The 144,179-nt window shown below is 37.2% G+C and overlaps 1 protein-coding gene and 1 long non-coding RNA gene across 3 annotated transcripts; one reads left to right on the plus strand and one right to left on the minus strand.

Moving 5' to 3' along the window:
- Positions 8,233-84,012, minus strand: LOC110261617. Its single transcript, XR_002345981.1, has 3 exons — positions 83,906-84,012; positions 35,261-35,323; positions 8,233-10,160 (listed from the first exon to the last, which is right to left on the minus strand). It is a non-coding gene; the product is annotated as an uncharacterized LOC110261617 (long non-coding RNA).
- DSEL (dermatan sulfate epimerase-like) lies at positions 84,272-102,425 on the plus strand. 2 transcript variants are annotated; one of them, XM_021099387.1, is made up of 3 exons: positions 84,273-84,632; positions 85,450-89,968; positions 97,387-102,425. In XM_021099387.1, the coding sequence occupies exon 2, from the start codon at positions 86,321-86,323 to the stop codon at positions 89,957-89,959; it is 3,639 nt and encodes a 1,212-aa protein (XP_020955046.1). In that variant the 5' UTR covers positions 84,273-84,632; positions 85,450-86,320; the 3' UTR covers positions 89,960-89,968; positions 97,387-102,425. The 2 variants fall into 2 exon arrangements, with proteins under 2 accessions (XP_020955044.1, XP_020955046.1); XM_021099385.1 differs by having other exon boundaries at positions 84,272-84,632; positions 85,450-100,812.

The raw sequence follows: 144,179 nt of genomic DNA on the forward strand, positions 1-144,179 counted from the left end.
AATTCAAGTTTCTTAAGCAGTTTAACAGTGACTACTGTATTGTGCCCATTAAATACTTCATCTGGTCATGTTCCTCTGGCCCTAGGTCATGGCTGTCCTTGATAGAGCCCATCATCTATATGTATGTTAATGGGTTGCTACAGTGTGACGTGGAAAGATTTCAGGAAGTTTAATGAGATGTGGCAGTGGAGACGCTCCCGTGTCTGACACTGAAATGACTCTTAGGGAAGGACAGGTAGCAAGAACAGTGTAAGAAGTCCAGGGTGATGGGTGTAATAATAATGGAGTTTCAGTCAAGTGGGCAAGACATGTTTTTCAAGAACTACAGTGGTTTTCTATTAAGATTAAAAAATCACCTTTCCATTTCAACTAGTAAGTTATCTCAACTGATCCTGCAAAGGAACAATAAAATACTCACACAGGAAAATTTTCCCAAGCCCTGGGTGTCTGGTTCCAGGGAGAGTAATGAATGATAAGCATGCCCTTGAGGGATGTATTCATTCAGCAATTATTTGATGAACACCTATAATCATCAGGCACTGGCACTGCTCCAAATACGGAGGATACTACAGAGAACAAGAATGACAAAAGTTCCTTTAAACAGGAATTTATATTCTAGTGGGAAGTGACAGATGATTAACAAAATAAATACAATGTAGGTGCAATGATTTAAGGGGAGCAGAACTTGCCACCCCAAAATGTACCTCTTTGGCATAAGGATTGTCTTGAGCTGGTTATTTTTAAGAAAGAGCAGACCCAGGAAAAGAGCAGAGGTTCTGCTTTTGTAAGAGACATTTTACATTTATAAGGGAAATCTTCGTTTGTGAGGTGTCTTCTTCTTTGCATCAGGAGGAAGAGGGTGACTAAACTTCTAGAAACTCTTATCAATGGAGAAGCAAGGACTTAAATCTTACCCTGGTTTACTGTGCTTTGCTGGATAACCTTCCATAACTGCACCCCCCACCAACATCTTCTTGGCCTTAGAGATAGTTTCTAAGGTGGTGGCTTGGGCCATTTGAGGGAGCTAGTTTCCTGGGTAGCTCTCATGTACACAGAAGGTGTACATGTCCTTAAACTTCTGATAGTTTTCCCCCTTTTAATCTGTCTTTTATTAGGGGTCAACAGAAAGAAAATTATTTCTCCTCCCCAACATGGCAATGATGTGATGGAAAAATAAATCAGTGAAAAAGAATAGGAAGTTCAGGAAAATGACTTGCATTTTATATAATACCATCAGAAAAGGTGTCTCTGAGAATGAATCATTTATTAAAGACATTTAGAAACAGAGGGAGTGAGCATGTGGGTATTTGAGTAAGAGCATTCCAGGTGGGAAACAGCAGATGCAAATGTCTGAGATAGAAGAAAATTGGAATTATTTGTGTTACAGCAAGGAGTTCACTGAGAGTAGAGCAAAATGAGAAAGAAAAAATAGTAAGAAAGGACAGGAAAGAGATGGGAAAGAAGTGAACTTCATGTAGGGCCTTGTAGGTGGTTATAATCATTTTATCCTTTCCCTGCATCAAATGGGAAATGTGGAAAGTTTTGAACAACAAAATAATTAAATCTAGTTTTCTTATATTAAAGCCTATGATGTAGATGATTTGTCAAGATGAAAGAAAAGGAGAAGGGGAGATGGTTACGTAAAGGAGAAGCAGTAATTGCAATAACTCTTCAGGAGAGCAACTGTGGTGGTCTTGATGAGGAAACTGGAGGGTAAATCGTGAGATGTGATTGGATTCTGAATATATTCTGAAAATAGAAATGAACGATTTGTTGAAGGATTAGATAAAGGATGTGTGAGAAAGAGAGGAATGGATGAAAACTATAAGACTTTTTGTTACTGTTCCTCCTTTTATTTTCACTGGTTACAAGTTTTGTTTTGTTTTGTTTTTTTGTCCTGAACAACTGGAAGGATAGAGCTGTCACTAACTACAAATGAGATTAGGCAATCCTGGTAGTTTGGATGGAGGAAGATCAGTTAAAGCTTCAGCCTTACTGATAGCTCAGTATGGAATATAAGGGAAAAGAGACCTGGATAAATGCAGGAGGACAGCTGTCACCAACAGATAAAGTGTTGGTTTGCAATTTCAGGAGTCCCAGGGTGAAATTCGAAAGTGGTCCCCAAATGTGGAGGGAAGGAGAGACTGCAGAAGCACCACCCCAGATTAGCAAGTGGCAGATTTAATGAGCAAAGGAATTTACATACAAGGCTTGTCTTGAGCTGCCCCAAGAGGAGTAGATCTCTACACCCACCTGCCAAATCTTAAGAGTTTAACTGAGTATGGATGGTCTCCACAATGCATTATTCTCAAGGCTGCATCCTTGAAATGGGCCCTCGTGTGGGAAGGGTGGGCAGAACATACATTCCAAGGACAGTGGGGAGGGGTGAGACGCCTCCAGTTGCCAGGACCACTCACACCTCACAGGCCATCCCCTCCTCTGGATGACCTCCTCCCACAAGGAGGACTCTTTATGCTGACATATGAGGTCTTTTTATCAGTCTGGATGGATAGTTGATTCATGTTCAAAACAAGTCATCTCTCCCTGACCCAGGATCAGAGCCCTTTAATCATAATTAAAGGATGAGAAGGAAGCATCATACCCTTGATCTGACAATGGAGGAGACTCATTACTAATCATAGCACACCCATTCCTGCCTCAAAGGCAGACTCATCTTGTAAGAAGGGGTATAATGAGCTGAGGTGTGGGAGGTTTGTGAGCTAATGGTTCGACCAAGTGAAAGCAAAGACCCAAGCAGTAAGGGAAGCAGTACGAAGCCATGGCTTGAGGGACTCAGAACCAGAAGCGGCCACCATGCAGTCAAACTGTCTAATTATTGGTTTGTATACAAGTGATTAGAATTCTTCCTTCTTTTGAGGTCGTCTTTGAAGATGTGTTTAAATATTATCAAATATTATCAGAGCACATTGAACATACCAGAATATACCAATAATTAATAAATGATATACCATAGAATTACTTTTAGATATCATATATTATATATAATGGTATCTATAGGTATTTGTTCTAATAAATCATTAAAAGTAAATGTGTTCTTGTTCTTCCATTTCATTTTATAGTCTCGTCTGTAAAATTAAAGACTGGAATGCACTTGCTTTTAGCAAGTCAGCAAATTTTATAAATCACATTCTAGATGTACATACACATGTATGTTTGTATATAAATGTGTGCGTGCACATGCGTGCTCACATTGGCAGTTTTGCTGCATTTACCTTGTATTATTACACTGTTATTTCCATCCTGTCTCTCCCAAAATAGATGCTCATAAATATTTATTGAGTGACCCCTTTACTAGTCAAAACTGTCTCCATTTTGTGGATGAAGAATCAGAAATTCCACAAGTTTAATTAATTTGTCTAATTTTGTAGAATAGTAACAGATTGAGAACAGACTCTGATCTCAGAATTCTAACACTGAAATCATTTTCTTTATAGCTTTGCTCTATTTCCACATAATTTGAGAACTGGATTCTTTATTCTCATTTCACATGTCAAATAAAATATCATAGGATTCCACCAACATGGGCATCTTTTTTAAGTAATGCCTTCTCTTGAATGAGTCATAATGATATATTTCTGATTCAAAAAGACCAATAACTTCACCAGGTTTGTGAGGATGTGGGAAGTAGGAGTTTTGTGATTGCTCTGCATTTTCTCTCATCTATTCTTCTCACCTCATCACATTGTTTTACAGATGGATTAAAACTTTATTTCATATGAAGCATAAATTTTGTTCACAGCCCTTTCTGTGAAATCGTCAGCCCTTCTATAATGTTGAAATGATATCTTGAACAATTTAGAAATGCAAAACTGTATTTTTTTTTTTCATTTTACTTTCACGTTTAGGAAGTCAAAAGGGCATTGTGTTGGTAAATAGAGACATTGAATTCTACCTGACTCTATATCAATGTGTGTTGACATAGATATTGTTCAGCTTCTCTCTGGTTCACACTGCCATCTCTCATCCACACTTCTGCCTCTTCTTTTAAGAACCCATGATTAAATTAGGCCTATATAGAGAATCCAGGATAATGTTTTCATTTCAGTGTTATCTGATTAGTAGTCTTAATTTCATCTACAGACTTAATTCCCTTCTATCATGTAACACACCATATTCATAAATTCTGGAGATTACAAAGTGGACATCTTGCAGGGGTCATTCTTTTGCCAACCACCACATTCTATAGAGTTTCTTTGCTCTGGATGATTCTAGATTGGTTAAAAAAAAAAAATGGAACTTAATAGCATATATTTTCTGTCCTTAGCAGTTTACGCATGCTATTGATTAATGATTTTTGGGGCGAGGGGAGAGAAAAGAATTAACCCAAACCCTATATATTTGCACATTTGTGAGTTTTGAATTATATATACATATGTGTGTGTGTGTATATAATCTCTTTCGATTCAACAAATCCACTGGGTACATACCATACATAAAACATAGCACTTATGACTCTAAATAAAGCAGGCACAATCTCCTTTTTAAAATAAGCCAGTGAAAATAAAAAGATATTAAAAATATACACAAATATATTAAACATCTGAAATTTCTAAATATTTTAAAAGAAAATGTATTCAATATCTATAGTGACTGTTTTACCCTGTAATTGGGAAAATTATAACATCTGACTTCTATTTTCTTCTCCTTCAATGCAAGCCTATGCTGAATACCAGTTGAATTGTGCATACTTAAAGGAAAATAATATTGGTGAAAGAGCTGTGTTTAAAACCATTTAGATAGTATTTTAATATAATATTTGTCAATTCGCTTAAGGTTAACATCCAATCCCAATACTTCATAATCTACAGTGGTTCATGCTTGCTCTTGATGAAATGATATTAACAACACTTTCATATTTAATTCAATATGAGAAATGGATGTGACTGCCATTAAAATTTTCAAAATAAATAAGACCATTAAACATAAAGCAAGTATTAGATTTTGTCATATTTTCTAAGACTAGAAGATTCCAATAGCGTTGTCTTGAAATGTTGTCATTATGCTAGAACAGGGGAAAGCAGAAATATGCTATGACAAAATAGAGAAGGGTGTTTTGCCTGACCAGTTTCATTAGCATATAGTCTTAACCTTATATCATCTAGACTTCTTTTGCCCTGAACACTTCTAAGGTTCCTAGTCAGATTCATTTCTACTGCGCCATGACAGAAACTCCGTACTGTTTATTTTTCAAATGAAGAGAATGAGAGTCAACTGGCACCTTGAGTTTAAAGGTTATAGTCAAGTATTTTTCCATGAAGAGAGAACTTTGGGTCTGTAAGTCAAAATGGACATAGTCTTCTCTTCAGGTCCCATGAGCACTTCTCCAGATCTAAATGCCATTTTGACCATCAATTGGCATAGAAAAATTCCCAATTTCTCAGAGATCTAACCAATTGAATTTTTAAGTGTAATTTAAAGCAGTTATTGGAATACAATTTTTTTTCCTGGTTATAATTCATGCAGTTTTTAAATGTTGAAAGCATTGATACTATTATAATTATCCCACCATCAGAGGTACCTATTGTTAAAAGTTTGATATGTAGTCCTCCAGATATTCCTTTGTAGATGCTAGAAAAGAAGAAAACACATAAAATCACTATCCATTAAAAGGACAGTGTTCTGAATTTGTATTGACTTTCTTCTGCCTAGCAAGTCTTCCTTTCCAGTACATCTTTCTAAAAATGTATTCCATTATTCATCCTTCATTACTACTCCCTTCATTAATAAAGTTCCCTTATATTCCTATTATTAATGAAGACATGTTTCCCTCTCCTGGAACACACTTTAGCTTAGAGTTTCTTGATAATGCTTATTCCAGTGGTGAAGCTCAATTTGAGGGCATTGCTGAACCTATTACAGGCTAATGGAAATATTTAATGTTGGATAAAACCATTAATCCTTCTGTTTTCATAAAATCAAAATGACCAACTTAATCAGGTTGTCCCTAGATAAGGTCGTCAGTTCTGCAAAGTTCAAAGCTCTTGGAGCCCTGCTTTCCTCCTCTGTATAGTGGGCATGGATAGTTTCAACCACAAGGAAAATAAAATCCAAAACAAGTTTTAGAAAGCAAAACTAGATCCCAAAAGTTGGCATTTCAATAACAGTTTAATCTATTGCATGAGTTTTTATTATGTTGAACTTAAATGACTTAAATTGAACCGAATACCCCTACTTCTGGAAATAGGACAGCATTACACAAAATGCAGGGAGCATCTATGCTTTTTTGAGTGTTTTTATTAGTCTGGACCTTGTAGGAACATGTATGATTATCTACATGTTTCCTTGCTTAAGTTATCCTCCATGTAGATGAGTTTGTAAAAGGTAAGAGCTACATAGTTTTCACCTTTAAATTCCCTTATTTTTAGCAGAGAGGCTGGTACACAGAGGCGCAATAAATGTTTGTTGGTTGAAATGTAATGGAAAACAGAACCACTGTGTACTTTGGTTGGTCCTAGATTTTATAAATCTGAGTCTAGAATTGCTACTATAGAGAAGGTTTAAGAGTTCCCCATCTTATAAAATTCTTAAGTATAATTCTAAAGCATCTCACACTCTTTTTACTTTGCCCCTCACCTAGAAAAAATCAAGCAATGCTACAAATCTAAGGACAAACACTAGAAATTGCAGTTTAAAACTTCTAGACTTTAGTACATTGTACAATAATGGGAGGCAATAAATACTTAATTGGTTTTATTGGCAGGTTTGAGACTCCAAAAGTAAATTTCACCAGAGTCAAAATGGTCTGTGACTTTCTGTGTAACCATAGCTGTAAGTAGAATTTTGTCACAAGGAACCAATCTTGGATTTATACACAGTTAAAAAACAAAATAAAGCAAGAAGATTGACTGTAGCTGAATTCAGTATAAGCAGATATGTCATGAACTGGTAATTCTAGGCCTAGTGTGTGCATAATAAACAATATGGTCATAATTATATGCAGTGGGAAAACCAGATCAATTAAGGAAAGAGATGCATTGCCTAGAAACAAAGAATAAAAATTTGAACATAATATTTTATCAAACCATATTTGAGATTTAATAATCATCTTCAACATTATGTATACTTAATGTGAATATATATCTATATATTTCATATATAGACATTGAAGAATTATTTCCAAGAGTCAGAAACAGAATAAGAAATTTAAGAAATTTAAAACTCTTCATAAAAACAATTTGACAAAAACTTAAAAGGACGATATATTAATTGTACAAGTGTAACTCCTGAGATTTACATTATTATTTTTATTATTCTCTCAGATTGATTTCTTCAAACTCTGATGTCATAGATCTGTGTATTTACTCAACATTGTGATATATTTCTTGGTGTATATAAATTATGACTATGAAAGGATGTAGGAGGAAAGGCCAGAAAAAGAAAGATGGGGAGATAATGGCAAAACGGAAGAGAGATTTTTAGTGTTTCAGCAGTCCAAATATATGAGTCATTTGGATTGCCTGCAAATTGTTCCACATCCAACACAAGCAAAGACTGTGTAGCTTAGAGGCATTTTCCCTTCTCTATCTTGTCTGGAATTCATAAAATGCAAGTTCTGCATCTATCCAAAAATACTGCATTCTGCTACAAATTTAGTAAAGTGAAATATAAGGTAAGATAATGTGATTAGAAGCAGAAATAAAGTTAGATACAGAAGTTTTAGGGCTAGTACATTTTGAGTTCGTCAATGATTTTTAAAGAAGAAAGAAAAAGTAGCAAAATTATCTCATTTTGTATTACCCTTAAATTTGCTGTCAGTTCACCAAATATTCATTCCTGACTTATTACACTTTTTCTTACTACTTTTCCAAGTTTCTGGTGATAGCAGATAGGTAGAACCTTGGTTTTCTACTAGAAACATAACTATTAAGTCACTTTAAGTTTCCAGGCAGAGTTTTCTCTCCAATAATTCAACAGGAAATGTGCTCCCTAATTAAAGAGAAACAGACATTATTTCAGAATAGCAAACAATATAATTACAAGGGAATCTGTATTTTGATCCCTATATTAAATAAGTAAGAATGTGTGGGAGTTCCCGTCATGGTGCAGCAGAAACGAATCTGACTAGGAAGCATGAGATTGCGGGTTCGTATTTCTGGCCTCAATGGGTTAAGGATCCGGCGTTGCCGTGAGCTGTGGTAAAGGTCGCAGAAACAGCTCAGATATGGCGTTGCTGTGGCTCCGGTGTAGGCCAGCAGCTACAGCTCTGATTAGACACCTAGCCTGGGAACCTCCCTATGGGAACCTTTTGTCCTTTGGTGTGGCCCTAAAAGGACAAAAAGACCAAAAAAAAAGAATGTATGATGATATATAATAATGCTATAGATTGTGGTTTCCTCTCTTTGTGTATTTGATAAAAAGCATCATCACTGTAATGTAAATAAAAATTTCAATTTCAACTTCTCCTGGGTATCCAAGCATTTTCACAAAGAAAGGACAGCTGTCCCAAGCACTAAATGACAAGGTTGGTTAGCTGCAAGTCAATGCACCATCAAACCCTCATAGAGGAAAACAATTTTCTGAATGCACCTGAAGTAAGCTACTTTGAACAAGGTATAAATATGTATTTCTCTTTTATCATACCTCTGGCTGTCTCTTGTGGGGTGGTTTCTTTGGCAATCCATCATTATATTCCACCTGGCCCTCAGCCACTGATTAATCTAAAATCCTTTTTATTGTCGTCTCTAAACAATTGGAAACACACATATACACACACATCACACACACCACACCATTGGCCTATAATTTTCCAATAATCAGAAATACTGGGTGAAATGAGATGCCAAAGCAATACACATTTCAGACCATTCCCTTCTGTGATGTTATCTTCCTTCAATATCTCTGGCTCTCATCTCTCTGGCTTTCTTTAGATATCTCTCTCTTGCACACACATCAACACAAAATTACATTTCTGTGACACATAAGTGAACATTATGATTGAATCTGTCTTTCCAGTTCAACTAGTATTTCACTTCTACTTCCTTTGAGCTGTTACCACAATGCTCCTGTCCAGAGGAGAACAGTAATTAGTGCTATTGAACTGCATGATTCTAAACACAAAAGAATGCTGCAGTCCAGATAAATGGGAAGTGCAAAACATAAAATTATTAATTTTGAATATCAACTGTATTCTAGACACAGTACTCAGCTGTTGTACAAATTTCTCTTGACCCCCAGAGTGGTTTCACAGGGGGTGTATTAATTTTACTGTTTGACAGATGAAGTGTTGGGCTCACGAGGGAAAAATAAACAGCCCAACCCAGGTCACTCCGAATGTCCGCGTCAGAATGTTAATCCTCCCTCCGTGTTTTGGCACAAAAGTTGTTTCACTTCTGTTAATTGGAGGGTGAGAATCGCCATTAATCAATTTTCGCAGAACTGCTCTATTCAATCAGAAGCATTGCCTATGCTGTAAGAGCATCGTTTGAGAACTATTTTTCTGGATTTTTTCAGACAGTAAAGTTGCCAAACGTCAGAAGAAGTGGACGAAACTGCACAGTTAGTGGCCAGGTGGGGGTGCCTGCTCTACACCAGGTGCAGTTCTCTGTGCCATCCACCTACCCGCACCTGCTGCGTCTACATCTATAGGATGTCCTGCGAGTCATGTTAACACACCTGTTTGCTGCTGAAAGGCAGGGAACTTCAGGAAAAATCCCTGGTGAAATCTGAAACTGACCCCGGGAAAGAGGGCAGGGAGAGACCACAGGAAGAGGTGGATCACCCAAACCCTGGAAGGTAGTTCTAACAAGCCAGGGAACTTACTTAAAGGGCTTGTCTCCTTCGCTGAGAGGTGAGTAGACAGGCGCTTGGTGTTCAGTCCATTTTCAGGGCAGATGGTCTCCACGTTGCTCTCTCAAGGCAGTGACCTTGAAATGGCTCCCCCCTTGCCAGCAATGGGTGAAATATACACCCCAAGGGTGGGGGAGGAGGGAGGAGCCTTCAGTTGCCAAGGTCCAGCTGGAGCATCAACCTGAGGTCACATCCTCTTTATTACCCGTACCCCTCTACACCCCACCCCTCTGATCGGCTCTTGTAGTCAATGCCCTAATGCCCAGTGGCCAGCACAAGTTCACTGGTACCAAGGTTCGTGTGGCTGGTTTCTGGCTGCACCAAAGGCAGATACACAGCAGCAGTGCAGGCACCTGCAAGAGAAACACAGATCTAGACAATGAGTCCTGAAATAAGCAGCATTTTTTTTTCCACCAAAAGCCCTGTGACCTGAGCCACTGATTTATTAAGTCCCCTAGACCAGAGGCCAGATCTCACAGGATGTTCACTTGTGTCCTTATGTGACTAAAGAAAGATGATACATGAATAGACTCATCAGGTAGGAACACAAGTGCCTCCTTATGAGGCTGATAGTGTCCAAGATCATCCTAATTTGGAGAAAGTTTCTCATGGGAGACATTTCAGTTTTACATCAAGGCAGGTTTTGTTGGCTGTAATTTAAGGTTTGCTGGGTCAATGTAGTAAGGGCTTCTATGAGCTCTATAAGGTTCTCCAATAGAGGGAACAAAGATGGCAGCCAAAAGATCTTACCAGTGGAAAACAGATTTGCCCACCTGGCCTGGAGGAGGGGGAAGTTGGCAACTTTTGTTACTTTCAAATGGATTCTCCCCTGTGTGGAGGACAAACCCAGGTTGCAGCAACCCAAATATCCAGGTGGGGGGCACAGCCAAAGATGGTGCCACACTACCACTGTGTCCCATTAGAGCCACCCTTTAAGTACCTGGGCAGCATGAGCAGTCACGTTCCTTCAGTGTGGAAGAATAACTACACAGTTCTGGCAATATTCATACAGTATCCCTGGAATAGGTGGGTTGGTTCTGTTTAGAGAGATTCTGTGTTCCCAAACATAGAGGTTCCCAGGTGTTCAAATGTCCAAAACCCATCCCTCATCAGAGCATAGGCACACATCCATGGTTTTGAAGATGGTATTTTTACGACTCTTCCAGTCAGCAGGTTGATGGTCTGGCTATGTAGTTTGATTAACAGAAAAATAATAGTACCCATGGAAGTGGTATTACTAGTGTGTGCCACAGGCCAGGTCCTTACATCTGATTTGGTAATAATGGATGAATTAAGAGTATCAGTCCTTTCCTAACCTGTTCTTACTTCCTGTGCTACTTTAAGGCTTTCCAATCCCCTCCCTGGAGTGGTGATTCCCAGCATGGCAGTTCTGATGAGCTGCTGCCCATATAACCAGCAGTTAGATTGATTCCTTTGCTGAGCACACAGGTGGGCCCACCCTAGAAAGGGATTTATATCAGGTGCCCATCCCATGACCAGACACCACAGAATCAGCAAAAGACTAACATCAAAAAGACAGATGTTTAGTAGGAACTGGTCTGGGAAGAACTGCATTTGTTTCCTGATCCTTATATGTTAATGTGGCTAAAGCTTTGGGAACTTGGAACTAGTATGCCAACCATAGATATTGGCTGGGGGAGCAGTGCCATCTGAACTGAAAGTGAGATATGCCAGCCCAAGACCCCCAACTTCTCTTCTCTTTCCAGGTGTATATTCCATTCCAGGTATAATGCACTCCAGGTATAATCTTGAGTTAGGACAATGGGATCCCTTTGGGATTGAGTAGCTCCCCTTCCCCCAGGGGCAAGAAGTAGTAACTCACCCACCCTGGCAGAAAGTCCTATTGCAAATTCCAATAGGTAATGCCTTTCCCAAGTAGGGTGGGCCTTGGCATTTTCAGCCGCAGAGCACCTTGATCCACAGTGAAAGAGGGGGCCATGGCTGTCTTTTAGACTTTTACCATGTTGGATGTCTCAGCAGGGGTCCCCAGTCTAATATATTGGTTGATCATTCAAATACGTTCAAGTCTGGGACAGTCCTTTAGTCCAGCCTGCCAAGGTGGTTTTATGTTAATAACTCATGCTGCTCTAATATTCCATTTTTCCTTTCTACCAAACCTGATGCTTATGGGTTCTAGGGGAGATGGACCTTCAAATCATCATCACGTTCTTTTACCCAGTCTTGCACAACATGACCTTAAAATGTAACCCCTGGTCACTGTCTATGTGATGAGAGTATCCATAGGTGGTACTTAGTCTCTCTAATTCCCTGATGGAGGCAGCCTGGTTTCCACAATGACAGGAGAAAGCTTGGATTAGAGCAGGTTCAGAGTGTACACAAACTAAGGCATATTCAGAACCCTCACTCAGAAAAAGGAGGTCAAAATAATCAATCTGCCAGTCCCTCACTGGTTGAGAACTCTGGTAAATGGCCCCAGACTCCTCTGGCAGCTGTCTAGGGTAACTAGAACACTCAGGACATGCTGTTACTGCCTTAGCCAAGTCACCATATGTCAAAGGCAGCACATCAGCCCTGGCAATGACCACTGCACCTGGTGCTGTGGTGGCCACTTTTCCAACGCAGCTCCTTTGCCATTATCTCCTGAAGGCTCAGTTGCAGGGACTCAGATCTGGGCTGGGACATCAGCATCCTGATTGCCAGACAGTGGCAATGCCTCATGGCCCAGTGCTTGAAAAATCAGTGAGGACGGCCTCAGGCCCCTGAAGGTAAACATAAATGTCTTTCCACACATCCTGACCCCACAAAAGTTTATTCATGATCATCCACCCTTGGGCTTCCACTGTCCAAGCTACAGGGTCAGTCCCCTTAGACTAGCCCAGCAGTCAGTGTAAAGGGTTAATGGCCAGGGCCCAAAAGTAAGTACCAGCCAAATGCTGAGTTCAGCCCACTGGCTGCTTCAGGTCCTTCACTCCCACACAGATAGAATCACTGTGGGGCTGGACAGAGGCTGCACTCCATGCGGGTCTCAACCACACTCATCTGCACACAAACATCAGAGGGAACATCCCCCACTCCCTCTCTACAGGCTGCAGGGGCTACCCCAGGGATGGGGAGGGGGCATTTGGAGGATCTACATGCTGTACAGGGCCTGCATTTTCCTGGGTGAAATCTGAAACTGGCCACTGTACATGGAGGGAAGGAGAGACTGAAAAGGCCCATCACTCCAGATTGGTAGGTGGCAGGGTTTTTTTTGTTTTTTTTTGCTTTTTAGGGCCACACCTGAAGCATATGGAAGTTCTTAGGCTAGGGGTCAAATCAGAGCTGCAGCTGCCAGCCCACACCACAGCCACAGCAACATGGGATCCATCCAAGCCGCGTCTGTGACCTATAACACAGATCATAGCAACGCCAGATCCTTAACCCACTGAGTAAGGCCAGGGATAGAAACCACATCCTCATGGATACTCGTACTTGAAACAGTTGCTAACAGAGGAATTGTAGGTGGAAAGTACATCCCAAGGATGGGGCTGGGGAGGGTCAAGAACTGAGTAAAATGTTTTGGTCCAGCTTGTGGGTCTGCCAATGGTCACATATTCCCCTCACAGTGAGGTACTGGATACGCTGCTGAGTAGTTGTGTTGTTGGAGATCCTGACACCCAAACTCTTGTAAATATCTTCTCTTCTGGGAATAACATCAATCATGGTTATCATCATTGTTTTGCAAAGTGACAGAAACAAGAGGAGATTTGGGCATGTGTTACAAAAATATATGTATATAAATATGCATCAATGGGTCCTCTTAGTAAAAGCTTGCCTCTTTATTTAAAACACTGTGATTAAATCAAATATCAAGGGTTTTAAGAATGGACCATTGGGTATTTCTAAAAATAAAGTCCATTCTAGATGTTTTAACTGATAATTCAAACTCTTCTTTGCCTTTTTGGTAGAAGATGGCAGGCTATGTATAATTTTTTCCTAGGCTACTGAGACAAAAGCAGTTTCTCTTGATTCATGATGTTTTAATTCTATGACCTATGAGGGTACCTGAGCTATCCAGAAAACTGTTGATGTATCTGTGCATGCATGATATCTCATTGTTAATATCAAAGAGCGGTTACCCCTTTGTTGGTGGGAATGTGGTATATGCCCTGGAAACTAAGAGGATAAAGGTCACATGGTAGTTCTGCAGTAGTGTGTCATGGCCCCAGAGAAACACCAGGGTGGCTGCTTGCCCAGGAGAAGCCATGGAAGATATGCAAAACCAAACATCTCAGGTTGACTCAGTCCTGCATCATCTTACTATGAAACTTTTCACTATTACTGGAATGATGAAAGAGAAACATTTCTTCAATGTGAAAAGGTCAGTTTTCCTTCCCTTTCTCACATACATGTAAACATGAACACGATGTGAACACAATGCCTCTTTCTCTCTCTCTCACTCACCAAAGCTCTCAAAGTGAATGATATTTAGGGTAAGGAATTACTAACAGATAATTTTTGGGAATTGTTACTCATCAAGAATTGTTTATAGAAGAGATTTGAAGGTTATATGAGCATAGTTTAATACTGAGGAATTTACAAGAGGATTTTAAAAAAATTATCCTTAATGGTATAGGGCTCAGCCACCTTTATAGAAAAGTCTTATAGAAAGACAGGATAATTTTCAGTCTACTAAGAATACAGACTTTCATTACTGAATCCCTTTGAAAATTTTCACTGCCCCTCCTGTCTTTACAGGAAAAAAAAAGCAAAACAAGGAAAAATGATTTTTATGTGTTTTCCAGAATTTTAGAGTAGATTCTTCCATAACTGAGATCATTCCCTGGTGGTATTTCCATTCAGAAAAACCACAAACATTTTTATGTCTTTTTCCTTGTATGAATTTTAGTGGAAAACAGAGTCAAAATAAAAAGCTCACATGTAAGCTATTTTGAGATTGCCATGAGCTCAATTTCATGATGTTTTGAGTAAGTCCTCGAAACTTCTCTTTGAATTTGGCCTAAAAGACACTAACATTTAATTGATTATTAATAACTTCTAGGGAGAGGGGTGTAGGAAGAAATCCCTTGCCCACCAGGTACATTACAACTCACATAACATCACACAACCACACATGTCTGCCCATCCATATGTGGCTCTTGAATGAGGAGGTAAGAGGCCTGTGTTATGGAATGTGGAGGAGAAGGTAAAAGGGCTGTCTGGCTCCTGTCACACCATCCTTCCTCCTCTTTCAGGGTTTCCTGTACCACCCCCACTTCTGTCTGAGGTAGTGATTGCCTTGTGACTTTTTCATGTCCCACAGAACCATTCTATTCTCAGGATTTTCCATACTCAAACTCCTGCAATCAGCTTTCCCACTGTAGCCACAGTTGGTTTGGTGGCTAAAGACATCCATATTTTGTATCCTAAATGTGTAAAAACTCACAATCAAAACCATTTACATACTGAATGCTTACTACTAATTTTCACACATTTTCATGCTGCGTACCAAGAATTGTTTCATTTGGAAGTATAAAATACAACCTTTGGTGCCCTTCTCAGAAAGTTAACCCAAGCGCAGCAGTTAACACCTTGGTCAGATAGAACCAAGACTGCAATGGTAGCTGGTTGACACAACATCCCACATATAATAGCCATAAAAACGGGGATCCCAGCTCACACTGGCTCTCCCAGACATCTGTGGTTCTGATGGTACCGTGTAATTCTGAATATTACTTTATAGCATCTTTCACTTTCTATGAAAAATAATGAGTTAAACATGTTATAAACATTTTACATCTGGAAAGCTCCAGAATGCAAGGACTTCTTTCATGATAAGATGTTCAGAAAGTAATACCTTTCATACCATATCAAAATGTAACCAAGACAATACTCTATGTGCCAAACCATCTGGACTGTGCTCCCAGCTGAAAGTGCCCAGGTAAGCTTCACTATTGGCTGAGAAGATGGGTGTCAGTGCTTAGAACTGGGAACCCTGGGGGCCAGGGATGGTTTTTCAGCCGGCATTGAAATTGAGCTGAATGTAGAGATAAACATAGATCAGATGGATAATTCCATCACAGAGTCACAAATTAGAAACCACTGAGGGCATCATGAGCTAAAGAGGGTAGCTAATCTGCTGAAATTTGAATTTCACTAAATACTCAGAATAAAATGGAATGAAATTCACCTAGAAAGTCTAGGAGGCAAACTGGTAGAAGTTTTGTTCTCTGCTAACCTTGTACTAGAGGAAAACTGAAAAATTGTTTTATAGGTATTTTGCACCAAGATTTTCAATGTCAGAGCAATAAATTATAAGACAGTCCAGTATCTAATTCAGACTAATTTTAATTTTCAATACAAGAAAGAAGTTTATCTTTATCAGAAAATCTTGGTATTTTACAGTTGGAAAGAAGCCATGAGCTCATCCAGCCTAACTCCATTTGTCTACATCTAAGAATGCTGAGGCCAGGAATGTAAATGACTTGCTTTATATGGCAGAGAGAGAAGCGTTAGAACCAAACTTAGAATATAAGATACTACCTTTTATGTGATTCTGCTCTTAGGTCACTAGAGTCCTAATATACAACAAAAGATAACTCACTCAAAGTATAAAGGGTTTAAGGGCCCTACAGTTAATATAGACTAAGCAGACAATAGAAGTGTTATGGGCTGAATGTTTATGTCCCCAACATTCAGGTTGAAGCCATACCCCCTAATGTGACGATATTGGGAGGAGAGGCCTTTGAGAGGCGATTAAGTTTCAATGAAACCATGAGGATGGTCCTCATGATGGGATTAGTGCCTTCATAAGATAAGGAAGGGATGCTAGATGTTTCTCTCTCCTTTATCTAAGGATATAATAAAAAGACAGCCATCTGCAAGACGTTCAAGCATCCCCATCTATGGTAATTTGTTATAACAGCACAAGAAATCTAAGACAAGAAGACTAAGACAAGTGTTCCTAGAAAGCCTGTGATGGAAAGCAGCAAGGAAAGATTCCCGGCAAGCTCTACTACAAGGCCTCTTTCTCCCTCTGTCCTCCACCTTCCAGGAGGCTCCACTTTGATGGGCACTTACCTCCAGGGCTCTGCAGATGATTGGATGCCCTAAAGCACTTGTGCTTGGCATGGCAGAGTTTCCTGATGAATACTGCAAAGCCATTGAATACCAATAAATTTCTGTCCTGAGAATTAGCAAATTAAATCTCAAGGCACCATCTATTTTGGGCTACTTTCAATAGGAAAATATTTTCAAAATAACTTTCTTGACCCAAGTGCTTAAAGGTTTAAAAACTAACAAATGAAAACAAATCAACGTCCTTTTTATGTAACCTGGATTTGAAAATATTATACTTTTTAGGGAGTTCTTGTTGTGGCTCAGTAGTTAATGAATCTGACTAGCATCCATGAGGATGCAGTTTCGATCCCTGACCTTGATTCCTGGGTTAAGGATCTGGCGTTGCTGTGAGCTGTGGTGTAGCTTGCAGATGATGCTCAGATGTGATGTTGCAGTGGCTCTGGTACAGGTTGGCAGCTACAGCTCTGATTAGACCCCTAGCCTGAGAATCTCCATATGCTGCTACTGTGACCCTAAAAAAAAAAAAAAAAAAAAATTATACTTTTAAAATTATTTATGGGAAACACTTTCTCTTGACATAAAAAAATGTAAGATTTTGCCAGCTTTATGATTATAACCTGTAGTTCAATAACACTGGGGGTTAAAAAAAAAACAACAATCAAATAAAGAGCACTGAATAGATATTGGTTAAATCTTGAGCATAGCTGAAATTATTTTTAAATTGCCTTTTATTTAGCTTTCTTGATATATTTACATATCATAAATGTTTCTGGAGCAAGTACTTTGTATTAAACACTGAAGTAGGCAAAGTGAGCAATTTAAAATAAAGATAGAGAAAATAAGATTAAATAATAGATACTGTGTAATCTTCTGTAGAGAGGAACATATATATAAATGATTCTAATTCAAAGGATGCTGTCACATATGTTATATAATGGATGCAAAATAATTACTATGGAAATAGAAGCACAGGTAAGAATATTTCTAAAGAATGCTTGGTTAGGAAAAAAATAGCAAAATGTGGAGACTTTCACAATAGAAAAAAATAGAGGTGAGTCATTATATGAAAAAAAGCTATGTGCAAAAGCTCAGAAAAGATCAGATACGTTTTTGGAGAGACATGTAAAAATCTGTGTGTGCTGAATACAGAAACATAGGTAACAATGGAAAATTAAATGAGTACTTACGTATTTATCAAGTCCTTTTTCCAGGCTGAAGAATTTGGACCTTATTCCCTCTTAGTTGCTAATAGAGAATTTTGATCAGATTTCTGATTTAAATCAATTTCTTACATAAGAAAAAGGATAAATTGAGTTGTGTGGGGTTTTTTTGTTTTTTGTTATTTAAGGGCCACACCCTGTGGAGGTTCCCAGTCTAGGAGTCAAATTGGTGCTGTGACTGCCAGCCTACACCACAGCCACAGCAACACCAGATCCTTAACCCACTGAGCAAGGCCAGGGATCAAACACATATCCTCATGGTTCCTAGTTGGATTCGTTAACTACTGAGCCACAACGGGAACTCCAAGTTTTAGAAGTAGCAGTGATGGAAAATAAATTTATTCATCCATTTACTCATTTTTACAATTATTTATGGTCAACTACATACCAGGGAGTGTTCTAGACATTCCTTTTTATTCTCAATAATATTCTGGTTGCCCAATCAATTGTGTCATCACTTGACTTAAATAAAGAATGGGAAGAAATAAATTATAGAAAGCAAACATAGAAAATTTCCTTAAAGTTTTGTTGAAAAGGGAGAGTAGAGAAATAGGTAGAGAAGACTTGGGTCAAGAGAGGCCTTTTCTGGAGTTCCCGTCATGGCTCAGTGGTTAACGAATCCAACTAAGAACCATGAGATTGCAGGTTCGATCCCTGGCCTTGCTCAGTGGGTTAGGGATCTGGCATTGCTGTGGCTGTGGTATAGGCTTAGAGTCACAGCACCAATTCGACCCATAGCCTGGGAACTTCCTTATGCCGCAGGTACGGCCATAAAAAAGAGAAAAATGTAATTTACTCAAATGTTTTATGTTGATGGATATGTTCATGAAGGTAAATTTAATTAATAACATAGTAGAAATAAGATAAAAAGTTTAGGTTCTCTCTTTTGATAGAAAAATCTGGTGCACAAATGCAGAGTGAGGCTTGTTGGGGAGTATTGTTGGTCATTAGCAATAGTAGGGAGGGTGGAGGAAATTTATTTATTTTTTCATTTTTTGTTTTTTCTTTCTCAGCCACCCATGCAGCATGTGGAAGTTCCTGGGGCCAGGGATAAAATCTGAGCAGGAGCTGCAACCTATGTCACAGCTGCAGCAATGCCACAAAGTAAATATTCAGCAGAAGAAAGAAAGTTACAGAGTCTTATTTTTCAAGATATTGCCAGCCAAAAGACATAACGAAATAAGACAATATTGTAACTATAACAGAATGAAGACATTTTTATTAGTGTATTTTTAGAAAAAGGAGTAATGATACTTTTAATATATCTGGCCATGTATCTTTCCTTTGATTTCACTCCCTCCTGTCTTTTTGGAGAACTTTAATGAATATATTATAACCACATTTCTATAAATAAAATAAATAATTCAAAATATAGAAGTATATGATTATTCTAAATAAAGACACCACTGAATGTGATTTTAAAATATTTTCAATAATACATTGATAATGCTAGGAACCTTGTAAATGGAATACTAGATGTTGGTATGTAGACTTAAACATATACATAAAATTATAAAAAATTAGGTTACAAAGGTATATTTTGACAGTACTATGTATTAAACACTACATTGATATACCTATAATTATATTCAAAATATATATGTCTGTCTGTGATTTATAAACATGAGCTAATTGTTAGATCAGAAGTGACCAACCGTGATTTTTCATTATGGTAACTTCTAACAACTCTTTAAAACAGGCTTAACATTTCACAAATTCGGCCCGATTACTATTCTCTTTCCACAAAGAATTTATTTTCACATTCCACTAGAAGCCAAGCTCTCACTGACACAAATGATTGAAAAAGCTTTAATTATACCCCTCAAGCCTGAGTGGTTCTATAACCACAACTCAGGCAGAATCTATTCTTTCATCCCACAAAGACTTACTTAAGACCTCACAGAGGCCACTGAGGCTTTTGTGTAAGGAGTTGCAAGAGGTATATTTTATTTCTAAGCAAAAGTTTCTTTGGTTTAGTACGCTGCACTTTTCCCTACTGTGTCACTCCCATGCTAATAAATAACTGAAACGTAGTCACCACAGCTTTTTCCTAAGACTACCTTAAGATTCTCTGAAAAAGACATGGCCTGAAAACCTTTATGAAGTCAGTTTTTTTGGCTCCAAGAGCTGGAAGTTTAGCATTAAGAACTCCCAGCGGAGAAAGGAAGACACTTCTGTCTTTCCATTCTCACTCCCTGGAGGACCTAGATCTCATCCTTGGAACATCATCTGAGGACCTGTCTGCTAGATGGAGGACCAGCTGTTTCTCTGCAACTGTGTCCAGGATGCTGGGAGGTGCATTATTTTTCATCATTCCCTCCCCACTCCCCTTAACCAGCATAGTGTATGATTTCTTTCTTTCTTTCTTTTTTTTTTTTTTAATATCTCACCAGTACAACCAAGTGAATGTACTTTAAGTCTTTGACTATCAAGGATCAAAAGGCAAAACAGTGACAAAAAATACTTCTTTGATGTATTTTTTATATCTCTGAAGGCAAAAAAAAAAAAAAAAAAAAAAGAGAAGTTGAAATAGATTACCTACTCTTCAGTCCTAATCTCTGACAGGCAGTCTATTTCAATAAAACTCAAATATGGAGTTAAAAAAAGATGGGGTACAGAGAGCTTTAGAATGGTTTTTGGGATTTTAATCTTCCCAATGATACCCGAAGACCTAGTTAACTTACTCTCAATAGGTAGTGGTTAGCAATATTTGCTAACAGGCCTTGGAATAATAAAAAAAATCAAAGTGTAGATAAATTTTTAAGCAAATATTTTTTTAAAAATTTCAACAAATATGAAATGTTATCATTAAAATACAGTTTTAATCATGCCTTATAAAGCCGATCTATGCATTTCTATAGCTTTTCAAACCTGTGTCCAAAGAGTTTGAACTGTGGCAAAGTTAAAAAATCTCTCTTCATTTGTATTCACTGGGTCTGGTTGAAATGAATTTATTAAGTAGGTATATTTATTCAACTTTTGGTGCCTAGTTTACTTTATAGGTGAACTATGTAATTCTCAAAGCACCCAGTTTCAGAAATGAACTGAATTTCAAGTGAGCAAGTGTTAAAAGAACTCATCACTCTCTTTCCAAAATAATAAAATAAAATTTCTTTACCTTTGATCCAGAGCCAACAGGCCACTGATCTTATCAGAAGCCATCAGGGCAAAAAGCCAGAAATACATTGAAAGACAGAATCCTCAACCATCACATGCCTCAGAATCACTTTACTTCATTGTTCATAAGCAATGCTGGTGACTGAGTTTGGGGGTTTTATCTCTTTCCCTTTCCTTGATCTACTCTGGAGAGGTGTGAATAAGCTGGCAGTGGTAGCCCAAACAGAGGAGGTGCTAATTGCCAGTGAAAAAGCCATGTGTGGGCCAAGTCTAACATGAAAGGTGAAAAGATTAATTCACAAGTTAGCTAAATGTCCCTAAATAGTTAGGAATTTACTTAATTGCATAATAAACCTCAGATGTTAACACTGCAATGAAAAGAGAAAGAATTATGATAATAGCATTATTATAGTAGACTATATGGCCATTTCAAGACAGAAAAATGACAATTTAATGTCCTCCCTGATAATTTAGTAGTGTAACAACTTCACTTATTAGTATTATTATTATTATTATTGTCAGGCACTGTGCTAAAGATATTTCATATGTTAGCTCATTTGACTATCAGAATCACTCCTATATTAGGCAATCCTAATTTGATAAACCTAATTTTACAGAGGTATAAGAATTTCAAGTTAAGTAGCAGAATCAAGCTTTCAATTGGCACCAACATTAAATAGGTAAAGAAGACTTTATTGAAGGCTATTGCAATAGGGGCGAGAGTTAAAAACTGTGTCTACACTCAATCCCTTAAAACAGAAGGGCTGGAGGGTTTTTAGGAGCTGGATTTAGGAAAGTATCTTAGGCCAGTGTGTTTGCTAATTGGCTTTACCCCAAGAGAAAGTGATGCGGGAAAGATGTTACTGGTTCTTGTTCATGCAGCTGAAGAGTGAACTTTTGAGAACAGTCAGCAAGCAAGCAAAGTCTTTATTACAGGAAAGCAAATAGCTCCCAGGGCTACGGGAGGGGAGAGAAGGGCCCCACCCTATTTTCCTATAGGGTTTTTTTATCCTTTAAAGATGGGGGCGGGTACCAACGTGGGGTCCAGAAAGATGTGGTTTTTCTCTCATTGGCCTTTCCTGATTACCTATATCAGTCCTTGTCCAATAGGGGCTTTAGGGGTGGAAATGTCCCATAAGTTTTATGATTTCTTTGCCTTTCTCTTCCCTCAGACCAGGCACCATTCCTTTTCTATCAGTTGAGGAGTGGGTTAGAGATTAAGGTCCTCTTGGGCATAGGTATACCTTCCTGTGGAGATGTTACTCCCTGGAACCTTAAGCCACAAATGTTAATCAATAGCCATATCAAAAAATCCATCACAGCCCATGCGTCTACGCTTACTACCTGAGTTAGTATTCTGCCTCAAAAGTAAATGTCTTTGTGATAAGAGGTAGTTTTACAATTTGGAGCCCTCTGAAGTTAGGTTTCCCTCCCAGCCTCACTGAGACTGGTGGGGGGTTGGGCACCACCTTCCTCCACAATCTAATTTCAAAGGCTTGGCTCCCAGGTCCTTGAGAAAGACATTTGCGGGCTGTAAAACTGGCAAGAGGCTTTTGAAAAAGATTTACATCTCAAAGGGGCAGAGGAAGATTTACAATTACAAACTTTCTAAAGTAAGTGTTTTAAGATAAAGGAGGTCAGAAGTCTAGAGTCTGGAAGAAAACTGAAGTTTAGTCCAGCTGCAGGGAATGGCAGGCCACCTTAGTCAGTGTTCTAAGGCCACTTTAGTCAGTGTATTTCAGACTTCAGAGCAGGGGAAAAATGCAACCAGCAAGGAAAAAAATATTTTTAAACTCCCTATTTATCCTTTGCTTTGGTGAGTATCAGCTTCCCCATATCTAAAATGAAGTTCCTCTAGATCTGTAGATTGCAAATCACACCTCTTGAGACCCCAGGCTGGGAATTTAAGAAGCCAGGAGATGCCAAAGTTGGGTGGGAAGCTGGATGACATGCAGGTAAATCTACAGGGCCCTAGCCTTGCTTCAAGGAGAGCAGATATGTTTATCAGTTTTACGAAATGGACTTCTGCCTTAAGGTCTGTGCAGTAAAGCTGATCTGCTGACACTGGGCTGTGGTGAAGCATTTATTGCAGGGCGCCCAGCAAGGAGTCCAGGGCAGGTAGTGCTGAAAATGCTTAAACTCCTTGAAGGCTTTCAGGGAAAGATGTCTTTTTGTTTGGGTGTTTTTTTTGGTCTTTTTGCCTTTTCTAGGGCTGCTTCCCTCGGCATATGGAGGTTCCCAGGTTAGGGGTATAATTGGGGCTGTAGCCGCTGGCCTATGCCAGAGCCACAGCAATGCGGGATCCAAGCTGCGTCGGCAACCTACACCACAGCTCACGGCAATACAGGATTCTTAACCAACTGAGCAAGTCTAGGGATTGAATCTGTAACCTCATGGTTCCTAGTCAGATTCGTTAACCATTATGCCACGACGGGAGATCTGAAAGGTTTTTAAAGACAAGGTGAGGGAGGCAGGTTGTGGGGTGTGTGATCAGCTCATGGACATTCTTCTGATTAGCTGGTGGTGAGGTAATCCAGAGTCAACATCATCAACCTTCATCATACCAAGCTATCTGCATGTTTGTGGGCAGCAACAGTTAAATTCTTCCACATAGTGGAAGTTTCAGTGTCTGTAAAATAGCTCAAAAGACATGACTCAAAATATCATCTATAGTCCTTAAGGAGGAACTAAAGGTCCTTGACTTTGTTTAATGGCTAAACATTATTAATGGTTATTTTTTAATGGCATATTATTAATATTATTAATGGCTATATTATTAGTGGCTATTTTATCTTGTTTTCCTTTCTTTCTGCATTTTCTCACTTCTCTGAATAGATGTATTCTCAGACTAAATTTTCTCTACAGACAAAAGGCAGGTGGATGACATGGTAGGGCAGGGGCTGGTGTGGAGGTGGTGGTGATTCTTCTCCTGAGAAGGCATCATAGGGTCCCGCTTGGTTACAATAATACCAGACAAGATAATGTTCATAGGCCTTTTTTTCTTTCTTTCTTTTTTTTTTTTTTTTTTGCTTTTTAGGGCCGCACCCGAGGCATATGGAGATTCCCAGGCTAGCGGTCTAATTAGAGATGTAGCCTGCAGGACTACGCCACACCCACAGCAACACTGGAGCCGAGCCATATCTGCAAACTACACCAAAGCTCAAGGCAATACTGATCCTTAACCCACTGAGCGAGGCCAGGGATCAATCCTGCAACCTCATGGTTCCTTTGTTAACCCCTGCACATGACGAGAACTCCCTCATATGCCTTATATGTGTAACCCATTATGCTTCTCTAAACTACTACAGATTTCAGAACATCCAAAGATCAAAAAGATCAAAGGACTAATAAGAACAATTAGCATTTTCTTCTTAATAGAAACTGCTCCGTATGAATATATGGTTATTATTTTAGTTACCAATAGCACATGAAGTCATGATCCATTTCCAATTGTATATGTAATATGAAAGCACTAATTACTGAATAGCTAGCCAATCACCCAGCACCCCCACACACCAACGCACATGCCCCTTACACCGGGGTATGTCAACCATTGACCCCCAAATAAGGCATAAATTCACAGGAAATGCCTTTTGTCTACATGGTGTTTTAAATGCATTTTTTTATATAATACATTAAATGCAACATAACATTCTGCATAGTGGCAGCAGCTGATGAGTGCTATAAAAACATGGTTTTGCCAGAGTCTAATAGGCTAAAACTCTGATTTGTAAAACATGAAGGTGGTATAGTTCATGAAGTCTTCAAATTTAATTCACTTATATTCCAAAATTTAACTTGTTGTGGCTTTTCTGTAATGTATAATACCCCCTAAAATAACTCACTTTGTTGATTAAGCATCTCCTTTTCCTTTGAACATTTCTCAAAATATGGAGTTCCAGTAGTGCCACAATGGGTTAAGAATCTGACTGCAGCAGCTTAGAGCTTGCAGAGGCATGGTTTCAATCCCCAGCCAGGTGCAGTGTGTTAAAGGATCCAGAGCTGAGATGAAGGTTGCAGCAGCAGTTCAGATTCAGTCCCTAGCTTGGGTGTTTCCATATGCCACAGTTTCAGCCATTAAAAAAAAAAAAAAAAATTATTTTTGGGAATAATATAATAATAATAATAATAATTCCCAATAATAATATTTTGGGGAACATACACTGTGGTGAGTATACTAAGTATTTTTTCATAGGCTTCTGGAATATCCTAATTTTTTTGTCTCCTAATTGTCAGATTTGATTCAGAAAAATTTAATCATAAAAAACAGGGTCATAATTGGTTAAAGCTCTAGAGAAGGCCACCAATGCCTATATGTGAATCTGTTGTACTCAGAACACATTTCCTAAGGAAGTGAAAGAAATTCCAATGATTTTGACTCTTGTGGTCTGAGGCAAGCACTTCAGCATGTGGAAAATTAAAAGACTAGGGTTACAGAAGAAGGACCAATTCAAGGTAGGAGTTTGTAAAAGTGTAGTGATACTAAGAATGAGATCTTGACCTTGACCGCTTCCTGGTTACCCTCTTCATTCTCTGTCTCTACTTGTGGGGATGTCTGTCAAATGTACCTTTCCTGGCCCACAACTACTATTTTAAAATAAACATACTCTCTCAACTACCCCATTATGGAAGAGAATAATTTTATGTCTTTAACTAACTTGTAGCTATTTGTTACTAAAAACCTTGCCAAGACAAGGAAACAACCTCAGTGTCCATCAACATATAGATGGATTAAGAAGATGTGGTACATATATACAAATGGAGAGGGAGAATAAATTTCAGCAAGGAAATGATTTACATTATTTATAAGAAGATGATAATGAAGTTTTTATAAATTAATTTTATGCTGGTTAACTTAGTGTTGGGGAGGGGAAAAAAAAATCTTCTGATTTACACCATTCAATGATTTCCATGCTGTAAACATTCCCACTCTGGATGATTTTGTCAATGTGATGTCACTGAATGCAGAATTGGGAAGGAATGATCTACAAGCTCAAACTAATACTCAACTTGTTTTAGAGATAAGTAAAAGACAGAAATCCACGTATACTTATCTTTTCCAATGCAATTCAGGACAATATTCCTTCAAGAAAAAAAAGCAATTAGTACACGGGCATTTAATCTCTGGACTTTAATCACTCCCTTAGAATTTGCTAACAGAGTTTATGTTCAAGATAAGATACATTTTTATGTTGTTGGTATTTTATTACAACAATGTACTTAATACTCTGATGATATTGGCAATATGGTTGCATATGGTTTGGAAAAAAAATACTGAATGAAATTTCTGCCTGAAGGTAGTTCAGCCTGAGAGTAAATGTGCATTTTGTGTACTAATGTACTCCCCTGACCCATTTCAGAGCCTTTGAGAGTGAAATCTCATCATCAACCCATTAGTTTAGGAAGATTGGTTTTGATGGATCTGCCTCAGGAAAGACAGAAGCAGGACTGTTTTGACCCACCACCAATTTCCTTTCATGAGAGACAAAGTCATCCTCTGAAAGATGCTGAATCAGTAGTTAAACCCAATGGTTTAAGGCTAATACCAGGCACCACTGAGGAACATGTTTTCTCAGTGGGATCGTTCCCCCTCGTTTCGGGGTCTTCAAGCTGAGATACCACCTCAGCACTACCCGTTAGAATCACAACTTTGTTCTCCTGTGGGTGACCTCACTTCTTGCCTCAGAAGAGGCTGAGATTTATCTGATGAGAGTGCTTGGCTCAGCCCCTCCTCCTGGGCTGCAGAGACAGTGTACTCAGCTCTGAGGTGGCCAGGTAAGTGTCCCAGAGTTGGAACTGCCCTCTGCACCAGCCTCCAGGCTGGAGGCCTCTTAGATTCAGGGAGACTGAGCAAGCTCTTTCAGTTGCTCTCTGAAGCCCCTCTCTTCCAGCATGGCTTTTTTTTTTTTTTTTTTTTTTTTTTTGGACTTGCAAAGCTGATCCCCATCCTATGACTATCTATCAGTGATTCTGAATTGCAGTTGGTAAAGAAAGAGCTATAATTGATACTTTAACATCCAAATTGTCAACTTTTTCACTTCCCTTGTCCCATAAGATTATCTCCATTAATCACTTTTGTTTCAGTGGATTTTGAGGAGAAAGCAAAGATAATAGCCTGGGTTCAGTCTTTAATGTTTAACCAGCTAATCTTGTCACAGAATTTAAATACTTATAGAACAAACACATTAAACAAAATTAGAGTAAGTGTTCATGAATCAAAGCTGGTTAACTTGTATCTGTATATTGCCTGTACTTTTAAAAAGTACTCTACGAATTGCACGGCTCAAATTGCTGGTGCAAAAAAAAGACTTCGTGGTAATCCATTTAGGCCTTCCCACTGAAGATTCCTTTTCCTAGACAGGAGCCAGGAAGACAGGACTTTTACTCAACAGCTATAGGTGATTTTTCTGTAACATCTGTTTTTATAGGGGGAAAGAAGAGACCATTAAACAAAATAATAAAAAAAAATAGGAGGGAATATTTTCATAATGTGTACACATATCAAATCATTACATTATATACTTTAAATAGTTTACAATTTTATTTGTCAATTATATCTCAATAAAGCTGAAAAAAAATAAAGGAAACAAGATGTGGCCTGGAAATGAAAGATGAAATGGCAAAGGCAAAGGAAGAATTTCATGAGAATTCATCACAACACAATCAAAGGTCCAGCACTGGAGAAATAGCTTGGCAAACTGACATTTCTCTCCAACCTTCCTGTCCCCTTGTCCCATGTCCTCAATATCAACCTGTGTCTGAATCACAAGAGAGATTGTTAACACACTGCTGGCTAAAGCTCCTGATTTACTGGATGTTGTCTGAGAATGTGAATTTCTAAGAAGCTTCCAGATGATACACGTGTGCTGGTTAGGGGTGCACACTCTCAGAAAAGTAGCTCTAACACTACAACCCAGATTCTAGTTTTTATCTGTCCAAAGACATGAGAATTAGGAACATATGGCTTTAGAAGAGGGAGAGATGAGGAGAAAGACATTTCAGTTAGCAACGGCTGGGCCATCAAGCTGGTATGCTCTCTCTCCATTCACACATTCATTAAACATATTTCAAACACTGTGCCACAAAACTAGCAACAAGCATGGATTCAGAGTCATTATTTATTTGCTTAAAAAATCTGTATTTTTTCAGAGTGTTTTCATACACCTTAACTCATCTAAATTTCCAAGAATACTGCAAGGTTAAGAAAGAAGTTATAATTATTCTCATTTTACAAATTAAAAAATAAAGAAAACTAAAGATAAATTAGTCTGTGGTTTTCTAAGTTCAGAGTTCCAGAGTTGGAACCATTACCTAAGCTTGATCACTGTGAATTTAGTGCTCTTTTTACTACATCCCTGTGGCTTTTTTTTTTTGGGGGGGGTGCTTTTTAGGTCCATACTCATGGCATATGGAGGTTCCCAGGCTAGGAGACAAATTGTAGCTGTAGCCACTGACCTATGTCACAGCCATAGCAATGCAGGATCCAAGCCACGTCTGCGACCACAGCTCGCAGAAATGGCTGGATCCTTAACCCACTGAGCAAGGCCAGGCATCAAACCTGCATCCTCATGGATGCTAGTCAGATTTGTTGACCACTGAGCCATGATGGGAGCTCCCCCCTGTAGCTTTTAAATAAGATAAATAGCAGAAATCAGGGGTTATGCTGTGAGCCCCTGCATATGAAAGTAAGGACCCCTGGAAGTAGGGGTAAGACTAGGATGAGGTTAGTGAGAAATCCATCTCAGACAGAAAATTTTAGGGGACTCCAGAAAACACAGTAATCCAGAAAATAATGATTTAACATAATATATATATATGTGTGTGTGTGTGTGTGTATATATATATATATATATTTACGGCCACACCCGAGGCATATGGAAGTTCCCGGGCCAGGGATTGAATCTGAGCCCCAGCTGTGACCTACACCAAACTACAACAACACTGGCACTTTTAGCCCACTGTGCCAGCAGGTCAAACCCATGCCTTCTGGCAACCTAAGCTGCTTAACCCACTGTGTCACAGTGGGAACTCTTAACGTAATATTTTTAAAGTCAAAATTAATGCAAAAATTAACAATAATTTGTATGTCAGAAAGACAAATACCATATGATATCACTTATATGTGGAATCTAAAATATGACACAATTGATCCTATCTACAAAACAGAAACAGATCATGAACATGGAGAGAAAACTTTTGTTTGCCAGGGGGGAGGGAGGAGAGAAAGGGGTGGACAGGGAGTTTGGGGTTGGTAGATGCTAAGTATTACATTGAGAAAGGATGGGTAATGGGGTCCTACTGTATAGCACAGGGAACTGTATACAGCCTCTTGGGTTAGAATATGATGAAAGTGTAGAAAAAAAGAATGTGTATATAGCAGAAATTGAAAGAACATTATAAATCAACTATACTTTAATAAAAAATTTAAAAATGAACAATAAATAAAATCATTATATACATAGGTTATTTGTTTTATAATTGGCACTCTGGTGCAATGGAAACTGCCATTTGATCGTGTGTTATAGTGTTATAGGAATATTTCCAATCTGCCCGTGGTTTCTGAACCCATCAGAGCAGGGTTAAGAGTGTCAATAATTGAGTGTGAACAGATTGGACAATGCAGGTCTTTATGTAGAGTCCTAACTGTTCACTGTAGGGCTTATATATAATCCTTTTCTACTGAATTTAAAATACATGAGGATGTTTTGATAAATATATTTGGGGCACACATTTTTTTGGTTTTGTTTTGCTTCCTGCTACCACGTGCTTCTCTGCAAGCCCGTGCTTGATGGGTTAATTCTTTATGAGTGGAGATTTGGGGAGTTTCTAGTTAGATCTGAACAACAAAGAAAGGGAGGGTGGAAAAACTAGTTTATCTCTAATGTGAAAGAAAGACTTTAGTTACGTATCCACTTCAAAAATGTCAGTCTCCGGGAAGAATAATGGCTTCAAAAACTGATTTGACTTCTCAGCTCAGCAGCAGCAATTTAGCCATTCAGGTTCACAACTCCCACAGCTCGTTGAGGAAAAGGAGGGGCTAAGGTGGGACATTTCAGGCATCAGGTATATGAGAAATAAAATTATTCTAAAACATGTTAATTTGGCTAATATAATTGATAACAGTCCAATTATTTCATGGTGTGTATATCTAAAATCCTTGTTTCGGCAAGTGGTTTGTTTATTCCTTACGGAGTTCACTTGTAGACACTTTTCTCTTTTAACATGAACGATTTTGACAGAAGAGCCTGTATAAGGTTTTTTAATTCTCTGAATGCCTCCCCCTCACCATCAGCACTTCAACTCTTCAATTTTGTGCATAATCAAAGTAATTACAACTGTCATGGTTAGTGTCAGTGTAATGAGGAAAATCATTTTCTGGGGTGGTTTTCAATAATGCAGATTCTGAGCCTCCATCCTAGATATTCTAAATTCAATATGCCTGGAACAAAGACCAATCATTTGCATTTTTAACAAACACCCTGATGTTTGTACTATAGGAGGTGGCCCGCAGGTCAAGCTCCCTGGGATCAGACCCTGCATCAGAGATTTGCTTGCAGAAATGTGTCAGGAAATGCTCAGGTCCTGTGGTGCAGGGGTGAGTGGGGCATTGGCCATCCTGAGTAACTCTGGAGCCATGATGGCTCTTCAGAGGTGTTGGCATGGGACAGAGATTTTTTCCCTCACCTCCATCAAGCAGTCACTGAACACAGGCTGCCATAGGGAAGGAGGGCCCAGGCTAGATAAGTCCAGGTGTCTCTTTTCTGAAGAGCAAGGGAACTGAGAGGCGGCTGGACAGAAACCAACATCCAGGCTGAGCCACGACCTTGCCCAGCCAGGAGCCAGATAGGGCCACAGGGCAAGTACCAGCCAACAGACCATTCAGAAGTGAATGTCCACTTCTAAGCAGGATAGTTTAAGAGCAGGCACATGATCCTTCAGCTACTCTTCTGCCCCAGGTTAGGAGGCCACATATTCCAGAAGTGAAGCTACAATCTGGTGGGGTCTCCATGATCCTGGGGCCCTGGCTGCCGATGCAGCACTAATCCCATGAGCCAATTTGAGATGAACGAGTGACATGAAACTAGGAAAAACGAAGTGATTTCAAGCTATCTGGATTTCAGCATTAGTTTTCTGCTGAGTCTTATCTAGGCTGGGCTAACCTTACTAAACCAATGGCAAGATTGCGGTCATACAGTAAATTGCATGGGATCAGTATATTATCTAGTGATATTTATGGTTAAACTGAAACTACATTGTAAGGCTCTTACCAAGTTAAGGATTTGTAGAAATAATGTCTTGGGAAAGCAGATAACAATTCCCAGATGGGAAGTTTTCATCTGTCCTGATTGGATGCCACTTTGTGGGCTCCCCTCTGCCATCTGCTGTAAAAAAGATAAAGTATTCCCCTTTATTGTACTCAAAACATGATAAAGAGAGGTCGTATCATTGTATTGCTCTTTCTGGAATATGTGGCCTCCTAATTGTGTTGCCCTATATAATGAATATACAGTAGAAAACTAGAGTTTTTCTACACAATGATATAGAGGTTTTGTTTTGTTTTGTTTTCTCTATATACAGGTAAATCAAATTTTTAAAATTTTTTAAAAAATGGAATCCTTTCTGGTGCCAAAAGAGGAAGGAGACTTTCCAGCCATCTATTTGCTTAGAGAATTTTCTTTAGAAAATTTGTAATTGTAAATTATTTCTCTGTCCCTTGGAGATGTATATAAACCTCTTTAAAAAGCTAAGTAAGCCTCTTGCCTCTTCTATAGTCCAGGGATGTTTTTCTATTAAAGAGCCTCAGAACCATCTCTTTACAATGTGAACATCAAGGAAAACAAAGACCCATTCTTCCTGTTTTCATGGGAGGAAACCTAGGCACCTTGCTCCAAGTTGGAACAAGGAGCCTTCCATTGAGATAGGAGATTCTATTTTTCCTTTAGGAAAAGGCAGTTAAGCAACACAAGTGGCCACCCAATTGCCAGATGAACCTAGGATGAACTCTGTGGACTGAACAGTGCTGTCATCATATTTGGTGATGATACAGTTTACGGCAGGAACATGTAGGGAATGGCTTGTCACTGTCTGGCAACAAAAAAAGGATGAAATTTCCTTCTGTCTCTGCAATCCCTTTATTGGATTTCTTGTCAGGTGTGTCACAGTCTGATTCATGGTTATGCGATAATAAAGCTATTTAATTATTTTCTACTTTTGTGGAGAAGACACACTGACCTGGCAGGGGATTTTCTTCTATTTATTTTCCCCAACACTTATACTATAAACAACTATGGAGGAAAATAGGAAAATAATCCTAATCAATTATTCTAAAATGATTTAATCATTGTTTTGTACATCCTCCAATATTTAACCATCATACGTAGAAACCCCATACATAAAACAATCACGCCCAATCATGCAGGGCTGGCAAGTGCATCTAGATGTCAGGAGAGGGTGTTCAGAATATTTGATTGGCCTCGATTTAAACAGTCAGTGAGTACTTCAATGAGATGATTTTTACAGCTGTACTAGATAATTAATGTCAACCTACATTACATTTTTCCAGATGAAAAATGTTTGTGTTTATGTTTCAGAGTTTAGCAATTCAGGACTTGGACATCCAGTTTGCACTGGGACGGGAGGTGAATTGGTACAGTCCCATAGTAGTGCCAAATAGGGGAAATATCTTAAGATTATCTGTGAGCATTTGTCTCACTTCCTTGTGAAGCCACAGTGGCTGTCCATTGAGACCCATATCATCAAAAAAGTATGTAGAAGCCCAACTCTCAGTCCATTTTCATCACCTTCTAGTTACCCCATTGGTAGAGGAGTGATCTGCTACTCAAATTATCCCAGGTAGCTGAACATAGCAGAGGCTACACTGGACAGAAGGGATGGTGATGGCTTATTAAACACATATAGTCCCAGCCCAGGCAAGGAGGACACTACCTGCCATGCAGGGCCACATGGGGACAGCACTTACGAGAGAATGAATGGGCAGGGCTGCAGGAGTCAGGCTTTGTGGTCACAAGAGGGTGCAGTTTTGTCTTCAGGACTGTTAAACTGGTGTACCTAATAATTCTGTGGGCACGTAGGAAGCAAAATTCACTTGGCTGAGAACAAGGTGGGGTACAGTGGATCCAGCTGCTGGAGAACTGGTTGATAAGAAGCCTTTCCTGTTGGGAGGGGGGCTTACCTGGTCAGAGTGAGAAATCCATGGCTAGGCCTTTCTGGCTCTGTGAGGCTCAAAGATCTCAAGGCAGCACTTATCATTTTAGGTTTTACAACACTCAGTCCTAAATAAAGAGTTTGCCTTTGTCTTTAGTAAAGAATTAAGTTATTTGAACATCTGGCTTAGAAAATATAATCAAATCAGGTTATGACATATACTGTTCATAAATAGATGCACATGTATGTATGCATGCATGTATGCCTTTTATCTATATTCTTATCTACAAAATGAATACATTTTTACTTTCTTTGCTTTTAAGGGACGCACTCGCAGTATATGGAAGTTCCCAAGCTAGGGGTCCAATCAGAGCTACAGCTGCTGGCCTATTCCTACAGCCACAGCCACAGCAACTTGGGATCCAAGCTGCATCTGCAACCTACACCACAGCTCACAACAACACTGGATCCTTAACCCACTGAGAAAGGCTAGGGATCGAAACCGTGTCATGGATACTAATCTGGTTTGTTATCCGCTGAGCCATGATGGAAACTTCCAAAATGAATATATTTTTAAACACCCTGAGAAGCAAAGTAACACATCTTTAGTGTCATTAACTACACTTAAGAATCAAAAAAAAAAAAATTGTGAATTTCAAAACTTTAGTCACTCAAATCTTCATTTTTCTGTGCATATTTGCAAAATTTCAGTACTATTATAAAGTGATTAAAGTAAAAATGTATTGAAGAAAGCTAATAAGAGATTAACATGTGAGAAGCATGTTTCAAATTTAACTGTCTTTAAAGCCACACATGCATTCATCATTGCATATAAAAAGGGTCTATGTTCAAAAGATCACTATTTTGGCTTTCATGATATTTTTAATGTAATAATCTCCCAAAAAATCGTTATACCAAGAAAAACTTTTGTTCAAATTCAAAATTTATTGTGAAATGATGTGAGTTTGAAAAATAAATGTTTAATAGTAATGCAACATTTATTATGATTTAGACTGAATGCAAATGCAATAAATTTTTGCATTCAAAATTTTAATGAACTTTATAGGATGAGAGATAAATAAATATCATATGTTCGTTCCATGAAATGAGATTTTGCCAAGATCCCACTAAAAATAAACTAAGAGAACACATTAAATAATTTATCTATTTGACAGAGATTTTTTCTGTATCACTAATCATGGGACCACCTGTCTTATAACACACAAAATATAATTAAGCTAAACAAGCAAGCTCCTATTTAGAAAGCAATGTCAGGTTTATAGCAAAATAATAAGCTCGATTAGAGGAATAATTAAATTATTTTTTTCTGACAATTAGAAAAAACACTGCTTTGGATGATTTAAGATAAAATGGAAGAGTGAATATGAAACCATAAAAGGGAATTATGTTATGTAAAAAGAATAGAGCTCTTGGCCAAAGCAGCCAAATTTCAGCATGATGATGTATTCATTTTGGCAAATCAGAGAATCATTTGGTTACATATGTTAGGTTTAGAGTCTCCTGGCTTATGTTTTCAAGTGCTAGAAAAGAATTTGGAATTGAAGCAAACTGAATTAGGAAATCTGGTATACTTGCTACTTTATAAGAATAATAAGAAGCTTAAGCAAAATATAAGAGAAACACATTAATATGATAAGATGATAAAATATCAGCCACTGTAGAAGCTCATAACTTTATGAATTCAATATAAATAAGAATTAGGTAAAACAAAATAAAATTCAATATAGAAAGTGCAACGGTTTACCCTGGATTAAATAGTAGTCTTCCTCTAATTAAGAAGGTCATTTTACTTCATGTACATCCCAGTTTGTGACATTCCTGAGAGTGACAAATGGAGAAAGACCACTTCATGCACTCTAAACAATGCCAACAGTGAGAAGGTTACAAACCATGCTGGCAGGAGAGTTCCAAGTCTTTCTGATGTAGTATGTGGATTCTGGGAGTATTTTTCACTAAGAACAAAAAAGAGAAAGAAAATTGAATTGGCATAAGAAGAGGAAAATACATTCAATTTTGCATAGAAAGATGAACTTGAAAGTTATTATATATGTAATCAATCTCCTTAAAAAAAAACTCATAGAAACTAACAAAAATCAGAGACTATTCAAAAATATTCATTATAGAAATTCCCATCATGGCGCAGTGGAACTGAATCCGACTAGGAAACATGAGGTTGCAGGTTCTATCCCTGGCCTTGCTCAGTGGTTCAAGGATCTGGCAGTGCGTGAGCTATGGTGTAAGTCACAGACACAGCTCCATTTGGCATTGCTGTGGTTGTGGCTTAGGCCGGCAGCTGCAGCTCCGATTGGACCCCTAGCCTGGGAACATCCACATGCCAGGTTGGGGCCCTAAAAAGCAAAAAAAAAAAAAAAAAAAAAAAAGCAAACCCAAAAACCAAAACCAAAAATCATTTATTATAGCATAAAACTTTTAACTCACTACCTATGTGAGCATCTGATCATTTTTGGAAATCAAGATACTGGATTCTAATATAACTTTTTAATTGTGCAGTTTTACTCAGGATCCTCTGTAGTTTGAAATGGAGAAAGCAAATTGCTATTATCAATGGAAACTCACCTTTTTAAATTAGAAAACACTATCACTACAGCTGATTTGTTATAATATATGCAAAGACATGACACTTTAAAATACAGTTGACCATGAGAGTACTGATTGCAAATCTACCCCTTATCTGATGGTATTATTTAGCTAGATCTTCTACTTAGCTTGAATATAATTTGTATACACATACATTATAAATATTACATACATACATATGAAACTACATGTGCAGATAGAAGTACGTGGTTCCAAATGAACATGTATTCCAAATAATTATATATTATATGCATATTATTTTAAATACTATATATACATTCAGAATACATATATATGATCTTAATGAATGATCCTAATGAAACATCAGCTGAAAAGAAACTGTGGATTCCTACATTCTCCCACTGTTCTCGCTTGGTAAATAAGTTCGAGCCCTCAGGGATTGTCTCTCAGACAACACCTTCATCTGAATTGTCAACAGCCTAATTGTAGCTTATACTTACCAAGTAATTACCTGGTAAAATTAAGTTAACCCTTATTTTTCCCTTCCAGGCAGTAATTTCTTGAAATGAAAGGTCTTTTTCATTACATGGTTCACATGACCAGCAAAGGACTAGGTATATATGAACAGAACACAAATTTTAATTGATAGGGGGAGGGGAGAGAGAGAGGGAGGATGGGAAAGATGGAAGTTGGAAGAAGGCTTTATGTGATCTGTCTTTACCATCCAGATGCAAAGCTCCACTGGTCCCTGGACCAGGATTAAATTAGACCTTGAGGAGTTCCTGTTGTGGCTCAATGGTAATGAACCCGACTGGTATCCATGAGGATACAGCTTTGATCCTCAGCCTTGTTCAGTGGATTAAAGATCAGACCCAGCTTGGATCTGGCACTGCTGTGGCTGTGGTGTAGGCCAGCAGCTATAAGCTCCAATTTGACCCCTAGCTTGGAACTTCCATATGCCACAGGTGCTGCCCTAAAAAGTGGAAAAAAAGAAAAATCAACCTTGAAGAAAAGCAATCAATCAATACTCTGCGATATTTCCAGAAATTTCAGAATTTTGTTCAATCTCTCATGACACACGGGAAGGAGAAAGAAAACATAATATCAGGACCAATAAGTTTCATCATTGATTAAAAAAAGAATCTAAAGTACTTATTTAGGAAAAAGGAATCTCTTGTTAGGACGCGTCTTTAATCTATGATCTACAACTTCCTACCCCACATATTAATCTTCCAAATCCCCATCTCCCTTTATTTGTATCTCCTCCCCTCCTTGTGACTTGAGGTTTGGACAGTGCAAATATGCAATACAAAATCCAGGGAGTTCTCTTGTTGCTCATCAGGTTAAGGGTCTGGCACCATCACTGCAGGGGCTCAGTTTGCTGCTGTGATGTGGGTTTGATCCCTGGCCTGGGAACTTCCTTGCAAACAAAGTCTCCCCGTTTTCTAGCTCTCCACAAGGGAAAGACGTCCTCTCTGAACGTGTTAATACTTGCCATGCTCAAGAGAAATCGCTTATCTTCCCTTCAAAAACAAACAGCAATGAATACAAAAACTAAAAAACAGGCTTGCGGATACTAAACTCAGGCAGCAATATGGGTAAATATCCATAGTGTATGCCTAAGCCAAAATCGACTAAGCCATAGTGAAACAGTGGGCAAGACACAGGCACATCAGACATTTAGTCCTGACAGCAGCAAGCGCAGGGCTGCTATCTGGCGGAAGGGAATTCAGGCAACCTGGGAACATGGTCCTGCATCTCTTCCATGGAGCCACAGCAAAGGGCAGAGGCAAAAACTCTTAGGTCCTGGCTTGAGGTGATTATTCTTCCAGGGTGAATCATCAGGATGATTACAGAACAGTGGGCTTCTGTGTTGTGCCTGTTGTACAAAAGCTTGTACAGATTGGTTTTCTTTGCATTTAATTACATTGTTTGATATACTGTGACCAGTGTAGTTACAAGGTGAGTGCACTTGCTTGATTCATTCAGTTTCTCACCAAATACTGACTGATTATGTGCACAAGAACTTTTGCTGAGGATTCCAAAGAATCGTGTAAGTGAAGCAAATATATAAACTATATTATCTTCAAGCTCTGGGGATATAATTAATGAATGTGAGAGTGCATAATACATTTCTGAATAATAAATAGAGAAAGAGAAACTGATTATTTTAGTGACTGGACCTATATTCTCTTAATGAGTCCCAGATTAAGGCACATGGGAATTCAAAGGAGAATTTTATAGTTTTCAGTTATGAAATATAAAGTTCATATTAAAGGTGGAATTTGAGGTAGGGAGACAGAAGAGTTGCATCCCTGTTTGAAGGGTAAAAAAAGATATTCCAGACAAAAAGAATAGCAGGAGGAAAAGCACACAGAAAAATTTCATTTTCAATTCAAAATGGCACAGAGTTCAGTGTGACTAGCATCTGTCCTTTCTGTGGAAAATAATCAGAAAATATTTAAATAGGCTGTTGGGTTCAGAGCAGGGAAGAATGACATATACATTAGTGAGCATCATTCTATAAGCAGTAGGGAAACATTAAATATTTGTGAACAAGGGAAGTATCATAAGTGCCGTTCTTTAGAAATTTGATCTGGCAGTTTGCTCTGAACGAAGATACTCAGAATAGGGAAAGATGAGAGGTAAAGTAAGCAGGTAGGAGGCTGCCATAGCTTCCACGGCATCTGGAAGAAAGAAGGGAGTGTAGTTAGTAGATGAATGAGAGATACTTTGGATGCAGAACAAATAATATCTTACAAGTGAAGAGAAGTGTGGCTAAAAGAAAAAATAGTCAAAATGATGACTAATGGGCAAATAAACTTCTGTTCAAAAAAAGGTTTTTTAGAAGCAACATATTCTGTCAAAAGAAGTGAGATGTTCCTGAGAGATTAAAAAAAAAGATGTGTTATCATGCCACTGAGAAACCTGATACAAGAGTTATCTTAGATTTCTGAAACTCATGATTGCTTTTGAGCAAGGAATCAGAAGCCTACTTGCAAAGTTTCTGTCATGTGGCTCCCTAACATTGGGAGAATTGACATTGTTTTGTATACATTTCCTTAAGATTGGATGGAATGGTATGGGGAAAGCCACCTGAGTTCCTTTTTTCTTCATGTGGACATTCTAAACCTCCAACTTTTGTCAAGAGGATACTGGACAAAGATACTATCCAGTTTTATTAGTTTGGTTTTCTCATGTTTTTATTCTTTCGATTCAGTTGCTTAACAGTGGGTAACATTCACTGGGGGTAAAAGCGAGAATAAACCTTTGGGGAAAATATGGAATTTTTGTCCAGCCTTTGTTTACCCCCCACCTCTTTCCTCCCACACATTGGTGCCCTGCCCTCAATACCACGTGCTCTCATGCAGACTTTGGCCACCCAGGGCTCTCCTGGGAACTGGATCCCTTGGAAGCACTGACTCTCTGGACTTTTCCTAAGCACAGGGTCCATCACCATCTGTCTCCAATTCTTCTGGATGTCCAGAGCCTGGCTTCCCAGGCCAGAAAAGCAGCTACAAGGAAGGCCAGTTGACTCCAACTACTTACTGATTAAAGGAAAAAGAGGCTTAAAGAACATATCCCATAATGTTCTTTGAGATGCTGAGACTAGTTATTGCTGGGTGTGAGAAGAGGGTATGGAATATATGGTATGTTTATGTGTATGTGCACCTGAGCACACACTCACTGTGGGAGCTTTAGGAAAATTCAAAGGCATACACTTCAAAAGTCAAGTAAGCTAGTTTTGAAAATCACAAGAAGACCTTAGAAAACAGTTGTAACGGCTGTAGGAAAAGCAATACAGCATAGCAGTCAAATTCAGAGATTTTAGAGTCAACAGCCTGGGAATGTTGTTCTAGTCCTTACTGACTATGTGAAATATGGCAGGTTAATTAATCTGAATGGCTGTTTTTTATCTACAAAATACATGAGAAAATGGTAGTAATTTACACTTTTACTGGCTGGAAGATTAAGTTAGATAATACACAGTTTTTTCCTTCATGACCCTGGCTGATGCAACTTAGGAACTCATTTGCTCTTATGTTTATCATGGTGGTTACTTTGATTTTCCTTTTTCTTTCTCTCTTTCCTCTTTTTTTTTCTTTTTTAATTTCTCTCATGGTGAAGGATTGGTTTTGGAGAACTTTGCTCTCACAAATCCTCCCCAGAGCGTAATGGTGGTAAGCTAGTCAGGACTATACCTGCCTTGGGATAAAATTTTCCACCACAGAGCTGAGCAAAGTTAATTGGCTTTGAGGGATTTCTTTTCCACAAGTAGATCATTTGGCTGAGTACTGTGATATCTACTCTTCTTTAGGAAAGAATTTTGTGATATGTGCTCATTTGAAATAACCAAGATATAAGAATACATTTTATACAATTTTATGTTCTAAAATCAAATTAGTTTACTTTTGTCCTTGTCACTATCCAGTAATTTCCTAGAGCATTTTTTTTTTTTTTTTTTTTGGTCTTTTTGTCTTTTTAGTGCTCCACCTATGGCATATGGAGGTTTCCAGGCTAGGGGTCCAATCAGAGCTGTAGACGTTGGCCTACGCCACAGCCACAGCGACATCAGATCCGAGATGAGTCTGCGACCTATACCACAGCTCATGGCAACATTGGATCCTTAACCCACTGAGCAAGGCCAGGTATCGAACCCACAACGTCATGGTTCCTAGTCAGATTCATTTCCGCTGCACCACGACAGGAACTCCCCTAGTGCATGTTTGCTATGTCTCCTTTTACAATATTGTGGATAGAAAGTTCCACTCTACAGTCAACCTAAGTACTAGGCCATGTACACTCTATCCATTTTTCTGCATGCTAGATGTTATGGGAATCACAAAAAAGCCTAAAGTCAAATCTTGCTTTTCATCTGTTCCACTACCAGCTGCCTCTCTATCCTACTATCCTACTTCTCTCCAAACTTCTAATAAATTTAAAAGAAAACCTATTCTTTATGGCCTTCCTCATCTTTCCAAAATGCATGCAAACACGTAAACAAATGTATCGACTTGTGGCTATGGTTACTTTTTTTTTTTCTTTTTTTGCTGCCCTGCAGCTTATGGAGTTCTTTGGTCAGGGATCACATCTGTGCCGCAGTTGTGACTTAGGTGGCAGCTGCAGCACAGCCGGATCCTTACTTAACCCACTATGCCGGGCTGGGGATTGACCCTGTGTCCCAGAGCTCCAGAGACACTGCCAATCCTATTGCACCAGGTGGGTTACTTTCTAACAGTTACTTTCTATTGTTTTGTAACTAGAGGACTACACTGTATGTACACTTTCCTACCTCTTGTTTTTCTCACTTAGTGCATTATGGGATGCCCTCATTCCCAGGTCAGCTGGTACAGTTCTAATGCATTGTTCGTAATGAAAGATTGATCTTCCATTGTCTCAATGGGCCATGTTTGTCAACAGATTTATTAATGAATGCTTACCATTTATAATTTTTGCTTCTATGAATAATGCTGTGAAAAAACATTCTTCTAAGCATTGTCCACATGTCCCAGACTTTTGTTTCTATGAGACATCTTACTCTGAGAGGGAATCTGGATAAAACATGATTGCTCCAGAAAAATTTATTTAAATTAAAAGAGTTTTATGGAAACATATTTTAGATTACCTGGAAGTTATCCAGAATAAAGGAGTAGACTTTTATAAGGTGAATAGCAGTCGATTTCAAGAGGAGAAGACTGAAGGCTAAGAGAGGGCTTACCTTGAGTTAGTAAAGCTTGGTTAGAACAAGGAGGAGACACTGGACCTGAAGATGGGGCAAGAGTCCAGGCAGTGGGAGCAACAGAGGAAAAGAAGGAAACCCTTGTACGCTTGGGGTGTGACTAGCAGCTCGGGAGAGTGGAATATGGGGAAAGACACAAATGAAGAGGTTTGTTGGGTTCAAAATGTGTATAGTTTTGAAGAGAATAACAAGGAGTTCAGACTTTCTACTGCAGCAAAGAGAACGGAAACACACAATGTGATTTTTGTTTTATCATGTTTAGTCTATCATATGAACAGACACGTACTAAAATAAAAATCCAACTAAAAGGTATTGGTTATCAAAAAAAAAAATGCAGAGTATACCATGAACATTGTTTCTGTTTTCCACAATACACTGTAATGTTTAGAAAAATAATGAATTCCATGCTGTTGAAAAATAAATCACTATTTCTGGAATGTAAATTAGGAGTTCATACAAATGGCATGAAAACTGCACAAACTCTTTCAGCCAGTAATTTCTTTTCTAAGAATGTGTCTTAAAAAATTACAGAGGTATGTAAAGATTTAGTTCTAAGTTATCTCACTGTAACTTTTTTAATAATAAAAAATAGGAGCAACCCAAATACTTTTAAAATGGTGAAGTGTTAAATTATGGTATGTTCAAATAATGGAATACTAGGCAGGCATTTAAATAGTGTTATAGAAGATTGAATTGTATAGAATAAATATTTGTGATTTACTGTGAAGTTGAAAATGAGTTCACAAAAATTTCAGCATCCATGTTTAAAATACAAACCTATTTAAAATAGACATATGGAGAAAACACATATATATCTCTATTTGTACACATGAAAGTGTGTATATGTATATAAATTTACCTATATATGTATATACATTTATCTATAATATTATATATACATGTATAATGTATACATTATATGTAAATAATGTTTATAGAAAAAAAATGGAGAGACATATACCAATTTAACTTATCCTTATTTGTATTATATGATTCTTTATAATTAAGATGTGATGCTTTCAAAATCACACAGAAATGATGGCCACGCACTATAAATGCATTTTGAAAATGTAGAAATATAAACATCACCATGACCAGAGTGTGAAAGATGTACTGAGAAGAAACTAAAGATGAGAGACCAGTTAGTGGCCTCACCACATGACAGACAATAATAGCTGGGGTTAATGTTCATTAGAGGAGTTGAAAAGAAGAATGAAGTAGAAGTACAGAAGACATGATTCTAAAAAATATGTTTTATTTAAAATTAGTAACTTGAGAATCAAGAGAACGCATAAAAGTGGCCATGAGCTGTTGGATACTGGGAACAAAGACTTTTTCCTCTAATTTTGTCAGACCATATTCCAGGGCTCCTATGTCTCCATTCACTGTTGGTCTCTGTAACTATTTCATTTAGGCAAGCCAGTGGCTGTTGTTGTTTCCGGCAATATCTGGTCTTCACTGACTCTGGCCTTGTGCGGGAGAAATCAGTGAAGCTGAAGAACGTCATGGAATCAAGGCTTCAGAGAAGTTTATGCCAATGCAGCCCTTGCAGGCCCACTACCCTGGTTCCCATTGGGCTAAATTTAGTGCATACATACACCTTATTTCCCAGAGTCTGTACGCACATATTATGGGTTGGCAGATAAATGCAAGTCTAATCTCTGATACCTGTGACTGTGATCTTATTTGAAAATAAGGTCTTTGTAGATGGATTCAAGCTAAATGGAAATTATACTGGATTAGGAACTACCCTAAGACAGGCATGGGACCAACTCTCCTTCAGTCCTCCCAGAAGGAACCAATCCTGCTGACGCCTTGACACCAGCCTCCCTCATACTATTGGTTTAAGCTACCCCATTGTGGTCATTTGTTAAGGCAACTCAGAGAACTACTTCACCACTACCTATATTCTCAAGTTATAGAACAAAAGAAAAATAAACATTTTGAATTCCATAAGGAGAAGAATGGTATCTTCTTGTTCATTGCTTTGTAGTGCGTGTCACATACTATATGAAAATATTTAAGGAAAAGCATATGAATATATGTTCTGTATGTCCCTTCTCTGGGATAACAGCTAAGTTGGAGAGAAAAGAAAAACTTCCTCAAGCAGCTGAAATATATAAAGAAGCTAAAGACTAGATAGCAAAATATATACAACAATGCTAATGATTATTTTGTAAGATGGTTAATATTCTGAATCAGAGGAAACATCTTGGGAGAAATGACTCTTCAACTTTGTAGTGAAGAAATTTCATTCATTTATTTTTTCAAGAAATTATTTATTATTTGCCCTCTAACTATGACATAATGGCAAATTTGGCTGATGAGGAAGTAGGGGAAAATGAGCATGAAATAAAAAGTGGAAAGGAAACAAATAAGATGGATAAGGGGAGCAATAAAAAGCCCAATACGATTACAATAGAAGAGTCCAGTTGTGAAATTTGTGAAACAAGTTGATATTGGACTTATATACGAATCAGAAGTAAAAAAATAAGGGCATTTTAGCAAATGTATTTATTTGTGTTATCTGTTTCCAAAATTTTGGAGTAGAAAATTTGAGGTGAAAAATAATAACAACAATAACAAAGAAATCTTAGGACTTTGTTACTAGAAATATAGGTGAAAAAGAAAACATGAACATAACCTAAGAGAATAGTGCACTGGTAATACTAAAGATTATCACCAGGAGGGTTGGCGAAGTTATGGTAGCCAGAAAGGAGCGGGTGCTAAATTTAGTTTTACCTGGTCAGGTTCATGAACTAACAAGTTCGAGATGTAAAAAAGCCTATCTTAGTTTCCTGCGGTTGCTGTAAAAACAAAAAATTACCACCAATGTAGTGGCTTAAAACTGTGCAAATGTGTTCTTTTAAAGGTGTGCAGGTCAGAAATCTTAAATGTCTTATGGGGCTAAATTTTTTTTTTTTTCTTTTTTAAAGGGCCACACCTGTGGCATATGGAAGTTTCCAGGCTAGGGGTCTAATCAGAGCTATAGTGCCGGCCTACACCCCAGCCACAGCAATGTGGGATCAGAGCCACATTTGCAAACTACACCACAGCTCACTCACAGCAATGCTGGATCCCCCACCCACTATGTGAGGCTAGTGATGGAACCTGCATCCTCATGGATGGTAGCCGGGTTCATTACCACTGAGCCACAAGAACTCCCATAAAACCAAATTTATGAGGCTAGTCAGCAAGGCTAGTTCTTCCTTGAGATCTAAGAGGAGAAATCTGTTCATGTATCTCTTAGCTTCTAGAGGCCACATGCATTCCATAGCATGTGACCCCTTTCTTGCGTCACTCCAAACTTCTACTTCTGTTATCAAGTCACATCTTCAACTGCTGACTGACTTTTTGCTCTCATAAGGAGACTTACGATTATACTGAGTATATCTCATAAACTAAAATAATCCCAAGATCTTTAATTTAATCACATCTGCAAAGTCCCTTTCATCACATAAGGTAACATAGTCACAGGTTACAAGGATTAGGACATGAACACCTACCAAAGACCCTGGCAGACAGCTCTGGAAAGAGAGAGAAAATTCCTAGCAAAAGATACTGATACAGATAAAAATATCACTTAGCCACACTAAAAAGCTACAAAAAGTTAGTTTCCAAACTATAGAAAGGTACACAGAAAAATGTCCATGCCCTGTTTGCCATTAAGTAGAAGAATACAATATATTTAAATCCCACTTAGACCACTTATTGGTTGCATAACCTGTAAAAATTACTATACACACACACACCCCAGTATATATATAACAGATTCCAAAGCTAGAATTCCAACCTCTTGCTTCCAACTATGACAAACTAAGACATTATGCAGCACATGATTATATGACTCTAATCTGAATGCTTGCAAAGGTACAACTCTAATAAAATTAGATATAAATAATCACTAGTGGATGGGCACTCATTTCCCGAAGAAGCACATAGGGAGAACTAATTTAGTATTAGCATTGCTCTGGCCATCCTCCTCATGCCCAAGCATAATTAATAGCATCCATCAAGGGGGAACTGGGGAGTTCTCTCTCACATCCCTTGCTTTGTTACTTCTGATACCTACTCTAATACCAAGTCCTGTAAAATTTACTCCCTGACTATTCCTAGAATTAATCTGCACACATCAAAGTAAACTGCCACTATGCTGGTCAAGTAACCATTATTTTACCAATAGATGGTGGAAAACATACATTCATTCTAGATCTGTGAGGCTGAGCTTCTGAAAATTCAAGTCTTATCAAGTACCTCCCTACCTAATCACTTTCTTTGCTCTTGAAGATCCAAATATTGAACATGTTTTACCAGGCCCTCAAGGAGCTGTTCCTAGAATGCATGATGTTCAAATATGTCCTCTCTCTCTCTGATCTAAACACACAAGGCTTTTCCAAGCCCTTGACCTTCTGGTCTCCACTTCCTCTTTTTAAAATTATTTTCCTTCTTTTTCTGGTTAATTCCTCTTCTTCCTTGAGAATTTTGCTCAATTATTGCCCTCAGAGATTTCACTGCTCTAGTTCTGGGTCACCCCAGAGTAGGATAAATAGCCCCAAAGTGCCATCCATCTCATTCATTGCACTATTTATAACTGCACTTAATCTATGGTGTAATTAATTAATTAATTATACAAATATTAGGCTGTAAGCTCCATAACTGCAAAAACTATTGCTATTATATTTTGGAATTTTGTCTCTAGTGCCTCAGACATACTTGATTATTAGTAAATATTTTTTGAAAGACTGAATAGCTCAATGTATAATTGAAACTGTTCTATGTATAAAGGTACCTTACATTTCTACTCAGAACTATCATTTGAAATTTAAGTGTGAAGAATCAAATAATTCTAGTTAAAAACAACAAAAGGATTGGAGTTCCCTTGTGGCATAGTGATTTAAGGATCTGACACTGTCACTGCAGAGGCTGGGGTTGCTACTGTGGCACGGGTTGGTTCTCTGGCCTGGGAACTTCCACATGCGGCAGGTGTGGCCAAATAAATAAATAACAAGAGGAAGGAGTTCCCGTTGTGGCTCAGTGGTTAACGAATCCGACTAGGAACCATGAGGTTGCGGGTTCGATCCCTGGCCTCGCTCAGTGGGTTAAGGATCTGGCATTGCCGTGAGCTGTGGTGTAGGTCACAGAGGCGGCTTGGATCCCGAGTTGCGATGGCTGTGATGTAGGCCGGCGGCTACAGCTCTGATTTGACTCCAAGCCTGGGAACCTCCATATGCCACAGGATTAGCCCTAGAAAAGACAAAAAGACAAAAAAATAAAAAATAGCAAGAGGAGAAATGTTGCTCATTGACAGAGATAACCCCACAATGGGAAATACGTGGTCTGGAGAATACAGTGGGAGGAGAAATGCCAGGGAGCATAGACGTTACTCAGTCTGTTAATGTATGAAGGCATGAATTAGTGTACTTCCACTTGGAAAATCACCCCAAGAGGCTCAGCTCCAGGGATTTCTTTATTTAGCCAATAATTTATTAGTATAGCTGGTTCTGGTGGAATCCAAAAGCATGCAAAATTTAAAAAAAATGAAAAATGAAATTTCTGGCATAATCTTTCATTTAAGGTAAAATAATTGAGAACCAAAAAATAAAAATAAAAAATAAACACAGTGTTAACACCTCTTTATAATCTCTGAGCATCTTGTAAGACTTGATTGAATTATACAATTAATGGATTATAAACCTATTATTGAGTTAAATGAAATATCCACTAGCACATTTAAAGCAGTTATTTCCCTATCTCTCTTGAGCTTAGCCACCACAGGAACAACTGAATGCATGTCTAATTAACTACAAATTCAAACGTGAAATGATCATTTGGTCCATTAAAAAAAAAAAAAGTAGTGGGTTTCCCAGACACACTGTTATGGTTGTACTTAGAATTCAGGGAGGAGAAGACTTGCAAGACTTGCTGCTGTGTACTTTGCTGAAATTTTTAATGGTTATATTTAAATGCATACTATAAAATATGTTTAAATGTTTCAGAGAGTTCTACATTTGAGGAAAAAAATAACAGCTTCTCTAAATCTTAGGGTAGATTGTTGAGAAAATTAAAGACAAACTTATTTTTCCTAAATTACTTTTATTTTTTCCTAATATACTTCCAGAAGCATAATTTGGAGGGAGTATTGCAATAAGCCAGTTCTTATGCTCATGTAGGGAAGTGTTTAAGGACACAAGTAACACAGTTGTTTCTACAAACACTGCTTGCTTATTACACTAAGAGCAGCATCATGTAAGTCAGTGGAGTTGTGCCCTTTCTGTAATGCATTCAGAGAAGTATATAAGAGTACCGGTAATGAAGGTGTTTCTAAGAATATTAAAAAAATCAATGCTAGTGATTGTTTTTGAGGCTGCCTACTGTCATCTGCAAAAAAAAAAAAAAAAAAAAAAAAAAAATCACTGAAAAAGGAAAAAAAGAATAAACTATTTGCATATGATGTTCATTCAATACAATGTTCCCTTTCAAAAAAGACATCCCAGTAAAACTGTCAAATGCATCAGGCTTGGGAGGGCTGTGATCATCAACCGCATACTTTTTTTTAAATTTATTTTTTATATTTTTGGCTTTTTGCCTTTTTAGGGCCACTTTTTTTTTTGGTCTTTTTGTCTTTTTAGTGCTCCACCTATGGCATATGGAGGTTCCCAGGCTAGGGGTCTAATCAGAGCTGTAGATGCCGGCCTATGCCAGAGCCGCAGCAACGTGGGATCCGAGCAGCATCTGTGACCTACACCACAGTTTATGGCAATGCCGGATCCTTAACCCACTGAGCAAGGCCAGGGATCGAACCCACAGCCTCATGGTCCTAGTCAGATTCGTTAACCACTGCGCCAAGACGGGAACTCCTTTTTTTAATTTTTATTTATATTCATTTATTTATTTATTTTTCACTATATACTTTTAATGTGCTCATGATTACTAAATAGCAAGACTTTTGTTGAATAAAATGAAGGTAGGTGCTAAAAGTGGGCTTGATTTTAGAATTTTAGAATCATAAACTTCTAATGGATGATATTAAGTTCTATGAAACCAAGTTGTGATTCAATATCATTAGCTATTAAAGAAATGCAAATTAAAACCACAAGGAGATACCACTTCACACTAACTAAATGTGAAGTAATTTTAATTTCACTAAAATTTGAAAAAACAGTCAATAACAAGTATTGGTGAAGATATGGAGAAACTGGGGTCCTCATGCCTTGCTGTTGAGAATATAAAATGGTATGGAAGCTTTTGAAAATAAATTTGGCACATTTTCAAACTTTTAAATTGCATTTACCATGAGATCCAGCAATTCTACTTCTGGCTATATACCCAAGATCACTGAAAACCTATGTCCACACAAAAGCTTGTCCATTACTCTTCACAGTAGCACTACTCATAATAGCCAAAGCTGTCCATCAGCTAAGGAACAGATGGACAAATTCTAGTTTATCCATACAATGGAGTATTCATTCAGCCATAAAAATAAATGAGGCATTGACATGCTATAACATGGATGATCCTTGAAAATATTATGCTAAGTGAAAGATGGTAGTCAAAAAGAGCTCAGAATGGATCATTCCATCATTGTATCAAAAAATAGGTGGATGTGTAGGGATGGAAAGTGTATGACTGCTTGTCTCAAGCTGGGAGAGGGGAGTGTTGGATGGACATGGGCAAGAGGTGTGGCTATGAATGGGTACATGGTTTGCAGTGCCGAAATGATAGATAGTAGATACAGTTGCAAACACTGTAAACATAAATCCAGTAAAAACCAATGAATTGGACATTTAAAAAGTGAATTTTATGATAAATGGATTATATCTGGATAAAGCAGTTAAAAGAGAATTTTCTGGATGATCAAAACATATATCTTTTGAGTCCCCTCCATCAAAAAAGTATTGTTCATGCTTCAGGAACTTAAAATAGCTAATGTCATATTTTAAACACCGTGGAAAAAGTAGATTAAAAAAAGATTTGATATTCGCAAGGACAGACTGCATACGACGATAGATACAGTCAGGATAGGTTTGTTTAAATCCTTACCTAAGGTGGCGCTAAGAAAATCAGCCAAATTTATGGGGAAAAAAAAATAAATGTTTGCTTGTATCTGACTCAACATATTGCTATGCCATTTAATCAGATGCTATCTCCATTTATTTTTATAACCCCTCTCTTCATTTTCTTCATGGTTAAATTGCATGATATGTGTTGTTCTGCTTCAGAAAGAACCATCTGTTGTGTAATTATCACCAGGGGCTAACCATTATCTCAAGGTGCAGAAATTCAGCATTATAGGTAATATGAATGCATAATTTATTATGCCTATGTACTTAATTGAAAACACACATGTATCCAGTTAGAACTATATTTGATCAAGAATTGTGTGCTTTTGAAAAACAGCATTTTTCTCTCAAACTTGTGAACAAAATAGCTTTGAAACTTCAAAATTTACTGAGCAATTTTTTTTAAAATGAGGGATTTCTTGGCTTTGAAACAACTGCACTCGACTCAGAAATTAAAGGCAGAAAAATAATGCCTATGGAAAAAAAAAGAAATATATTCACTGGCATATAGTCATATGTGATTCTGAAGCTTTATTACTGCTTAGGACCATAGAAAGGATAATTACAATAATATGTGACAATATTAACCAAAACATGGGCACCATTCTCACCATAATGCTTTGTTTTGTTTTTTTCTTTCTGAACTGCATAAGCCAGAGGAAAGAAAAATAATAAAAAATAATAGTTAACTACTGAGGATATTTTCTGTCATATCATCCTCATTTTAGTCCATAGATACAGATTTCTGTGTCTATTAGGCAAATTGTGTGTCAACAGAAATGTTTCATTTTCATGAGGGAACCTCAGATATATCAGCTTTTATTTACAAAATATACAAATGAAAATAGAGCATATTCATTTCCATCTGGTACACTGTCTTTAAATATTCCTGCTCCCTCAATAACATGGTTTCCAAAATTCATAAGATCTTTAAAATTAACATTTAGTCATGGCTGGCTCCAATTTCTTCTCTTATGAGTTCCTAAAACCTACACTAAATAACAAATTATTTCAACGTTTCATACTGTGACATGCAATGTACTCAGTAGGAATACACAGCTGGCCTGCTTTGTTATGCTTGTGAATTCTGAGAGCTTCTGTTAGTTTGGACATATGTAGTTCAGATACATGTCTTTAGCATTCTTTGAAGTAATCCTCTAACCCCAGAATTTACATAGATAATAATAGGTTTATTTAAAAAATAATATAGGCTCCATATAATATGTTCTCCAGAAAATGCAAATTAAAATGACGATCAGATACCTCTACGTATGTATTACAATGGACAAAATCTGGAACGATGACCACACTGACTACTGGGATATGGAGCAATAGGAAATCTCATTTGCTGCTGGTAAGAATGCCAAATGGTACATACAACTACTTTGGATGACAGTTTGGTGGTTCCTTACAAAATTAAACACACTCTTACTGTATGCTCCAGCAATCATGATCCTTGTTATTTACTCAAAGGAACTGAAAACTTTTGTCCTCAAAAAAAAAACTTGCACATGGATCTTAATAGCAGCTTTATTCACAACTGCCAAAACTGAGAAGCAACCAAGATATCTTTCAGTAGGTTAATGGAAAAATAAACCGTGGCAGATTCAGATAGTGGAATATCACTCAACACTAAAAGGAAATGAACTATCAAGTAATGAAAACACATGGAGGAAAGTTAAATGCATATTACCAAGTGAAAGAAACCAATCCTCAAAGGTTAAACTGGTATGATTCCTATGTGACATTCTGGAAAAGGCAAAACTATGGAGACAGTAGAAGACCATTGATTATTGGAATGGAGTTAGAAGGAGGATAAGTTGATGGAGCACAGATTTTAAGGCAGTGAAACTACCCTGTATGGCACTGTAAGGATGGATACATGCCATTACACATTTGTCCAAGTCCTTAGAACCTAAAACATCAAGAGTGAACTTTATGGTAAACTGAGTAATAGTGATGTACTGATGTAATTTTATTGACTGTAACAAATGCATCACTCTGGTAAAGATATATCATGAGGGAGGCTCTATGTATGCTGGGGGCAGTGGGTACATAAAAAATTTCTGTCTTTTCTTCTCAATTTGACTGTGAGCCTAAAACTTCTCTGGAAAAAAAACTATCTTTAAAAAGTACAGTTAACTTTAAGTATATTTATTTAAAAAATAAAAACATCAATAATTTATATTGTGATTTTTGACTCATTTTCAGCTCAGCATCAAGTTTGAATTTGTGAAAATTTTATCCAGCTGTTACTGAATGGAATGCTTATGGTCTCATAGTCTAGTGGTTCTCAGGGGGTGGACCTGGGATTATCATTATCAAGGTTACCTGCGAGTTTGTTAAAACTGTAGAATCTTCTGTCCCAGAGCAGGTTGGAATCAAAAACTCTGGGCTAAGACTGAGCAGTTTGTATTTTAATAAATCATCCAGGTGAGTTCCGGGCACACCAAAGTCCAGGAATGCTAATCTAGTTTATTTCAACTTCTCTCCTTGCTTACATAATAGTTTACCTTCTGTCCAGTTGGTGCCCCTTTATGAACACCTTTCACGAGAATGGTCATTTCCTGTGTCAGGAATTAAATAGCCATCTGTTAAGCTTGAATGTCTGACATTTTGTGAAATTCCATTCAATACTTTGATAGTTTGATGTGGTGTGTCCTACCCTCCCAAAGCAGATATCCAAATACAGTAGATATCCAAATACTAAATTTCCAGTTGGTGGTGAGAGGGCGCATTATACCAATTAGATCACTCAAATGAGAACTGGATGTGGGAAGGGACAGCATGACATCATGGCCAAAAATAGGCAGATTAACCTTTGGGCAAGCAGGGTGGTGTGATGTGTGATGTCAGGTTCTTTGGGAGCTGTGGCGGAGCTTCTTCTTCTTCTTCGTTTTTTGGCTGCAACTGCAGCATATGGAAGTTCCCAGATCAGGGATCAAATCTGAGCTGCAGCTGCAACTTATGCCATAGCTGCAGCAATGCTGATCCTTAACCCACTGTGCTATAGTGGGAACTCCTGTGGTAGAACTTCCGATATTCAGTTTTGTCAATGCCAAGTAGTTGTGATGGTGTTTTTACTAGAACAGTCTCATCACATGGTTGGGTATAGCTCCTGGCTCTATTATTCCAGACTGAGTAGTGCCGAGCTTGGTTTTTTGCCCCTCTTGGATGATTATGTTAATTCTCTAATTTCCTTTAATAAAAAACTTGCTTTTCCATCTTACTAGAGTAAATTCTGTAGTTTCCAACTAAGAGTACTGAATGAAAAGAAGATTTGTTATCAATTACCAAAAATTCTCAATGTCTTTGGCTGTGATTGGCAGATGAGCTTTACAGTTGGCATTAACTGTATTTTTAAGTTCTAAGTGCATCTTGCCTTTAAAGCACAATATAATGGGATCTTCACACTGTCAGTGACTTCCGGTTACTCACGACTGAGGAGGAGCTTCTTTGCACTTGCAATGTGCTTCCAAACCTCTGTTCTGCATCTTCCTCAGCCATCTGTTACCTCCCTTAGTGCCTCGATTTGTTTCTGCACATGTTTATTGTCCTTGACTGGTACTTTGTTGGTGCAATGATTTTATGGTTCCTGTTTTGTTTTTGTTTTTTGTTTTTTGTTTTTTTAAATCAGGAACAGCTCCCAAATTGGGCCTGACCTTGATTGACTCCACAGAGCCAAAGTCCGTGCACTCTGATGTACCCAAATGGCTCATGCCCTCTCCATCCTTGCCTGAAGCTATCAGGAATTTATTATTTAATCCTCTTATATCCATTTGCAGTGATGTGCAATTTCAAGACTGAACCTTCTTTATTGAAAAATTGGAAAGATATGACATTTGCTAGGTTGCATTGTGAATTAAAATTTTAGAAATGTTGAATTTTGTGTTAGACAATACTGGGTTAGTCTTGTCTTTGACTGTGACTTTGATAACATGAAGGAGAAAATAAGCCAACATCAAGAAATTGAAAAGTAATTGGAGGATAGATGGGACAAGACCTTTTCTTGGCCTCATATTACCCAAGAAAGACAGAATAATTTAAATGACTTAATTTAATACAACAGAGCCATTTTACTAACGTGTTGGAAGATAAATTCATATTTCAAAGGCTCCATGTAATGGTGGGGGAAAATAAAGGCAGTGGATGTAGAATACCAATTTTAGGATTTTATTTTATTTCATTTTATTTGGTGAACCAATAAATAGAAATAAAATGATCATTCCAATGAAACACTTAAATAAAATGCAAGACCTGAAAAAATAACCATATATCTCATACTGAAACAGCCATTGATATTATTAAAGATGCAGTTTTACCTTTAAAATAAATGAAAACTATTCTTTACAACAGAATTATTAATGGGATCAAAGCTTATTATTCTGTCCATTAATCTCCCTCTGGTGAATGCTATCCATTTTTTGTATTCACTGCTATATGCTATGGCTAAAAGTCACAAAAGTAAGCATATTCTGTCACCAAATAAATGGTCTGTTTATCACATAAATAAATAAAACACTATGGAATAAATAAAAATAAAATAGATAGTGTTACTTCTAAAGGCAAAATGCATTAGAATGTTTGGAAATGATATGTCCCACAATAAAGGGTCTATCAGATGATCCATGTTTACCTCCTGGCTCAATAAATAATTTAGATGGAAACGTTCCCAGCATTTGATTGAATCTGTCATCATGGTTTTTTTGTTTGTGTTTCCAAAATTACCTAGTAATCAGTCATCAAACCTGCAATTCATTTAACAAATGCTAATGCTGTAGATGTGTATAGATATGTCTATATCTATACACATTTTCTTAGAATCCTTTAATTCTTTTACTAAATTATACATTTCTTTAGGATAAAACTGCATTTCTATTTTAAAGCAGGTATGAGTCTCTCAGCTTAAAATAAGTGAGAGATGATAAAAGTATTAATTAGGGCAGTGATATAGAGAGGAGGGGATTTGTTTAGAAATAGGTCATGAAATCAGTAGGATTTTGTGATAGACTGAAGTCAGCAAATGTAAACTCTTCATAAATTTAGATGTGAATGAAGGGAACGACTTAAGGCAGCATCCAAATAAACACAAAAAGCGAACAGATACGATTTTTTTTTTTTTTTTTTTTTTTTTTTTTGTCTTTTTAGGATCACACCCACAGCACATGGAGGTTCCCAGGCTATGGGTTGAATCGGAGCTACAGTTACTGGCCCATGCCATAGCCACAGCAATGTGTGATCTGGGCTGCATCTGCAACCTACACTGCAGCTCACGGCAACACTGGATTCTTAAACCACCGAGCAGGGTTGGGGATTGAACCTGTGTCCTCATGGATACTAGTTGGGTTCATTACTGCTGAGCTACAACAGGAACTCTGAGATACAAATTTTTATGTATCTTATGACTCTATGCTTATATGTTCAGGCTTCATGACAGGGAAAGGTCAGAGATAAAATGGTAAGCAATATTTATTGAAGCTTCCTTTTAAGTACTTCACAAATATCTCATTTGATGCTCACCATACACCATATCAGGGATGTTATAATTCTACCATATTTTAGAGCTAATGAACGAGAGACACAGAATTCTAAATAAGATGCTCAAATCCAAACAGTTGCTAGTGATAGAGGCTGATTTTGAATCTGAGTTCTCAAAAAATTCACAATTATGTCCCACCAGAGATAGAGGAGATAATGGATAAAGTCCCAGAGGTGTGATTGAGGGCAGATAAAGATTTATCTGAAAGGGAGATTCTCTGGGACCAGAGGAAACAAGAAGGAAGGGGTAGATGTTCATAGCGTTTAAAAAGATATTTGACAAGAAGTGAGGGTACTTTCTTGCATTTAGTGAAGAATAAAGCAAGGCTGTCCCCTAAGTCTAAAGCAGGGCGAATATTGAGAAGTTACTCTCTCTCCCTGGTTTTTTTTTTTTTTTTTTTTTTGGCATTCAGAAATTCCTGGGCCATAGAATGAATCTGAGCCATAGCTGTGACCCCACACTGAAGTTATGACAACACGGGATCCTTCAGCCCACAGTCACCAGGCCAGGATCGAACCCACACCTCTGCACCCAATTGAACCACTGGAGTCTGATTATTAACCCACTGCACCAAGGCAGAAACTGCCTAAAGTTACTCTTAAAATATTTGCCAAAGGAATAGTTACTTGAATGTGTGAGGAAAGAACAGTAAATTTCATCATACTTCTAATGATTTCACTGTGAAAGAAATGTGAAAAAAAATCATTACAATCATTTTATGGTGATACCACTCTACATAAAAAGCAGGAGAAATGAGGAATCTTTTTTAAAAGTCAGGGTAGCTCAGAATAACACAGAATAGATGGATTACCTACTCCTGAGCTACAATATGCAAATTTGATTTTTAAAATCTCATAAAAGCAAAAATCAAGTTTTTAAAGAATACAAAGCAAACACAAGAATTAAATTATACCTTCATATTCTAAGAAATAAGTTCAAGTAACTACAGAGAAATTCATCTGTATTATTAATCAATGTAATTTTATAAAGCTGAAAGAGACTTGAGCATCAGATGACCCAAATGCTCCACTTCTTAGAAGAAGAAATTAAAGGACCCGGAAGTGTATGACTTGTCAAAAATGCTGCAGTTCATTAATAGAAAATCCAGGGCTTTACTATACTATAGTCTTTGTATGTGGCCAGAAGAAATGTTGTACCTCATCCTCTTTTTAACTTATATACTTTTTTGGCTGTCCTATCACTTACATCAGTTACTTTTCTGCAATGGATGTATAAGCTATTAATTGATCCTAAGGGTAAGATAAGGGAACTAACATTTATAGAATGTGAGCTCTTGGCCAAGATCATTGCTAAGCACTTCTATTTGGGCTTTACCGAACATAATTACTTTAAGTATTTATTGATGGCTCCATTTATCTTCACGATTGAGAGAGTTGTGGTGGAGGGAGATTAAATAACTCACCCGAGGTCATATGTTGCCAGTTTCTTCCCCTTGCACTGCAAAATACCATGATGTTTGCGTCTTTAAAAATTTAAGTTTTTTTTCCCCTGTGAAATTTAAATTCTTTTTTAGTTTTAAATATATAATAATAATATAAGATAATAGTATATAATAATAGCAGGGACTACACAGAGTTGTTAAAAAGTAACCATTGAAAAGAAATTAAACTTAGTTACCTTTGCCCTTGAGGAATTCTATCTGGAAATAGATAGAATTCCTCAAGAGAAAATGAAAGCAGAATCTATGGGACTGAGGTATTGTCAGCCACCATCAAGATAGAAGCTTGCTGCCCATGAAACCACTCATACTAGAAGGATCCTTCATGCCCTATTTCCTCAATAACTTGCTAGCAAGTCTAAGTTTCCTAAGGGAATATTAGTTTGGCCTAACCTAAATCACATGTATAAACTCTAGTGGAAATGTATGGAAATCTCAAAATACAAAGAAAGATTTCAACATACTTTAGGTGGCCCAAGCTTAAAAATTTTGGCTACAATCCACCTATAAATTCCCCATATAGACAAACATTCTCTTTTATACTCAAAAAATGAGAGTAATAGGTTACACTCCTCCATCCCCGGAAAATATAACTTCTTTATAAAAATGAAAACAAGTTCACATTCTGAGGAAAGATTCCGCATCTCCTCAACATGTGAATCATGTCCAGAACCCATAATAATTATTTCTTCGTCATCTAGTTCAGTCATATTACACTTTGAGATTCTATAACATGTGAGAAATACGAAAACTTAACCACTCCACAGATGCCCTACATATAATTAGGGGATGAGAGTGAAGAGGAAATTAGTTAACGTACATATGTACATACATGACACAGCAAAGAAATGACAGCAAGGGAGAAGGAAGTACCATTCTTATTTCTCCAATGGTTGGTCAGAAAATCATGGTTGTTATTCGTAATTTAATTATTCCATCAACCACTCCATGGATCCATTCCCTGGGCTCATTATCCCTCATGTATCTGAATGCATAGTTGTCCTGCCTGCCCAAGGTTGCTTGAGTCTTCTATCAACTGTTAGCATTGAACATGGCCAAACTGAAAGGCGTCCTTGACACTGAGGCATACTCCCTCCTACCTTCAGTTTTTATTTTGCCACTGGTTCCTCATGGTATCCAAGCTGCAGTTACTCCAAGCAACCATGGGTCTGCTAGTGTAACCAGACCAAGGGTCCAAGCTGCTTGCACTATAGTCAGATAAGCTAAAGAGTCTTCCCTCTCTCTTGGCCTCCCTCCTAGATGAGGCTAACTACTGCTTTGATAAATGGCTTGGAGGAATACACCTAAAGGTGATACCACATTTCTATGATTCAGTGTGACCTGCCAATCTTCACACATCACTGTAAGTGGTAAGGATTATAAGGATTTGCAATTGGTCTTTAACTTTGAAGGGTAGATCCTGAAGTTTCCTGAATTTCATGCATTCCAGGTCAAGATGTTATATAATGTAGTGGATCCGTATGAGATTCTGCAGGATGTTGAGAAAACTAAAGTCCTTGCAGATTCAGTCATGGCACAGCCATTTTCTATAGGAGCAAAATAGCTACCAAACAGACATTAAGAACATGGCATGCCCTTATTTAAGGCATTAATATATCAATAAGCATGTTGAAATGGATCATCAGTTTTTAAATTTTCAAAACTAATTTTTTTTCAGATAAGAGTATAGCAGATCAAACAGTTGTGAAAAAATATTTTCTACTAGGTCAATGCCTTCACTCTTATTGAGATATGTAAGATTATTTTCTTGCAATCCCTAATTTCTATTCAAATGATATAAAATGTGTATCTTGCTTAAGTGGTACAGATTCCTCTTAATTTTTATATTCATAATTTAACAATTATGATTATAACAGTGAAATTTTGTCCTAATAAACCATAGTTCATTGAAAAATTTTATATATAATGAATGTATTTTATATATAAAATTGGTGAATGTGATTTCTAAATATAGTTTTCATATTCAATTTGTCATATAATCCAATGTTGGTCATGTTTCCTTATTCATTTAATTCTTACATAAAAATTGCTAAATCTGCAAACTATTGCATTTGGAGTGGATAGCAATGAGATCCTGCTGTATAGCACAGGGAACTATATCTAGTCACTTATGATGGAACATGATAGAGGATAATGTGAGAAAGAGAATGTATATATATGTGTGTGACTGGGTCACTTTACTGTACAGTAGGAATTGACAGAACACTGTAAATCAACTATAATGGAAAAAATAAAAATTGTTTTAAAAAATTGCTAAACCAATATAAAAGTTAGCCATTTTCTGATGCTGAAGCATAAGAAAGTAATTAATAATGTAATAGATTGAGTAGTAGTTATAATGGACAATTCAATAACAAGATACTATGTATAACCTAATTTATACTGTCTAGTTTGCATGATTGAAGGATTAGAATTACTTAATCCAAAATCTGTTCCATTCAACAGTTAGAGTGTTAGTTTAAATTAATGAGTCAATTTAGGTAAAGTTATTGAGGCTCATCTAATTAAAATTAGAATCAAAATTAGAAATTCAGTGTCTATGGAATTTTCTGGGTGTTTTATCAAGTGGTTCAGCACTTCAAATTATATACCTTCAAACATGGGTTATTTTATACTTTAGTCCAATAGTAAGCACATCTGGTAGGTGTTTAATAGATCAAAATGATGAGTAACGCATCAACCTCTTAATTTGATATTCTATGAAGGAAAGAAATTTCACAGAGCATCTAGTAGCATTTGGCCATATTTTAAAAATAGGAATAAAAAGTAATTATTTTGTAAAATCATCATAAAACTTTTAAACATATATACAAATTATTCTATAAGGAAATATATGTTTCTTTAATGTATTATCATTTCCTCTTAGATGTCATTAATTAGTTTCAAAGATCCATGTGCAAACAAAAATAAGATACTTTGAAGTTATAAATTAAGTATAGATATTAATTTTTTAAAATATTTCCATTCTATTTTAAATTTCTGTGAAAGTTACATATAGTAAGCCATTCTGCCAGGAAAATTAAAATCGTAAACTGTGTTATGGTTAAAAGAGACAAGGCAAGAATTTTCTCTAGGAAGAGCAGCTGTCTGCACTGTGGTCCAAAATCTTGTTCTCAACTTTGCAGGTCCAAGGAATCAATGTACCAGAAGACAGAATTCAGGACAAGTGAATCTCACTGTTTTAGGAATCTTTCTGGTAAGACAGACAGACAGACAGACAGACACACACACACACACACACACACACACACACACACTCATTTTGGGAATACTCTTTGCCACACCGACTTACTCCGCCATAGGTATGCAAATTTAATTTTTAAAGGCCAGATGTTTAAGTTATTTAAAAACAAGACTAATTTATTAGTAAGTTGATAAGCAATAACTTTAAGTATATATTTTTAAATGCTCTAAAATCTATAACTTAGCTTTCTTCAGTACAAAACAGGGGAGAGGGAGGAGGAGGGGAATGGAGGAAGGCTGAATTGTAGGAGGAGAAAATGAGACAGAGATACTGAGATTCTTGAACAAGAATCTGATTTCCTATCAGTGTCAATAGGGGGACTTAAGACTAGCATTTCCGTAGTTGACTAGTTTTGTAGGGAACAAGTAACAGAGCGGCTGCCCAATAACAGAGTAAACAAAAGGACAAAAATAGATCGTGGCAACATTTATCTTCCCCCTTTAAAGTACCCCAAATCTACTTTTGAGGAACAGCTAGGAAATTACCATTTATGTATAAAATCACACACCGCTGGTACTGAATCTGCCTCTTAGCATTATCACATGGTTTTCCCTTCCCAGACTTCTATATTAAGGTTCCACAGAGTTCCTGGGTTTAATAAAGTAACATTCTCCTTAGGAATGCATCTTATCTGATTTAATTTTGTTATATACAAACACACACGAAATGCTAAATGATTTATTTCAGAGTAAAAAATCCAACAGTTTGGATGATTTCTTTCCCATAAAAACAAATACCAAATATAAATATTTTGTAATTTTTTTGAAATTACAAAAATATTTGGAATGAGCACGTTATTTTCATGTATATATACAGATCTTCTCATATATATCACTAAATTGAACTTTTAGTTTTTCCCAGAAACCAACTCTTCTGCTAAAATTACTTTCTTCACTTAGTATGCATTACTTTTGCCTTCTTACCTTTGTCAAAATCCTGTGGTTTTGATTTGCATTATCCTCCTCCCTGAGGAAGAATCCTACGTATTAATCGCTATCCCTTCACCACTAATGACAGAGCGCTAGGCCCTCCTACCTGTCTCTCGTCTCCTAACATTCCCCATTCAGTACACCCTTCTTCTCCTCCACACTTACCACCCTGAAGCCAGAGAGGAAGAACTATCTAAAACATGAATTGCTTAACATCATTCGAAATTATGCATTCCTGTCTGTAGCAGTAGTTCTCAAAGGGTTTCTGAGATTAGCCTTTTCAGCATCACCCGAGAACCTGTTAGAATTGCTACTTTTTGGGCCCCATCCCAGATCCCCTGAAACAGAAAATTTGGTCCCCAGCATTGTGTGTTTTAAAGCCCACAGGCCATTCTGAGGCCTGGTCCTCTATGGGACCACGTCTCTGCTCTCAGCACGTGCACAGCAGCGTCGTCCATGGAAAGGCAGCATCTGAGTCAACAGGGGCTTGCTAGAAATGCCAGTGCTGGGTCCACCATCCTGGGCTAACTTGTTAACAACTCCTATGATATACTTCCATGGAGTTACATGTGATCTCAGGGAGGGAAGTGGGCCTGTGTTCTAGCAAGTTCTTCAGGTGATGGAGATGCATACTTAAGTTTGAAAAGCACTCACTGGTGAGGGACCCTCCAGAGCTTGGCCCATTTCTTCGTTTTCCAGCATCCTGATTTGTTCTTCTCACAGTTGGAAATCCGTGTCTCCTCAAAACTATTGGTGACTTCTCAGCTTGGTAACATTGCACATACTTGCCCTTCTGTCTGCATTGCCCTCACCCTGTTCCATGTGCCTGATTCCTATACAGTCCTCCAGGCTCAGGACTCACCTCCTCTCCTACAGGAAGCTACCTCTGATTGCCCCACACTAACGTGTTTCTCATCTCCTGAAGTGTCACTGCAATTGCTATATTGAATGTGTGCCTCCTCACCTAAATCTAAACATGAAGAGCAAACGTGAAAGCTTTCTGGAAAGATAGTAAATATGTTTCTTTCAGGTAAAGAGAAAGGATGACCCTCAACATTTGAGAGAACAGCATGCCCCTTAATGGTTAGGTAGCATGAAATAGTATAAAGATGACCGCACTAGTCTCAAGACCCAGGCCCTATTCTTATGCTGTTATGTCCTATGGGTGTGGCTTTGGCAGTCAGTTCCCATGTCTCAAGCTCTTCATCTGTGAAATGGGCAGAAAAAGTTCTGCTCTTTTAACCTATGGCATTGTGTGAATCAAGCGACATACTTGATGTCAAGTGCTTAATAGAAACTAAATTAAAGAAAAGACATTTCCACATAGTTAAGGTTTTGACTAAACAAAAATAACCTTTCTCTCTATCTTGAAATACCAAATTCCAGGTGAACCATCTAACAAACTTTATATTGAATAACATCAGAATCTTAGCATTTTATCTTCAAAGATTTAGACATATTTCACAAACATGCAGGTGTAGTAGGCAAACATGGAATACTTACTGAATACTAAAGCTGCATATAAACTACTCCTAAATTGCATGTTTTGTCATAAAGTATTTTTCTAGTATATCCTATATATATAAAAAAGCTACACAGATAGAATATATCAACATGTCCTTCAGCTTTGTTTGGATTCCTGAGTGTGTACAGAATACAAATCTCTGATCTGAGATCCAAAGGCCACCTCAACCATGTGTCAATCTACCTGTGAAGAGATTTCACATCCTCATCCACTCCCAACCTATGCTTCTAATCATACCTGTGAGTTACCTGAATATTTACCTTTTTCATCTTATCCCTATACTTGGAGTGTGCATTTCACTTCTTTCTGCTTGAGATAGACCAAGTTATTCTGCTATAAAACATAATCTCACAGAATACTAACCTTAGACAAGGTTGCTCTGAGACTATGATAAAAATGCATTGACAAGTGGCCACTTCATTATCTTATCTAAGCACAGGTAAGACTCCTGACAACTATAAAATATCAGTCATCTCCTCTCTTGGCCAAAAGGAGTGACTGCTGCTTCCTTAACAAATGAAGCTTTGGCCTCACTCTAGTCTCTCCTCCAGACAGGCAGGATTTACTGAGATAACCAAGCATAAAATTGCCCCATTTCCTGAGAGCATCCAGACTAGAGTGAAGTCTGGCTTCCCTAGAACCTGGCTTTCTCCAAAGCACGTGACCAAAGCCCAATCCTGTGGTTTCTTGTACCCCCTTAGTGTTATCCCCACATTTCCCAGGTGAGGGTTCCCTCTTGCTGTGAGCTGCAAGAAACCCACCTTGTCCCAATACAGATGTGTCCCTGAGTTCATTTACTTTTCTTTTTCAGGACATACTTAATCTGAGCTTTGAAAGAGAACTGGGGCATCATTCCACTAAGTGAGTGAAAACCACATTCCAAGCATAGAAATAGGATAATCAAAAGCAAACTATAGGGTAAATCGCTGGTGTGGTTGGAAACATTGGGTGTGTGGGCAGATGTGGGTGGAGACTGGAGCACAAGGAAAGTCACTGTTGTAAATTTCTTCCCAAGCAGAGTTAATTATCCGTCCTCCCCAGCGTTCTTGAAGTAGACATATGCACCTAAAATCATTTTTTCCAATATTTCATAGTAGTTATTGTTGGAACTCTGCCTTTCTGTTTAGACTGAGAGCAATTTGAAAATTTGGCCCATGTTTTATTACATATCTCCATCTCTCCAAAAGTCACCCCATTTCCTGTGTGTTGGATAGCAAACATGCATTCATTGGATATGTGAATAAATGTGCTTTCAAAGTTCAATAAGTAAGAAAGTCATTATTATCTATTTCTACTACTGGGAATGCATGCAAAGCAAATTCACAAATGACCCAATTATTAGTAGATGTAAAATTGTTGAAACTTTAACAAATTTTATCACAGATAAAAATAACATGCTATTTTTAACACGACAGGAATCATGTTTAATATTACCATTTAAAATATTTTCGTTTAAATCTCGTTAACCAGTTTGTCTTTGTTGGAGCCAAAAAGAAGCCTGACTCCCTACAGAACTGATGAACTGGTTTTTGCTTTATAATAAAGAAGTCTCTTGGTCAAAACACCAATTCCTCATTGGCTAAGGTAGTTTGTTGAACACAGGTTTTAACTGACTCTTTCTTACACAGCTAACTAACACCTTAAATAACAGACTCTTCTCTTGCTAAAACCCTTACACCCACTCCCTCAGGTCCCCAGTGACTTGAATTCTTGGCATTTTCTGCACTCTGCTGTGTAAACATCACTTGCTCTCAGCTTTTCTACTGCCCTTTAAGTGTCGGCTTTTTCAGGCCTGATAAGTCATCTTTTTTTTTTTTTTTTCCAGATTCCAGTATTTTGTTGTTCTTATCTTTTCTCTAGTCCCCCCAATCTTGTGTTGTAAAAAAATTTTCATTTCTAAACTTCAATAAACTATCAAGAGGGAACAATTTAGGCATTTGTATTAAATCTTATACCCTTATCTGCTTCCCCCAGGATATTTTTCAGCACTCAATATGACATCACTGTAAACAGGTAAGGACTTTAGATTTTAATTTTTTTCTGAAACTCCTTATACTAACCTAAATCATGTCTTCCCATTCCTTATTGTCATTGATAAAACCAAATAGAATCTTAGCATATGGACTTTTGTTAGATTTATATGTGTATAGCATTTATAGTATTTAAACATTTGATTCTGCATCTGAGGATAAAACTTGCTACCCGACCGATCAAATATTGTTTGTTCAGACTGGCCAGCAGAGAACTTGAAAAATAATACAATTTTATGAAGTATGAGTTCTTAGAACTTTTAATTATTTGACCCCTGAAAGTATATGAAGTCTCTAAAGCATTTTATTAACATTAAATCAACGAAGTGTGAATGAGTAAATGAGTGACTAAATCATGTTTAATTTCTTTCTGTCCCCAAATAATAATTTTTAGTTATTTCTTCTTTTATTTGTACATTTCTTTGGCTGATCAATATTCTTTCCCTCAGAATGATTTTCAGTTTAGGGCTGTGTTTTCTAACTCCATCAGGAATTATAGATTCTATCAATGAATTCTTACTTAATAGAATATATTACTATGCTTATAAATTCTGAAAAGCCATTATTAATTCCAGTGTTTGCATTTACTATCTTTGCATCCTCCTTCTTCATGTATCATATATTCAATCCCCAAACTCAATGGTTAACTCAGCACTTTGGGTCTAGCTTGGTAACATAACACTATCCACAAATGTAATTAGGAGTTCCCTTGTGGTGGCAGTGGGTTAACGATCCAGCACTGTAACTACAGAGGCTCAGGTTGCTGCTGGTATAGGTGTGGGTTCAGCCCCAGGCCTGGAACTTCCATATGCCTTGGGTGTAACAAAAAACAAAAAACAAACAAAAAAAAAGCCAAAACCACAATTGTAATTATTTGTTTATATTTCACTTCCTTGACTAAACAGTGAATTTGTCAAGGACAGAAGCTATGATTTATTCATTTTAGGATTCTCTGCTCTTATTCTACACTTAACAAATATACTTCATTGCTTAGAATCTTAGCCATGCAATAAATATTTGTTAAATCAATTTAGTCACACACCCTTTTGCCCCCACATCAAACATCTGCATGGATATAGTTTTGTTTGAACAAATCCAACTAGAATGTATATTGTTATAGAGATAGTTTCTCCAGAATACAAAAACATCTGGTCAATTTGGTGGGGGAAAAGAAAAAAACAACAACACAAGTTGACACTGTTGATGCAAAACTGCCTATGTGTTCTCCACTTTTTTTCTTCCTCTTAAATGGACATTATAAAAAAAAAAGAAAGAAGTGCTGCTATGCAAGTAAGATGGCAGTTTGTCTCCTTTCCCCTTCCTTCTTTAATCTCACTCAGCAAATGAATTTGCCTTGCTCAGAAATGGATCTGCTATAAAAATATTACCAACTTCACAATGATTCTGGAACCTCATAAATTGCAATAATTAGCATGACCTCCCTTTGTAATTGAATTAGCTCCAAAGGAACACATTTCTATAATAGATTGACCTCTATTATTCCTAACAATATTAACTGGGCAAGGATATAAATGGGATTTTGAGCAAGTCTAGTGTTTTGTCCAGAAGCACAATGCATTCAGCTGAATCCAAGGGTATCCAGGGGTCTAGGTCCTTCCTTTCTTTGCTGCTCTTCTTCCCCCAATGTCTAACTGTGCTGTGCTGTTTACATCACAGGTACTGATTCCCCTTAATCACTAACAATTGCCAGGTTAAAAGTTACTGTTGTTATTATTCCTAAATTCTCTATTTTTATAAACTCTTTCATTCTTTATATCGCAAGAGTAGCCTCTGAAATAATGATAGTTCAGAATTTTTGACTTCTGCAAAGATGGTAAGATGGGCAAGTGGAACAGTGAAAATAAGGGGTTAACTTATGTTATCACGACAGTCTCTTTCTGTTCTAAAATTTGGGGAATCTGGAATCAGCAAAAGTGAGAGGGCTACTATATGACACAATCATGTAAGAAGCTTGCATACACAGATTCCGTTCAAGGGGCCCTCAAACAACTCTTCATCGTTTGGACCACAGAACTCTGTCCACCCAGTCACAGCAGTCTGGCCAGTATAGTTAGAGTAAGACTCTGGTGAGAGCATTGGCTACAGGGGTCTCTATACAGAATGACTCAGTGAAATCCAGCGGCTGGGAGTTCATTAAGTAGGAGCCTCTATAGGGGATTGAGTTAGCTTCGAGAGTCAAGAATCATAGAAGCAGAATCATAGGAAAACAATGGCAGAAAACCAGTAAATGGAGATCAGAATTATTACTGTAGTTAAGTTCCAGATCATCACAGGATCTTGAACAAAAGTCTAGTTTCCTATGGGGCTCACATAATGCTTTTTATACTTCTATACATTTATATATACCCTAGAACTAGGGTCTCAGCACTTCAGGTAATGTGAATAAGACAACTTTTTTTTTTTTTTTTTTTTTTTTGCAAAGTAAAAGTTTCTCAATAATGATACAAAACTATTTTAAACATATCCTTATGTTATTTAACAACTGGTTGAATACCAAATATATATAGAAGTTTCTTTCATTTTTGATAGGTAAACTATAACATTAGCATGATTCATTGTAAATTTAATTTTTAACTACTTTAATTTTAAACCATTAGTTCACTGTCTGTGCAAAGTTTTGAAAACAGTAATCATATAATGCCAACCAAAGCATGGAATTATACATAGCCCCTAAAAAATTAAATCTATTTACACAAAGCTCTTTCCTTCAGCTTCCAAATAATCTATATGGTTGCAGAATCAGCTCATACTCTTACAAGTAAAGAGTTTTGTTTAATTAAAAATATATAGATTACGGAGTTCCCATCGTAGCTCAGAGGTTAACAAATCTGACTAGGAACCATGAGGTTGCGGGTTTGATGCCTGGCTTTGCTCAGTGGGTTAAGGATCCGGTGTTGCTTTGAACTGTGGTGTAGTTCTCAGACACGGCTCGAATCTGGCATTGCTATGACTATGGTATAGGCTGGCGACTACAGCTCCGATTAGACCCCTAGCCTGGGAACCTCCATATGCCGTGGGTGCAGCCCTAGAAAAGACAAAAAGACCAAAAAAAAAAAATGTATATAGATAGATAGATTGTGTGTGTGTGTTTATTGAATGCAGTTTTCTTCAAGGTCTCTGAAGAACTATTTGATTTGTTTCTAATTCACTTGACTTTCTGACTTCCTTTCTCCACCTTTTTTTTTTTTTTTTGCTTTTTAGGGGATACAGATGCAGCATCTATAAGTTCCCAGGTTAGGGGCTGAATTGGAGCTGCAGCTGCTGGCCTACACTATTGCCATAGCAACGTGAGATCCCAGCTGAGTCTGTAATCACCACACCTTGTGGCAGCACTGGATCCTTAACCCACTGAGCAGGGTCAGGGATTGAACCTGCATCCTCATGAATACTAGTCTAGTTCATTACCACTGAGCCACAATGTCCTCACTTGATTTTTTTGAATCTATTTAATTTCATTATATCTAAAACTCTTAGATCCCCCTCAAGGGCAAGTAATGTAATTAAGTCAACAATACAAAGGACATGTGATTCAGGTAGATTACAGATTAACAAATCTTTTATATAGAAAATCAATATATTTATAGAAAATTAGGAAATTATTCTTTTCTCTTTTGTTGCAGTCCTCTGACTATAGAAAAGGCTTTAAAATTTTAAACAGCAATTACAAAAAACTAAAATGAAATATTTGAAGCTATTGAACTATATTGGGTTTTATACTTTAAAAAATAATATGCATTCAAGAAGCAAAATCAGTCCAAATTAAATGCACATTGAACAATGCTATTCATAGCACAAGTATGAAATGCAAAGATAATGGCATCTGGAAAGAGTAATAGAAATTAAGTTAACTAAATGAATAGGAAAGAAGTGACCATTTGGATTTATTTTTAAATCCCCCAACTTTCTTTTTAAATTATGTATATAAGAAGTTTCTAATTTCTGATTTAAAATTACTTTGTAACACAGAAGAACAAAGATAGCAGGATAAGAATATATCTTCATTCAAAGAAGTGCACTGTTTTTCATGAGAGTTAGAAACTCTAACTTACAGAAAAGTTCAAAAGAAAGAATTCTCTGTTGTTGTAGAGTTCTTGGTATTATGACTGTTGTTTATTCCTTTACCAAAAAAAAAAAAAAAAGAGAGAGAGAGAGAGCACAAAAAATTTTAAGTTGCCAAAAGGAGAATATAAATATGAGATATGTGAAAAAAAATTTCAAAACTTAGGATTCAGAATGACCTTTTGTTCCATGCTGTTGACCTCAGCGTGGAGAGGTTCTGAACAGCATATGCTCTAAATCAGGATGCATCCTGTCTCTCATAACACATAACACAGGGTCCTGGGTTCTGGCAATGCCTCTAATGATAATTTACTGCAGGCCAAGGCAACTTCCTTTTCACAAGTTAAGAAAACTTCAGTGGTCTTCATGTTTTCTGTCAAATTGTGATGTCTATTCCTTTAGACAGAGCATTAATTTATGACAGAAGGGTAATATTAAATATATGTGCCAGAAGTTAAAATGTTGACTTGAAATGACATTAAGGATAGCATTAAAACTGATGTTCAGGGAAACACTAAATGCTAATCTACATGAAGTTGAACTTCACGTTTTAAAAGTAGCATTAATTACAAAAGAAAAGCAGTTATTAAACCTAAACATTTATCCCTTTTTTAGAGAAAAGAGTTGAATTAATTTTTGACATTCGAAGTCTAATATTTTTCTAATATGTATTTATATTTAATTGTATTGGAGTACAGTTGACAAATTTTTCTAATATTTGCAACATCCTTTATCAAAGATCCTTTTACATAAAGAATATTTTCCCCCTTTTAAAGGAAAAAGAGAAATGCAAAACCTAGTCTCATTTAAATGGACTGTTGAAGAAGTTTCCTTGTGGTGCAGCGGGTTAAGGATCCAGCTTTGTCACAGCTGTGGTGCACGTTGCAACTGAGGCTCAGGTTCAATCCCTGATCCAGGAAGTTCCACGTGCCGTCACTTTCATGGGTGCAGCCAAAAAAAAAAAAAAAAAAGCTTTATTTGTATTATTAAAAAAAAAAGGACTATTTAATGTAAAACTTTAGTAAATGTACTTGACAAAATAGTAGCATAATTGGAATTATTTTTCAACCTGTGGTTCAGCTCTGAGTATCTAAATAAATGGTACTAACAATGGTGTAGCAACTGTCTCCACCAATGGTCATGTTCTGGATCTTCTCATCATACAGAATTACTAATTTCCACATCCTGTTCTGGTTTTCCTGATGTCACTCTTATTCCACCAAAGCCCGTTCTCCCGAGTTGTCAGAGAAATTCCTTTGAAGCACAGTTCAGATCTTTCCCGTCCCTGTTCAGAATATCCTCATTGCTTCCCATTATACCAAGAATGCAATCCGGGGGCCTGAGCAGGAGCCACAGGATCTATCTGGTGCTCAGTCTTTGGATCCCATACCCCACACCCCCTAAATGCCTCCAGCCACACAGGCTTTCTGGCAGAACCCCAGTTTTGTTCAGTATTCCCCCTCCTCCAGGCCTGGGCACCAGCTGACCCAACATTGGAAATTCTCTTTCCTTGTTCCATCCCTTATTTTGGTCTCTGATCAAATATCACTCCTCAGAGAGGGGTGATAGTTCTAAATTAGCATTCTAGTGCTTCTGTTACTCCTTAATCTGCTTTATATTCTTCTTAGGGCTTATTACATCATAACAGCATATGTCTATTTGTTTAAGTGTTTCTTATACCCTTGAAGGTACAACTAGCACTGAACCAACAAGAATGAAAAAAAAAAATGTAATGCAAAACAAAACCCAAAACAAAAAACTCTACTAACAATAACGAAGGAAGGAAGGAAGGAAGGAAGGGAGAGAGAGAGAGAGAGGGAGGGAGAGAGAGAGAGAGAGAGAGAGAGAAAGAAAGAAAGAAAAGAAAGAAAGAAAGAAAGAAAGAAAGAAAGAAAGAAAGAAAGAAAGAAAGAAAGAAAGAAAGAAAGAAAGAAAGAAAGAAAGAAAGAAAAAAAAGAAAGAAAGAAAGAAAGGAAGGAAGGAAGGAAGGAAGGAAGGAAGGAAGGAAGGGAGAAAGAAAGTTAAGAAAGAAAGAAGAAAAAGAAGAAAGAAAGAAAAAGGAGGAAAGGGAAAAAAATAATGGGGTGAAAAGATGACTGGTATTGTGACTTATGTGACTAGACATATGTGACACTCCCTAAAACACAAGTGATGAAGATGAATAGGTTGAGGGTAGGAGGAAATCACAAATTTGAGCTTGGCTATATGAATGTTTGTTTCACTTGAAAGACATTCAATGTAATTGAGGAGGCATTTGATTTCCATGAGCTGGATGTATAAATGTAAGACATTAACAATCTATGAAAAGCTATTAAAGATATGGACATGTACAAGATTGTAGAGGTGAGGGGGATCCAGTAAGAAGATGGTCCAGGAGCCTTGAGATCCTCTGACATGTAATGACTACAAAGAGACAGAGTAAAAATTTAGGCCAGTTGTTCACTTACAATGGGAGTGAACAGCAACATCATCTGCCACTGAAAAGAAGTTAAGATGAGACCTGGAAAAGATCTACAGATGCCATTGCTTGTCCTTAGAGAGAAAACTCAGGAAACAGCAAGAATAAGATGCATTAAAATGTGAGTGAGAGTTGAGAAAGCCAAGACATGCTGTTCAGAGGAAAAGGATAATTTCCAGTATCTAAATCAGAGGTAGGTTTATTGGCTTTGGGTAAAAGCAGTAATCCCTTCCATAGTGTAATCTGAGAAGGAGAGATGTATGATATATATTGAAAAGAGGCCATGGTATTTGTCCAGTAACATCTTTATTTTTTTACTTTTTTATTTTTTATTTTTTGTCTTTTTGCCATTTCTTGGGCCACTCCTGCGGCATATGGAAGTTCCCAGGCTAGGGATCGAATCAGAGCTGTAGCCACTGGCCTACACCAGAGCCACAGCAACGCGGGATCCAAGCTGTGTCTGCAACCTACACCACAGCTCATGGCAACACCAGATCCCCAACCCACTGAGCAAGGCAAGGGACCAAACCCGCAACCTCATGGTTCCTAGTCGGATTCATTAACCACTGAGCCACAACGGGAACTCCTCCAGTAACGTCCTTAGATTTATAAGTAGATTACACAAGATACAGAAGAATAAAATATTGCAGATTTTGAAAAGGGTATTATCATTTGTCTGAGATAATAAGCCCTCAGAATGTCTTTGTTGGTTGAGATTATTTACCTTTTAGAATACATGCCGTAAAAACCAATTCATCCACTTCACAGCTCATTATTCAGGTTCCAGGTTAAGGATTAATTGCCAGTTTCTGAGGAGGCCTTCTCTAATTATTGTTCTACATTCTTTCTTTGTCCATTTTCCTTTTTTTCTATCTTTCTTTTTTTTTTTTTTTTCTTTTGTCTTTTAGGATGGCACCCGTGGCATATGAAGTTCCCAGGTTAGGGGTCAAATAGGAGCTGCAGCTGCCAGCCTATACCACAGCCATAGCCATGTGGAATCTGAGCTGTGTCTTTGACCCACACCACAGCTTCATGGCAACACTGGATCCTTAAGCCACTGAGTGGGGCCCAGGGATTGAACCTTCGTTCTCATGGATGCTAGTCAGACTCGTTTCCACTGAGCCACTACGGGAACTCCAAGTTTCATAGCATCATGCATATTTTTCATTGTAATTCGGTTTTTGATTATATGTACTTTAGTCTATTTCCACAGAGCTGCTTCTCTTCCACTAGAACATAAACTCAATGAGAACTGGAACCACAGATCTCTTTTTACTGTCTCACACCAACACTAGCCCAGAGCTAAGTACATCACAGGAACTCAGTTGATACTTGAATAAATGAATGAATAAAAATGATGTATTCACGTTTTTCTTGGGTAAGTCATTTCACATATGGCTTTTTAAAATGGCTGTTTTAATATGACAATCCACATTGTTATTCTAGAGTTTACCTTATGATCACAAATGAAAATTCTGAAAAGAAGTAACCTTTGTTTTTGGCAACCATGACTTTTTAATACCAGAAAAATAATGGAATCATAATATTGACCAAAATATCTACAGAATAAATTGAACAATTTTTCTTCCCCCAGTTAACACTGCCTTAAGAATATGAGAGAATATGTTCTTGTCAGTTTTTCTTTTTTTTTTTTTTCCAAAAGAATTCTGCCAGTTGAGTTATAGTGGTTTAAAATGTGTGTGCTGGGAGTTCCTGCTATGGCTCAGTAGTAACGAACCCAACCAGTACCCATGAGGACACACGTTTGATCCATGGCCCTGCTCAATGGATTAAGGATCTGGCATTGCTGTGAGCTGTGGTGTAGGTTACAGACACAGCTCAGATCTGGCATTGCTATGGCTGTGGTGTAGGCTGGCAGCTATAACTCAGATTCAACCCCTAGCCTGGGAACTTCCATATGCCTCAGATGTGGCCCTAAGAAGACAAAAAATAAATAAAATAAATGAAATAAAATAAAATAAAATAAAATAAAATAAAATAAAATAAAATAAAATAAAATAAAATAAAATAAAATAATAAAATAGTATGTGCTAGACTAAATGTGTGGCTTCGAAAGACAGGATAAGGGTAAGGTAGATGGGGTATGACTTCTGAGACTAGGTCATAAAAGGAATGTACTTTCCTCCTGGCGCCTCTCAATCTGGAATCATCAATCCAGAAGGACTTCAGCTGCTGTGGTGAGGACACTTAAGCACCCTGTGGAAAAGCCCATGTCATGAATAGCTGAGACCTCCTGGGATTAGCCAGGGCAGAATTGAAGCTTCATGTCCACAGCCAAGTGGGAAAGCCTTCTTAAAATCAGACCCTTCAGTGCCATTCAAGCCCTCAGAAGACTGAAGCTCTGGGCAACTGGAATACAATTTTGTAAAATGCTGTCTTGACTCCTGAGGTCTTGGCTGGAGGCCAGATTTCTCTTATGCAGCAGCTTAAGTCCACCTTCCAACCACCTGCCTTTTTGGAGTCTCACACTTAGGGCCATGATGCATTTGTCTGAATCACCTCAAGGCTATTCAGCTGGAGACAGCCCCTCTGCCCAGAACCCACTGAAATGATTTCAACTGGACAATCCTAAACCAGCCATCCAAGCCTCACCCATCCCTTCCCCTGAAAACACCCCAAAGCCTTGGCCCAGGGTTGTTCTCCCTCTCCCTGGGACCCACTCTGCTGCTCCCCAGGGGCGATGTGTGTCATGCTGTGTTCTATCCAGGGAGATGGCCGTAACAAAAGTGTAAAGCTCTTTCCAGTCCAGATCTGGATCCATGTCTGGTCTTACTATATCTCATCCAAGATAATGTCGTTAAAACACAGACCTCTTGACTACAGCTTCCTGAGAGACCTTGGCCAGCCATCAGCTGTTAATCCTCCAAAATTGCAGGAGAAAATAAACATTTATTTTTGGCTGCCAAGTTTTGGGATAATTTGTTATGCAGCAATAGATAACTAATATCCAAAGTAACATTCCTCAAAATTGGCATGATATTTGGGCTTTTTCCCTCTCTCTACTAAACTAGATTCCATTTGTCTGAAGGCTAATTTTCTCCAATCTCTCTCTCTCTCTTTCATATGTATATATAAAGAAAGAGCATACACACTTATCTCTCCAAACAAATATATCTGGAAAGAGACTTATGCTTCTAAATTAGATCAAATTGTATAAATATCTTTGGAAATGATTCATCCATATAGGTGCTTCACAGATTTTTATATAATCAAAACATTTTACCATAATTTGGTTCTATCACAGTTCAATTCAATAAGAGTTAACCAAGTGCAAAGTGTCTGCCTAAAATTCTGGCTGTAACTGATAGGAATACAAAAGAAGGAAAATACTCAATTTCTGGTTTCAAGGACATAGTAGTTTAATTAGCTAGTTCTCAAACTTTAATTAGTAAACTTGATAAAAATGCAAATTCTCATTCCCCATCAAGACTCTGATTCAAAAAAGGATCTCTGGTGGACAAAGAAACCTGTAGTTTTAAAAGACTTCTGAAAGAATTTTGGTACAACTGTACACTAGATAATCTCTTGAAACAAAAGCTCTATTTTAAGATGCACATAGAATGGTTATTTAGGAGTTATTTTTTAAATATAAAAGACACAAATCTAAAATATGTATCACTGGACATCCTTAAAGATAAATCACATCCTCAACAATGCAATGGCAAAGGTGCAGATGTACATCAAAAACCTGAGTTCTGGTCCCCATTCTCTCTCTCTCATATTGAACGAATTAGTTTATTTCACTGAGCCTCAGATTCTTCACCTATAAAGTGAGGGAGATGAATTAAATGTTTCCTAAAAATGTTCTCAGTCTTCAAAATTAGACAAATTCAGAAAGCAAGTTGCTAGACACCAGTGTGCTATTTTGGTCACAATATAGAAAAATATGATGTTTTCCATCCGGAATTTCTCTTCCTCAGTTTTTCGTATACAAGACTGAGTTAATCATAGAACATTTACATGACTGTTAAAAGAATTAAATGAGACAATGTATGTAAAATTTTTATTAATCGTGAAGAGCCCCCATTGAACACCCCCAAAACTCAAGACTTTATCTACTTCTTCTCATTTAAAATTTCCAACTCTCTACCATGCAGTTAGCAATAATGTAACCCCATTTTTACACGAGAATATCTATATTCAGAAAAGTTACATAAGTGGCTCAATGTCTCATAGCAACTTACAAAATAATCTCGTAGCTTGAATTAAAACTCAGGACCACATCATTGCAAAGTCTAGACATGTAACCGTAAGCCAATGAAAGCTGGCACACAGCTGATGGATGATTGGGAATAATACCATTTCAGGAGAGAATCCTTTATCCCTCCACTTTGGTATTTCCTAAACTTCTCTGGTGATGACAATCATTTGTATTGTAATGTGCCCTAAGAATACCAAATTCCTGATTCCATCCCTGCTCTTGAATCTGCATTTCCAGCACAGGGACTTACTAAGTGCCTTTGGTGATCCTTATCATCAAAGACTTTGGAAAATATGGTTCTGTCCATCTCTTTTCTATTTATTGTGCATTCCAATGAGAGAGATGATTTTCTTCTTGCATTTTGGGTTTGACTGAATCCTATGATAAAAAGCTCTAGCCCAGGATGAGACATATGCCAACAGCATGGCCCTATTCTTTCATACTGAGCCTTCTCCATGGCCTGCTCTGAAGCCAGCTGCAGGGAAAATGGTTCAGTCTCATCCCCAAAGGTCCCTGGATAAAGAGCTAAACTACCACATTCATTGTTTCTGAATTCCCTCATTGTCTATAGGATGTCCCTGGCTAGCTGTGCTGGAAAGTCTGGAACCAGGTCAGGATTCCTTTCTGCAGTCGTCAGCCAGCTAGCTTTGTGCCTGGCTGGACTCCAGGTATTATAACAGAAGGGGTGCAGCTCTGAAAAAAATGCAAACCGCCTAGAGAGTTCTTACAAAATTAAGGTTTCTATCCATTTTCCCAGTTCCTGAGTCATTGCTAATCTTCCTTCCTTGTCAATTTAAATGTGCATTTCAAAATAATGGACAGCAAGATATAGAGGCTCCTTCAAAAGACATTTAAATCTCATGAAGTAGTGATTAAAATCCAGAAAATGACCTGCTCAGTAGCCCACAGAACTATATCTAGTCACTTTTGATGGAACATGATGGAGGATAATGTGAGAAAAAAATATGTATGCAACACACACACACACACACACACACACACACACACACACACACGACTGGGTCACTCTGCTGTACTGCAGAAATTGACAAAACATTGTAAAACAACTATAGTAGAAAAAATAAAATCTAAAAAAAAAAAAAAAATCCAGAAAACGAAGTAACAGTTCATACCTATTTTGACTTTCCATTATGCCTTTTCTGTCCCTAAGGTTAGATAAACTCCATTTGGCTGGGATTATTTTTTTCCTGTTTAGGTTCCCCAAACACTTTCTGGTAGAGCACCTATTGAATATTTATTAAATAAATGGAAAAATAACTCTTAATACATTTCTGCAGATATAAATAAGATTATTTGAATACAGCATCAGTTGGACTGTTCCAGGCTGAAAGGGGCTGCAGTAGTAGATAACTTGAGAGAAGGACTGGAACTTTTCTTTCCAGCATTAAAGTGGAAGTTGAATTCCTGGGGCAGAATTGGGCTAACATAGGTAAAATCAGGAAATTAATTTTCAGGGCATCCAGCTTCTAAAAAGTCAAAACCGTGCATGATATGAACTGGATCCATTTTGAAAACATATTTTGTTTGGACTTCACCGTGTTTTCAAAAAAAAAAAAAAAATTAAGTCATTCAAAAAAAAATCAGGTTGTATCACATAAAAATCTAGGTTTCTGGCTTTCCTTGCAAAAACAGCCTAGCTGGTTATATGAGATCCTAAATTCCACATGACAACAATCAACTGTTACCGCCATATGTTACCTAGTGAGACAGTGTGGTACCATGGTTAGCCTTTAGGTTATTTTGAGGATTACAACAGAAAGTCTTTTGTAAGTAACACATGCTCAATGAGTGTCATTATTATCATCAGCATTAGTACACCGACATAATCAACATCATAATGCTTACCTACCAACACTGCATAGGCCTATGACAGCCCTGAAATAAATATTAGACTATTTTTCTCCATCCTTGACTCCTTCTCTGTATCTTATCCAATATAATTTTCTGCAGTTTCTTCCTGCAGGAACGTTCTATACGTGTGCTACTCAATATTATAGCCACTAATCACAAGTGGCTACTGAACATTGGAAATGTATATGGTACACTTAAGGAGGTAAATTTTTATTTTATTTACCTTTAATTCTTTTTAATTTAACCACACATGGCTAGCAGCTACTATATTGGACAGCACAGCTTTAAAGCTCCACTCAAACAAAACTTATTCTTCCTTCCCTCTGTCTCTATCAAACTCTGCTCTCTAGATCTGAAAATAATTTATGCTCTATTGTAAGTACCTGGCAATATTTTAAAAGTATTATACCATTAAGGGTAGTCTGCCAGTTTTGCATGATCAAAATCGCATTTAAAAATATGAATCCTTGGATCCCCTTCCCTACTCTATTGTCATGATTCTGGAGTAGGGCCTCAGATCTCCTATTGTGTGTGTGTGTGTGTGTGTGTGCGTGCACGTGTGTGTGTGTGTGTGTGTGTGTGTGTGTATATATATATATATTCTTTTTTTGCTTTTTGGGATTTTACCAATGGCATATAGAAGTTCCCAGGCTAGGGGCCTAATTGGAGCTGCAGCTGCTGGCCTACACAACCACTATGGCAACATGGGATCTGAGTCATGCCTGCGACCTTAAACCATAGCTCATGGCAACTCTGAATTCTTAACTGAGTGGGGCCAGGGATCAAACCTGAATCCTCATGGATACTAGTTGGGGTCTTTACCACTGAGCCACAATGGGAATTCCTCCTATTGTATATTTTTAACAAGGGCTTCTAGGTGATTCTTATAACCAGGTAAATTTAACAAATTCTATCAAAGCCATAATTTTCAAAGAGGGATAAGAAAGAGGAGTCAGCTTGCATTAGGCAATGTATAGGCATTATTGAAGGACTGATGCCAACCTTCCACCCTGCCTTCCACTTCCCATGCCCACCTCAACCATCACCACCTCAACAGCCTACCCTTTCCATTTATCTCTAAGGGGGAGCATGGCTCTTTGGTGGGTCATTTTTTTTTTTTCTTTTGGTTTTTAGGGCTGCACCTGTGGCACATAGAAGATCCCAGGCTGGGGTCAAATCAGAGCTACAGCTGCTGGCCTAGACCATAGCCACAGCAACGTGGGATCTCAACTGCATCTGCGACTCACACCCACTGAGCAAGGCCAGGGATCGAACACACATCCCCATGGTTATTAGTTGGATTCATTTCTGCTGCGCCACAACAGGAACTCCCTGGTGGGTCATTTTCTAGCAGATACTTTTTAGATGTGAGCCAGTTCTGTTCTCTTATGATGACTGATATCTTAAACCCACACGTCAGCCCCTAAGCTATGTTCGATCGACTTGACCCTGAACGGCTTTCCATCACTGTGCGAGTTGCGATGGAACCCTAGCCGTGCTGTGCAATCATCTTTGTCTCCTGAGACTTTGAATGTGGAGTTCAAAAAATTATTCCTGCCCACTGGTAGAATCAAGATGATATAAACTTGAGCTGAAGAGCAGCCATGGTTAGTCATGTCCCCATGAAGGATCTGATAAAGCTGATCCTCAGAAAAGACAAAAATGAAGCAAGTGCTCAGAAGCAAAGAGATGACTCCTGGCCTTAGATAGATGGAAAGAGGGACCCTACCTCCTAGCAGCTTTTCAGTGAGGACATGGTGCAGGCTAAACCTAAGGTGACAGCCCTGGGGGAGGTCACTGGCTGACACCACATAGGGATGGCCTGTCACATCTGCTCCCAGCTCCCAGCTGCTTTCTGGGGAATCCATAAAGAATTGCAGTTGGCCACTCAAGGCCCCAGTACAAACTTCTCTGCTACCTTTCACTTAAATCAATTTGCCCCCAAAACATGTAATACAAGTTCCACCGTTACTAGATTGTCTTTTCTTTCCTTTTTGTTTTAGAAATACTATTTGCCTCACCCTCTCAGGTGTGAATAAACAATTAGCATATAAAATAATTAAACTAGCTGTGAAATAGTTACCCACATGTCTCTGGGTTATTCTACAACACCAACTTCTATCCCGTTGGTCTCTGTGCTCCTGTCAGCCTGGGGATGTTTTGGGTACACATCCAAAGAGACCCCCAAAGTCACACACACAGTTGTGTAGGGAAGAAAAGAATGAGAATCCTTGCCTTAGAACAGTAACTCAAAATTTGGTGTGTACCTCAGGTGCATTTTAAAGGCGGAGATTACCAAATTCATACACTCGAGAATTCTCAATCCAGAGGGTTCGGACAGATTTGAGAAACTGACATTTTTAATAACACCTTGGTCTTTCTGATACTGGAGGGTTCAGGATTTTAATTTGAAAAACATTGTCCTAAAGGGAAAAAAACTCAGCTAATTAAAAAAAACGTTTGAGGGGTTTGTGTGTTTGTGAAGGGTTATGATTTTTTTAACATTGGCAGGGGATTTCTGATAACCCTAAAGTCACATTTTCCCCTTACTGTTTTGTAGTCATTGATTTATTGCCAGTTGTACCTGGAAACCTAGCCTAGGCTTTCATTTGAGGTGAAATAGCTAGGTTTAGTGGTGTCTTTGGTCAAGGGAAGATAAATGACCCAAGATCTGCTAAACAGAAGGCCCTGTGTGAACAAATCTGGTAACAGCTGTCTCTGGAACTAATGGCCAAAAGCTGATTGAAAAACCAGGGGAGAATTCAAGATCTGATTTAAACAACTACCAACAATTTGCACATACTCAATTTTTGGAGTCAGTGGGCTAGGGCAGAATGTAGTACTGACATTCTGGGCTGGAAATTCTTTGTTTGGGGTTAGGGGCAGTCTAGTGCAGTCTAGTGCAGTCTAGGATGCTCAAGAGTGTTCCAGGCCTCTAGATGCCAGCAGTTCCTCATCCCACAATGTAACAATCAAAATCAAAATTACAGACCCTGCCAAATGTCCCCTGAGGGGCAAAATTATCCCCCACCCCATAGTTGACCTCTGGTACAGGGAGGGGGAGGAAGAAGAAGGGCCCATCTTGTTCTCCCCTTTTAAGTTTCACCTTGTCTACAATTTTCTTTCAAGTAAAAGCACACCTATACATAAGCAGATGTGGTAGCAATAAAGCTTCTCATTTATAAATACAAGGTTTTAGTGGACTTAGGGGAAACTTCTTTCTTCAGAAGTTGGCTTTGGTATTTTTAAATTTTTATAAATCCAGTTACTGTCATACAGACTCTTGTACAGCTGGATAAACAAACTCGAGGGACACTGCCAGCCACATCTTCATTAGCAACTCTGCAGGCAAAATCCCTGTAATTCTGAGATGTTTTGTATTCAAAGCAATTGCAGAAAGAGCATTTCCCAGATTCTACTGCTGCTTTAAATTGGTGGTTTTGTCTTTATTATTGGTGTGGCCTACTACTGCTGGCCAATTGTGCAGTAAAATTTTCAGCTTAAGTTTGGTGTCTGTTTCTGTACAATCACAGCTGCTTATCTCTCCCCAAACTCTGGGGCAAAACTCATCCTAACAGTGCTAGTGGATGAATAGAGTATACATCTGGCCTTGATTAAGTGGCTCAAGAAATCTGCATCTGAGCTCTCATAGGTAAAACCCTATCAAGGAAGGGCTATGGCAAGAGTTTGAAAAACTAAGTCTTCCCCAGATTCAAGTTTCCAAGTTCTGCACAAGCATGGGTTGCATGCCTTGCAGACCCACGCACAGTCAGTTGCTGAATGCACAGCAATTAGTTCTTCAATATCCTTGTCCCAGTTATTAAAGGTCCACCAAAATAAGAGATCATGGACAAATATGATTTCAGTCAAGGGACTTTAGGCAGCAACTTGGCTTGTTTTATTGCTTGTACTTTATCCTTCTGTAAGGCAAGGTACTATTTGCCTTATGTTCTAAGGCTCAGAACTTGAATTTACGTATTTTAAGACATAACATTCTTACAGAAGTTCTCCTTAGAATGCTGGCTGACATCCCAGTCTGAGGTTTTACTTGAATTAAGTCACCCCAAGACACAGCTCCAACTCCTGATTGTGCAGTAGGCAGAAGTTCCGCAGAGCCACTGGGAGAATTAGAGCTTCTGATTCTGCTCAGAGCTCAGCAACCCACTCCGATGTTTATGACTTTTTACTCTTCTGGCAGTGAGGGTGATCATTCATGCTCAACGGTCAATGCACACACAACACAAAGTGCTGGGCTCTGAGCTAGGTGTTGAAGAATTTAACAAAAGAAAGGATGAGAAAAGAAAAGAAAAGAAAAAAGTAAAGAAGGAAATAGGCAGGAGGAAAAAAGGAAGCCTCTGCCTTGGGCAATCTAGTCCAGAAAGCATTATCTGTGTTGTAAATAGTGTGGCTGGGGGTAGAGTTAAAAGATATTCAAATTAAAAAACAAAACAAAACAGCTTTTTATTAAGTGCTTTGAAATCACGAGTAAAATCTCATGTAGATTTAAGGTCTTTTTATATAGCAGGAAATCCCTAGAGCGATAGACTGTGTGGTTCTTCCCTTATATTAAAATAAGATACTGCCCCAGGATTCTGAATTTAGCAGCTGTTGGTATATGTGTCTCTTGCTACACTCATAAAGATTTTTAAAGCTCAGTAATATAACATATAGCTCATCCCTTCTATGGTTGGATGAATTATTTATAATTAACTAACTTTGTGCAGTCTTCATGTGTGGAAGGGGCAATAATTGGACCTATCCATTTTTAGTTCACAGGAAACAAGATGCTTTTCATTTTTCATAGTGCCATTTACCTACCACACTTTCTGCCAATGATTTGAATTGTTCAGCTGTAGCATAGCTTCTGTTTTATTTCAAAGCACTCACAACTGGGAGACGATGCCAGTTCAGAGTGCATTAGCCTGAAAGCTCATTTGGTAATGCTGAGAGGTGAGGGCCATCCCCCGGCTTTAGCACAGATGCATGGGGCAAACCTGAGAGCCACAATGTCTGCACCTGAATTCATTCATCTGTAAAGTGAAAATGATCATATTGATGTTAAATCCTAAAAAGAAAAGGATTGGCTGGAAGTTAAAATATTCCCCTGGAAAATGTCTGTGTTCATTCTAAGTCTCCACCATCCACCTTGCCTTAGCATCATGAGGCACTTTGGATCCACAGAACAGAGGAACCCTGTCCACACATTTTGTTCTGAGAAATGGTCTGCATGTTTACTCACTATGTTTACACAGATTCTTAGTCAGTTTCCAAAGCTTCCTCTTTGCAGAAAATTATAAGAATCTCTGTTTGGACTCCTCTTACCCCCAACTCCACTCTCTCCCATAAGTGAGGCTGAAAGCCCTTGGTCATCTTTTTTCATCTGGGTCACACAGGGGGGACAGTCCAGATGTTTACAGGAAGTTCTGTCCCTGGAGTTCCAAGGAGAATCCTTGTTTCAGAATGGACCTCAGTGGAGGAGACAATGCTCTATGTGAGTCCAACTGCTGAAGGTTCAACTTATTTCAAACACAGATACTGCCCTTATGAAGGGCACTAAGAGACTGCTCATGACCTGAAACAGATTTAAACAGAACACAGGAGTCAGCCAGGGAAAATACTAAGCATAAAACAAATGATCTAAAGGCTGAATATAGATACAAATCATAGAGAGCTAGAGTAATTCATTCTGGTTAGGGAAAATCTAGGGTGTATTTACAGACAAACTTAAGCATCTGTGCTGAGACAAGTATGATAAGAGAAGTTCAACAGTCAGAAAAAATTCAACTAGTAAATGGAGATGTTGGGCAGAGAATGCTATGCAGGAAGGAACAGGATAAGCATAGTTATGAAAGCACCAAAACAAAAGCCAGTTTGGCTATTTGGACTGGAGGAGGGTCCCCAAGGAGATAAAAGAGAAGACCGATGAGGAGATAGAGGCCACATTTCACCTCCCAGGTGAATTATTTTGAAATTTATTCTGCCAGCAACATCTACTGCTTGGTTTTACCACTAAGTGATCTAAGGCACTCACTTTTTAATAGGCACATCTGTTCATTTTACCAAAATGGGATGGAATAGGAGGAAACTGAAGGTGTCATCAATTCCCAACTGGGGAGGGGTTGTTCATTTGAAACAATTGATATTTCACAGTTTTCCTATTATTACTAAGTTATCTGTGATGGTAGAGGGCAAACCTTAGGTTGACTCCTGCTGAAATGTAATCTCAGATGTCTGAGAAGTTCCCTATGTCCGGTAACATAGGAGTCACCGCTGCTCTACGAGTACCAAAGTCTGGAATTGCACACACATATGATGGTACCTGAGCCACACTTTCTTCGATGCCTGTGGGTCTTAATTCCAGGTTCCATTTCTTTAATAAGAAAGAGATTCCTTTCATCTGTTTGTCCCATATTTTCCATATTTATACCGCTGGAGAACTTATTTCAATCAATAAAGGTGATTAGTCTTTTTTGTTTTCCTCTGATTTTTAGTATCTGTGCTCTGGAGGTCAGTGTCATATTAATCTGGTACATTGATTTTGCATTTCTAAATGACACCAACCTCAGCCAGGCTGACTCACATTCATTCACTGCTCAGTCGTTCCTAAAGGGTGCTTCCCGATATCCCACAGCGTCATCCTGCCCGGCCCGCTTCTCCCAACAGTTCTAATCCTACCCAGAACATTCTCTCATCTCCCTCTCCCTCCGAGCCCTGTTTGATCGTCCTTTCCTTACAACCAAAGGGGAAATATCAGCAGAGACCTCCCGCCAGCCGGGAGAAGTCTTCAGACACTCACACTCTCAAATTTCCGCCCGCTCGGGCCCCGCTCGTCCCATACCGCAAGGCAGCCACTGCAGCCGGGAACACGCAAGCTTAAGAGACTCCTCCGGTTCGGATCTCGGGGGCGGGGGGGCCGCTGGCCCCACCCCCCTGCCCCGCCTCTCTCCAGCCCCGCCCCACAACCTGCACCCCAGATCTCCTGCTCTCGCTCTCCCGGAGGCCCGAGGCCCTGAGGCCACGCCCCATCTTTTCCCGCCCCGCCCACAGCCCGACTCGCGGTCCCTCGCCCTCCCAGGCCCAGAGGCCCCGCCCCTGCCCCGCCCTCGTTTCGTTCCCGCCCCGCCCCCTGCCCGCGTCGCCGTCTCTCGCCCTCTCCGGGCCGCGCCGCCGGAGCTGGCACTGAGGAGCGGCGGCCGCGGCGGCATTGGGACCTGGGGACGCCAGCGCTCCGCTGGACACTGCGTCCCCCGAGAGCGCCCACGGCGCGCGCATCTGCCTTCTGCGGTCCGGGGCTGCCCGGGGGCGTCCGGCGTTTCCCGAGAGCGGGCGTGTCCAGTGCCGGGCGGGAGACGAGCGCGGGGCCACAGCCTGTTGGAGCGCTGGGGGTGCCGGGCAGGGGGCGCGGGGAGCCCTGCCGGGGACCAAGCGGCCCGTTTCCTTGTGCAGAGCAGTTTTCTCGAACTCTCCGCCTCCGTCTCGTTGGGGCCCACCGCTGCCGGGAGACCCCATCCAGACCTACCAAGGTAAGCAGACTCGGCCATTTAGGGGTCTCTTGTCCCCAATCCACAGCCGGAGGTCGGGGATGGGGAGCGGGGGATAGAGTTGGCCTGTTCGTAGGAAGCGAATAAAAAAAAATGCAACAGGCAGGCAGGGCGGATCAGGAAACTCCTAGCGTTAATGTTTCCCACAGAGAGGAGACTTGTCCAAGACTGAAACTTGCTTAGGTTCTTCAGAAGCCAAGACGGGCAGCTGCGAAGCCGCTCCTTAAGTCTGGGTCTGAGCTCCCTCTGGTGGCTTCTTGTAAGGATGTAAAACGAGGCACAGGCGAGAGAGATTGGAGCAGAGCTCCCACACGTTGTCATGACTTCTCCTTGGAGAAAAGTGCCTGTTCTTGGTAGTTCCCCTTGCAAAGACACCTTCTGATCCCTTGAAACCTAAACCCTCGAACTGAATCAAAATGGTCCTTTCAACTTTCGCTTTTTGTCTCTGAGTCCTTCATGATCCAAACAAGAATGACAGCAGGACTCACCTTGTATTAACTGCACTTGAATTAAAAACATTTTACAAGACTAAAAGCAAGCCACACAGTTAAATACTCCGGGGTAAGTTCTGTCTTGTAGCGCTTGTCTTCTGCCACTATTCATTGTTATCCTAATGTGTGCATTGAAAAGTATAAGAAGAAAAAAGAATCATTTGGTCAAACTTAGATTGTACTTAATAACAGATTTTATTGTGATTCTAAAATTTCTATGAAGGGATGGTAGAGCATTTAAATCTTCCGTTTTTGTCCATTCCCAGCCTACCAGTAGCTTCAGAGAATTTGTTTTGTTTTTCCTCCAGAAAAAGAGTGTCATGAAAAAGGAGCAGAAAGGAGACCTCACTGTTGGTGAAAGGGGAGTTTTCTTTCCCAGTTGGTGGTTACTTCATGATTGGAAGAGAAGTACCTAGGTGGCTGAAGAGATGAGATTTTCCTAGTCATACTGATGAAGCTGATAAACGAAGACAGGAAAATGCTTTCTCTGGGTCATAATGGGCTGATGAGTAAGTAAGCCTGGAAAGACAGATCTGAAATGAGGGCAAGAATTTTGAGTGTTTTAAAACCAAGTAGGACTTTGAACACTTGTTGAGGATATTTTTATCTCAAAAATGGAGGAAGAAAAAATTCTCAAAGCAGGAAGTGTAAAAAGCTGAGAGGAGTAACAACCTAATCCTCTCCAAGAATTTCAGTACTTCATCAACTTCTCTGGACACACACAAGCAAAGGCATCAGGCATCCTATCACAGGTGGTGGTATCCTACGGCAGGAATGATTTCTTAATTTGGATTTGGGAGTGCTTTTTCTTTTTCACAACGTGTGTTTCTTGACTCGTCAAGTTAGGTAGATTGATGTCAAGGAAGTAAATTGTGAATTCATAGTATGTTTGACCTCTGTTTGCTGTGTGATATGGGAAAATTAGAGGTTTTAACCTTCCTTGAAGCTTTATTGAAAGCAGTACTGCGTCAGGGACACAGACCCACAGTATAAGTTTTCTTTTTGGTGACTGTGCTTATTTTGAATGAGCAGAATGTTAGCTGGATTTCACAGCGTATGTGATTTACAGTCTTTGTTTTATCAAGGCCTTAAATGTATGTTTTAAACTCACCAGATGGGAAACACATTGAGTGCTGTGTGTGACACGTACGCCTAAGGAGAGGAACTCCCCGATGGATCATGGCGTTAATGTTTACAGGACATTTCTTATTTTTAGTGTTAGTGATGTTTGCTTTCTCTACTTTTGAGGAATCTGTGAGCAATTACTCTGACTGGGCAGTTTTCACAGATGACATAGATCAGTTTAAGACACAGAAAGTGCAAGATATCAGACCCAACCAAAAGCTGAAGAAAAGTATGCTTCATCCACATTTATATTTTGATGCCGGAGAGATCCAAGCAATGAGACAGAAGTCTCGCACAAGCCATGTGCATCTTTTTAGAGCTATTAGAAGTGCAGTGACAGTTATGCTGTCCAACCCAACATACTACCTACCTCCACCCAAGCATGCTGATTTTGCTGCCAAGTGGAATGAAATTTATGGTAACAATCTGCCTCCTTTAGCTTTGTACTGTTTGTTGTGCCCAGAAGACAAAGTTGCCTTTGAATTTGTCTTGGAATATATGGACAGGATGGTTGGCTACAAGGACTGGCTGGTGGAGAATGCACCAGGAGATGAGGTTCCAGTTGGCCATTCCTTAACAGGTTTTGCCACTGCCTTTGACTTTTTATATAACTTATTAGATGATCATCGAAGACAAAAATACCTAGGAAAAATATGGGCTATTACTGAAGAAATGTATGAGTATTCCAAGGTCCGCTCATGGGGCAAACAACTTCTTCATAACCACCAAGCTACTAATATGATAGCATTACTCACCGGGGCCTTGGTGACTGGGGTTGATAAAGGCTCTCAAGTAAATCTCTGGAAACAGGTGGTAGTAGATGTGATGGAAAAGACAATGTTTCTGTTGAATCATATTGTCGATGGTTCTCTGGATGAAGGTGTGGCCTATGGAAGCTACACAGCTAAATCAGTCACACAGTATGTCTTTCTGGCCCAGCGCCATTTTAATATCAACAACTTAGATAATAATTGGTTAAAAATGCACTTTTGGTTCTATTATGCTACCCTTTTGCCAGGCTTCCAAAGAACTGTGGGTATAGCAGATTCCAATTATAATTGGTTTTATGGTCCAGAGAGCCAATTAGTTTTTCTGGATAAGTTCATCTTAAAGAATGGAGCTGGAAATTGGTTAGCTCAGCAGATCAGAAGGCACCGACCTAAAGATGGACCCATGGTACCCTCTACTGCCCAAAGGTGGAGTACTCTTCACACTGAATACATCTGGTACGACCCCCAGCTCACCCCACAGCCTCCTGCGGAATATGGTACTGCAAAATTGCACACGTTTCCTAACTGGGGTGTTGTCACCTATGGGGCTGGGTTGCCAAATACACAGACCAATACCTTTGTGTCTTTTAAATCTGGGAAGTTGGGAGGGCGAGCTGTGTATGACATAGTTCACTTCCAGCCATACTCATGGATTGATGGGTGGAGAAGCTTTAACCCAGGACATGAACATCCAGATCAGAACTCATTTACTTTTGCCCCCAACGGGCAGGTGTTTGTTTCTGAAGCTCTCTACGGGCCCAAGTTGAGCCACCTTAACAACGTATTGGTGTTTGCCCCATCACCCACAAGCCAGTGTAATAAGCCCTGGGAGGGTCAGCTGGGAGAATGTGCCCAGTGGCTCAAGTGGACAGGTGAGGAGGTGGGTGATGCAGCAGGGGAGATCATTACTGCCTCTCAACATGGGGAAATGATATTTGTCAGTGGGGAGGCAGTGTCTGCTTACTCTTCAGCAATGAAGCTGAAAAGTGTTTATCGTGCTCTACTTCTCTTAAATTCTCAAACTCTGCTAGTTGTTGACCATGTCGAGAGGCAAAACAGTTCCCCAATAAAATCTGTCAGTGCCTTCTTTCATAATCTGGACATTGATTTTAAGTACATCCCATATAGGTTTATGAACAGGTACAATGGCGCCATGATGGACGTGTGGGATGCTCATTACAAAATGTTTTGGTTTGATCATGGTGGCAGCAGCCCCATTGCTAGTATACAGGAAGCAGAGCAAGCCGCTGAATTTAAGAAACGGTGGACTCAGTTTGTTAATGTTACATTTCAGATGGATTCCACAATCACAAGAATTGCCTATATCTTTTATGGGCCATATGTCAATGTATCCAGCTGCAGATTTATTGATAATTCCAATTCTGGACTTCAGATTTCTCTCAATGTCAATAATACTGAACATACTGTTTCCATTGTAACTGACTACAACAACTTGAAGACAAGGTTCGATTACCTGGGATTTGGTGGCTTTGCCAGTGTGGCTGATCAGGTCCAAATAACCCGATTTGGTTTGGGCACTCAGGCAATAGCAAAGCCCATAAGACGTGATAGAGTGATTTTCCCCTTTGGATTTAAATTCAATGTAGCAGTTGGATTGGTTTTGTGCATCAGCTTGGTGGTCTTAACTTTTCAGTGGCGGTTTTACCTTTCCTTTCGAAAGCTGATGCGGTGGATCCTCATACTTGTGATTGCCTTGTGGTTCATCGAGTTGCTGGATGTGTGGAGCACTTGCACGCAGCCCATCTGTGCAAAGTGGGCAAGGATGGGGGCCGAGGCGAGCGCCAAGGCTTTGTCTCCCAATGGGCACCACGTCCATCTTCCTGATGTCGTCATTACCTCACTTCCGGGTTCCGGAGCCGAAATTCTCAAACAACTTTTCTTTAACAGCAGTGACTTTCTCTACATCAGGGTTCCCACAGCCTACATTGACATCCCTGAAACTGAATTTGAAATTGATTCCTTTGTAGACGCCTGTGAATGGAAAGCGCCAGATGTCCACAGCGTGCATTTCCGCTTACTCCGAGGCTGGCTGCAGTCCTTGGTTCAAGACACCAAACTCCATTTGCAAAACATCCATCTGCATGAATCCAGTAGGGGTAAACTGGCCCAATATTTTACCACGAATAAGGACAAAAAAAGAAAATTGAAAAGGAGAGAGTCTTTGCTGGAACAAAGAAGTAGGATGAAAGGCGCCTTTGATAGAGACGCTGAATACATCAGGGCCCTGAGGAGACACCTGGTCCATTACCCCAGCGCTCGGCCTGTGCTCAGCTTAAGCAGTGGGAGCTGGACCTTAAAGCTGCATTTCTTTCAAGAAGTGTTAGGAGCTTCGATGAGGGCCTTGTACATAGTGAGGGACCCTCGGGCTTGGATTTATTCCATGCTGTATAGTAGTAAACCGAGCCTTTACTCTTTGAAGAATGTACCAGAGCACTTAGCTAAACTGTTGAAAATAGAGGGAGGCAAAGGCCAATGTAACTTAAACTCAGGCTACGCTTCCGAGTATGAAGCCTTGAGGAAAGAATTATCAAAACCCAAGCCACACGCAGTCTCCCTGCTGGCTCACGTGTGGCTGGCAAACACCGCTGCAGCCCTGAGGATAAACGCCGACCTGCTGCCTACCAGCTACCAGCTGGTCAAGTTTGAAGATATCGTGCATTTTCCTCAGAAAATCGCAGAAAGGATTTTTGCCTTTCTTGGAATTCCTTTGTCTCCTGCTAGTTTAAACCAAATATTGTTTGCCACCTCCACAAACCTTTTCTATCTTCCCTACGAAGGGGAAATATCACCAACTAATACTAATGTTTGGAAACAGAACTTGCCTAGAGAGGAAATTAAACTGATAGAAAACATCTGCTGGACACTGATGGAACGTCTAGGATATCCAAAGTTTATGGACTAAATGCTGCAGGTCAGCAGAAATTTGCACTAATACTTTCCAACCCAATTTGTGGAATTAGAAGAGTTTGTTTATTCTTGTAGTGTGTGTGTGTGTGTGTGTGTGTGTGTGTGTGTGTGTGTGTGTGTGTGATCAGTTTGTTACTACGCACAGAGAGATTATTTTAAAAATAGGCACTGTATTTGGCCTAGCAGGATTTATTTTTTATGTCACTACTTTCCTTGCCTTTGTTTTTGAATGTTTTCTTCTAAAATGTTTCTGCTGCAGAGGTGTAGATGAAGTTATATTACAGTGGCCAGGGGAGACAGGAAGATTTTAAAGGATTTTTTCTAACTCTTTCCTTTATCTGTAACTGGCCGATCTGTCTAGGAACCTCACACACTGCAAAAGACCTTGCAGTTGCTGCTTTACCGAAGCGTCTCTGGCTTTCAAGATGGACCACAAAAGTTCTTTATCTTTTTTAAAAGGTGTGTCCTAACACACTTATCTTGCTCGCATACACACACACACACACACACACACACACAATCCTTTTACTGTGTATAATGTTAAGTGATATCACTGGGTATAGTGGAAGTTCCTGGGAGAATTGTAGGCTCCTTTCTGGAAAATACAGATGGGAATACAGAATAGATTTCTTTTTCTTTTACCTTTTTATTTTTTGGTGGTCAGAAAGTGACCTGAAAATCCTCCTTAACATTTTTTACTTGGAAGTAATAAGGAGTCAGCCTTCGAACAGTGGGCGCCCAGGACTGGTAGAGTATCTTTAGACCTGTTTACCTGTTTAAAATGCTCTTTTTGCCTCCTGTTCACCATCACCACTCCCACTCTATCCTTTCTCTCATTGTCATGCGAAACAATCAGTAGTTACTAATGGCTAAACTCCTGATATTTGTGGGGATTTTTTTTTTTCCTCTGTCCTGATGATTAATTTTGCATCAAAGCCTGACACAGCCTTAGAATCAGATTTCTCCCTGTGGATTTATCACTGTATGACTCAAAGAAAACAGTGCCACTGCTGCCAGTGTTTTTTCGGACTGGAAACAGAATTGGAAAACTGCCTGACTTAGCTTGCATCCCTTTGAATGAGTCTACAGACTGCCAGTGTCTGCATAAGTTAAAGGCGAATGGGAGATGATGTCAGAGGCATCTGTTTCCTTTACCATCTGCATCTTATTATAAATGTAGTCGTCATAAAATGTGGTTCGTTTTATTTCAGTAGGCTCTGAAATCAGAGTGCTATGCCATTAGAAGCCAGTGGAGTAATTATAATGGGTTGGATAAAAAACGTTAGGCGGTGTGGAGACTTGATGAAAATCTCTGTACAGATTGCAGTCTTCTTCCTGATGTTTCAGACTGTAGTCCCCATCCCCCCTCCTCTAGGCTTTAACACTTGGGAGTCTGTCATTCTGACCTAGATAAAAGTGGTTCTTTCTCAGTAGTTTGTTATTATGTCAAAATGTGCCTCCAAGGTGATAAAGCTGTGGATATGTTACATTCCAGCTAAAGCTAACTGGACCGTCATTTTTCTTACACTACAGTGTGAAAGCAGACCACTCCCCCCCCACCCCATCTACTTCCTTGGGAATCCCTCCCTGCCTTCTCTCTACAGTGTCAAAATGAATGAAAATCATATTGTATTAATACAGGGTTGAGAGGACCCTCAACCCTGACTGAGGACCTGAGTCCACACTGTTATTCTCAAGAAAGGTTATTCTTCCTACCTCAAGGTTATCACCAAGCATGTAACATTGCTACATGCATGGCAACACTAGTTCTGTTATTGATCAGAGTCTCAGTGTTTGCTTGATTTCAACTCTCAGGATGTGTGATTTTAGATCAAATAAAAAGGCTTTGGGATTGGTGGTAATGTTAGGTCCCATCAAGGTAAGAATTACAAACATGTGCAGGTAACAGCAGGGAAAGCAGAAGCTTTACCATGCCTTTTCCTTTACATTGCACAGAAACAGGCCGACAGGCAGAAGAGAGCCAGGTTGAGTACGTGAAGGGGAAGGGAGAGAGATGGAAAAAATGAAACAGAAAGAGCAGTTCTGTGAATGGATATGGGAACAACATGGGAATATGTTATTTATAGCTTCAAAAAGGAACATGCTTAACAAAATGATTTTCACAGGTGAGGGATGGCCCAGCCATTGGATACATGTGTATTTGTTGATGCTTGGGACTCCCTGCTTTATAATCTCAGACGTCTAGGTCCTGTACTTCTAGGGAGTTTTCCTAGGAAAAACATGAATAGATTCACCACTCATTTTTATTCTTATCATGAAAATAATGCAGTGATTATCATGTGACACTTCCAAAGAAAACGATTAAAAAGATATCCTTTCCATAAAATCAATTCCTTTCTTCCTTAACTTCCCCAAACTTAGGCCTAGTTGGGATAAAAGCATTCATTAAAATAATGCAACTTAAATATTGAAATTCTGAAAAAAATGTGTTAATTTTTCTGACAAAAGTAACATGCATCTGGTGGTAATGTTGATCTGGTTTTCAGACGTTCTGAAATATTGCAAATTTCTCACTTTGGATGACACAGGCTGTATCCACAGTTGAATTTACTGTAATGGAAATTCCAGAAAGGAAGGAAATGGGAGAATCTGTTCAGGAGAAAGAAGATAAATCTATGATTATGCTTAAATGTATTCTACAGAAACCTAAAGAGGCACAAGTTTTAGGCAGATGACACAACAACACATACATACTCAACTTAGACCCCAAATATTAGACATTCGATTGGCTGGCTTTTTAGACAAATGGAAGAATCAGTAAATGCCTAGTAAGAACGAGATAATTATTTATGTCCAATTCTCAGACATGGCAGAGAATCTGCCACAAATATGTTTGAAGAAGAACCTCTCTTCTTCAAACATAAACTAGTTATGTTTAATTTTTTTTTTTCCTTTTATGGAAACACCATCTCATGTCTGCCACTGATGTTTGATTGGCATCATTTATCAGCAGAGCTTTTGGTACATCATCATAGATCCTAGATGTTCTTGATAAAAAGTCTATCACATTTAGTTATCTATAAATAGTAACTGGTTTTAAAGTTGCTATGTTTGACTTAACTTTGGTCATAATTAGAAAAAGATCACTGATATAGAAGAAAATGTGAATAAAAGGCAATGTAAGTGTAACAGCACTTATAGAGGTAAGGGATCTAATATTCTTAGAGCCAGGAATTTAACATGTGGCCTACCTACTGCTTATTTAAATGTAGACTAAAGTGTGTCTAAAACCAGCTGTTAAGGCAGTTTTTTTCAGCACTTGGCTAGTATCATTTCCCTTCATGTTGGCAGAAAAAATCCATATAGTATTTTAAGAACTAGACAGATTTTTTTTTTGGTACAAAGGATGGTAGGAACTTCAAACAATAGATTCTCACATTCTCTATAGTTAACTTGTAGAAGCTTGAGCTGTAATTTATATGAGCTTATGTTGTATTAAGCCCAAGTAAAATGTTGAATTAATTCTATTTTTAAAGATAGGTTCAGCTAGGTCTTCCAAACCATGGGATTTTTTGGTTTTGATTTTCATTTTTTTTCACACCTATCCAGTTATGCAGCAAAAAAACAAACAAAAACCTATGCTGAAGATCGCAGACAAGTTGGTTTGAACTGTGTATATATAAAACACTCCTATAAATAAATAAATAAAAGCTAAAACCACATTGGCTATGATTGGGATAATTTGTAGTAGCCCTCTTTTTTAGGTTTTTGGCTAACTTAGGACTTTGTGTGGAGCTAAGAAGGTAGAAGCTGGGAAATGCAGACCCACATTTTCAGCCACTAAAACTTTCACCCTTCAGTGACGGGCAAGTCTTGCCTCTACTCCCTTAACTTAATTCCAAGTCCTGCCTTTGACTTGCTCTCAATCCATTTCTTGCTTCTCCATACATTATCCTAACTTACTAAGCAGTGAGAACATCCTAGTACTATGCACCTGTGCTCTACATCTGCCCCGCCTGCCATTGGGAGGATCTTCATTCAGGCATGAGACCTCCAAAAGGAAGTTTCTAGCAGGTCCCTTGAGATTCTAAGTAGGTGGTACACTAGGTTGGCACGGTGATGGCTTTTTTTGTTTGTTTGTTTGTTTTTGTTTTAAAGATAAGGATCCACAGAACCATAAGGTTTCCATGCATGCATTACAATCCTCACAACAACTTGCTGGTACTTTTGTTACAGATAAATCTGAAGCCCCTGTGGTGTCTATAGGGGATCTATTTTTGTTAAGGAATTTGGAGCAGGTTTACAATTTGTTTATCAACTCAAGTATTCATTGTACTTTTTGCCTGTTTACTGTCAAGGTATTGATTAGCATGAGGGAAGAACAAAAATTGCTTGATATTGACTCTGCCCTGTGAATAATTGGTGGTCTCTCCAGAGACTTCAGAACTAGTAGGTATTCATCAAGAAGAGGAGAGCAGGAGCATGCCAGGTAGTGATTACCACCCAAGGAAAGGCACAGAAAGTGTTGCCTGTTCTGTAGTAGACATATTTCTGAAGTGGTGGTTATGAGGAAAGGGAGTGGTTACCAAGTTATTGGTAAATTTGGACAGAGATGGTCTTAGGTTTGACTATAGTTATCATAGGATGTCCCATCACTGAGTAGCCTTTCCAAAGAGAAGCACAAACAAAAGTGCTGACCCTTACCCTCTCCCCTTGGGGAGGGGGCTCACTTAACTACCCCAATATGTTTGTCACAGAGAAATGTGGTCTATTATTGTATATCGAGGGATACCCTGAAAAGGATGTGTGAATGCAATCTGACTGAGGTGCTACTAATAATATTAAGATGAATAATTCTGTTTCATTTAGGCTCCAGCTGGCCAGTGGGCATCTTCTTTTCTTCTCCCTCCCATCTAAATACCTTCAGATCCACATTATCAGACACAGCTACCAATTCTGGGAATGCAGTAGTGAACAAAACCTATGGAGCTGACAGTCAAATACATTTTAAAAGAACTCACTTTAGGAAGATAAAAACAAGCTATTCTTTTCCCTTTCATGTAAATAACAGCAGAAGGAAGGAAGGGAAGGAAGGAGGGATTGAAGGAAGGAAGGCTAAACCTAAATCACCAGAGAAAGTAACATGCACAAGGAGAATCATCCTGTAACAGCTGTGTTCAATATTGTGTGAACTATTTAAGAATCTCTTTGAAATCTTGTTGTAGCTAAAATTTCAAAAAAGAGGAAGATAAATTGTAATCTGAGCAAATCTTTTCTGTAGTACATTGCAGTTGCTCTGTTTTATTTCTTTAAAATATTTCTGTATTGCTCTGACTCTCTTGAGATGAAAATTTTCTTTCTAGTGTATTAACACTCATGTTGAATATCAATTAAGTAACTGAGGTTTCCAAATGTCCTGGATATGTGCTTTTCTCATATACTGTCTTCCCTATTTCCATGTGTACGGTATACATGTTGGTCTTGATATAAGGAAGCAGAAGTTCATGCACACATGACATCCATGATACTGTCCATTCCTCCCTTTGGAAATCAATTCAGCTCCCATCACTGGCACTTTTCTCAACTAATAAATGAACAATATGAAATCTCTAATCCCTGAATTAAAATCTGACACACTTCTATGAACAATGTATTGTGCACATCTTACTTTATTCATTGCATAATGTAAATAATGCTGTCTACCTTTGTCATCTTGCAGTGAAAGATTACTGCCCAATTTTATTGGTACTTATTTATTGTTTTAATTGTGTTCATTTATCCCTTTGCCTTGTTCCAAAAGATTAATTTTGTGGTAGATTTGCTTAAAGTTCTTGGAATTTTAAAATAAGGCTTTTTAAAATATATTGAGCCATTTTAATTTGATGCCTTAATGCAATATTTCACAAAAGTTTAACATGGGATTTGTAAGAACATAATACAACCAAGAAGTGATGGAACTGCTTCCATAAAATACCCATGAAGAGACAAATGCCTATAAAAATGTGGTTAATAAAAAGATAACCATATACAAAATAGGTGGGTTTTACTCTCCATTTTCAGACATTAACCTGGGTGCTTTGGTTAATTCGATGCTAACTTGCTGGAACTGTTATTTCTCTAGATTTACCAAAATAAACTGAAATGTGCATACATTCAGTTATACTTTGCATCTTACTCAACATAAATGATAAAAGTCTCAGAAAGTCCCATTATTGAAAACCTAAGTAGAAAGGTACTTACTTGAATACACACATGAAAACTTGGCAGGATTCCATTACTAGAAGAGGCTATAAGCTTTCCTGTGTGTAACCAACAGATTGCACTGGTAGGTTTTTCATAAACTTTGTTCGTACCTTTCTCCCATTTCCTTGCTTAACTTGAAGAGGGATACTTCTATTAAGAATGTTATATTCACAACCCTTTTATATACTATATGAATTTTCAAATTAGATAAAAGCCAATACAGATCCCTAGGTCAGTAAACAGTGAAGAGCTGTGAGGTCTTGGGCAACTTCCTTAATTTTAAATCTCCATTTCATCTGTAAAACTCCTCCAGAGTTGATGTAAGAATTAAATAAAACCACATGTGGGAATTAATAGAACACTATTTCTTTCCTCTTTCTGATTACTTCCAATTCATTATATATCAAACCCATATATAATGTGATGCACCATTTTCCTAATAAGGAAATATTAAAATGTTTTCAGAGATTTCGAGCATACATAATTGGTATATAGGCCAAATATACACCTATTTTAGTCTTTCCTATATCAAGCGAATTGCACAAGCATGTAAAATCACAATTATGCAAATAATATATTGATTTGAAAATCCTTTTTTCATATTCACATTTTAAGAAAGAATTTATTCAAATTTTCACTTCAGCTTCAATGTCTTCATCATTTCTAGAGTCAAGTTTTGAGTTTTTCCAAAGAATTTATTTCCTTCTGAGTTTTACTGAAGTAGAGACTTTTGAATTTAACTATGATGCTATTTCTGAAATTTTATTTCATTTTACAAGTGCTGTTCATATAGCATTAATCATAACTTTATGTTCATACCTTCTTTCAGTAAATACATAATTGCAATCTACATTGTAATTGTAATCACTGTATTTTTCCCATTAAAATTTTCCATTTATTTATTATGAAATATTCATAAAAGCTGGGGGTGTCTAAGACTATGTGTGAACATTATCATTTACTCTGCTGGCTATGTTGGAAAAAAATAACCAATCTGAAGTAGCGTAGCCGCATTACACATTTAATATTTATATACCTTCACACCGTATATAACAAATTATTATATCAATAGAGAATGATCTCATCTCTATAGAATAATTGTTTCTGTTAATTCTCGTCATTCATATATATTCTTTGTGTAAGGGTAAAATCTTACAGTACTTTATCCTCTGCTTGGTCTTTGTAAGTTTGGATACTTTTTCTCTTCCATGGCTGTAGATTACAACCCAGGAGTAAATTCCAGAGCCTCCAGCCAGAAACTCAGCTTTCCAGCAAGGAGTGCAAGAGAGAATGCACCTCTGCATTGGGACCAAGTGCCACAGACCTTTGATAATAGCGTTCATAACATTGAAGAGAGGGATTCCTTTCCTGCGATTGATTTTCCTTGGATATTGCTGTCAACACTCTTGCTAAGGTTTACTGTATGCAGATTACAAGACACTCTTTTGTTGATCCTTGCCTATGCCAGCTCTGCTGCCCCCACCCCTACCCCCCCATTTATCAAGCTGTAGGTATTATAGATATGCAAGACAGATTATGCTAATTTGTTGACACTGAAAAGATGTGCTGACCCCATCGGAAGCCCTCCCCTATGATAAATTTCCGTGGCCAAAGCTGGGACCTAGAGTCAGAATTCCTATGCTCACACACTACAGTATGGTACAAAGCATACATATCTGACCTTTCATGACCATGTCCTCTTGCTCTGACCAGCTCTCCCAGAGGTAACGTCTACCCTGGATTTTATGTTTACCATCTCCTTGCTTTTCCTTATAGTTCTACCACATATGTCTCTATCTTACCAACATACTGTATATTTTTACATGTTTTTATACTTTATGTAAACAGTAACATTCTGGATATATTCTTGTGCAATTTGCTTTTCTTTGCTCAGAATTTTATCTAATGCATGTTGATGTCTGTAGGTGGAGATCATTTATTTTCAACATGACAGTGTTCCCTTATATGAGTATGCTATTATCTGAAATACCATACTTTGTCTTGTATCTTGGTAGATTTGGGGTACATTTTTAATTTTTACAAATTCAACCATTATATATAAAACTTCTAGTATATGTCATATAATGCACGTATACATGAATTTTGTCATTGTGTTTTGTTTGTCCCAGAATGTTTCCACCCAGCCCCACTCTAGCCTAGAATATATATTTGGGCTCAAAGCACATCCTCAACTGTTCTAGATGCTACCAAATTATTTTTACAGATTGTCTGTACAAATTGACTTTCCAGCCATTATCAAAATTTTTTGTTGCTCCAGAATTTCTCCTGAATTTGACCTTCTTCATACTTTTAAATATTTTCTTGTCTGGTGGGGGTAAAAGGATGTTACCTTTTTCCTTTTTTTTTTTTTTTCCTGCATTCCTCTGATTATTAATGACATAGAGCACACACAGTATGTAGTCCTTATTTTTTCCATTTATGTTTCTTCTTTGGTGAAACAAAATCCACATTCATGTCTTTTATCCATTTTTCCATTGTGTTCTTTTTTTCTCATTGATTCGTTGAAGTTTACAGTATATTAATACTAATCTTTTTTTGGTTATATTTGTTGAGAATAACTTCTTGGCTTATATTTTCATGATCTTTGTATTATGACTTTTGTGATATACTTTGATACACAGGTGTTCTTAATTTGAATGTAAACAAATATGTTAGTGTTTTGCTTTATTATTTATACTTTTTTGCATATTATTAAAGAATCTTTCTTAAGGTTTTGGCACTGAAAATGTTCTCCTCTATTTCCTTCTAAGCATTTTAATTTTCTTCTCATTATCTATTGCTGCAAAACAATATTATCTCAAGTGTAATGGTCTAGAACAGCACACATTTATTATCTCACCATTTCTGTTGGTCAGGAATCCAGGCATGGCTGAACTGGGTCCTTTGCTCAGAGTCTTATATGTGGCTGCAGTGAAGTTGCTGGCAAGGACTGGGATCTGTCTTGATACTCAGCTAGAGAAGCATCCCTTCCAAGCTCATGGGGTTGTTGGCAAGACTTAGTTCCTTGAGGGTTGTTGGACTAAAAGCCTCAGTTCTTTTAGAGTCTACATGCCACAGATTCTTTTATATTTAAATACTTAATCTGCTTTACATTAATGCTGTCTATTCTGAAATCTTTTTTTTTTTCCTGTATGAATAACCTGCTATTCTAGACTAAAAAGACTCAGTAACCTTTTCTTTTCCACTACCCTTTAATGCCATCTCTACCATATAGCAAGTCCTTATATTTTGTATGAGTTGATTTCTGAGCTCTACTGTATTCCACTGGCAAATTTGGTAACCCAATGACAATCCTGCACTATCTTAATTACTGTAGTCCTTTCATTAGCCTTGAAATCTGGAAAAGCAAGTGTTTTGATTTTCTTTTTCCTCATTTCTTAAGCTTTTCTTCCTCCATATGCATTTCAGAATTAGTTTGCACAGTTCCTCGGAGTAAACAAAGAACAATACTTGGGTTTTTTTTGTTTTTTTTTTTGCTGCACCCATGGCATATGCAAGTTCCCAGGCCAGGGATGTTCCCCAGCTAGGGGAAGAACCTGTGCCATGGCAGCGACCCAAGCTGTTGCAATGACAATACAAGATCTTTAACCCAATGCACCACAAGAGAACTCCAGAAAAATACATGTTAACTGTAAATGCACTACATCAATTTTTGAGAGAATCGACCTCTTTACATTAATTAATGCCTATTACTAAGCATGATATGTCTCACCTTTTACATGTGTTAATCCTTTGATAGACAAGTATGAGCACTTTATATATTATTATTACAGTGGATGATATTTATTTTTAATTACATGTTCTAACTGATGCTAGTATATAGAAAATACAATTAACTTTTGTGTATTTATATTGTATCAGGGAACTTACCCTCTAATTTAATAATTTACCTATAAATTCTTTCCCGAAATACTTATATAGGTAGTTTTGTAATCTTACAACTTTTAATCTTACAACTTTGTAATGTTCTTACTGGATTTGTTAGGACATTCTGTAAAATACTGAATGGATTTGATAATGTGAATGTCTGTGTACTGTTCCTAATGCGAATGGAGTGCTTCTGTATTTTACCACTGAGCAAATGGATGGATGCTGTGTGTATTTCAGAGATTCACCTAATCAGGATGTGGTAGTCGCTTCCACTCCCAGTCAATAAGTGACTTTTTATCATCAGTGCATGATGAGATTTAGTCAATGCTTTTGCTGCATTTATTGTGATAATCATATGTATGTTTTTTTGCTTTTATCTGTTAATGTAGTATATTAGGTGAAATTGTTTTTTTTTCTTTAGAGATTAAACCAAACTTGGCTTGCTATGATAAAACCAGACTGGGAATGATTCATTATATTTATATTTGTTGCTGGATTGAGTTTTGTTAATAATTTAAGATATGTATAGCAATACTTGTAATTGTGATTTTCTCATAATATACATGTCTAATTTTGAAGTCAACATACTTGTCACACAAAATAAGTTGAGAATGTTCTATTTTTATATTCCCTAGAAGAGTCTGCATAGGAGTGAAAGGATATAATGTCAAAATATTTGTTAGAACTCATTTGTAAAATCATCTGGCCATTCTGTTTTCTTTGTGGAAACATTTTAACTAAATATAAAATTTACTTGGTGGTTATAGGCTTATTTTATTTCTATCATGTGTTTATTTTGAAGCCTATTTAGGCAAGTTATGTTTTTAAGGATTTTGCCCTGTTCTTTAAATTTTTTATTGACCTAAATTCACTAAAAATGCATTCTGCTGCCTAATTATCAGATCCCCCACACACTTTTTTTTGCCATCCCTAATATTGAATATGTCTGCCATATTTTCTTTGTTCCTGGTGGTTTCCAGCCAGTGGATACTGACAATAATAGGTCATATAGTTAAATTGCCATCTATATAGGTTATATAAATTAAATTGCCTTTTCAAATACTAATTTTAAGGGACTTTTTTTGCTCCTTCCTACTATTTTATGTTTATTTGCTACTGCATAACTGACTCGTGATCTTACATATTTCCTTCATTTTATTTTATTTTCTCTAACTTCTGTTGTTTTTCTTTTTTATACTTAATTATATGACAGCCCTCCTTTTTTTTTTTGTCAATTTCTACTGGCCAAAAACCATGAGGAATGAACTGGATTTTTTGTTTGTTACTGCAAGAAGGATTTAAATAGTATAGCTTTGCTCTGCTATCAAAAAACAAAATAATAACAATAACAGCATTAAAAAGGAGCACCAATTAGAAAATTAGAAAACATGATTTTAGTATAAACAGGTAAAGATTTAATATGTTTAATGTAGAAAAAACTATGAATCTCTAAGCAAAATAATGATGACAACTTTAAAAGAGAAGTTGAAAGTGATACACATTCATAAAGCAGATAATCTGTTTTACCAATTCCAAGTACTATCACTTTTATTTTACAATTCATATCTTAGCCTCCAAATTATTTCTGCTTAAACCCTGTCCTCCCACTACTAAATAAATGGGGTGGGGGGGGAGAAATATAGAGGGAAAAAATTCCTTGGGATTTAATCAAAAGGTTTAGGAGTACTTCTAAACATAAATGAAGAAAGAGCTATAGTCCTCTGTGACCAGAACTTTCTCTGTTTCTCACTGGTATAAAGTGTCACTGTAGGTGACCTGTCATGCCCAACTCAAACTCAACAAATGACACTTTTATGTGGGGGCTAGAATCACATGCTTATACAATTTCTGCATAGTTGAAATTGGTGGCCTGTGCACAAAAGGCCAGTTCTTTTTGGTCCTTCCTCTCCCCTTTTATTTATCTATTTTTTACTTATTTTGTTCTCAAAAGCACAACCCACTGAACCACTGTTACTGGGTCTAGAAAAGTTGCCTATCTTAGGTATATATTATGCACAAATCACCCACCCTGCACCCTATCCCTTGCAAAAACCATTAGATGCTTCTGTTGAGCCAGAATTACCAGCCTAAAATCCCCTCTCAGGGTAATGTTATTTCAGGTATTTTCTTATCCTCTCTTGCACACATAATTGTTTTTGGAGTCATGCTGAACCAACTTTCAAGGGCTGTCTACTTCTTATTTTGAAAAAGAGGGCTTGGTTATAGGTCACTTCACTTTCACAAATGTCATGGGCTCCCTTAGGAAAGAAAGAAATCAGCAGTCATCACAGTGACCAGCTTGGTACCAAGCCATAGGTGAGGGACTTACTTATTTCAACCCACTAAAGTTTCCTTCTCTCAAGCCAATAGGCAGCAATTTATGTTTATGCTTAAGGTTATGTCAAAACAGTGTTTCATTTGTTTACATCTTAGCTTACACAGTATGGGCAAAGAAAGCACATCTGCCTAGATAGAAAGCAATTTGGAAAGTCAAAAAAAAATGTAATTGACCAAGAAATATAAACACTATCAATCTCATTATTAATTACATATATTCAAATTTAAAAAAAGATCAGTATTGTGTCTTAGTTTAGAAATCAATAAAATCAGTTTTGGTAAATATACATGAAAGTAAATTACTGGCTATTGCTTTGGTAACATACACATATATTCTTTATTAAAAGCAAATTGACTGTTTCTGAGATATTTTAAAATCTCCTCTTCCACCAGCAAACTTGCCTTTTGGCCCAGCACTTCCACTGCAAGCATCTTATCTCATAGGAAAACAAAAGAGAACAAAAGAGACAATAATGTGAAAAAGATGTATATAAAGAGATGTCCATTACAGCATCATTTATAGTATCAGAACATGAAAACTTAAAGGTGCAAAAATATCAGTGGAGATGTGTAATAACTTAGAAAAAATCCATGATACAATTTTTAAAATTAATTGATCACAAAACAATTATAGAATGATCCTATTTTTATATTAAATAAAATTTAAATCTACCTAGGACACTGAACTATGTCAAATGGTGTTCCTAATAGGTCAACAGAGATCAAATACCAGCTGTTTAAAATTATTCAATCAAGGAGTTCTCATTGTGGCTCAGCAGGTTAAGAACCCGACTAGTATCCATGAGGATGTGGGTTTGATCCCTGACCTCACTCAGGGGGCTAAAAGATCCAGGGTTGCCATGAGCTGTAGTGTAAGTCACAGATGCAGCTCAGATTTGGCATTGCTATGGCTGTGGTGGCCAGCAGCTGCAGCTCCAATTTGGTCCCTAGCCTATGAACTTCCATATTCCGAGGGTGCAACCCTAAACAAAACAAAACAAAAACCAAATTATTATTATTCAATCTGGAGTTTCTATCTACTATATATACACATATCATCTATATATAGTGACATTTTATATACATAGATACATACACAATCTGGATTATTATGGGTCAAATAGGGCCTTTAAATGCTGCTCCTCTTCACAGAATTTATAAAGGCTTCTGGCTACTTCTTACTGAATAGGAGACTACCTTGCTTAGAGTCACACAGGGGTTTCTAAAGATAAAATAATATTTACTTTCCTAAGTTGGGTGATGTGTGTGTGTTCACTTTTTCATTTATTTTCTTCTGTGATTATTTATTAATTATTGTATTCGCTATATAAGAGTAAATATAGACAGTCTTTTTAGGGCTGCACCTGCAGCATGTGGAGGTTCCCAGGCTAGGGGGTTGAATCAGAGCTGCAAGTGTCAGCCTACACCACAGCTCATGGCAATGCCGAATCCTTAATCCATTAAGTGAGGCCAGGGATCAAACCTTTGTCCCCATGGATACTAGTTGGTTCATTATCCCTGAGCCACACGGGAACTCCCCAACAGAAGACAATCTTAAATTAGAAGGAAAGAATTTTAGAGTTGAGAGGAATCTTTATGATCAACTAGTCTGGCTGTGCAGAAAAATAATATCTAGGTAACATAAGTGATCCTCGTAATTGGCTCATCATTAACAATAAAACTGGTAGTGAAAACATCCTGAAATTTACCCCAATACTTACTATCAAAGAAAAATACATGAATATTCTAAATGGCCTTGAATGCATTTATTTTATTTTAGGCAACAAACCTGTGCTAGTAAATATCTCTTGAGCCTGAGACTTTATTACTGCAAAATGTTATGTGTTCACTGTGAACTGAACAGTTACAAAGCCACAACTTATAAACTCGGACAAAAATGTTGGTTGTCTATTGAAATATATTTTTATTTTCACAATCAACAAACTAGATATAAAGTGTTTCTTTATCACCATTTCTCAAGTTTCCTGAAACTATAGAGTCATCTTGTGAGCAGTGCCCTCTGGATATTATTCAACAGTTTTTCATTTGACTGCACTCTAGTGATACTTTAATAACCTTGAAATAAAAATCATATCCCAGGATACCCTCCTTATAGCCTGTTCCTGAGGAAACCTGAAGATAAAAGAGAAAAAAAAAATCTTCCAAACACTTTGGGAGGTTTTTGATATGCTAGGATAACTATTCACAGCATATAGGGACCATTCATCAAGGAGGCTCATATCTATTCAAACAGACTCCAGTTAAACAAGCATCCTTGAAAGTACTCTCTCACCTTCAGTAAAGAACTGGGACACTTGATGCAAAAGAAGGGGATGAATCCTAGGTCCCATCATCAATTTTGCCCCTAATGTTTCCTAGGTTTTTTGTTGTTGTTGTTGTTAATCTTTCACATAAATGACAAAGTCACTCTCAAATTGAATAATTTAGAGGCTTCATGACGTATGCATACCCTCCTGAGCACAGATTATTATTGACAAATAATATTTTGCCCAATTTTTTTAATAAAGATGAACCTGGGTTATTTGCTATTGGTGATTATAATATCTTCTAGAGTCACTGAAATATTATTTTATAAGGCATTGTAGTAGATAACTTATTTTTTAGATATTAACATAAGGCTATTAAAATGAGATTGAACTTTTGCAACTATCAACAAAATTATTCATGCTTTTTTCCCCATAATTAAATGAAACTGGATTTGTATCAAAAGTTAATAAGAGAATATGGTGGCCTTTGGTGGCAGCTGCAACACGAAAACCAGGTGTTTTGGCTCTGTCTCCAGTGTTGCTCAGTCAACAGAGCTGCTGGAGCCTACTGCTTCAGGGAATTCAGTACCTTCTCATGCTGAGCAACTTTAGCCTACAAGGCAGCAGGCCACATAGGACCAGAAGACCACCACCCAGATTTGTGTCCAGAGACTCAACCATGGTGCATCATAGTCAAAGAACAACTAGCAATGATCCACAGACAAGATATACCATTATTAAAATCCCAGAACCTGCCAGGTGAGGCTGAAGCACCCCTCTGGACTCCAGAGACTAAGAAGGATAGCATTAGAAGGGTAGACAGGGGCGGCTACACTATGACCACCTACCTGTCCCCAAAGCTGACACACTGCTGATGAAGAGGGCCCCCTGGGCCTGCAAGTTATCCAGTGAGGACAAAAGGCCCAGGATGGATACCCAGCTTCCTTGTTATTGCAGGACACTTCCCAGGAGGCCCATCAGGTCTCACCACATGGGCATCACTGGAAGACTCTGTGGAGCTCAATAGGAGGAAAGTTGAAAAATTCACAAATACATGGACATTAAACTACACACTCCTAAGATAACAACTGATCAAAAAAAGAATCAAAATGATATCAAAAAATATCTTGAGACAAACAAAAATGGAACACAATGTACAAAAACTCATGGGATGCAGCAAAAGTAGTTCTAAGTGGTAAGGGTATAGTTATAAATGACTAAATTAAGAAAAAAAGAAAGACCTCAAATAAACAATCCAACAGTATATCTCAAGATATAAATTCAGGAGTTTCCATCCTGGTGCAGCAGAAACGAATCCAACTAGGAACCATGAGGTTGCAGGTTCTATCCCTGGCCTCGCTCAGTGGGTTAAGGATCTGGCATTGCCGTGAGCTATGATGTAGGTCACAGACACAGCTATAGCTCTGATTTGACCTCTATGCCTGGGAACCTCCACATGCCACGGATGCAGCTGTAAAAGGACAAAAGACAAAAAAAAAAGATATAAACTCATGCATAAAAAGTCAACTAATATTCGGCAAGAGAAATACTCAATGAGGAAAAGATAGTCTCTTTGATAAATGTTGTGAAAGCTTGGTACTCACACACAAAAGAATGAAACTGGATGTTTATTTTACATTACTCCCCAAAATTAACTTGAAATAGATTAAAGACTAAAATATGATACCTGGAACTCTAAAACTCCTAGAGAATGAACATAAAACATTGGGAAAGCTCCTTGAAATTGGCCTTGGCAATGATTTTTGAGTATGACACTGAAAGTTCAAGCAGCAAAGAAAACATAAACAACTTGGACTACATAAACCTAAAAAGCTTATGCAAAGCACAAGAACAATCAATAAAATGAAAGGGCAACTTATGGAATGGAAGAAAATATTTGCAAACTGTATCTCTGACAAGGAGTTAATATCCAAAATATCCAAGGAACTCGTAGAACTCAATAGAAAAAAAAATCTGAAAAAAAATATTTGCAAAGTGCCTAAATAAATATTTTTCAAAGATGAATGGCCAACTGGTACATGAAAAATGTAGCTGACATCACTTAATCATCAGGGAAATGCAAATCAAAATCTTAATGAGATATCAATCACATGTTAAAATGGCTATTATTAAAAACACAAGACAAAAAGTTCTGGCAAGGATGTGGAGAAAAGAGAACACTTTCACACTGTTGATGGGAATGCAAATTGGTACAACTACTATAGAAAACAGTATGGAGGGTCCTCAAAATATTAAAAAAAGAACTGTCAAAATATCTAGCATTTGCACTTCTGGGCATATGCCTCAAATGAAAAGAAATCACTATCTGGAAGAGGAATCTGCACCTCATGTTCATTACAGCATTATTTATGATGGCCAACACATGGAAATAAATACAAGTGTCAACAGACGAATGGAGATATAAAATGTGTTAGAGAGAAAGAGAGAGGGGAAAATTATTCAGTCACCTAAGAAAGAAGGAAATCTTGCCAGTTTTGATGACACAGATGAATCTTGAGGGTTAAACAGAAATAGGTCAGATAGAGAAAGTCAAATACAATACAATATCACTTATATGTGGAATCTGAAAAAATGAAACTCATAGAAATAGAGAGTAGGTGATAGTTGCCAAGTGAAGGGGGGGTAGAAGAAATGAATGAAAGTGATCAAAATCTACTACACATCATGGAGACTATGGCTATCAATGCTCCATAATATACTTTAAAGTTGCTAAGAGAGATCTTATGAGTTCTCACCGCAAAAAACAAAATGATCCTATGTGAGGTGATGGGTGTGTAAGTTAAATTTATTGTGGTTCTCAATATGTACATATTCTCGATATGTACATCATGTTGTCCAGCTTAAACTTGTACAGTGCTATATGCCAATTGCATCTCAGTAAATATGGGAAAATGTAAGCGCATAGTTTGTAAATATTTTTTCAAAAATTAAAATGTAATGATCACTGGAGAAAAGAAAAATTTGAGAAAGCATTAGGATAACTGTCTTCTAATTAGAATTATCTGATTACTTTATAATTTCTTCTTCAACCTGGGCACAAGAAAAGGTTTTCTAACTGTGACTTTACATTTACATATTTGATAAGGGCCAAGGAAGCTCTCATTGATTCAACCTTTCCACAGACAGCAGCTATTAACTCTAGAGTAAATTTTTAGAACTAAATAGTAAATCAACAAACGCACACACACACTTATTGGAATACACTGAAGAGTGATCTAAAAGTAGCAGAAACTTGAAAGAAATGCACCATTGGAAAAAGGAAATGGCAGTAGTGATTTCTCATTTTCACCATTTCTAGCCTGAAAGCAGGCTCTTCTGCACTTTACAAGGCAGCTAAAACACCAATAGACTAGAAAAATGTCACTGGAAAGTGAAAGTGGAAACTGGAAAGAGGGAAGTGCCAGAGATTGGAGGCACAAATTCCATGCATAAATTCTGCCTAAATATCTGGCCTCTTACTAAACCACAAGTGCTAAGGGCAGAGTCTTGGCTGGATACATAACTGAACTAAGATTTGACCTGTGTCAAAAATGCAGAAAAAGTAAAATTAAAACCATCAGTAGTCTTTTGTAAAAGTTTATCATGCATATAAGAACAGTTTGCCACCTAACAGCTTTCAAAAGTAAAAACTGATATGAAGCTCAAAGGCTTCATTAGGTTACAGGATGGCTTACAAAGTGAAAAGAAGGAAATTATTTACCCTTAACTGAGGTTAGTTATTACAGTGGGGGTGTCCAAACTTTTAGTTAAAAGTTTTTTAGGAAGATGACTTAAGTTTCTTTTGTGATTGTCAGAGGCATTTACAAGAAATAACCAAAGTTTTTTCCCTTATGTTCATAAGCTAGGTTTAGTTTTGCTTATGTGGTTTAAATGCTTTTATCTTCTCAGGGAATTCTTAAGTCTGGTCTCCCTTTTGCATTTATTTTTCATACCTGCTACTCAAAAGATTGAGTTTTCAATTTGAGAATAACTAAACGGGTTGCCTACTAAAAACAAAACAAAATTAAAATCTCTTTAGGGTAAAATAACAGACTCCAGATTCAACAAAAATATCTTTCATAACATACAGGATACAATCTAAAATTGCATAATATATAAAGAAACAGAAATGTGACCCATTCTTGAAATTAAAGATATTTTTTGAGACTGACTATATGGAGATCTGGATTTTTGAAATAGCAGACTAGGATTTGCTCCATGACATAAAGGAAGTTTAATTTATAATACCTGAAAGAGAATTTAAATTGAGAAATAAAAAATAAAAAGGAAACACCATAGCTAAAAAATGCGATATTCAAAATCTTAAAAGGCCAATAAAAATGCTCAATGGTGATACAGCAAAGTGGAGAAAACAAAGACCATGAACTTGAAGATAGACCCACAGAAATTATTAAAAACAAAACAGAATATTAGTAATATTTGGGTGCAATAGTAATACATGTCCTACAAGGAGAGAAAGAATGAGACAAAAATATGTTCAAAGAATAATCACGGAAATTTCCTCAAATTTGTTAATAGATACAAATTTATTTTCAGTGAGCTCTGGAAACCTCAAGTAGATCAAATATGAATAAAACTATGCCAAGACACACCATACTCAAAAACCGTAAATTAATGATGAACAAAATATCTAAATGCAATGAGAGCGAAGTGGTACCACGTATATACTGGATAATATTTCAAAGAACTCATGACACAATGGAATTTAGGGGATATTGGACCAACATCTTTATAGTGCTGACTGAAAAAGTAACATGTCCGCCCAGAATTCTATATACAATTAACAGATGTCCACAGAAAAAAGAAACAAAGGCATTGTGTTATGCACTAAAACTGAGAAAATGTATCATCAACCCATCTGAGCTGTAAGAAGGGCTAAGGGATTTTTTTTTAGGCTGAGAAGTAATGAAACAGATGGAAACTAGTGTATTCAAGAAGGAATGAAAACAAAGGCAATAACAGGAACATTAAAAAAGGAGTGTGATTCTGTGATTAATCTCATCTGAGAAGTGGGGACGTGGAGGCAGGGAAGAGGATGTTACTTGGAATTGAGTATTACATACTCCCAATTTCTTTAAAGCACCATTCCAAAAAGAAGTGAAAGTGTCATAGCCTGTTCCATGATACAGACAGGTATGTTTTAAGAGTGAAATTATTAAATTATTGTTAATATTAACACGATTATGAGACAATTTCTCCAACTGAAAATCGAGGAGCAAGAAATGGAGCTTGCTTGTGTGACTTTACAAGCTGCCCCTCAGCCATGAGATTTAGGATTTGGACAAGTTGAGAATTGAGAATTGATCATGATGGGAAGAGATATCCTTTTCAACTAACAAAGGCAGAAATGAAAATATGGTTTGAAAATGCCCTTTAAACCAGAAGAGCGACTAAATTCTATTTTGCAAACCAAGCATCTCTCTGTTAGAATTTTTAGGAACTTCATCCTGCTAATCAAAATGTACATATACATCCAATTCAAATCACCAGATTTTTTTTTAAAGGAATTACCACAAAAGAGATTTCCTCTTTTTTGAAATTATACCACTGAATTTTGAAAAGTACCAGACTTCTGCTCAATTTCTATAAATTTTTGTCTCGGTTTCTACACAGAATACCAGATGGTCAAAACCATTTTTTTCCTCTTTTATTTTGTTTATACTGCTGTAGTTACTACTTCCAGCTTGCTGCCATCTACAAATCTTAAAGCTGGGCTTTTTATCTGTCTTCCTCCTAGTTTTTGATTACATTTTTAACAAGATAGGGCTAAGACAAACACACACTCGAGGACTTTGCTAAAGACTACTCCACTTTGTAGTTTGATATTTATTAATATTCTTTAGGCATCTAGCTACAACACAACTTGATTTTTCTGTGAAAACCTATTACTTTTCTTTTGGCATCTTGTTCTTATCTTTAATATGGGATGGATTTTATAGCAGTGTTTCTCAAACCATTTGTGGTAATGGGCAGTTTTGCTTTTTAATTTCTGGTTCTCAGTGAGTGATCTCTGTTGTATAAAATACAATAAAAATGAAATGTAAAAAAATAAAATTGTTAGAAAACTGATATATAAAAGATAAATTAAACCAGAACCATTTTATTATTAGACTCAGCAGACAAAAAAAAAAAAACAAATTTCAAAATTGAGATCAAATATATAATAGGAAAAAAATAATTGTTGCCCAAAACTATACACATTATTCATTGAAACTGTGCAAATAGGTATTTAATATAGGAATTATTATTATAAATTTTTGTTTTTCTCTAACTTTAACTGAAGGTTATTATTAAAGTAACAATCCCCATATTAAACTCCAATATGAACATTTTAAGTCAATTCTGTGTTTGTCAATAATATGTTTAGTGTGACAGATCTATTTGCATTTTGCTTGTTAATTTATATAATTTAGATCAGATAAATGGCATCGCCACTCATAGAGATTAATGTCTGTCTTAACCTCAATGATTTGATTTCATATCCAGTCTCAGAGAGAGGTATGCTGACTGGACAGGAAGACAAGAATTTGAAGTAAAATTCATTTTTATTTGACAAAGTAAGTGCCTTTGTATTTTTTAAACTAAAAAAAAAAAAAAAAATCAGTATTGGGTTCCAACCATTAATCTCATAAATTTAATTGAAGTTACACTTTGATAAAGTAAAAGGATTTCATCTTTTTTTTTCTGGTTAAATTAAAATTATCCTATTACATTTGTATTTGGTGGTAAGTTTTCACAAATGTGCAAAATCAAGATTCCCTGAAGTAAGTGTGTGTATACTTTCTTCTAGGCATGGAAGTATTAAGATGATTTTAAAAATTCAAATACTCTGGTACCGGGCAAAACTATATTTGATGCCCTGATCAGTTAGCAATGCTAGACAGGAGATTTTAAAGTAAAATTAGCATTTCTTACCATATTATCTTACCAAATTTAAAGTGTGACTATCTGCTAGGAAATATTATTCTGGTATTTTATATGCAGACATTTAGACTGAATCGGAGACAAACATATCATTAATTCTCTCAGTCTCTTTCTGCACTCTAAAGAGCTAATCTCCAGGGTGCTAGCTGTCACAGTGCTGAGTCACTAATATATTTTGGCTTCACACTAGGAGAAACTACTTCACATCTGGCATTAAAAAGTATTCATGTTTCTTGCTTCTTTTGACAGTTCTTAGCAGAGTCTTTTAAATCATAATGTTTGTTTAAACATTTTTTAAAGATGTGCCCAAAATGCTTTTATTTTCATGTAGTTTATACATAAAATCATCTCATGTAGAAAACCAGAGGATACATGAGTTATACAAATTCCTCGTATCTATAAATTCTTGCCATTTGAATTTAAATCTTTTAATCTATCATGGCAATGAGGCTTATTATAATTGTCACAATTTTAATAAAATTATACCTAAAATGGAAAATTTCTGCTTGTGATTGACTTTTGATTATGGTCAGTATTCATTAAGAATCCAATCAGGACTGGGCAGACACTTTTCTGTGCTTTCATACAAGTTTGACCATATATGTATATATGAGGTTACTGTTGCTGCTGTAGCAAATTACCATCAATTTTGTGGCTTAAAAATCACATGCATTTATTATTTTTCAATTACAGAGGTCAGAAGTCTGACCTGGGTCTCCCTGGGCTAAAATAAAGGTGTTGGTAGAGCTGTGTTTCTTCCTGGGTTCTCTAGGAGAGAATCTGTTCCTATGTCTTTTCAAGCTTCTGGAGATCAATATATTCTTTGATTCATATGCCCATTTATTTGTCTTTCTGACATCATCACTGGGTCATGTCTTTTTCACACTGCCATCTTTCTAATTCACTCTTTCCTCTGTCAGCCTCTTCTTTTGAGGACCCTTGTGATTACATTGGGCCCAACCAGATAATTGTTTATAATCCTCCCATCCCAACATCAGCTGATTGGCAACATACATACATTCTATAGGAAATCCTAGTTCTCCTTTAACATGTAGCTTAACATATTCACAGGTTCTAGAGTTAATGTGGATATCTTAGGTGGGCGTTGTCCTGCTAATTACCATGCATTTTACTTTGGTTGTAATACCCACACAAGCACTGACACTGCTGAAGAATTATTAGATTCTTGCTAGTAGGGACCCTTCGGTCATTTTGTTCTAATAGGCAGAAGCCTCACTGGTAGCTAGGAAAATGTTTATGGAAGTTTTGTTGCTATTCCCCATGAAAATATGTGTTTATGATGTATATAGCTATGAAAATGTGTTGATAAAGTCTGTTGAAAACTTTGAGGTTTAATCTACATGGAGGCAGCTTTATTGATGAGGTATGTTTTGAGAAAGGAAATGTTTTGCTTTTCCATTTCCCTGCTTAGGTGTTGATTCTACTGAGAGAGAAAGAGAGACACGGACAGAGAAACAGTGGCAAAAAGAGAATTAACAGAAGAAAAGGTGACGAGAGATTGGAATGGAGACTTTATTACTGAGAATGACAAGGTTGGAGGAGTTAGGCTGAAAGGGAGGGAGGCGGAGCTCCCTAATCCTTATGACCAGATATAGGCAAAGTTTCCCATCCAGTCTCAAGTGGTGCTGGAAACTTCTCAAGGGAATCTATACTGATAGTACTCTGGGCTTGAGGGTACAGATTAGAGAACCACAGACCCTTAGGGCAACAGAGTGCTGGTTGCATACCAGATCTCCTCTGAGTCACCGTGGAGTAATTTTACCCCCATGTGGAGAAGTAAGAGTGGAGCAGGTGACCAGGCACAGTGACAGACTCTCCTGGTGGGACCCACCGCAGGGGGTTGGAAGCATTCCCTTCAGCCTCTCAAAGACCCCTCATTTCATTAGAAATACAAATCAACTTATTCACTCAAAACGTCAAAACCAGTTGTGAGTGAAAACAAGCTAGCATTTATATTTGACTATAAATACACATTTTTAGAAACCTACTAAAGTCAGTTATAAAAGTTGGTAATATTAAGTAGTATTTTAACCATCTCCAAATATGTTAGAAAATAGGCAAGGCAGATACCAGTAAACTGAACTGTTAGGAAGTAATTTTCAAAATAATCTACTCTACCACTTGTTCAAATAGTCTTCAGTTTCAATCTATTTATTTTCTTAATGGCTGCCTTACATATTTTTTGGAATACATAAATAGAATGTTGGTCTAAGCTATAGAAATATTGAGAGGAATCATTAAAAGTAATTATTTAAATATTCATAAATATGTTACTAATACCATTCATAAATGTGTTACTAATACCACTTTTCCTTTCCACCAGAATCTATAAATTACAAAGTACTTTCCCAATGAAACAAGGCATCAAAAATGTGCGTTAGAAGACCTTTCTCCTCTGGAGACCAGGGATAAGACCATCCACTTCTCAGAAACTAAGCAAAGGTTTCTTGAGATAAAGAATAAATAAATCTTCATACCAAGATAAGCAGAAAGTCATTTCCATTTGGCTGGAGCCAAACTTCCTAAGTTCAAATCCTGCCTCTACAATGCATGGCTTCAGGGAAATTACTGATTATCTCTGTGCCTCAGTTTCCTCAAGCTCTAAAAGGGTTATTATAAGGTCAGTTGTGTTGAATATGTAAAGCTTTTAGTACAGCAGCTGACATTTTGTAAGCTATTATAATATACGTTCTAAGTGGAATAAAGAAAGGCTCAGGGATTTTTAATGTCACATTGTTAGAAAAATCTAGAAATTGAGCTCAGGATTCTGATTCTTAACTCTAGTTCTATGTCTAATACTCAAGAACTATCTTCAAGGTATATGCTTCTAGAATTGAAACTACTTTTAAAGCTACATTGTTGGGAAAAAAAAAAAAAGCTACATTGTTGGGCTTGCATGAAGATGTACCTATACTGACATGAAATGTTCTTAAGCTATCCAGCCTTCTGGTTAACAACTATTTTAAGCACAAAAGTATAATTTGCTTCTGATGCCATATAACATTTATGATCTCAGTGACCTCCATCACCATTTCTGATGATATTCTCAAGATTTCACAGGATTCCACTGGAATTTTTACCTGTTGTTTGGGTTGTGATTTGTCACCTCTCCTGTCTTCTCCTGAGGTCAATTGTTAATTCGACCTGATTGTCTCCAGGCTGATATTTTCTCTCTGCTTGATTTGTCATAAACTTGGACAGAATCTGCTCTCAATCCTCTAATGCACCATTCATAAAAGATAATGATGTGATACAATAATTTTTTTTTTTTTTTGGTGTATTTCAGGGGAATTATAGCATGGTGCCTATAATAAGTTAAAATTGAATATGGGATTCTTTTATTTTTCTTGTCTTTTTCTTTTTCAAACATATTGATTGGAGTATAGCTGACTTACAATGTTGTATTAGTTTTAGGTGTATAGCAGGGTGAATCAGTTATACATATAAATATATCCATTCTTTTTCCTATATGTGTTATTATAAACTATTGAGTAGATTGTTATTTGGGGGGGGGTGAACCTGCAGCATGTGGAAGCTCTCTGGGTCAGATATTGAACCCATGCCACAGCAGTGACCCAAGCTGCTGCACTGACAACCCCAGATCCTTAACCCACTACACCACAGGAGCACTCCAAGTATGTGATTTTTCTTGATCCCAACTTGCTGTCTCCTTACAGAAAACTTCTTCCCATCTCCTATCTCCCTGGTGTACTAGAAAGCTCCAAATTTTGTTTTGCATGCCAAACAGAAGGCAAATCACCTAACTTCAAAACTGATACCTCACATCATGGGTTAGTAGAGAAATTAATTTTTAGTGTCACTTTATATTAATTAAACTAGATATTGGGGCCATAAACATAATCATGATAGACAGACTTTGCCCCCATGGAAACAAATTTTAAAATTTATATTATTTTTACTGTTCATGGATTTTTGTAAGGTATTGACCATTTATCTATCTAGTAACAAAATAATATAAAACAATTTTAATATGAAATAGTTAAATCTTGATCTTATTGTAGGAAGGAATGCAAAGAAACTAATATTTATCAATTTCCAGCAGTGTGATTCTTCTCCATCTGAGAGAAACTTTTATGAGTGGAAAAAAAATTATGTGCAGTTATTTGAGAGATAAATTACCATTATTTTATGAAAGTGACACTTCATTAAAAATGCTTCAACTGAGCTTTAAATTCAAATCAAAATATCATTATTTTATTCACTTTATTTATAACTTAGATAACTTAAATTTCTTCAGATACCTTAAATTAATTTTTAAAATACAATATGTTCAATTTTATCTTTAAATATTTAAAATACCAACATAAAAGCAATTTTTTTCCCAAAATTTAAACAAATTTTGTACATCTAATAAATAAACCATCTAAGCTTAGTGGTCCAGATTTCTTTCAACCATGTCAATATTCCTTTAAACATTGTCTAGATGGTATGATACCAACTTTGTTTCTGTTACTTAACTAGACATTTTAAAATTGAAATCTCAAGGCCGATTTTTCAGAATCTCTAAGATGATGCCTTTTTGTATAGGCATTTCAATACCACAAGTATGTATTCTTATCCAATGGTTTAAATCATATCCCTAATCTTACCAGTAAATAATTAAAATCATGAGTTTATTTACTTTTATATTCCTTGTATTTAATAATTAATCTCTCCAGGACTGAGAGTTAGGTCCATAAAATTGTTTTATCTTCTCTGCCAAGTTGAAGACAAGAGACAATTATCTGTTCGAAACTTGAGGCCAGAATGTTGAACCTAAGAGCAATTTATGTCCATGGTGATTTGACTTACCAATGGACAAATAGGGTCCAATAAGAATGTGGGAATAGGAGACTGTAAGTTATAGCTATATATTTATAAATATATGGAAACATTGTAATTTCCATGAAAGTTTCTGCCATAAATCACCTTTCTTCTCAAATTTTTTTTTTTTTTAATTTGGGTTGGAGACATTCTCTACCCACCTCTAACAGCACTAAATACACACACACATGCACACACATACATGTGAAAGCTAACCTGCTTCCCTAAACTCGTAATTATAATTTCATTGAATTGTGAATTAACATGATATTATTCAAGTCTAACCAGACAAAAAATTCTCATAGCTATTTTCATGTGAACTAAGGGTTCCGCAGACCTCAGGTCTCTTCTGGCCTGGGGCAAGGGGCGATCATAGCACCAAAATCATGCTTGTTGGCACATTTATGGGTGTGGAGTTTTGCATATATTGGATGATTTGAGCTTTCTAAGTTTAGTGAGGTATATATTGTTAACCTGTCTTCAAATATTAGGAGGGAGCCTCAGAAAATCTAAATAATTTACACCGTCTCCTAAAGCCAAAGAGCTGTCAGCAGGGATAGAAGCCCAAGTTGTTCTGGCTCAAAATCAAGATCCTTTTGCTACAACACTTGGCTTTGTTTTTTTTAAGACCATCATTGATATATTTACTGAGATGCTATATTCTATGCACAGATTTTTCGGGAAGACACAAAGACCTCACAGTCTGGTGAGGCTACATGGCTAAGGTGGGCGCTGTAATACTACAATGGTTCTGAGTACAAAGGAAAGGCTGTGGTTAACATGGAGGTCTATATAATCAGTCTGTGAGGGTGATATTTGAGCAGCACTGTGTAGTCTGGGTCTTAGAAATGGGGTATCCTTCAATTTTAATATTTAGTTTACTTGTAGTATGACTTGGGGCAAGTGGCCTGGACATTTTGAGCCATAGTTTCATCTGTAAAATGAGAATATCATCCTAGTCTGCAGTTTTCTTCTAAGGACATGTTATATAGTGTGTATGTTTCCATGTGTTTAAAAATGTGTACTTTTATGATTTATTTTAATGACATCCACAAATTTTTATCATTTCCATATATATACTTGTTTTTTTGTCCCCTCTGTGCAATTCAATAAGCAATTCCTATTGTACGTGATTTTTAAAACATAATTTTGCCAATACTACTCCGCTTAGAAACAGGACATGATGAAGCAAGCCAGGCTAAATTACTTAGAAAGTAAAAATACAAAATACGTCAAATTAAGCTTAATATTATCAATTTCAAGTGCACAGTAGTTACATATTTTCAATATTTAGTCTTTGTTCCAAGACCAAGTCACTTTATAGCATCCAACATATGCATGATCTTTCTCTCTTCCATAAACATTTCTTTCATTGAAGCTCACCTTTTCTGAACTCCTAAAAATTCAGTGTTCTAATTCGCAAATACACATTTTGGTACCATAATATATCTGTATTTTCTTTGTAAATGTGTATTGATTTTTTTCTCTTCAAAGCAAGTCTTTAAAAGCATGGTAATTTTTTTCTAGCAGAAAAATGGTCTTTAGCAAGACAATTTTGTTTTTTTTTTTTTTTTTTTTTTTTTTTTTTTTTTTATTAAATTTTATTTTATTTTCCCACTGTACAACAAGGGGGTCAGGTTATCCTTACATGTATACATTACAATTACAGTTTTTCCCCCCACCATTTCTTCTGTTGCAACATGAGTATCTAGACATAGTTCTCAATGCTATTCAGCGGGATCTCCTTGTAAATCTATTCTACGTTGTGACTGATAAGCCCAAGCTCCCGATCCCTCCCACTCCCTCCCTCTCCCATCAGGCAGCCACAAGTCTCTTCTCCAAGTCCATGATTGATTTTCTTTTCTGAGGAGATGTTCATTTGTGCTGGATATTAGATTCCAGTTATAAGTGATGTCATATGGTATTTGTCTTTGTCTTTCTGGCTCATTTCACTCAGGATGAGATTCTCTAGTTCCATCCATGTTGCTGCAAATGGCATGATGTCATCCTTTTTAATGGCTGAGTAGTATTCCATCGTGTATATATACCACATCTTCCGAATCCAATCCTCTGTCGATGGACATTTGGATTGTTTCCATGTCCTGGCTATTGTGAATAGTGCTGCAATGAACATGCGGGTGCATGTGTCTCTTTTAAGTAGAGCTTTGTCCGGATAGATGCCCAAGAGTGGGATTGCAGGGTCATATGGAAGTTCTATGTATAGATTTCTAAGGTATCTCCAAACTGTTCTCCATAGTGGCTGTACCAGTTTACATTCCCACCAACAGTGCAGGAGGGTTCCCTTTTCTCCACAGCCCCTCCAGCACTTGTTATTTGTGGATTTATTAATGATGGCCATTCTGACTGGTGTGAGGTGGTATCTCATGGTAGTTTTGATTTGCATTTCTCTTATAATCAGCGATGTTGAGCATTTTTTCATGTGTTTGTTGGCCATCTGTATATCTTCTTTGGAGAAATGTCTATTCAGGTCTTTTGCCCATTTTTCCATTGATTGATTGGTTTTTTTGCTGTTGAGTTGTATAAGTTGCTTATATATTCTAGAGATTAAGCCCTTGTCAGTTGCATCATTTGAAACTATTTTCTCCCATTCTGTAAGTTGTCTTTTTGTTTTCTTTTGGGTTTCCTTTGCTGTGCAAAAGCTTTTCAGTTTGATGAGGTCCCATGGGTTTATTTTTGCTCTAGTTTCTATTGCTTTGGGAGACTGACCTGAGAAAATATTCATGATGTTGATGTCAGAGAGTGTTTTGCCTATGTTTTCTTCTAGGAGTTTGATGGTGTCCTGTCGTATATTTAAGTCTTTCAGCCATTTGGAGTTTATTTTTGTGCATGGTGTGAGGGTGTGTTCTAGTTTCATTGCTTTGCATACAGCTGTCCAGGTTTCCCAGCAATGCTTGCTGAATAGACTTTCCTTTTCCCATTTGATGTTCTTGCCTCCCTTGTCAAAGATTAATTGACCATAGGTGTCAGGGTTAATTTCCAGATTCTCTATTCTGTTCCATTGGTCTGTCTGTCTGTTTTGATACCAGTACCACACTGTTTTGATGACTGTGGCTTTGTAGTATTTCTTGAAGTCTGGGAGAGTGATGCCTCCTGCTTGGTTTTTGTTTCTCAGGATTGCTTTGGCGATTCTGGGTCTTTTGTTGTTCCATATAAATGTTTGGATTGTTTGTTCTAGTTCTGTGAAAAATGTCATGGGTAATTTGATAGGGATTGCATTGAATCTGTAGATTGCTTTGGGTAGGATGGCCATTTTCACAATATTGATTTTTCCAATCCAGGAACATGGAATATCTTTCCATTTTTTTACATCTTCTTTGATTTCTTTGATTAAGGTTTTATAGTTCTCGGCATATAGGTCCTTTACCTCTTTGGTTAGGTGTATTCCGAGGTATTTGATTTTGTGAGGTACAATTTTAAAAGGTATCGTATTTTTGTATTCCTTTTCTAATGCTTCATTGCTGGTATACAGAAATGCAACTGACTTCTGAATGTTAATCTTATATCCTGCCACTTTGCTGAATTTATTAATCAGTTCAAGGAGTTTTGGGGTTGAGTCCTTAGGGTTTTCTAGGTATAGAATCATGTCATCTGCATACAGTGACAGTTTGATCTCTTCTCTTCCTATATGGATGCCTTTGATTTCTTTTGTTTGTCTAATTGCTGTGGCTAAGACTTCCAAAACTATGTTGAAGAGCAGTGGTGAGAGTGGGCATCCCTGTCTTGTTCCAGATTTGAGTGAGAAGGCTTTCAGTTTTTCCCCATTGAGGATTATATTTGCTGTGGGTTTATCATAAATGGCTTTGATTATATTCAGGAATGTTCCCTCTATACCCACTTTGGCGAGGGTCTTGATCATGAATGGATGTTGAACTTTGTCAAATGCTTTTTCTGCATCTATTGAGATGATCATATGATTTTTGACTTTTTTTTTGTTAATGTGGTGTATGATGTTGATTGATTTGCGTATGTTGAACCATCCTTGTGAACCTGGGATGAACCCAACCTGGTCATGGTGTATAATTTTTTTGATATGTTGTTGGATTCGGTTGGCTAAGATTTTGTTGAGAAGTTTTGCATCTATATTCATCAATGATATTGGGCGATAGTTTTCTTTTTTGGTGGTATCTCTGCCTGGTTTTGGAATGAGGGTGATGGTGGCCTCATAGAATGTCTTTGGGAGTATTCCTTCTTCTTCAACCTTTTGAAAGAGTTTAAGGAGGATGGGCACCAATTCCTCTTTATATGTTTGATAGAATTCACCTGTGAAGCCATCTGGTCCTGGGCTTTTATTTGTAGGGAGTGATTTTATGACCTCTTCAATTTCATTTCTAGTGATTGGTCTGTTCAGTTGGTCTGTTTCTGCTTGATTCAGTTTTGGCAGGCTGTAAGATTCTAGAAAATTGTCCATTTCTTCCAGATTGTCAAACTTATTGCCATATAGTTGTTCATAGTATTCTCTTATGGTTTTTTGTATTTCTGCTGTATCCGTTGTGATTTCTCCTTTTTCATTTATAATTTTGGTGATTTGGGTTCTTTCTCTCCTCTTTTTAGTGAGTCTGGCCAGGGGTTTATCAATTTTGTTCACCTTTTCAAAGAACCAGCTCTTGGTTTTATTAATTTTCTCTATTGTTTTTTGAGTCTCTATTTTATTGATTTCTTCTTTGATCTTTACAATTTCCTTCCTTCTGCTGACTTTAGGACTTCTTTGTTCTTCTTTTTCTAATTCATTTAGGTGGAGGGTTAAGTTGTCAATTTGGGATCTTTCTTCTTTTTTGAGAAAGGCCTGGATTGCTATAAATTTCCCTCTGAGCACTGCTTTCGCAGCATCCCATAGATTTTGAGAGGTTATGTCTTCATTATCATTTGTTTCAAGATAGTTTTTAATTTCCTTCTTGATTTCCTCATTGACCCATTGGTTTTTTAGTAGCATGTTGTTTAGTCTCCATGGAGTAGGTTTTTTCTCTTTCCTTTTCCCATGGTTGATTTCTAATTTCATGGCATTGTGGTCAGAGAAGATACTTGAGATAATTTCTATGCTCCTAAATTTATTGAGATTCGCTTTATGTCCCAATATGTGGTCGATTCTTGAGAATGTTCCATGAGCATTTGAGAAGAATGTGTATTCTGATTTTTTTGGATGTAGTGTCCTGAAGATATCAATTAAGTCTAACTTTTCTATTGTTTCCTTTAGGATCTCTGTTGCTTTATTGGTTTTCTGTCTAGAGGATCTGTCCATTGATGTGAGGGGGGTATTTAGGTCTCCTACTATGATTGTATTCTCATCAATATCTCCCTTTATGTCTGTTAATATTTGTTGTATGTATCTGGGTGCTCCTATGTTTGGGGCATATATGTTGATGATAGTAACATCCTCTCCTTGGATGGATCCCTTAATCATTAAATAGTGTCCTTCTTTGTCTTTCTTTATGTCTTTTGTTTTAAAGTCTATTTTGTCTGATATGAGCGTTGCAACTCCTGCTTTTCTGTCATGTCTATTGGCATGAAATACTTTTCCCCAGCCTTTCACTTTCAATCTATATGTATCTTTTGTCCTAAGGTGAGTTTCTTGTAGGCAGCATATTGAAGGTTTTTGCCGTTTTATCCACTCAGCCATTCTGTGTCTTTTGATTGGGGCATTCAGTCCATTGACATTTAAGGTGATAATTGATAGATGATTATTTATTGCCATTTGATCCTCGTGTTCCAGTTGATTCTATGGTTCTCCATTCTTCTTTTTTTTTTTTTTTGGTTGGATGGTCTCCTGTTATTATCTGCTTGAGTGTATTTTTTTTTTTCATTTTTTGCAAATGCAATATTTGGTTTTGGCTTGTGGTTGCCCTGTTTTTTAAGTATAGCAAGACAATTTTGAATGCCACACAGAAAACAGCTTCTTTTGTGCTAATTGTCTTTATGTAAAAGTGCTTCAGAGGAGCCTATGGTTCACTTTTCCCACCTTAATTCAATCATTAGTAGTGATTCCTTTGGTCCTCCAAATTTCCTTTTATCAGTGAAGGAACACCATCTGGTACCAAACGACAATAAAATCAGACCACACAGAACACTGCAGGGGAGACTCCCTTCAACCTCCCCCTCCCATCCAACATCTGCTTTTCTCTGCTGTTTGCTGTGAATTTTGAAGCAAAAAGAGGGAACCATGGTAGTAATTTGAACTAGGTTAAGCAATTTCGATGTTTGATGAAGACATCTGTAGTGAGGATTTCAAATCATCAGTATAATCAGAGTTTGCTTATGTTAAAATTCCATGTCTTAGACACTGAATTTATATAGTTCTTGAGAATCATTCTTTGAAACTTATTTTCCAGTAGTTAATTAAGTATCTCTTATTTACTGGTGGTGATAAATTAAATTTTGGCTAGGTAAGGTTTGTTTTGTATTACATATTCTGAAGAAGTTAAGTCTGAGCTAATGGAATTTGTTTGTTTATGATTAAGAATATGCTAGCAAGAGTAATCACATGCATCAAGTACCAGTATATAACCACAAGTCAATATGACACCCATTGTACGGTGAAATAAATATATTGCAATTCTATTTATTTAACTTATAATCAAGTGACTCCTAAAATAACAATTATATTTCTCCTGAAATTTCAACTAGTCTTTGTTAAGGTTAATTATTAATTTTTCCATATGTATGGTTAAGCAAATACACACACATATATATAGTATGGTAGTTACTCTCACACATATGTATATATAGTATGGTAGTAACACACCCTCTCTCTCTCTCTCTCTCTCTCTCTCTCTCTATATATATATATATATATACTTGTATGATAGTAACAACTTATTAAGGATGAAAGATTATATTTTAATAAAAGGATATTCTTGAAGATATAAGGATATAAAGCAATTAAATTTCTAGAGTTGAAAAGATGCATATCTGTGCATTTGATCTACAGGTTTTGAGTTTATTGGTAACAGTTTGGTGCCAGCTTATATATATGAAGAAGGAATGAAGGAGAGAAAGAGGGAGAGGTGGACAGAGGAAAGAAAGAAAGAGAGACAGAGAAAAGGGTAGGGAGAGAGGAGAAAGGAGAGAAAAAGAAAGAATATGACTGGTTGAAGAAGGGATTTGAGCCAGAAAGCCGGATATGGGATCTTCTACTCATTTAGTTATGCCATCTTGATCTAGACAAGGAACTTTTATGAATTTGTTTCATTATCCTAAAATGGAGATAATTAAACTCATTTTGGACTTCTGTGATTCTGAAAAGTTAGGTAGGTAAAGTAATTCTTTCCCCTTGATCAGAACTAAGAATTGGGTACATTACTGGGCAGAATCTGGTAACATCTCCTCTAACATCTAACTGAATCCTTAAGAAATATGGATCCCAGATAGGCCATGAGAAACACAATAATCACTCTCCAAGTAAGGGAGCAACATGGCCCACATGTCTGAAGGCCTGATGTATGGGGTGGGACAGAGAAGAGACAAGTTGCTGAAGGAAGTCATTTTCTAGGAAAAGACAACAGAGCCCCAAGAGACAGCCCAATCAGCATGGTACGAGTGTGTGAAATACTGCAGGGAGGGGGAAATCACTGTTTTATGGGTATAATTTATCCTGGAATAAAGCTTATTTTTTCTGAGTCATCTGAGAAAAAGAAGGCTATGAACATTTAATTATATCCTTAAGGCCCAACATTTCTGGTCTGGGTTTTTCTTCATAGAAGAGTTGGGTATGGAAATGGAAACATGTTTCCCATTAATTTTTGAAGGAAGTAAACACCTGAATTCTGGAGGCTGGATGATTTGAGAGAAATAATTAATGTCAGTTAGAGACAACAATGGTGAACCAAGCAAATTCACCGATGGACATTAAAAAGGGCCCAGTGACATAGGATTGCTGGCCTCAGCAGAGTGGTTTTGTCCTCTTTGAAATTACAAACCAATGAAGAAAATGGCAGAAGGATGTTGCCAAGGGGAATAGGGAGAGTGGCATACAAACCAGAAGAAGGTGTATGGTTAGGACGCAGTAGCAAGTATCTCTGTGTCAATTTCCCTCTTTGAGGGGCTCCCAGGGATAACTAAGGAGAAAAGAAGAGCCTCTGCTGACAGTCCTGACAGTTGTTTTGGGGTCAGTCAATTAAGATAATTTAGAGATAAACATAAAATTAGTTACCGAAGATCAAAATTGATGCACACTTGTAAATGTTTTACATGTAAATTAACACTGGATGGCAGAAATCCCAATATATTCACTATGTTTCAGGAATGTTTTCAAATAGATGAATTAAATTTTAACATCCATTATTTGTAAACTATTTTTAATACTCCAGAATGTAGACCACTCAAATATCCAAAATCACAACGCTATATACACACATTTGTGTAGGAAGAGAGAAAGTGGAAAAACAAAGAACATTTCTATTTTATTAAAAAAAATGTTTTTAAGCCCATGCTGATTCTCTCAGAACTTCTCAGGATCAGGCCTCAGGTCAATGCCACCCTTTCTTTCCCTAGCTAACAGAAGACCCCAAAGCAGAATTGAAATTCTCAAGTTTTGTTTTCTCAGCCAGAAATGAGCTTTCTAGAGCTAGGAATGCTTCCAGCTTCAAGTAATAGACATTCCAAGCAGTCTATTACTTACTATTACTCTATTACAATATGGATTTATTTTTTCTAAGATAATAAAAAAATCTTGAGGTAGGCAGATGCTAGTAGTGATTCAATGATTCTGTGAGGTGAGGGTGGCAGGTCATAGTCTCATGGTAACAAAATGGCTGCCAGTACCAAGACATTACATTCACCCCCAGGACAGAAGGGATAAAGGAAGTGTTGGCAATAGATGGATCAATTTCTTTACCAGGAAAGCAAAAGCTTTCCCAGAAAAATTATAGCAGGATTTTTATTATGTCTCATTGGACAGAAATGTAGTATCTGACAGTTCTTAGCTATGAGAGTCTAGAAATAGGAGAATTTGTTATTTTTATCTCCTTAGAGAGGTAGGCGAGGAGAAAAAGGATTAAGAGAGGATACAAGATTAGCCAGCCAAAAATGTTTACCTTAGCACCCACCCCCAACCTCAAGACACATTAACAGTTTTTTTTAAAGTAAGTTTGTTGAATAAATAGCATGAACAAAAGCTCTGACACTTATTTCCAAGCAGTGTGCATATTCCAAACCCTTCTAATATAAGGTCTGGACCCACCACTGATGTCCCCATTCCATTCTCTCCACTTTCAAAATCAACACTGCGTTTGTGTGTGTGTGTGCGTGTGTGTGTGTGTGTGTGTGTGTGCGCGCGTCTGTAAGAGAAAGAGAGAGAGAGAGATATTACTCCTTTTCATCATTTAAGCTAGATGTTCACCAATTCTATTTCCTTTAACTGATCAGATTACATCCCTCAACATCCCCAACTTCCCATAGAATATGGTGTGAGCAATATGACTAGGTTTTGGACCATACAATTTGGAGAGAAATAATGTCCTGAAAAATCCTCATGAAAAATCCCCTCTCTTTCTCTCACCCTTGAAACTGGGAGTGCAGAACTTCAAGATGGCAGAGTGAAAGACTGTAAGGGCATAGAATCTCTGTCACTGGGAGAGAGCTGCTGACCTGCACTCATCTGTGATGTGAGCTAGAAAAGCCACAATCTGAGGGGTACTTGTTCCAGCAGCTGGTGTTACTTATGCTATTTAATATAAATGGTGCATTCTCATGTTTAGTTTTTCCTTAATGTCCAGATAACTTGATGATTGCTTGTTATTAGGGGATTATTATCAGCAAAATAACAGGTGAAGAAATATGTGCTGATATAATTAAAATTGAATACAGCTTTTATGATATAATTAATGTGTTTATAAGGACTCCTCAGGAGGTTACAATTTAACAAGTAGGTAGGCAAACCTCTTAAATAACTTGGTAACCACCAAGATTAGACAGTTTTTTTTTTTAATTAGAGAAGGAAGTAAAAATCTCCTTTTACAATCACTAGACACAATACATCAGAGTGTCTGGTAATTGTCAATAGATTTAACAACATTGTCTTTACATAATCGAGAAGTAAATATTATTTTAAGACTGTTAATCAAATGAAAAAAGATCAATCTATCATCTCAGATAGTCCGATCTGATAGAAACTGAGTTCTGCCATAGCAACAATTCCTTTGGAGGTAGTGCAACCCAGAGCAAAGTGAATTCTTCCTCGCCACCGAGCTAAGGCTACTACCTTTAAATTGTCATACTTGGGATTTCCAGGTTTCTTACTTGTTCCCTTTTTAATTTCACAGTTTTGTTAAAAGAACAAATGTTTTTTCTCCCCTTTAACACCTGGAGATTTCCTAATTAGCCTCCGGGTCCCAGAATAACTGTAATCTTCTGCCTGAAGCATTTCTGATTCCTGATTTTCTTTAAGCAGTGCTGTCTGCTCTCTACATTGGGCTGTTAAAACAAATTGTACATGCTTCCTCAGCACTTAAAACTTATATGATCTATGCCTGCTTTCATCCAAAGATAGTTCCATTTAATCCTGAAATCTTGAATACAGAAAGAAGTAATTTATTTGCTCACTTGATTTATAGCCCCAAATAAGAGGAGTTTGGATCTTTCATAGTCCCATGACAGAACAGGATCATATTCAAAGTATAGAAAGAAAAGTAATTGTATATATTTATGTGTGTGTATGTATACATTTAAATAAGCATTTGTATTCTCCCATCTAAATGTTAAAATTGAATTTTTTGTTACATCCTTTTCTTTCTTTTTTTTTTTTTTTTTTTTTTTTTTTTTTGGTCTTTTTGTCTTTTGTTGTTGTTGTTGCTGCTATTTCTTGGGCCGCTCTCGTGGCATATGGAGGTTCCCAGGCTAGGAGTTGAATCGGAGCTGTAGCCACCGGCTTACACCAGAGCCACAGCAACGCGGGATCCGAGCCGCGTCTGCAACCTACACCACAGCTCACAGCAACGCCGGATCGTTAACCCACTGAGCAAGGGCAGGGACCGAACCCGCAAGCTCATGGTTACTAGTCGGATTCGTTAACCACTGCGCCACGACGGGAACTCCTGTTACATCCTTTTCTAATTTATTAAGATTTAAAATTTCACAAGCTAATATCTGTCTTATACACTAGTTTCATTTTCTGACTCATCCATTTTCTCATAAGCAATTACTAGTATGAATTGAGAAATAATTTTCTCTTCTTTTTTTAGTCAATATTATGTTTCTGATGTTATATAAGTTCTGGACCCAATTTCCAACGGATGTGGGAAGGATTTCCCCATACCCCAAAGAAACTCAATTCAACTCAATTCCAACACTATATACCCAGAGAGAACATCAGACTCCATAGGAAAAGGGCCTGATCCAACCACCTCTATTTCAGTTGCCAATCAGAAGCCTATGTTGTCACCTGTGCTTCAGACCAAATGCTCCAAACTGGAGGCTCAAACAGCTCCTCCAACCCAGGGTGCCAATTCAAAGTCCAGGCTATTTATTCCCTGTACTTCTGGCTAACTGGCTATAAATCAGAGATTCCCATAACCTCCTGCTTGGGCTTAATTTGCTAGAGAAGCTCAGAGAACTCAGGAATCCTATTTACTCATTAGTTTACCAGTTTATTTCAAAAGACATTAAAGATGAGGAATCAACAGCCAGATGAAGAGATTATAGAGGCCGAAACACTGAATGATGAACAATAGAGCTGTGTCCTCTTAGAGTTTGGGCCCAGCATGGGAGCATGTGAAAAGGTTCTGGTTTCCCAACCTAACCAACCTGGAAACTCTCTCCGAACAATTCTTCTTCTTCTTTTTCTTTTCTTTTCTTTCTTTTTTTTTTTTAAATGGAGGTTTCATCATACAGACATGGATGATTAACTCCCTGACCAAAGGTGACCAAGTCGCCTCCATGTTCTCTCCCCTTCCCAGAAATCAGCGATAGGACTGATAGCTCCTACCCTTTATTTAGGGGTGGCTGCAAAAGTCACCTCATTAACATAAATTCAGCTGTGGTGGAAAGGGGCTAGTTATGAATAACAAAATTCTCATTTTACCTTTAAGTCTCAGGGGTAATTTCAGGAATTGAGGACCAGAGATTAAATATTATTTGTTATAATATACAGTATAAGATGCCTAGGAAGTAAGTGGTAATGGGAGTTTTGTAGATAATGAAAATGTACGTTTTTATAAAGTGATTTTTGTTAAGATTTACAGTAGTTTTTCTAATGCATCACATTTAATGGACAATTTATGTCTATAAAATCTGGCTGCTAATTAAAATTAAGCTCAACATAAACATATTTATTTCATCAGCAACCTATATATCAAGATGTCATTGCTGTTCTTCTTCTCTTACAAGAGTTTTGGGAATCAATTTTACCTAGAGTTTTATAAATTCCTCATTGTTAAGAGATTTGACCTTTTTCTCATTTTCTCTTTGGATTTTCAGCTGAGACTAGATGGCTAAAATGACAAAATACTACAAGGAAAGTGTCTTATAATTTTCTGGCAGTTGCCCAGAATATAATATAGGAAGTAGACTCAAAAATACATTCTATGAGGAACCACTGAAGTGATAATTTTTCGTATGTTACTCTAGTGGCCTGAAAGACATGATGCAGTTTCAAAAAGAGGACAAAAAGAAAAATACTCATGTGCATTCAGGGAGTAATTTACCAACCGATGCATCAGTTTGGGAATGTAGAAGAAAAAAATGATTCCAGTTCCCTCTCAGGGAGCTAGAGATCATTTAGTAAAATATTTCCTTTTAGTTTCCTGTTATAAAAGTTCACAAATGCATTTTGTTAACACACACAAATTCTTAAATAACACAGACATAATCCAAATAACATAAGATTAATATTTAGACTTTTGTATGTCTTACACGTTAGCCTACTTGACAGAAGTCAATCCGTGATCCATGACTTCTGAATTTACGTCAATGCCTTATTTAAATTTAGAATAGGCTGGGATTTATATGTTTCTCTCTTTCATTTATCAGAAAGACTTTCAGAATAAATTTGATTGTATATGAAATTTCTTTCTACTTTTAGGAAACGACTAAGTCTGAAGTCTGTACCACTGATTTTTGCCCTAAATATTATTTGTACTTGCCTGATGTAACTGGCCTACAATGTTACCTCTCCTATTTAATGTCACTCTGTTTAAGGCATGTCTCCTAAAAGTTACATGATTCAGAATTCTCTGCTTGACCTCATCAGTCAGTTTTTGATTAATGAATGATGGGTAATAAAAGATTGGGAGAATTTATTCTTAAGACATAGCTGAAAAAGCTGATGAAAGAAAAATGGAATATGACACAATAGGAGGGAAAGATATATTATGTTCTTGGGCTGGAAGAATCAATAATGTCAAGATGACTGTACTACCCAAGGCAATTTACAGATTCAATACAATCCCTATCAAATTAACAATGGCATTTTTCACAAAACTATAACTAAAAGAACCCTAAAAATTTCATGGAAACATAAAAGACCATGGATAGCTAAAACGATCTTGAGAAAGAAGAACAGAGCTGGAGGAATCATAAACCCTGACTTCAGAGTATAATACAAAGCTATAGTCATCAAAACAGTATGGTACTGGCACAAAAACAAACACATAGATAAATGAAACAGGGCAGAAAGCCCAGAAATAAACCTACACACCTATGGTCAGTTAATCTATGACAAAGGGGCAAGACGGTACAGTGGAGAAAAGGCAGTCCCTTCCATTACTGGTGCTGGGAAAACTGAATAGCTACATGTAAAAGTATGAAATTAGAACATTTTCTAGTATCATGGATTAAAAATCTAAATGCAAGACTAAATACTACAAAACTTCTAGAGGTAAACATAGGCAGAACTCTGTGGCATAACTCACAGTCATATTTTTTTTTTTGGACCTGTCTCTTAGAATAATGGAAACAAAAGCAAAAATAAACAGATGGACCTAATTAAACTTAAAAGCTTTTTCACAGCAAAAACCAACCAAAGAGAAAATAAACAAAATGAAAGGACTTCCTCTGGAATAGGAGAAAATACTTGCAAATGATACAGCCAATAACAGATTAATTTCCAAAATATACAAACAGTGTATACAGGTTAATATCAAAACCAAACAACCAAATGTGGGCAGAAGACCTATATAGACAGTTTTGTAAAGAAGACATACAGATGACCAACAGGCACATGAAAAGATGCTCAATACACTAATTTTTAGAGAAATGCAAATCAAAACTATGGCAAGGTATCACCGCACATTGGTCAGAATGGCCATCATCAAAATGTTTACAAATAGCAAATGCTGGAGATGGTGTGGAAAAAAGGGAATTCTCTTCTCTGTTGGCAAGGATGTAAATTGGTGCAGCCACTAAGGAGAACAGTATGGAGGTGACTTAAAAAATTAAAATTGAACTATCATATGATCCAGCAATTCCACTTCTGGGTGTATATCCAGAGAAAACTCTAATTTGAAAAAATACATGTACCCCAATGTTCATGGAAGCACTATTTACAAAAACCAAAACATTGAAGCAACTTAATGCCCATCGATAGATGAAAGGATAATGAAGATGTGGTACACATATACACGATAGAATATTACTTAGCCATAAAAAAGAGTGAATAATGCCATTTGCAGTAACATCTATGGACCTAGAGATTGTTGTATTAACTGAAGATAAAGACAAATATCATATGAGATAAACTATACATGGAATCTAAAAAGTGATACAAATGTACTTATTTACAAAACAGAAATAGGCTCACAGACATAAAAAACAAACTTATGGTTACCAAAGGGGGGGGAAGATGAGGGAAGGATAAATTGAGAGGTTGAAATTAACACATATACACTGCTATATATAAAACAGATAAACACAAAGGACCAACTTTATAGCACAAGGAACTATATTCAACATCTTATAATAACCTAAAATGGAAGAGAATCTAAAAAAGAATATATGTGTGTGTGTTTGTATAACTAAATCATTTTGCTGTACAACTGAAACTAACACAACTTTGTAAATCAACTCGACTCTTATTAAATACCTGAGGACATTTTTCTTTCATGGAGAAAATTCCAAATGAATTATTTTATTACAATATTAGATTTGTTAAAGTGGAAATACATATAGTTTCTAAATGGAATACATTCACTTATTCTACAAATATATAGGGAACACTATGTATGAGAATTTATAAGTGCTTAGGATGTATTAGTCATCAGACAAAGAATTCTGCCTTGATTTTAGAGGGGTGAAAAATAAGCAATAGAGCAAGGAAATGCATTATGTTGTATGTTTGAAGGTGATGAAGAACAAAGTACAGTGTTCAAAAGTAAGGATATAGAATTTGCCTCAGGCTTAAATGAAGAATGAAGAATGTCATGAAGTGACAGCATTAATTAATAGTGTTCAACATACATTAATGATTGTCCATAATGAATGGAGAAGAAAATGAGGTACACACATTTCTCTCCATTTCATTCAATATTCACGAATTTTCTAAAAATATTCTAAGTTTAAATTATCTCAAGCCTGGCTGAATATTCCATGGTGTTCCTTCAAGACAGAATTCTGTCCTAAAATAAGAACGGTTCAGTCAGGAAGAGCCTTAAAAGATACCATTTCAGGGTGGATCTTGAAAATACCAGACTGACATTCAAGGAAGGTTTACTTTAAACTCCTTTCTTTCACTAGTATTTTCATATCAGTAAGTAACACAAGGCAAAATAAACATTCTCATAAGGTATAGAAATTTAGAAGTGCAAAGAGTAATATCTAAACTGGAAAAGATCTTAAAAATGACCAATCCTCAGGTCCAGAAGATTAAAGGGCTTGTTAGCTCTCACTACTTCTTGGACTCACACTCTCAATAAATACTTGCTAAGAGGGAAATATAAGGGTGGAAAAAAGGGATGCTCCTTTCTCTGTCTTCTTGTGTTTCTTCCATCCATCTTGTTCTTGCTGTTTGACTTTCATTTCTTCTTTATCTGCCTAACTCACCTAAATCCATTGCTTCTTTAATGTTTTCACTCTTGATAATTTCTCAAATTTAGCAATTTATAGTTGCTCCCCTTCTCTTCAACTAATCCTCAAAAATTGAAGGAGTAATGGGAGTTCCCACTGTAGCACAGTGAAAAGGAATCTGACTAGTATCCAAGAGGATGCTGGTTTGATCCCTGGCATTGCTCCATGGGTTGGGGATCCTGGGTTGCCTGAGCTGTGGTGCAGGTTGCAGATGTGGCTCCATTCTTGCGTTGCTGTGGCTGTGGTGTAGGCCAGCAGCTGTAGCTCTGCTTTGATTCCTAGCCTGGGAACTTCCATACGCTGCGGGTGTGGCCCTAAAAAGCCAAAAAAAAAAAAAAAAAAAAAATTGAAGGAGTAAAAAGAGAGGGAGGAAACCAGGGATAATTTAATTTTAATATTCTAGTGCCGGTTAGATTGTAGGTTTCAGATATTTGTCTTATTAATTTTAACAATGAAAGAAAAAGAAAGAGGGAGGGAGAAAGGGAAGGAGAGAGGAAGGTAGGGAGTGAGGGAAGGAAGGAGGGAGGGAATGAGAGAGGGAGGGAAAGGGGCTATATATAGACTAATAATGACAGTGTGTTATGAAACAAAGATTATGATTAATTAATTATCATTAAAATATGCATCCAGGGGTATTTTAAAAGAAGGGGGAGGAGAAGAACGATGTAGAACAAGAAGAGGAGACCAGTCTGTTGAAATACATGACTAATTTTATCTTAAGAAGAAGACAGCTGGGGAGTTCCTGTCATGGTGCAGTGGAAATGAATCCAACTAGAAACCGTGAGGTTGTGGATTTGATCCTTGGCCTTGTTCAGTCGGTTGGGGATCCGGCATTGCTGTGGCTGTGGTGTAGGCCTGCGGCTACAGCTCTGATCAGACCCCTAGCCTGGGAACCTCCGTGTGCCACGGGTACGGCCCTGGAAAAGACAAAAAGACCAAAAAAAAAAAAAAAAAGTAGAAGAAGAAAACAGCAATAACATTATCAATATTGAATGATCAATAAAAAATTTGAAGTTCACTAGGAAATTCGACAGGGTTAAAACTAAAGAAGCCTGGATGATTTAACTTGAAAGTTGTTACTGTTTTCTCCTGTTGGTATGCAAATCTAGTGGGCAATTATAGGAAGTAGCTATGGTGTTTCAAAAAGCAGTTACTTAAATTTGAAAAGCTTTCAGAATCTCTTTCCCAACTGAATTAAAGAGCTTTAATCATTTTTCTTAACTGTAATATGGAACAAATCATTCTGTCAAATGAAATGACTGTCGTTCCATTTCAGCTTAAGTGCCATAAACCCAGTAGCCTAGACTTCTTGAAGTCTTGTTTTCAAGGCTTTTTTAAATAAAAAAGTATTTGCATTAACCATCAATGAATTTAATGTATTATTAAGTCTACTCCAGAGTACCCAAATATTTTGTGTCTTGGCAATCATTTTCAGAAATTACATCAAGCAATCATATTTACCTTAATCCACAGAAGATATAATTTGGAACAATATCTACCAGTTTATTTTGCACCATTTGTCAGCAGCAGTTTAATGCAGAATCTAATTGATTGCACATTATATATCTCATTTTTTTTATTGTCCAATTCCATAGTACAAATATTTTAATATCCCTCAGAACTTCGGAGTTAAGACTCAGTTTCCTCCATAAGGCATTTTGATCACCTTCAAAATTCTCTCTGCTTTCCTTCTATCACGTCAATGAGAAGAACCCATATACCTTAAATATATCAGTTATAATCTGATTTCAAGAAAGTTAAAGTGATTACACTTAACAATTGAATTAAAAGCAGCAATGTGTACCTATAATTTTATGGAGAAACTGTTGTTTTTTTAAAACTTTTTTTTTAAAATATATTTTTATTATTTTACCATTTTAATTTCAGAAAGGAATTTTTAGAGAAATCTATAAAAGCATTAGGAATTCAAGACTTCTGCTAGTAATAATAATTTTATAAGGTGGTAAAACTTATGAATAATCTGACCATTTGAACCCAGGAGAGTAGAGGACAAGTTATTGTGTCTTGAAGCTCCCACAGTAAAAGAGAAAAGCAACTACTTTTGATGGGCTTCTCTCTGGTATGAAGACATCATGTTTCACACTTAGGAGACTGGCTGACCTGCATGGTGGGTGACAGGAAAGGCTGCTGGCTTTAAATGGAACACAGACCCAGATGTTCTCCTGGGCAGGTTCAAGGAGCTCCTTCTACTGTATGGCTAATTCCATGTGTAATGTTATCATGATGAGAAAAGACACCATATGTAGTAAGATCTAATGGAATGATCACAGAATTGACCATGTGAATTTTCTGATCTAGAATATGCCAAGTGCAAGACATAATTATATACCTTTTGAAAAAATAGCTCCTGACATGCTACTGGACCCTGAAAGAGCCAGGGACTTTTTTTTTTTTTTTTTTTTTTTTTTTACACCATGAAATATACTCTAAATTTTTAAATATATTACTGAGTTTCATTAAAGGAGAAAAGAAGTTGCAAACCATATCAAAGATTTTTAAAGGCATTTTGCATAGAAGAAAATAAGGCACAATTTCTTTTTCATTTCTTTTTTTTCTGCATTTTAGGGCCATACCCATGGCACATGGAGGTTCCCAGTCTAGGGGTCAAATCAGAACTACAGCTGCCAGCCTACCCCACAGCAGTGCAGAATCCAAGCTGCATCTACGACCTACACCACACCTCACAGCAACATCAGATCCTTAACGCACTGAGCGAGGCCAGGGATCGACCCCACATCCTCATGGATCCTAGTTGGGTTCATTAACCACCGAGCCATGAAGGGAACTCCCTCTTTTTCATTTCTTTAACTTCTATTTAATAAGTAATTATGACACAGTTGATGGTTTCTAATCTTTATATCTAAGCATCTCATGGTCCCATGAAGCCCTACAGTAAATGTCACAATTTAGCTTTTAACATGCATGGATGGCCATGCATGTATAATTGATACCACTGAAATGGTGACCATTCTATTTCTCCAAAGCTCGTCCCTGTTATAAAATATGTAGAAGATATTATTATAGTTTATTAGCAATGATTTTCCACTTTAAAAGTTTAATACTATCTAGAGAAAACTTCATGTAAAACTAGTAACAATGAAATCTTTCCACAAGGATAACTAAATTTTCTTTCATTATGATTGCTTTCCTTCACAGATTAAAATGATCAGCAAACTACACCAGGAGAAAACTTTGGCATACTTTAAAAATAGCATCTGCTATTTAAGTATTTAAGCTATCAAATTTGATAGGAAGTAATTAAACAAATTTCTTTTCCCAGTGACATTCTGAATCTCCATAAAAGTAAAAATTGTGGTCTCTTTTTATGATGACTTTTTCTTCCCCCTACATGAATACATTTTAGAATGGATAAGCAATGAGGTCCTGCTGTATAGCACAGCTAACTATATCTGATCACTTGTGTGATATAACATAATACTATTAGAAAAAAAGAATGTATATATATATATATATATATATATATATATGTTTAACTGAGTCACTATACTGTACAGTAGAAATTAATAGAACATTATAAACCAACTATAATAAAACTTAAAAAATTAAAAAAAAAATCTAGTATAAGGCCAGAGGTAAGATTTTGTTTGGTAAGTCAGGAGCCCACATGGATAACTATTACCAGGAAGAATAAGATATACATTTTAGGTCAAATAGTTGACTTATTTGAAAAGTCTTGTGTCAGTCAGGCACGTTCCAGAATACAGCCTTTGATCTGATGGGTAACAAGACTGGAAATGTACCCAGAAGTCAAATGATCATATTTACTACCGACACTATCTCTGGTAAAAAGCAGGGTTTCTAACCTAAGCCTCCACAATCAGATTAGGTCCATGGAGCACTTATCTATGAGTCTTAATATACTAACGATTTTTAGAAAAACAAGTTCTTCCCCTTCCTCTTAAATTCTTAATGCCCCATGGTCATTACTACGGATGAAAATGATACTCTAAGAAATATGTCTACCAGGTATTGTTTATTTCACCCAGTCATTTTCCCTTGAGATTCTTTGTGAGGGTGCTGGAGTGGTCTAACTACTAGCTCCACAAAATGTTCTTAAACCCAAATATTGAAGAGTCTAATCTCCCACATAGATAATCCAGAAGATTCAGAAAAGATACAATGAATTTTACTGGAGCTGTAACGTATTGTTTCTTAGTCTCATCATGACTGTCATTGTTATAGCCCAAGAATAAGTGTATTCCTCATACCTAGAACAAGAATATTTCTTTTATATTATTATTAAAGTATAGTTGATTTGCAATGTTGTGTCAATTTCTATGGTACAACAGTGACCCAGTCATTCACGCATATATATATATACATGTAAATATATATATATATACCCCCTATATATATATTCCCTTTCTTATATTATCTTCCATCATGGTCTAGCCCAAGAGACTAGATATAGTTACAGTCTAGGACCTCACTGAAGAACACTTTTTTTTTTTTTTTTTTGTCTTTTTGCCTTTTCTAGGGCCACTGCCATGGCATATGGAGGTTCCCAGGCTAGGGGTCGAATCAGAGCTGTAGCCACCGGCCTGCGCCAGAGCCACAGCAACTCGGGATCTGAGCCACATCTGTGACCTACACCACAGCTCACAGCAACACCGCATCCTTAACCCACTGAGCAAGGCCAGGGATTGAACCCACAACCTCATGGTTCCTAGCTGGATTTGTTAACCACTGAGCCACAATGGGAAATCCAAGAACATTTCTTTATTTGTGTGTTAGCTCAAAAATATTATTTCAGTGTTGGTAAGGTTAGTGAAATTACATTAATATTATTTTTAATATTTATGCCTAATAATATTTCAGGAAAGTTAAATTAGGGTAGTGATTTTCTCTAGTAAATCTTCAACCTAAAGAAGGTAGTTAATACAATGTGAAAAAAAGGCAAAGTCAGAAGTATATAACCTTAAAACAGTAAAAAGGAAATGTATGACCAAGGGGACAATTTTTTAAAAGCACAGCAAATGTGGGTGTCATATTTGGAAAATATTTTTCCCACGGTCATGGGCACACTCTATATGGTGCTTGTGTGTGTTTTCCAGATATCTTGGGTTTGTGTTCTATGCACCAATTGCTTCTGAAAGTTCTATAAAGAACAACACTTTAATTTTAATAGGTGTTAGTTTCAATTTTTGTAAGATGCGTGGTCATTTTAGTTGAGAAATATGTATCAAAGGATTAATTCCTTGACATTTAACTTCTGTACCTGCCATAGGGTCCTTAATAAGTTCTTATCAGGAAGGTCCCTTAGCAAGGACTTTTTCTTAGCAGGTTCTGAGGGTAATGACCCTCTGATATCTCCTCCAGGATACCAGTTCACTGGAATTTGAGGTCATGTGAGGGGCTGGTTAAATGTTTTTTGAAGAAAGGCAGCCTATCCTTGTTAAAGATAGGAATGATTATATTTGGTTATTCCTCTACAGTGGTTAGATAAATAAACATTTAAATTGTTGCAATGCAGTATGAAGGGTCACATGTCTAGTTGCAGAGGCCTGCCTGCCACTGAGTCCTAAAGAGAGAGTCTCTGAGTGTCTCAGAGGCAAGACCACAAGCCATATAAACTAAGGGTAGTACTTCATTTACATAGTCATGGAAATTCAAGGGTATCTGGCCATTTAGCTAATTTGAGTTTTAATTTTCTTCTACTTTTCAAGAGTATTGGGAGTGATAAGGAAATTAAATTTCTGAGTAATTGACAAATCTTTTGCACAGTTTATGAACAGCTGTCCTAGTAAAATATGTTCTTCTGTCACTGGGCAGATAAATTTGAATGTACCAGTTAGGAAAAGCAAAATTTATTTTTGTTTTAGCCATTGTAAGGGTTGTAGTTCTACAGGAAAATGGTCCAACCAGTTCAGATAATAAGCTATTTTTAGGATATTCCTATAACCATAGAGGAAGGACATTGTATAAAAATCTATTTGAAAAGGCTGAAAGGATCTTTTAGGACTCATTTCCAGTTCAGTCTTACCTTTACTTTTTCTTAATTACAACAATCACAGAAAAGTCATGAATTCCCCAGGCTCTGCTGTCTTAAAAAAGTTACTTCTCAGCGTTTCCCAGAATGTTTGCTTACTGTTTAATTAGTCTTTACTGTGTTGCTTCAGGTAGGGTTTTGGCAAGTGTACGTCTGAGATTTTAACTGGGGTCATATGATGGTTATTCTAATGTTTCCAAATATTGTCCCTGTGGATTTTATATCCCAGGAATCTCCAGTGTTCATTTTTTGAATGAAGGGGCCACCTTTCTATATCTATGACGGAACTTTTGATCCCTGCATGCGTTTTTGTTTATGTTTTAGAAAAGATTCTTACATAAAGACTCTGCCAGTCCAGCCTATTTAGTGTCATAAACTGCTACCAATATTTTCTCTAGTTTCTATATTATCTTTTTTATTATCGATTTTTACATTAAAACCAAAGGCATTACTTAATTATTAATCCAAAAATGTTTATTTTCAGTGTGTATACTTATCCTTTTATTTATGGCAAACTGTCATAACCAGAAAGGGCCAGCTTTTAACCTTTTGAACCTATTTTGCCCCTGGTTGGGGATGGTATTCTACAGAAGACTATGCACAGCCAGGCTGGTATCAACTCTTTTTATTTTTAGGATAATTGCTATGAAGGAAAACATTGACTCATTTTAGTGTAAGAGTGAATGAAATCTTTCTTGGGCCCAGATTCTTATCTAATACAAAAACACAGTCATGAGATACTTCATTGTGTAAAGTTTGTAGAGTTGCTTGACTAGAGCATTACAAAAATCAATAGCAATATGAGGAGAAAAAAGCAAAAATTATTTATAACTAATTAACTAGAAAAATACTGTGTATTTTTCACTAGCCCCAGGGATTCATTTAATGCAGCAGCATCGGTTTTAAAGATGTTCCTAGAACAAGACATGAAGATACTTTGACTAATTCAGTTGAAGACTCTAATTGCTCTGAGATAAGGATGAGTTTTGGCTACTACATCAGAAGATCAGTTTTCATAGACAATGGATTCTTAATGTGGGCTTTGAGTTAATGTCATAGGAGCATAACCTTTTAATATTTATACAAAAAATAAAGATCTGTGTTAATCTAAGAAGAATAAACCTGGATTCTTGTGGATTTTGCTCTAATTATTCTATCTATACCCCATTAATTTTTCCTCCATTAGGATTCTGGCATCTTGGGTAATTATTTGTTCATTTCTTGTCTCATACATTATGTCATGTTTTAATTCTAATTTCTGGATCATCCATAATCTGGTTTTGTGCAGATATATTAAAGGAACTTTTAATGTATTATATCTGACAGTTCTATGTGCAGAGTAAATCCTGCTTATTACATTTTTATAGGTTGTACCAAAAAGAAGAAAGGGATATTCTATGATAATAGTCTCTAAATTGAAGGTCAGTGTTAGAAACTGAAAAGTATTTAGGATGGTTACAAAGTTTCTATACTTGAGTAGTTCTAGTAAAGCAGATGAAATAAATTTCCCCTCAAGCTTTCTACAACTGACTACATACAAGTTTGTCATTTGTTATTATATTTCATGGTATAACTAGAGTTTTATTTTAAAACAAAATTACTCTTTTTTCCTTTTATACTTATTACAATTTGTCTTCATAGTTTTTTTCAAACTGCTTAATGCTTTCTTCAAATAATACACTGTTCTACAGAGCTTGAATTCACTGTGGATAGAGAGGCTCTAAATATGCAAGTGTACTGTCATTATCTGTATTTGTAGACAATACCACTTAGGAGTTAAGAAAAGTGACAGGAAGTTTGGGGATATTAATTTTTTTAAAAGGGACATAACTGAACAGGTTTTGATGGTTGTTTTTATTTCCTATCAGTGTGGTAAGCAGGACTTTCCAACAGCCTTTTGCTTGCAGTTAGTTTAAATGTATCCTCATCTACTGGCTCTTAATTTTTAAAGTAGAGAAGAAATGTGGTCTTACAGTTCTTTCATGAGTTGGTTGTTTTCTCTAGACTTAAACATTGTTTAGTTTTTTTTTTTGTATGGATTCCTAAAATTTTGGTTACATTTTCCAAATTTTAAATTTCATATTTCATTTTGCATCTTTCTGACTAAATTTTTATTTCACCCTTGAATCCATTTGTGAAGAGGGTACATGACTCCTTTTATTTAAGCTGTTGAATCTACCTGAAGCTTGAGTCTACCAAAGGTCTATTTAGTTTTTATTTTTGAATCATTGGTTGGTATTTGTGAAAAACAAAAGCTTCTTAAATGGCATAATTATTTATTAATTAATTTCCCAAGTAAAGGGAAGTTATTTTTCTCTTTAAAGGTAAAAAAAATTTACATGATTAGATTATTTAAATATTATTTCTACCATGCTGTTTTTGACACCTTTATTTCTAAGAGTCTCATTAACTAGATCAGCTGTTACATATCTATAGTACAAAATGATATATAACTAATAAAATCCTGAATTCTGCAGCAAAATTCTGTATTTCTTCCTGTAGCACAAGAAAATTTGTAATTATTGTTTTTCATTTGACTTGATGCCCTGAGTCTCAGTAGCAAATTTACACCATAGGGTAATCTTGGGCTCACGAGCCAAATACTAATGATATCAGAGGAGAAAAATTGCTTGGTTAATGAAATCACAGAATTGCCTGCAATGCCAGCCTTTGACCAGCTACCTCTGGACTTTCTCTACATGAAGAAAATCCTGATTTCTGAAGTCACTGTAGCTGGGTCTCCTTCACTAACAACTGAATCTGAATTCCAACTAATACAAAAATTTCAAGTAAGTGTAAGTAAGCATGAAGTAATGTAAATAACAAGAGAATAATGATTGGTAAGTGGCAGGTAGTAGGTTAAAAACCAAACAAACCAGCAACGGTGGCAACAAAAAAATGCTTAAGGTGGCATACATAAAAATGAAGGGAGACATTTTTCAGGCTGCTTCATATCTAGTGATTGAGTTGCATGAGAGAGTGAGGAAATTCTCTTTTAACCAAACACCTAAGGAGAGTACACATTTCAGAATATTTCAGTGACTCTTCTCTTTCTGTAGGTAAGAACATTGGTGCGTGATGCAAAGAGAATCAAAGTACAGCCTCTACTTCTCTTAATGAAATGAGGAATTCTTTTCTAAAGGAAGTGGTTTTTTTGAAGATTATGAATGAGATATATCTGAATATTTTTGAAAATCTTCATTCAGTGTTCTGGTGTAGAAGAAAAATTAAGAGAACAAATCCTGCTCTGTGATGTACAGCAGGTAGTGTCCACAAATTAAAAATTATAATTTTCCCTCCTCTTTTTCTTCTTGCTTTTGTCCCCATTCTTATTACTAATATTCTTAGTTATATGATTTTGTCTTTTTAATTCTGTTTCTTAACTGTAAATTTCAGTTTTGGACAAGATTATCTTTGTAGGATCTTCCATCTTGACATTTTATAATTTTATGCTCCACATCTAAAATTGTGGGGGAGGAGGAGGGAGTGGGATGGACTGGGAGTCTGGGGTTAATAGATAAAAACTATTGCATTTGGAGTGGATAAGAAATGAGGTCCTCATGTATAGCACAGGGAACTATATCTAGTCACTTGTGATGGAACATGATGGAGGATAATGAGAGAAAAAGAATGTGTGTATATACATACATACATATATATATATATATATATATATATATATATATGTGACTGGGTCACTTTGCTGTATAGTAGAAAATTGACAGAACACTGTAAACCAACTATAATGGAAAAATAAAAACCATTAAAAATAAAATAGCCTAATTAAAAAAATAAAATTGTGAGAAAAAATGTCAATATTATAAAAAAAACTCAAAAAAATCTTCCCTAAGATACACAAGGTATAATGGAAGCTATAACTTCTCCTCCTATGCCTTACTAGTTTATAAGAAGCAGCATTAATGGACTTTTTCAGATGAGTCAGTTCTTTCTAGAAGTCTTGACATAGATTTAATTTAAATAGATTTGATATAAATAAAATCAACTTGGCATATACCTAAACACTATGTGTATATATATATATATTCTATATAATACCCATGAAGTATGTTGTGCACATGTGTCAATAACATATGTATATACTACATAGTATATATAATTTAGACTCATAGTAATCATTTATTCAATCATTGTAGATTAAACACATCAGCACCAGACACTATTCTAGGCATATTAGTTACTTCTGTGAAAAGGAATATTTTATTACTTCTAGATTATTTCATGATAGTTTTTGAAGAGCTTTCTGGACTTTCCTCTGGTTGGAAAGAGATTAGAAGACTCTAGTTTGAGTTCTTGCTTGCTTTGCACTTTCTTAACAGATCACTGCCCTTCTATTTATGGCCTTTCATCCACTTTCTGAAAAAACTTCTGTCCCCTTATTCAGGTGAAGAACATATCTCATCTCCTATTCTATAAAGAAAGCATGTCAGTCAGTTAAGAATAATCCTACAAAGTCCAAACCACATCTTTTGATTAGCTTAGTGAGAGAGCTGGTGTTCCATTCAGTTACTTTTATTTTAATCACCATGGACACATCACTAGTGTCTAGTCCTTTTATGAAGTCAGTCTTATACCATGAAAGAAAAGAGCAGGGTATTGACATGTCCCTGGCTTTAAATTTAGTATTTTTAAGGACTGTTATTTCACCAAAAATTAAAATAAACCTTTTCTCTCTTTAAATTTGTTCAAGTTCTGTTCTCAGTTCTTTTTCTGAACAAAAGGCAAGGAAGAAGAAAAATGAGTGTCTGTGTTGATGTGTGTGTATGTGTGTATGCATTTACATCAAAGTAGCTGTGTTTCTGTTTTACTTATGTTTTTCCACAAGCAAACCTCTCTATTCTCCCCAGACATAAACACTTTTCAGGGAGTTTCTCTAAGTCCTGACTATTTTTTTTCTTTTTTTCTTTTTTTCTTCTTTTTAGGGCCACACCTGTGGCATATGGAAGTCCTCAATCAGAGCTGCAGCTGCTGGCCTACACCACAGCCATAGCAACATGGGATCAAAGCTGCATTTGTGACCTACACCACAGCTTACAGCAACACTGGATCCTTAACCTGCTGAGTGAGGGCAGGAATGGTACCTGCATCCTTATGGACACCAGTTGGGTACTTTTCTGCTGTGCCGCAATGGGAACTCCAAAGTCCTGACTTTTGATATCTTAAAGACAGGGAGTTCCCATCGTGGCTCAGTGGTTAACAAATCCGACTAGGAACCATGAGGTTGCGGGTTTGATCCCTGTCCATGCTTAGTGGGTTGAGGATCTGGTGTCGCTGTGAGCTGTCGTGTAGGTCGCAGACATGGCTTGGATCCCACGTTGCTGTGGCTCTGGCATAGGCTGGCAGCTCCAGCTCCAATTAGATCCCTAGCCTGGGAACCTCCATATGCTGTGGGAGCAGCGAAGAAAAAGACAAAAAAAAAAAAAAAAGACAAAAAATAAAAAAATTAAAAAGAAGACAGCAAAAATATGCTTTAAAAGTGGTTGATTTCCTTATTAGAGTCAATTTTAATGTTCATTTAAATCCTATTAATACTATTAATTATACCTTTTTTTGCTAAGTTGTAATAATGAAGTTTCACAGTTTATCCATCTGGGTTTTGGCAGTGTTTTCCTCAAAATATGAAGGATTATTAGATCACAAACCCATTAACAATGAGTCTTCAATACTGA

Source organism: Sus scrofa, chromosome 1, assembly GCF_000003025.6.
Source record: "Sus scrofa isolate TJ Tabasco breed Duroc chromosome 1, Sscrofa11.1, whole genome shotgun sequence".
Lineage (NCBI taxonomy): Eukaryota > Metazoa > Chordata > Mammalia > Artiodactyla > Suidae > Sus > Sus scrofa.

What these genes read in the sequence shown, in the direction of transcription:
- DSEL (XM_021099385.1), top strand. Translation starts at nt 86,321, where the DNA reads ATGGCGTTAATGTTTACAGGACATTTCTTATTTTTAGTGTTAGTGATG.